At 40.5% G+C, this 144,179-nt stretch overlaps 1 protein-coding gene across 2 annotated transcripts; it reads left to right on the top strand.

Moving 5' to 3' along the window:
- Positions 1 to 43,112: 43,112 nt before the first annotated feature.
- LOC121948398 (peroxisome proliferator-activated receptor gamma coactivator 1-beta-like) lies at positions 43,113 to 136,791 on the top strand. 2 transcript variants are annotated; one of them, XM_042493793.1, is made up of 4 exons: positions 43,113 to 43,266; positions 89,623 to 89,691; positions 130,313 to 130,498; positions 136,109 to 136,791. In XM_042493793.1, exons 1-4 carry the CDS (start codon positions 43,186 to 43,188, stop codon positions 136,358 to 136,360), a joined length of 588 nt encoding a protein of 195 aa, XP_042349727.1. In that variant the 5' UTR covers positions 43,113 to 43,185; the 3' UTR covers positions 136,361 to 136,791. The 2 variants fall into 2 exon arrangements, with proteins under 2 accessions (XP_042349727.1, XP_042349728.1); XM_042493794.1 differs by lacking the exon at positions 89,623 to 89,691 and having other exon boundaries at positions 43,118 to 43,266.
- Positions 136,792 to 144,179: the final 7,388 nt, after the last annotated feature.

Raw genomic sequence — 144,179 nt, 5'->3', positions numbered from 1 at the left:
TGAGCAGTTATCAAAAAACATCAAAGTCAAATTCAGCGTTATTTTTCTAAAAATACAGGACATAGATGGACCCCAGTGTATTCATGCAAAAAAGCAAACAACATAAAAAAGTAGGTAAGCACAAAACAAAAGTAGCAAAATTGCACAAAAGTACAGATTAAGAACACACAAGCTTCACTTATAAGGGCAGTGAGTAATTAATTATTTTTATTATTATTATAATTATTTTGCAGTGAATGATTATTGTGCAGCTGGAATAAATTAAATAAAAAGTGCAAACAAGCTTATTGGACGAGTGAGTAATGTAAGTCATCATTTTAATTTGACATTTTTATTTGAGTCAACATCTTGGCAGTACATAAGAAAATACTTCAGCAATATTTTTTATTAAATGAAAGCTTAGTGTGATTTAGAGTTCATCTTTCTCTTCTTTCTTTCACTCTTACTTCAGTGACCCGTTCATTCTTACTTTGTCTTGTCATTTTTTTTACCCGTACGGCATTATTCAGCAACCAGGTTATTTCCTTAATTCATTTAGTATTGGCTCAGTCTTTCATTCAGTGATCACGATCTCCCGGGATCTTCCAAAGTAATGTTCAGATAAATATGTTTATTTTATACGTTCTCTTCTTCCATTAATCTGACCCCTGAATCTCTCTTTCTTTACTTTCCCACTAAGTATTTCCTCAACCCCCTCTGTGATTTATGTTGTTCCTCTAATAGCAGCTCTTTTGTCTCGGCTCTGTTCGTGTGTGCTGAGGGCGCGGTGCAGCTCAGTTATTCTGTCGTTCTCTGCAGGTTTTTATAGTGAAGGCGTGTCCTAAAATCTGTCCGGATAACCTCCAAGGAAAATTTCGAGGAACTGAAATAAGGAAGCTCGAGTAATCTCGTTTAATGATTTACAGATATTTAGATGACAGTTTTGTCTTTGGAGAAAATCTGTTCTTTGGAGATTTTAATAACTTTGACGTGCAAAATAATTAAAAATAGTTCATTTTATTGTTTCTGATTTTAGAGCTGACACTTGTAGAAATAAAAAAATGTATTTCAGATGTTCAAATCTAACGTGATCAGAAGTACAGTTGGATTTATTTTGAGTTCTGCTAATATTTGGAGGATCTCTATATTAAATGAACATTGAAGGGAATTATAGACCACAAAATGTCAGATTTTTGCACTTACAGAATCTTTCTTTTATGATCTAGTTTTGTTACTGGATCCCTGCAGGTAACTCTTGCAGGTTTTTTATTAACACCTTATGTGCATTGTAAATTAACCACTTGATGCTGATGGCTCCTCCTCTAACATGCAAAAGTCTTTCCTTTGCATTAAAAAAAATATATTAACATTTATTAACATATATATATGTTAATATGACAACATTGCATGCATGAATGTGCAAAAACAACTACAAAAGCTGTAGTATGGCCAGGCCAGTAGCTGGTGGTAAAACTTTGTAATGACACACTATAGAAGAACACAACGTGTCTGCGCATGAAGGCGCTCTTCTTCGGAGCCGTGAGTAAAAACAAACAAGAAGACGATGAACATATGCATGAAAACCGCCAGCGTGAATAACCGACAGCGTGAATAACCGACAGTAGAGTCAGCAGCACAAACAGCTCAGTAGTCATTTTACATTTTAGTGTGTTTAGAGTCTGGTGCTTCTCATACAGACGTGAAGGTCTTCCCCATCACGTTAATGACGACAGCGGCACTGACTAAGTTCTGTTGTTGTGGTTGAAATTAACAGTTCAACAGCAGTTCAGAAAAGATAAACCAATTCTTTAATATGATGTGCTGATATTCTGCACTTTTCATATTTCATACGTGTGAAATATTTTATGTTTCATCTATTTTTCACATGTGCCTTACAGCTGTAGAGATCCTGCACATGCTCCATATTCAGCATTGTGCAGCGGAGAAGCTTGTTTAAATATTTCTCCAGGGTACCAGTAGGAACATTCTTATGGTACTATGTGTATAGAAACTTCCTTTCTCGACAGGAGAAACATGTTTTCATTTTTTTTCACCACTTAAAACCGAACATAGAAAAGCTAATATTAACACCAAATGACTCTCTGCTTTCATCCTGTGATATAAGTAGTTTGCACAACTCGTGAACCCCAAAATGCTATTTAGGGTATGGATGTGTGTGTGTGTGTGTCCTCTTCAGGGGCTGAAGAGCAGAAGTTGCCTTGAACAGACACCAGCCCATTGAAACATCAATGACAAGAATGCGACACATCCAACACAGAGTACACACACGCTGCTTTGAGTCATTCTCACACACTCACAGCCGACTGGACACACACACACACACACACACGCACACACACACACATACATATACATCCCACAATGTGGTGAATTCCTCTCTTTCTTATTGTCAAACACACAGACACACACACACAGACACACACGCACACACACACACACACACAAACACAAAATACCGATGAGTCACTGTTTGCACATTCTCTTTCCCTCATGCACTCAAAGACATAAAAACCCTCAACTATGGAAACAATGTAACTCCTTACTACACACACACACACACACACACACACACACACACACACACACACACACGACTGTTATTCTGTACCAACACGCATTATTCACAAGAACTCACACACTCTTAGCCAATACAGAAACGCCCATGTCACACACCTACCCACACACATTCAGTCTGCTGCTCACACACTCCCACATCAGAGGTAAGAGGTCAAACCAAAAACATCTGCACAGGCCAAATGCTTAACACAAATAATTTCACCTACTTATGGTATAATGGAAAACGTTAAAAATGCGCACATCCATAAAAACGCTGAAGAACGTGCTGGAACCGCACTGAAGTGCAAACATTGAACAAAGGAACGTCCGTACACTTCAGCTCCCTTTACAGTTTTTAAAAGAAAATGTTTTATTGAGATACTCACAAACCCAGTGACGTTTTGAGCTACATGCTCTTCTTTGGACTCAAGTCTAAAAAAGAGCATGCAGCTCAAAACGTCACTGGGTTTAGTATCTCAATAAATGAAAAAAACTGTAACTGGAGCTGAAGTGTGCTGAACTTCCTTTATTCAGTACCTTCTTCTGGTAAAATATTTATTCAGGTCATTTCAAAAGGACAGTTTCAATCAAATCCACCCCCTCTCCCTTCTAAAATGAACATTTCTTAACATTACTGTAAGTCATACACACACACATAACTATGGGAATATGTTGCATTCTTCAAGGGTGGAACTGATTTGACTCGTGAGTCATGTTTTTTATGATTAAATGAGCAAGCTGTTGAAATTACAACCTTTAATTGTGCATATTAAGAAGATAGGTCTCTGATAATGATGTTAAGGGATTTTCTGAGGGCTCTTTTCCACAAAGTAACAGCTGTGAAAGTTGTAACTGGAACTTGCTGAAACAGGGGAATTGGTTTGATGTCAATATTTTCATAAATGTGCAAGTTGTTGAAATCACAATCTTGAAATCTGCATATTTGATGCAACAGATCAGTGATAATTATGTTAAGGGATTTTCCAAGGGCTCGTTTCCACGACAGCTGTGAACGTTTTGACAGGATGTCACAGACACCCGAGTAGTGGTTTGATGTCAATATATGTAGATAAACATGTAAATGAGCGAGCTATTGAAATCAAAACGTGGATATTTCATTCTTTGGCTGCCAATGATAACTGCTGCAGTTTGTCTTGCTGAACACAGAGCCAACAGTGTCGTAAACAGAGCAGAGATACGCAGCCGGCTTCATCAGTAATTAGTGGTAAAAGTGAATGAGGTAGACTGAGGAAAAACTTCAATCAAAATAAAGTATACTGCAACAGACATCACAAAATGTTTTGATGAAGAGGTTCATAGTAACAGCTGGTCAGATATATCTGAACCAGAGATTTTAAGCTCTGCAGAATTGAATCTGTAATTCTGCGCGTGTTCATGCCTCGCTCATTGAGCCTCACAAAATCACCGGCCCATCTCGCCACTGCAGAGCTGTCGCTGCCGCGTAATGAAACTAATAAGAGTAATAAGATGTTTTAATGAGGCTGTTTAATGAGCGTAGCCCTAGTTTAAGTTCTCAGGGTGGCACTAGATTCACAAAAATAAATAGGTCCTGGACTTTAATAGGATTTTAAAAAGCCTGGCAACAGCTAATGAGAGCTGAATTAAAGAGACAACTGACTCTTTTTATTTATTTATTTAGTTTACAAGAGGACAGCAATCAGGACTCTTATCTGAACCACGAGACAAACAAATAATGAAAATTTTAAAGTAATTTAAAAGAGATCAGCTGTTTTCCCCTGAAAAAAAAATCAAGATAAGAAAAATGTATGTAGAAATAATCCCTGTGAGGAAAAACCTCATTTCTAAGAGTTTTTCTACTCTGGCTACAGTATGACATCATCGTGTGCTCGATTTCCTTATATCAATGACATGCTCCAAAAGTGTTTACATTATGTAGCCTACAATGCTACATGAAGCTACATACTAACGTCAGGGAAACATGGTGACCAGTGTTATAATTTTCTCCCCATTTTCGGATCAAATCAATCAAATTTTATGAGATAGCACCGTCAAACAAATCAAAAGCAATTCAAAGTGCTTTACAGTTTGAAGGAACATAAAGAAGAACAACATGAAATACAGAAAATTCACCTTTAAAAAAATGAATCTTAGGAGAAAAAAAAGCATAAACCATAAAGTAGAGATATTCAGACACTATATAAAAGCCAGACTAAAAAGATCAATATTTCCAGCTCCTCTCAGATCCTCAGCAGGCTGTTCCTGCGTTTTTGAGCGTAATAGCTGAAAGCAGAATCACCAAATGTTTTAGTTTTACTCTGTGGAACAGCTGAAAAAATAGGAGTCGGAGGATCTGAGGAGCCTTCCTGGTTCATAAACCAAAAGCATCTCCGAGATGTAGTCTGGTGCAAGGACGTGCAGAGCCTTAGAAACGAATAAAAGAAATTTAAAATCAATGTGAAAACTGACAGGCAGCCGGCGTAAAGTTTTTAGAACAGACTCTCCTTCTGGTCTAAGTGAGAACTTGTGTTGCAGAATTCTGAATAAGTTGCGGCTGATTAATTGTCGTATTTGGCAGACGAGAAAGGAACATATCCAGTTGTGCACAGAAACCTCCATTGGTGTTTTTTTTTACATAAAAGTCATTCCTCAGCTGCAAGTGCACTGCTAATGTAAATGAAGCTACATGCTAATATCTGGGAAACATGTAAACTTGTTTTTGTACATTTTTCCTGATTTAAGATCATATTTGTGCTTAAAACTGCCGGGTTGTGTTTATGAGCTTTTATTAGAGATTTTTCATGGTAGAAAGTGCTGCTGTTCTTAGTTACAGTCATTCCTGGCTGTAAATACGCTGCTAACACACATGTAAGGTGTGCTGACATCAGGGAAACATGGAAACTTGGTTGCTGATGTTGTTGATTTCTCCCTGATTTTGGATCATATTCCTGCTGGAACATGTCTGATTGTGTTTACAAGCTTTTGACGGTGCAGAGACTTAAGACCCAGAGACGGTGTTTCTATATACTCACAGATTCCTGAGGACTGTGCAGCATGAGAAATGTAGACTAGATGACTTTCAGGTGAATCTTCTGCTTGCAGAGGCTTTTATCTTGTAGTTGCAGATAATCAGTGGCTGTGGGTCCGTCAGTAAGGTGAGGTGGAGTTGGATTGTCTATTATCTTTTCTACAATGCCAAAAGCTCACCGTGACATGTAGGATTTACTCCTCTGAATGCTTTAGAGCCAAGATGAATATTATCAAAACATCTACTTTTTCCCACATGCCCCTGCAGCTGCTCCATCCATTTATCACTTGTATATCTGCACACTTTCACTTCTCTGCAGCCACTCTTTTTTTATACCTGTTTATAAGGTAATGCATGCATGTGTGTGTGTGTGTGTGTGTATGGAGGCATGCATGTGTTTACACTGCAATCAATATTCCTGGTAGGCTCAGGCCAAGCAGCACGATTCGCCTCACGTTCCTCCCCTCTGACAGCCGTGACAAAGTAAACAGCAGCGTATGGATCAGGTCCGCTGCTGTCCACCTGCTGCAGGGCACGTTGTTGACTAAAGAGCTAATATCTGAGAAGCTGTTCTTTACTTGTATTTTTTTATTTTTTTCCATTACGATGTGCGTCACTGTCCGACACCCCGGCAACAAAGATCCCATAATTCATGCAAAGTACGCCTTCACTGGTGTCATGGATTGATTTCAGCGAAGGTATGACAGTCTTAGAGTTTTTTTTCCTTCATGCATAAACACAAAACCAAGGGGACTTAAAGACTACCTTGCGCTCTATTTATATATTTATTTGGCAGAGCAACTATTAATCCTGTGATTTGCAGCTTTTTAAGTTTGTGACCCCTAAAATTAAGCGTGTGACCCCTCGTTGCACTCGTAAACATCTTAACGGGTTTTTCACTCGATTTAAGAGTGGAATAATCACAGCGGTAGAAAATATCCATTATCGCAGCGAGAGGACACAGTCATTAAAAGGTCTGTAAACTTAAGAAGGAATTTGGTATTTTAGACCCATAGCTTTTCACGTCATGTAAGCTGCCACTTCTAAAGGGGACATATTATGATTTTTCTTATTTTTCTTACATGTCACATCGTGGGATGTTCTTATTAAATGTGGTGACGGTTTTACGTTATCTCTGTGGGCAAAATCCTCACACTTCAGACTGTTTCAAATACTGGTTCCAACTTTATTTTCTACTTTTGCGACAATTTGAGATCAATCAAGCAGATGGGTCCAACAAACCCCGAATTTTTACTCTGGAGTCTGGTGTGCGCTTCCCCTTAACATGTGCGTCCTTCCCCTTAACCTTTCTCCTTAACCTTACGCGTTTGTTGACGTTACTACATTGGTTGCCATGTGCTTTTGTTGCCTAAACATGATCACATGCAGAGTCATCTCACCATGTGTATTTGTTGACATAGTACTAGTATCCTGAAACATAAGCAGCAGACACAGAAGGATACCTAACTTGTAATATGTTGACGTGGAAGTCCACAGACAAAGCTGCAAAATGTGGTGAGTTGGGATGAAAATTTGGTGGTGTTTATTGTTAGGGGGGTTTGCACCTTTGGACATTTCTATTGCTTATTTGCATATTCAACAAAAATTATATTTTGTGTTTACTGTACACCTACGTGACATTTTTTTCAAAGTTGCCAAGCAGATTACCTGCCCACCCAGTGAGTTAATTCTTCCCGTAACAAATCTGGTGAGCCACTGAGAAAGTGACTGGCACGGTTACAAGTCATTTTTCAATGCAACATTATTCTGTCTCACTATTTCTTTTGCAAAGATTTGTTTTTATTAACAGATGCTCAAATTACAGTGCGATTACAACTTCAGAAAATGAGTCAGGTTTCCATTTCTGCATTTGAAAATATTGTTTTAAAAAGAAAAAGTACAAAGATACTTAACAAAAACAAAAGAAAGGAAGCAAAACAAACAAAAAAACACTAACTATTGGGATACTAATACTTAAATATATACATAGAGAATATGTACTAATACTAAATCTAAGGGACTTGTCCTTTGTTTTGTTGTGATATAACCAGTGCATTTACACTAAAAGTGGCACACCTGTGGTTAACCAAACAACAAAGCTCATTATTCAGGGTCTGTTTTTAGTACTTACTAACAAAGTCATAGGCTACCCACTTCAAAAAAAGTAAATTAAAAGAAAACATACAAAAAACACACACACAAAAAATACTCCTAAAAGCACAAGTATACAACAAAAGCTTCCATATTAAAGTGACAGTCGTAAATGAACACGCTCCTTCCCCCTCTGATAATCAGCAGACAGTCCGGCCTCCCTGGCTGACATCTGCTGCACTGACACTCAGGTTGATGGACATTATGAGCACAGCTGGAAACACATTGTTGACCTCTCCGACTGCTCGGCCAAAACTCCCATTTTATTTTAGAATAATTTAGAATAATTCAGAAACGCCCTCGCTGACGGCTCTTCCTCACAGAGGATGATGTCTGAGTGTTTTTCCATCTGCTGCTGCGTCTCTCCGTCTCTGCTGGAGGTCGAATCCATTTTCTGCATTCTGATTGTTTGTTTTTGGCTCATTGGCTCCACGTCTTTCTCCTTCTTGGTATCCCATCATCCACCTTTCGACCAGTTTTCATCTTCAAACGTTCTTTTTTGCGATGCTCCTGATGCCATAATGCTGCCGTCGCTGCTCTGGGACACTAGGTCACCGTCCTGCAGTACGGTGGGGCCTTTGGTCATTTTAAAAATAGAAATCTGACCTCCAACCAAAGCCTTCACCCTACATACTTTGACCCAGCCCAACACCGAACCTTATAAAGAGTCAACTCGTTTTGCAAAGTGCAGAGCAAGTTATTTTTTCATGCAGAACACAGTTTATGTTTGCACCAACAGTCAATGCCAATGCAGGACATCCTACTGATCCAAGAAAAGCAGGATAATTGATGGTTAATAGGTGTGTAATTGTTTTGGTTTTGACCTTGGAGGACTGAATTTGCATTATTATCAAATTTAGTAAATTTTTCTTTCCAAGGATTCTTCTTCTTCTTGGTCCTGAGTCCATTTAGCAGGACGAATATGCCTGAAGTCATCAGTTGATTACTAAGAAAACACTTAGAAATATTAAAAATAAAGGCAACTTGAGAAATGAAATTTTTCTGGCACCATGGGAACAAACCTGCAGCATTAATGCAGTAAAGGTTTGTTTCCATGGTGCCAGAGCCAAAAAGAAAAAACCTGTTTATAATAGAGATGGCCTCTTCTTTAGAGAAAAAAAAGGAAACGCACCCCACTTTCTTTCTTTCTTTCTTTCTTTCTTTCTTTCTTTCAGACCTGCAGCAGTCACTTGACAGCTCATGCTTAGAAATTTTATGAGCAACCATGTACGCCGATTGAACCAAAGCATAAAAACCACTGGCAGTGAATAATATGGATCATTTTGTTACAATGCAATCTTCTGCTGGGGCACTTTCGGCATTCATGTGAGTGCTGCTTAACATGATCCACCAACACGTTCTCATCCCAGTGCCGCTTTTTCAGTGACCTTCTGCGAATACTTCTGACGTTTCAGGTAGGTAGATTTACGATGCGGGATGCTGTTTTCGTGATGTCAACAAATGCACGTGGTGGGACGATGCAGCACTGGTCCTTATGGCAACAAATTCAGACCGTCACAATGGTTGGGATTAGGTAACGAAGTCACGGATAGTTAGTTTTTAGGCAAAGAGGCACACAAACCTCACATCCACACAGGAAGCGAACTCCAAACTCGTCGACCCCCCCGCTCTGTAAGTGTGCTTTAGCACCTTATATGATGTCGTTACCGGCAGCATTATTACCTGACGCTGTCCCTCAGTGTTTCCTTCTGGGCGTGCCCAGTGCTGTCCGCTCGACCGCCAGCATATAATATAAACACCACCGGTTCTGTCCACCAGATACAGTTTTCTGCAGGGGACAGTATTTGCAGTTGGACAAATGCAGTTAATCCCAAAATATCACACTTTATGTTATCGTCATCATATGGCAACACGTTTAAAATCACAATAATATTGTATCGTGACTAAAGTATCATGAGCATCGTGGGTCCTCTGGTAATTACCATGACACTTACAAGCTGTCAGCAGTTGCCAGGCAACCAAAAGCTTCTACAAGTTGTCACCTGACAGATTTCTGTTTGGGAGTTTGATGCAGTAGACATTTAAAGTATTGACATGGACCGTGGATTCAGAGATAATGCATTTCATGTCACATTTCGCGGGCTGCAGTTTCAACAGCTATGCTTTACTGTACAATGTGTGTGTGTGTGTGTGTGTGTGTGTGTGTGTGTGTGTGTGTGTGTGTGTGCATGCTAAAAGTGTGCTCGTATTTCTGCGAGCAGGCTGGCAGCAGGGAGCGCTTGGTTCGTCTGCAGGGCCACGCTGGAGAGGCTCAACAAACTGAACTGCCAAGCAGATTGAGGAGCTGAACCTGGACGAGTGACAGTGAGAGTGTGGGAGGGGGATGGACGGAGAAACGGCGAAGGAAAGACATAGAAATGAAGAGCAAAGACAGGGAGAGACATTAGAAGCTGCTTTATAGATAGTCTACTTCATGTGGATGACACAAATTTCGAAATTTGCATTTTAGAAAGAGAGAGAGATATTCAAGGATGCATTTACTGTAAGACAGCGTTTTCATTAATATATTTATGTGATTTACATTTGTTTCATACTTTGTTAGAATACAAATGAAGTTCATTCAATTAGAAACAAAAGAGAGAGAGAGAGAGAGAGAGAGAGAGCGATTGAATGGTGGCGATGAAGCAGACACTCAATAAGAGAGGAAAGAATAACGACAGAGAGATGGATGGAAAGAGGAGAGAAGATAGCAGAGGGAAAGGAGGGACATACAAGTGGGAATACAAGACAGAGGGAAAGAAAACAAAGGAAGAGAAAAGGAGAGAGGGATGAAGAGAAGGATGAGAAAGAGCATCGCTAAAGATGTTAGTGATGGAAAAAGAGCAGAAGGAAAAGACCAGAGCATCAGCGGAGAGGGAGATCAGAGCGAGAGAGCGAGTATGGGACGACAGAAAGAGAGAGAGAGAGCACTGAGTCATGTGACGGAGCAGCACGTGTCGACTGTCGGTGTAAACTCTCTCTCTCTCTCTCTCTTCCTCCCTCTCTCTCTCTCTTCCTCCCTCTCTCTCTCTCTTCCTCGCTCTTGTCCTTTCCACTCAGATACAAGAGGTCCTCTCAGCCAATCAGGACGCAGCGGCTCTGTATCACTCTGCCTCTCTCTCTGTGTGTGACTGTGTCGCTCTTTTGGTGTCTGATTGACCTGCCAACACACACACACACACACACACACACACACACACACACACACACACACACACACACACGCACACCTACACTCGCTCTCTCATCCATCTCCATCTCCTTGGATGTCAGAATCAACTTTACTGGCTAAGTATGTTTTAACCCTTCAACATCCAGAAATGATACAGATCTAAAAATAATCTTATCTCCTTCTGATAGTACCGCATCTATCTATCATGTGTGTCAGATGTTTTATAGAGACGTCTGGATCTCATGCGCGTCATTTTGTACCCATTTTTCACCAAAATTTAGCCTGACATATTTGAAACATTTTTGGCTGGTGTGTAAATACATTGAGATTTAAGAGGTTAAAAGCCCTGCAAATTATAACTGAGACAGTTTGATGACTAATCAGTTCAAAAGAAAATCAAAGAGTTAAATCCTTGGTTTTGTTAGTCTTTTGACCATTTTCCACCAAAATGAACTCATATTATAATTATTATTATTAAATTATTTTATTTTTAAATGTATTTTAAGGTGTTCAAATGCTGGAGTACCTGCTAAAAATAGGCAATAGAGTATTTTCCCACTGTGAGTAGATGAGAATGTCTTTCTGTAATTTTATGTATTTATTTATTTTTTGCTGATGTGTCATGTTTGTTCTCTTGAACGCATTTGAAAATAGGGTTAGTAAACAGTAGAAAGCAGCATGGAGGCCAGTGAAAATGTCATGGTTGTTCTTTTTATCTCTACCAAGCCTAATGAAATCTCGGATGCTGCCGTACTATTTAGCCTAATATCTTTTGTTCAAACTTGTAACTGTATGCTCAAGAACCTCTTGTGGTTGTGGTTATTAACATTGGTAGAAAAACTTGATTTATTTGCTGTTTTATGCTGTCATTAATTGCTGACTCATCTCAACCGGACAGTAGAGGGCGCACGTTTTACTGGAAATCAGTTCGGCTAAAAACAACCAGCCTTATTGTCTGTTGCAGGCCAAATTTTTGCCTTTGTCTTGGCTCAAAAACTGACATTGCAAAGTTTGGGCTGATTTAGAGACAGAGCATCTGCAGATCGAGTCCCTACCTTTATGTTTTGATCCACAAGTTCGGCACGATACTAGAAGACAAAATCACCATTTTCAGTTGCATCACGTGTGCTGGGATGACAATTGTCTAGAGTGGCTGGATCAGCTCGAGCTACCAGCATGCAGCTGCCTGGCGGATATTTGCCCTCTGCTGAGAGCACTCTTCAAGATTATATCTGTTTCTTAGGTTTTCTTTCAAACTTCGTGCAGTCTAATTTGGAGCAATGTTTGAGCGCTGCTTGGACAGAGATGGGCGAAGTTTGTGAGTTAGTTATCAATGGAGGTGCTGAAAAAGCAGCAAAAATGATCTTGTCAGTCCGATAAATACCTGTGCAGAAACATTTGTCCCAATAATGAATGCCCATTATAACATTTTCCACGAAAAGCCAAAGCCAGGTGTTAGTGGGCTTTTGTGTTGTCTATTCATCTGTGGATTTTTGCATTTTAGACTTTCAGTTGAACTAGTGTTTGCATTTTATTGAACAAGTGATTTATCAAACAAATCAAGAAAATAATTACCGGATTCATCAATAAGGAGAATAATTTTTTCTTGTGGACCCACTTCAAACTCATACAGGCTTCAGTTCATTTTGTTCATTAGACCCCTGCTGAGGTTGAAAGTGGGCAAAATATGCTGAACATTACATGAGGTCACCAGACTGGTGTCCCGATGATAACGAGATAACGAGTGAGACAAAGTTAACATCATAAAGATGACAATCACGCACAGTTTGTACACACAGTCCTAAAATTTTATCAGGGAGAAGATTTAGATTATGTACTGTATGTGGGTTTGCTGTTAGTGTGCCGGGGCTTTAAACATACAAGGAGTTTGACTCAGGTTGTCAGAAACTTAGAATTGCAGCTATGAGAAACTTTATGCGCAAACGTGCAAACGTGACTGGAAAAAAAATATAAGGTGTGATTTTGCTATACAAATAGTGCGTAGGAGTTCATATGGATAAAATAAGTTAATTTTAGTATGCTTTAATTACAAATGGGAGGTGGGGGGTACATACAGTATATTGACTGATAGCGTACATCATAGCTGCAAACAGTGCAGTTTGAAACACCCCCAGCTGTATTAAAGCTGTAAGATTTGATCATTAACTGATGTTTTGTACCCAACAACTGAACAACAGTTGAATTTTTAAAAAAGTGGCATCAGCATGTGTGCAGATTTAAAAAGAAAGTGGTTCCTGTTTCTCTGTCAAGTGCACAATAATGTCTGTAATAAGCTGGAATCAACAGGCAACATGTTGCTTCAGCAATGCTCATCTACAAACTTTACAACAGAAATAGAGATTTAGGAGATTAAATTAGCATTGTTGAAATATCAGCTGAACATGTTACACACTCCCGACTCGTCAAATACCAACGCTCAGTCAGTGGCCCTCGGCGTCAGACAACAACACTCACCGATGCTCCTTGAAACTACTGTAGTTTAAAGAGCGAGAAAGTTCTCGTAGGGCAGGCTGGAGTTATGGTTGATTGCAAGTTTATTTAAAAAAAAAATGACTGTTAGCTTTTATCAAGCAACAAACATTACATTTCCTGCAAAGACAGAAGTTTATTTTGATAAGACACGGTGCATGTATTAGGCGTAAATTAACACACCATTCAAAACTGTTCTCATTCTCAAATTGTCAGATACTGACATTTGATCAGTGATTTCAGCATCAGACACCAACGTAAAAAGGCACTTCTTGCAGTGATAATGTATGGTATGATAAGCACCTGGGCAGCGTCCGTTTATATACGGCCAGACAGCACCTTTCATGGCGGTACGATTCGCCAATACGCAGCAATGTAATACAATGTCCTGCTGCATCGTCTCTGCAAACCTCTGCACCAGAGAGAGCTGTAAAAGTCAAGAGCGCTCACTCTGCAGCAAAATCTGGAAACCAAAACGTCCCCAACAGCACGCTGCACAACAGAAACAAACAAACAACAACAAAAACGACTCCTCGACTTGTAGCAGTCTCAATCGACTGAGTGGTTTCCGGTTGATAATTCAAATCTGCAACTTTAAAGGAGCAGCTTTAGTAGGATTGTAGGATTATTGCACAATTATTCAAACATCACTCTTTAAGAGTATATGTAAACATTTCTGTTTGATTACTCGCTTTCTGTCATCTATGTCTCTTTTCTATTCTCATTATTACTAACACTTTAAATCTGGACAGATATTTCTGTCTCTCTGTTTCCATCTGTCTCACTTCCTGGCGTGTGCTTAGTCGAGGATGAAAAGCTCACACACACTCGTACACACAAGGATGACTAGGTTAAACACAATGCATGCTAAGCTTCAGTGTCAGCATGTGGCAGATGGAGGAGAGACAGAGAGGGCGAGAGACATAGCCGCACAAATGCAGGTATTTTTCATGGATGATCTTAGTGGTGGCTTTACACGCTACAGTGTGTGTTGAAAAAATGCAGTTTGTGTCCTTTTTTACATCTGCATCATTTAGTGTGTTTGTTAATCTGAGTGTGTGTGTCTGTTTCATCCATATGCATCTGTGTGTGTTTGAGTGCATATGTCCGCACATATTGTTTTTATGTGTGTTTACATCTATATAGTCTGACCAATCTGGGTTAATCTATACACACACATACGATTGATTTACTACTGAATTTATGTGAGTGAAAGTGACGTAACAAATGGAGGGCAGGAGGAAAGCTGTGAATGGAGTGCGTGTGCGTGTGTGTCTGTGTCTGTGTGTGTGTGTGTGTGTGTGTGTGTGTGTGTGTGTGGGCTGACAGATGTGAGTGTGCAGTCTAATCATTATGTTGAATGTAAACATTGCTCTGCCTAGCAGAGGGAAACGCCATAAGCCTTGTCAGAGATGATGAGTCCTGCAGAATTAAGTGGGTTTTTTTATTTTCTTTTATCCAACTGGTCAATTTGCAGAGGTTTCCTTCCAGCTGTCATGCATATTTTAGAGCAATGGAGAAACCACAGTAACACTTGTAGTTACACTTCGACCCTCAACCATGGTCATGAGCTTTAGGTAGTTACCGAATAATACAATCGGCCAAAATGAGTTTCCTCCTTAGGATGGCTGGGCTCAGAGAGGTGTACTCTGTACGTCAAAAAGGGGCAGTTAACAAGCTGCCATATTTTGAGAGCTGGAAGTGAGAACTTGTTGTTTATGGTGCACATTTTTATTTGATCTGCAGATGATCAAACGTCTGGATTATAGAAAAAGGAGGTGCAACTGTAGAGGAATAAGTCACGTCTTATTGATTGAGAGAACTCATTAAAGAAAAAAATCACTTGCCTTATGTGTTTAAACTGGTTTAATTATACTTTTTAAGAAATAAAATTGCCACAGGGGATCTGAAATATGAGTCAACAGGGAAGCTGCCGTGCTGATATCAGCTCAGACAGCCCAGATTTACAGCACCAGGCTCACTGTTAATCCATCTGCATGAAACAGGGCTTCATGGCCGCGAAGTGGAGTCATGGGTTAGAATCTTGCTGCTGACATATTTATTTATTCGCTCATTTATTTATTCCTCCATAACAGCCATGAATCTCATTTGCTTCTCTTGAAATGAACAGGTGATATAAATCTATAGAGAAAGCAAAAGTACAGGGGAACATATGGAGCAGAATAATCAATAGTCCTACTTGGAGCTCTTCCACTGTATCCATCTAATAAATTAGCCAATGTACACCAAGGTTGCTGTGGGAAGTCATAATACATAATACTTTACAGCAGTGACACTCAACTCATGACCCATGGGCCGAATCTGGTCCCTGATAGGCTGCCGTGTGCCCCCCCAACCCCGTTTTTTAATTCAAAATGAAAATAAAGTGATTCACACTGGGAATTGTTTTTGCACTTTTAGTATATAAAATATGTCAGAGTGCATAAAACAGAATTGAAATAGAGCTTCTTTATCCAAAGAAGTTCCTGGCTAAGCCCCTAATTTCATAGAAATGTCCTTAAATCCTAGAAATGTTATATAATCCTGTAAATGTAATAAAGTCCTAGAAATGCAGTAAAATCAGAGAAATGTCCTGAAATCCTGGAAACATCCTTAAATCCTTGAAATGTCCTAAAATCATAGAATTCTGCTAAAATCTTAGAAATTTGTTAAAATCCAAGAAATTCCCTAAACTCGAAATGTGCTTTAATCCTATAAGGGTCCTAAAATCCATGAAGCCTCCTAAAATCCAAGTAATGTCCTAAAATCCCAGAAACATGTATGAGGCTGCTGCGACTGGCTCCTGATCTCATGTCATTTTGCTCAATTGGCCCCCAAGCAAAGTCAGTCGAGTATTGCTGCTTTACATCATAAAAGCTACAATGAAACAGTAACAGGAACCACATTTGCAAATAAACATCTATATTTTTTTCTGAACGAAGTGGGCCGCGTTATCTTACTTCCCATGTATGCTGCTGTACATATGTCTTTAGGACTGTTGCCTTTGGTCTGAGCTGAAGGACAGTATACAGAAAGGCATGTGTGCACATTCAAATCCAGAAGCCGTTATTGAAGAGTGCCAGGAAGTGTTGTAAGGTGTCAGGCTTAAGGGTAGGCCCCTCTCAGACTGAGGAATCCAGTCCAACAGCTGCTTCTCTTGACCCAGTGACAAAGTTTACTGCCGCCACTACTTTTAGGACGGCTGCAGGTTTACTTTTAATGACTTGGAAGTCCTCTTGATTAACTTTGAGAAGCTATACTCCAAACTAATTTACTTGGGAGCTTGGGAATCCAATTTAGGAGTAAAATCAGTGCAGGCACACGTTTCCCCAAACACTGGTCTGTTTAAAGACGTAGAAGCCACCCAGGACCTTTAAGTTACATGATTACGGCCTCAATTTCTTAAGCAATGATGCTGAAAAAGAAACAATCACAGCCCAGATATGCAAGACGAACTAAAATTTTGTAATCTGCACAAGGATCCTAAAATAATCTCTTCAGGCTATTCTTAAACGTAGTGTTATTTTGCACATCTGTTATTTATGTGTCACTTGCTGTTTATCAGCCCAGATGTACCTTGCACATCTGTGACTCTGTTGATTCAGTCAGCACTGCTACACTGGAAGATTTGTTTGTCTCGGAGGATGTTTGTGATGGGTTAGGGTGCAGTCTATTAACTGCGGCATCGCTACTAGAAATGAACGTTGCTGCAGATGACAGAGGAAAGACCATCTAATTTTTCTAAAACTGACTTTCCTGGAATCCTTTCTCCTTGCGTCCTTTTTCTTGCATCTGTATTATTTAATCTTAGATGCAATTTGGGGAATGGATGGATGGATGCAATCCAAGGTATTGGGATGAACCAGTGGGTTTAAATCTCCTCACACTGAAAAGACACTGATCAATGACATTTTCAGAGTGTTGCAAATACAAATGCAGTATTGTGGGACTCGGCTAAACCTGACAAGGCCAGTCAGAATGGTCGAAAGAAATTTTCACCTCAGATTACTTATGTGAATACTGTCAGTTGAGAGACACTTTAAGTACTTTGTCACTGGTGAATATTTGCCTTTAAAGGGATAGTTCACCCAAAAATTATAATTCAGTCAGTATCTGCTCATTCTCATGCCAATGGAAAGTTGACAAATCACTTCAAATGTTAAAACCACAAAAATGTCTCTTTACTGCTCATCCAAAGTAATCCACGTGTCCTGAAGCCCCAACCTGCCAAGTTGTTTTGAAAATGTCACAGGCGTCATGTTTTTAGCCCTGTTGTAGCCTTTACCTCCTTGTGTGGAAGCCACGATTATATATGCACGCTTGCACGAGATCAACAAGAGTTTGCGGTATTTGCATGGCGGTGTTTTTCAGTTGGATTTTTCCTTTGGATTTTTGATCATTGCAGAAAATTTACTGATCAAACGTTTATGATACTGAAACATTTGATCAGCAGGATAATATTTGCAAATGAACACCATCCTCAGGATTTTTTAAGTATATGTTACTTTTACAAGGCAGTAAAGCCGCTTTCAGGGTGGTTTGGTGTGATGATGTTTTGTAGTCACATTTAGCCACTTATTATCAACTGCCTTTTTTAGGACACATAAAAGCTTCACAGTGGGGTTCTTACTAATGTATTTTATAGAACAAAACATGAAAATCTCTCTAGCTCAGGGATCAACAACCTTTACAATCAAAAGAGCCATTTTTGACCAAAAGTTTCATTTTAAAAACCTGCTTGGGGCCACAAAACATATTTGAGCCATAAAGTTAACGTAAAAATCAACGTTATTTGGGAGTTAAAGCAAACAAATCTTTTTACACACTGTTAAATTCTCTATTTGCCTCCGAGACTTTACAATTGTAATACATAACTAGCCTAGCAGGGAAACTCAAGACAAGCCACCGTCATTCTGGTTTGGCAAAATTTAGAAGAAAAGGCGCCAGGTCAGATGTATGACACAAATTTTAGTTAAGTTTAATTTAATTATTCAGTGAGTTTTCTAGGAGTGGAAAATGTCAGCATTTATTTAGACCTAGAAAAGAAAAGAAAGAAATCAATTAAAATGTGAAAAAAATTCATTTCCATGAATGTGTGTCAAAGCCACTGGAAGCCAGTAGAGAGGGGCTAAAGGTCCAGATGTGGCTCCAGAGCCACAGGTTGCCCACCTCTGCTCTAGCTGATGTTAACCATAGACCTTATTTAAGGCTTTTTACCAAAAACCTATTAAAAAAAACAAACATTGACTTTAAGCCGAGGGAACGAAAAGATACTGAAATTCGAAAACGGATTTCTGGGTTTTAGGACTCATTCCCAGGGTTCTCTGTGCCCCCCCGACATCCTGCAGTCACGCTTCCTTGTTTCATCGATGATAAGCGTTCGTGTATCACAAAGTGAAATAGCCTTTCATGATGACTGAATGGTGTACTAACACTACGCCTCTTAATAAAACATCAAACTCGTCACACCCTTTATAGGCTCATTGATAAATAGATGATGTCAGGGCTTTTTAAAGTTGGCAGAGGACTTCTATATTAATGACCAAACACCAGATATGGCAAACAGCCTACATATTATCTTCAGGGCGTGATGTGTCACTGGAGCTTGTTCACATCAATCGTAGTACCATAAAATGTTTTGACTGACAGCAAATAAACACAGTCATAATTTTTACATGCATTTTTACTTTCTGCACAACATCTAATAGTATGTAGACTCAACTTGCTGACAAACGTGCACCAACTCTCTGTACGCTTTAGATTTGGAAGAGGACGAATGCACTCCTGTGTCCTAGTTTTCACAGAAAGCACTTTTCGGTTCATCTCAACGGAAATCAAGCAGCGAGGTTAAGGGAATCATGTACTTTTTAGGATGGCTTTTACAGCACACATGAGGAGAGCTGGTCTGCAGTCAGCCTTTATCTCCCAGGTCGCTGAGAACGAGGTAGTTAGGGGAGGCGTGCCTGGTGATCCAAGATCTGCAATTCTGCTCATGGAGGCTTGAAAAATGTTGGCCTAAAGATAGAGAGTCTGCCAGAGTAAATATAGAGACAGTGGGATGTTTCATCGCTGCTGGTGCACGACAGCTGAACTCCCGTTTCTGGTCATTTTTAATGTGTTGAACTTGAATTGAAGGACACTGAAGTGAATAAGATTTGCAACACCGGCACACTCGAGGCCCATGTAGAGGCTCCAAACCGTGTGTCTGCGGGGTATTTTTTGTCATCGTAAAAATGACTGATGATTGCAATGTTTCACAGATGAGTTTGTGCTGGACTCAATATAGTCCTGAAAAACACAGAATATCTGGTGGCAGAGCGTTTTGATTCAGTGTTGATGTTGGCGAAGGATTTTGGATTCATGGGTCCAAATACTGTCCACTGAATCAAAGTTTGCTGCCGTTTTCATGTCAATTATTCCGTGATCTACCAAAAATAATGATTTAAAGATATATAATTAGTTTTAGTTTGGTGTTTATTTAATATTTTCATCTTAATCATTTACAACCTGTATTCTCTTTCGGGTCTTACAGGAGTACTGCCCCCCAAATTACTATTTATATATCAAGTATTTAAACTGTTTTATGTTGAATTGGTGAGGGAAACTTTTTTTTTCTTGCATGCCACCGGTGAACAAACAATCAAAAAACAGGAGAAATTCCTGCTAAAATGGATTGACCAGGGTCCACATTTAACTACAGCAAAACCATATCAGAGTGGCAGTTTACAAACTCTCGCAAACCTGAAGTGTGGACTCGAGTCACACGTCAGGCGCTCACATCAGAATCAAGTCACGATTTCAGTTACAGTCTGAGATGCAACAACTTCCAACAAACTGGTTTTAACAAATCAAAACAAACTTTAAAAACATTCATGACTTTGGGAATTGTTATTTATTGTTTTTCTTTTTTTAGGGATTTTTTAAAAAAATTACTGTTGAGTCATGCAAGAAAAACATTTTCTTTATGAATTTCATGTACCGTGGGGTGAATAATGGATAGACAAATGATCATTTAGGAGATGACATGTTCCTTTTAATGCTACAGCTTTTAAATTTTCGAAACAATACTTCACTCCTGAGCTTCTCCACCAGCTATACAATTAGTAATGATAAGTGTCGGACGAGCAGAGAGCCGAACTGATGAAAAGTTGGAACAAAGGTTGATTAGAAAGAAGAGTTTGCTGTAGAAGTTGTTGAATTTGCAGATAGAGTGACGAAACCAAACTCCTCTCTCCTCGCTTTATCAGGAATTAGAAAGTCCTCGGTGAGGCAGCATATAAATGAGGACATTTGGAAAACGCTGCACGTTTGCACCTCAGTTTGTCACCTGTGTGTGTGTGTGTGTGTGTGTGTGTGTGTGTGTGTGTGTGTGTATGTGAGCCATAGAGAAAGAAATACAATAAAGAAAACGGGGGTGATGGTAATGATGATGGGGGAGAAGGAGGGTGGAGGAGGAGTAAAGAAAAGGAGGTTCTAATGGAGAGCTATGGGAGGGAGAGGTGAATAAGGTGGAGGAGAGATGGTAATGAAGGATGAGAGAGGGAGAGAGGAGGAGAGGACAAAGTTGACGAGGAAAAGATAAGAAAACAGAAAGAGGCGGAGAAGGTGAAGAAGGTGTTGGGGGGAGAGGACAGAAGGAGGAGGAGAAAAGATGAATGAAGATGAGCTTATAATGAGGCAGATGATGAGGAAGAGGAGAAGGACTGAAGTTAAGATGGAAATAATTAGAAATAAAGTGGTAAGAGGTAAAGAGGCTGCAGCAGGGGAAAAGGGGAGGAGGATGAGGTGTAGAAGGAGAGCAGGAGAGATGGAGGAAACAAAAGAGGAGGAAGAGGAGGAGGGGAAGGAGCAGGTGAGGCAAAAGGATAGAATAAAAGGAGGCAATTAGCTGTGAAAATGTCTGGATCTCTCTAACTCCAAAACACACACAAAAGTTTCCATCGTATGATAAATTAGTCGATATGTTATATTCTGTTACTATAACAACGAGCATCACAACTAAACGACTGATCTCAGTCATGTGACCTCACACTGAACCAAGCCCAACCTCGACCCCAAATCCAAGATTTAATCTTCAAATGAGTCTTTGGAGAAAAGGGACAAATCACTTTCCAAATATATCTTCATGAATACGATCCTACAGTAAACTCAATTTGATCCTCATAAAGATAAAAGTTTTAACAACACACACACACACACACACACACACACGCACCATTTCTAGTTTCTATTAGCTCCCTTTGCACACAAAACTGTGTTCAGTAAGCGGCTAATCTCATTCATGATTTATACTTATACCTAGGAAAAGTAATTAGTATATATTGTAGGCTCAGATGCTGAATATATAAAGATGTCAACTTTTATTTTCGCCGACACATTCTCATCCAGGCTGGTCACATGATGCTCTGTCAGTGACTTTGCACGTCTATTTATGAGGTTTTACGTATCTTTCTGTGTGATGTCAACAAATGCACGTGGTGGGATGAAGCAGCACGCCGTTATGTTTACACAACAGCTCAGGCTGTCACGATGGTGAGGATTAGGCAACAAAATCATAACAAAAGAGACACATGTTAAAGTGTAGAAAAAAAATGAAAACATTTCTGACAATGGCATTTTGGTCCAAAATCAATAAATTTACATAGATTCATGGATGTGATGCAAATCAATGAGGAGCTTCCATGTAGACAAATGGCACAGAGTTCACCAGCAAAAGCCATTCAAACAGAAACAGACCACGAGAAAAGTTTGAACTGGGCTCCGTCTCCACTGAACAGTGTTTATTGACCGCCTGCTTCGACACAGCTGCGGCTGAACGTGCTCCCTCCCTCCCCGCTGATCAATAAACACATGACCCGTCTATGAAATAGGTCACGGCACTGATTGATAACTGCATACAAGACATGACTTCCTATAGTAAACATCAATAGAGGATGTTGTCTGTCTGCTGCCGTGTAACATAGTGTAATGTCTCCTGGCAGCTTTATGAGACGTTAATATATGAGACTGATATTAGGTTTTTATTAAAGTTTGATTAATCACATCTTTACTGTGGAATTGATCAATAAGACTGGTTGTTTATGGGAGGGCCCTCGACTTGCAGTGGAAATGATACAACATGGATTTCACACGTGTAAACATGGAGAGAATTTAGGACTTTGAGGACTTTTTTGGACAGTTTTATTGTCCTGTGATGATCTAAATGCCGTCTGTGTCAGTGGCTACATCTCCGTCCCTGATTCTTGATGCACGCTGAGCTTCCTCCCTGGTGTCGGCATTAACGGATCACTGCAGTTACGTGCTGCAGTTGTAATGGGAATATAATGTTGTTTCGGTGTAAATTGAATTGCATCATTATCGCTGCTGTTTAGTGTGAGCGAACAGCATCCAGTGGGACCGCAGAGAGAAACGTGGGATGAGAGAGAGAGAGAATGAAAATATGAATGAAACATTTAATGAGACGAGGTATAAAATTGTTTTAGGAGACACAAGAAGAGAGGGGTTGTGCTCAGCAAAGGAATGATAAACTGTTTATTTAGCAAAAAACAGACATTTACACTAGTTATGTTGCCATTAAAATGCAAATTTTAAGGAAATTCCAGAACTTTTGGCAAAAAAGTGAATAAATGTGTTTCCGTCAACTTCTTTTAAGCAAATATATTCAAAAGCTTTTGATAAGATAATTAAAGGAAACTTTGCATTTCATTGCTGCGTCCCAACTATAGTGGCATTTATATGTATATGTGAAAGACAGTAAATTTTTCTTTATTTCCTATACTGAAACGGTTTAAGAAATGATCTCAGCCGGTACGGACAGGAGGAACAACGAAAGCAACCAACATCTCTTTCCCTGTACATACGAGCATGTCAGTGTTGTTTTAAGGTTTTTAGGGGTAATCTTGAGAAAATTATGACGCCAGGCACAAGGAAAAACGTTGTTATTGCATCACATAACTCATCATCATAAATCATCCTGAAGTTTTGAATCCACAATTCCTCTGTGAAATCGTGGACCTCCGAGAAATCCCCACATGGCTACTCCCATATATAAGGGGCTCGCCTTTCCATTATCGCATAACACATCTACGTCACCTTTGATTGGAGATAATGACGGCTAATGCGGCGAAATTTTGAGGTTTGGTTTGAAATGTATGTAAACATGAAGCATCAAATAAAAACAAAAAATCAAGCAAACAAAAAAACAACAAACAGCAACAAACGGTGAGAAAAGCCCAAAGAAAACAGTCCATGCCCAAACGGAGCGGGAAGAAGTCGAGACTTTAGGTGACTTACGGTGGCTGCGATAGAAATAAAGCTGCTGATGTTTTAACATCCATCGCCAAGCTTCTTGGAAAGTTATCGCCAGAGGAGAAGTCACATACCATCTCTTAATGGAAGCGCAGTCATCTCACAATTGTGTTTTATCGACATATCGCTTGAGTTTTGCGTATATATGTAATGGAAACTGACCTGTTGTCTCTCTTGTATCACCGTGAGCGATGATTGGATCTTCAAACACTTAGAACAGGGATAAAGTGCAGCCGGAGCGCACCTGAATGACGCTCCAGCAGCACGACACCTCTGCTAGTAAGCTGTTTTTATGCATCAAAACGATGTGACAATATATATGGTCCTTTCCTAGTAACTGCGGGCTCACTCATAGACGACCGAACCAAAGACCTCTACAACAAAACCTCCAGAGATGTCGTGCAGTGAGATCTGAACTTCGAGCCTGCAGCCTCGCCGAGATCAAAATGCTTCTGTTTGATTGGTTGATTCGGCCTTCAGCTAATGTGTTGACACAAAACAGGCTGACTGCATGTCACACAGTGTTGTCTGTGTGTCACTGTTAACCCCTTGAAGAATGCGGAGCTACAGGCAGTGAGAATGTAAAAAAAACTGTATGTATGTTTACTGTCAAGTCAGCACATGTAGGTACGACCCCGGGCTCTGCGTGCGCATGTGGGCGGATTTATTCTCCATACATAGAGTGTATTATTCTTGTATGAATGTGTGGAGCTCAGGGCAAAGTGAGCTCATCCTCGCCCCGGGATTTACCGCTTATTAACCAATCAGAAGAGAGCGTAAGACCAGAACCCTCGGGTTCTGTTTTGCTTTGATTGCAACAGTTTCTTGCAGCGTGCTTTAGTGATGTCACATGTGGCTGAAAAGACGGAGAAACTGCATGTTTGAATAGCCGGCGGCAGCTGAAGTGAGTTATGAACCGCAGGGATGTAAACAGACAGAGAGGTGGCTGCTGAGGTGGGACTGAAGGTCAGACCAGTGTTTCTTGTTTTAAAGCTGCCTTCAAGTGCTGCAGAAAGCTGTTATTTATGGCCTGTGTAGTTGAAAATATGACTTGTTGAAATGATTTGGCACTTTCTCATTCTGACCACCTGCTGGTTATCAGCGTCTGAAGGGGGTTTCCTCTTCAGTGATCCTTTCATAGTTTCTTAATGCCTTTAAATGAAAACAACAACAAAAAGTCGACTAAAAGGAAAGCATGGTGAGTTTTTCTTTTTTCTTGTAATTAAATTTATTTACATATGAATAAAACATCGTAATTTATTATTATTGCATACACTGGACGTAGCCACTGTGGCATCACCCATTGTTTTGTGAACTCCTGTTTTGAATGCAAGTTTTGCCTTTCGGCCATCGCCATCTTGGATTTTTGGAGCCAGCAGTGACCATATTTGGACAAGAGGGTGGAGCAACCCTAATGCTAGCTGCTATCTTAATTAGCATGGTGCATTTTAGGCAAGGAAAACATTGACCACTAAAATAACAACAGCTACAACTACAGCTACACCATCTTTGTGGTAGCGACTTGTCAACTGACAGCACCCACCCTCAAAGTAACCACGTCCTAAATTATGCATAAAGAAAATTAAAACGCGTGCGTTATATAAAAATGAACCCCCTTTTAGTTGTTATAAATGTGGAAATTAGCTCTAGAGACCAAAACCATATTCTGTACCAGGCTGTAAACATGTTTGTTTCTGCCGTTAATTTGGGCATTTTAACATATGGGTATTGACTCACTCTCGGAGCCAGCCTCAAGTGGTCATTAGAGGAACTGCAGTTTCTGGATCTTGGCTTCATTTTTCAGATCTGGAAGTTGCTGCATGGTCATGCAGTATAATAACCTACACACATCTAATATATCTCAAATAAAATACACTTCAAATGAAATGAATTAAAATAGACTATAAGAACTATAGAAAACCATACCTGACATAACAATAATATGACATTTATTGTTATTGCAGCTATTAAAAGACAACTGCAGTCTTAAAAAGAAAATTATAGAAATGGAGACTCATTCCGGTAAAAGAAAGTGAACGTCTAGCCTTTACAGTTACTGCAGTTGCAGAAATGCACATCAGCAATATAACTGACGCTTAACCACCGTCCACCGTCGATAACCGTGTTATCGTGTTTTACATCTTACCGGCACCACATCATTGCAATTCAATTACCATTGCCTTTTTCCTGGATGTGTGCTTCACTCTGCAGGGCTGTTCATGCACAGCCGACCACTAGCTAATTTACAACTGCACTTTAGAGCAGCAGCACACCCACATTCATACATTCATACCCTGCAAATGTCTATTAGCGACAAAGTCAGTTACGCCATACACTTGTATAATATGAGGTGTTTCATCGGCTTTGCACTTTCATTTAGAAAAAGGATTTATGCACCTAAGGAGCAGAAACTGTGCGTTTCCTGTGAAAACAGAATTGTATTTTGAAAAAACACAATGCATTTTAATAGGCATGACTGACATGCTGTCCCCGAATGTCAACAACAAACGTAGGAGGACACTTAGGGCACCATATGCAGTCAGAAAAGTCCACTGGCAAAGTGTCGAGATATTTGAGGAGCTGGGATGAGAATGTGTTGTATTTTTTAGTCCTGATTTTGGGCATGTTGTTGGTACAGGGTGATAAAAGGGCAGTAGACCAGTTGGGTAGGTAAATAGTTTTGGGAGACTCTAATCATTTTCAAAATTTCGCAAATATTCTTGCTAAATTCACTTTTCCAATTAGAGACTGGATTTTGTTGCTGTGTGAAATGTGCCACAACTTTAATAACACAGGACCATAAGCGATGAAACCAAACGCCGTTTCAGCTTATACAGTTTAGTTGAAAATGTTTTCTTCAAATTATTTTCAGTTCCAAAGTCATGGCTCGATGATAAAAGCTTCTATCTGTTTATATAGGTAAAGACATTTTTGGCTTAATTTTGTGTTATCTAAGAACATTGCACAGATAATTTTTCCAGTATAATAATCGTACTTTACTTATAGTCTGCTGATAAAAGAGAAGACTGGAAGCACGTCTTCTGAGCTCTATTTTTCTTCTTGCACACATATTCAGCCATGGAGCATCAGGGAGACTCAGAGAGGTTAAAATATTGTTGTTGCACCACAGGACCAACCAAATAATAGCCATTTCTGATAAGTAGGTTGTCTAGATGCAGGTATAGTTGCAATATTATTATCATATCCCACTCCACTTCCAATTATTTTAGACATGCATGTGTTGATTGGAAAAAAGAGAAAAGATTTCACTATTTTAAATTTGTCAAATCTAGCAGCAGATCTCAGCAGTGTCCTCTGTCCAGTCACACACACAAAGGACCAAAGGCTTCAGAATATCAGTCAAACTCTGCAGTACCTGTTACAGATTGTCATCCTGAGAAAAAGGGAGAAACTAATCAGTAAAAAGAGCCGCTGAAGTGTTTAGTCTGTGAAATGAAAACCTGTGTGCAATCCATGGAGTCTAATGAAAGACAGCTGCTGCACACTGGCTCAATGCATCCTACTGCACATTTAGTTTTTGGTTTAATTTGTAACAGGTGTCTGTGCGTGACGCATCATCCATCAGCATCAGCAGCCACATCACTCTCTCACCATTTTCACCACAACTGTGAGGAGTGTGAACACACACACACACACACACACACACACACACACACACACACACACACACACACACACACAACAGACATGCTGATGTAAATGTCAGACGTCACATGATGGTTTATTAATACAGTAACCGTCTTTGATAGATCACTATGTGAGGACATACCCGACAAAATCTATTTGAAGTGTATATTCACAGCTAGACCTTTTATAGACATCTTAGGTGGTAATGTAACCTCAACTTGGATCGGCGTACCAGGCTTCGAACTCCAGATCACCTTGTTCTGGTAGCACAGATTCACGAGTGGCCACCTGACATGCAAGAGCGTACCCTTTCAGCTGATGAAACGTGATGAACTGCTCTCTAGGATGTTCTTCCAGGAAATGAAATGTGCCTTCTAGGGTGGCACTCCAGTGGAAAGATCACAAGGGTGCTCTTTCAGTGAAGGAAACGTGAAGAACGGCACTCCAGTAGAGAAAACATGGTTAATTGCCCTCCTAGTAGAGAAAATGTGATAAATTTCCCTCTAAATTGGCCTTCCAGTGGAGCAAATGCAGTGAAGTGCCCTCTTGGCTGTCCTTCCAGTGAAGGAAACATGATGAACTGCACTCTAGGCTGGCCTTGAAGTGGAGGAGACACGGTAAAGGGCCCTTGAAGGTGCTCCCTCAGTAGAGAATACATGATGAAGTGTCCTCTTGGATGCCGTTTTAGTGGAGGAAATGTGATGAAGTGCCCTCTAAGGTGGCCGTAGAGTGGAGGAAACATGTTAAAGGTCCCATCAAGTTTCCCTTCCAGTGGAGCAAACATGAAATGCCTTCAATGGTGCTCTTCCAGTAGAGAAAACATGATCCTCTTGGATGCCCTCCCAGTGGAGGTTATGTGATACAGTGCCCTCTACGGTACCCTTCCACTGGTGGAAACATAATGAGCTGCGCTCCAGGCTGGCCTTGAAGTGGAGGAGACATGGTAAAATGCCCTCCAAAGTGGCCCTTCAGTTGAGAAAACGTAATGTAATGCCTTCTTAGGTGCTCTTCCAGTGAAGGAAAAATGAGTAACTGCGCTCTAGGGTGGACTTGAAGTGGAGGAAACATGAAGTTCCCATGAAGGTGCGCTTACAGCGGAGGAAACGTTTTTAACTGCAATCCAAGGTGCCTTTCCAGTGAGGCAAATGCAATGAAATGCCCTCTTGGGTGCTCTCCCAGTGAGGGATACACGACAAAGTGCCCTGCCAGTGGAAGAAACAAAACAAAGTGCCCTCCCGGCTGTCCTTCCAGTGAAAGAAACAGGATAAACTGTGCTCTAGGGCGACCTTGAAGTGGAGAAAACATGCTAAAGCTCCTTCGAAGGTGCTTGTCCTGTAGAGAAAATGCAGTGTCCTCTTGGATGCCCTGTCATTGGAGGAACCGTGTTGAAGTGCTCTTCACGGTGGCTGTAAAGTGGAGGTCACATGGCTAACTGCCCTCTAGGATGCCCCTCCAGTAGAGACAAAGTGAAGTATCCCCTTGGCAGTGGAGGAAATGTGATGCAGTGCTTTCCATGGTGATCTTCCAGTGGAGCAAACACAAGGAAATGCCTTTTAGGCTGCCCTTTCAGTAGAGAAAACGCAGTGAAGTTTCCTTTTGGATGCCCTTTCAGTAAAGAAAAAGTAATGAAGTGCCCTCCTAGGTGCCTGAAACACGATGAACTGTGCACTAGGTTGACCTTGAAGTGGAGGAAACATGGTGAAGTGCCCTCCAGTGTGGCCTTTCAGTTGAGAAATGACGAGGAACACCTTTAGGCCACCCTTTCTGTCGAGGAAATGTGATGACGTAGCAGATCTGTGAGCTGAACAATCATTCTGTGAGTTGTACTCCAGCATAGCAACAAAAATATGTTTTGAGATTAGTAATGCTGCTTTGTTGGCAAATTTTCACCCGACCTATGAAATTATGTAATGTAAAAACAGTAACACCATACAAGTTTTGCTTTTTTTAGGGTGGCAGGTGTGAAAATTGGTCATCCTCAACATTTGTTGTGTTGTGATTTCAGGGTGATGAAGATAGTTAAGACACCGAGAGAGAGAAGACAATGAGACTGAAGACAGTTAGCTAAAAAAAGGGGAAGGCCAGATATACTCAGCTTGCATGGGGGCCACTTTTGCAAAATGACAGAAGACAAGGGGCCAGTGACGGCAGCCTCATACATGTCTGATTTGTCAGATTTTAGCATGTTTTTCAGATTTGAGGACATTTCTCAGTTTTTGTATATTGAGTATTTATGGATGTTTCTAGGATTTGAGGACATTTGTAGTGTTTTAGGACAGATATCAAATTTTTGGACATTTCCAGGGTTTAAGGATGTTTCTGTGATTTCAGGACATTTCTAGGGTTTTAGGACATTTGTGGCTTAGCTAGGACCTCTGCGCTCTGGCACCTTATGTACACTAAAAGTACAAAAACAATTCCCAGTGTGAATCACTTTATTTGGGGGGCCACCCAGCACCTTTTTGGGGGGCCAGATTTTACCTGTGGGCAATAAATTGAGTGCACTGGTTTAAAGCCTCGCCTTTATCAACATCGCTGTAATATGTGAGTGGACACACATGACACACTGAGTTAATAAGTAGGGCAGAGGTCAAGGTCAGCCTGCCGGCAGAGTGACTGCCTGAACGAGTGAGCGAGAAAGAGTTATTGAGTGAAGAAGTGACGAGCACGAGCAAAACACACCACACAGGATGAGTTAATACCTGCATCAGTCGGATTCACTCTGCACTGTATTCCCCCTGCAGCCTCTCACCAGATTGGCCAAGCAAGTAATGAAATCCCCCAGTTACATGTCAATGATCCCCGCTGCCTTGAATTAAACACCGCCATAAATCAGAGCGCTCTTGATTCAGTAACGTCCTCTGCAAGACGCCTTTAAGGATGAGAAATGTAAATTGATTCATTTTTAGGACTCCAAACCCTGAATATAACACAGAGGAGGCGGAGGTGAGCGGGGAGTCTGGGAGCTAATGTTTGGTTTTTGCATTAATGCTGTTTAAAATGGAGGTCAACAAACACACGTTATGAAAAGCGGAAACTGGCCTTTGCTTGATATTCATCTTCTGATTTGAATATCTGCCGAAAAAACTTCCCCAGGATTTGCATGTCTGGATTTGCATTTCTGACTTTCTCCCTCTGAGTCTCATTCATGTCTGTGACAGTTAATCTTTTTATAATCAAAGCTCGATTACAGCGATTTTAGAATCAGCGATTTCCAAAGGATTGGTGCTTTATGGAAATATTTAGCACTATAAGTGTTACACTGGTGCACACATCACATATTTTATTGGCCTATTTCACAGTAAAATGTGTTTGGTTGGCTCACTTTGAGGCTGCTCTGTTGGCTCAGCGGCAGCATGGCTGACTGTCTTTAGTGCGTCTGGCTCGCTGACGCTTTGGATCCATGACAGATTGCTTCTCTGTCTATTTAAAGCTTAAAAGTGCTTGAATCCTTTTTGTATTTTTTTTTTTTTTTTACTGTAAGTAGTAATGACAGAGTAGCAATAAAACAGTGGAAGTATGCAAGTTATGAATTTAGAAACGTTACTGTTAAATTCATAAATAAAGTATTAACATTTAAATGTAGAACTGAGCCTTCTTCATCATATTATCTTTATTATCTTGACTTTTAGACACATTTTTACATTTTTAATGTTGCCGATAGTTCATGTTTTTGATCCATATGCATGGTGGAAAATGAGAGTGGAAAATGACACTGGCACTGTCACTGGCAGAGACACCGGTTGAAATTGACACCGGTGGAGAATGAGAGCGGAGCAGACACTGGCGGAGACACCAGCGGAAAACGTCAGCGGCGGAGCGGCCACCGGCAACAGCGCTGAACGTAGGGCAGCTTAGGGCTACCATACAATACGTTTTACGAGAAAGGAAACTCATTTAGTGTGTTTTCTTTACCTCAAGTTCAAATATATATGCACTGCCTAACATGCAACAGCTGTATATGTCGATGTACCAGTGTGTCCCCCTGTCCTCTAACTCTCAGCCACTGACTCTGGAGATCCTGTCCACATACTGTGGGTGGAAATGTCACTTTTTTCCCTAAATTGGTTTATTTTGACAGATTTTGTTGTGGCTCCCGTGCTTTCAGGAAATCCCATAATAACATTTTCCCTGCTTGAAAACCTGGTGTGGCTGTGAGGGGGCTACGGATGGTTACGTTGATCAGTGTGTAGGTTTGCCGCTCTGAACTTATTGGTCTGACTGAGTTGTGTGAACTTTGCTGTGGACGTTGCTGCAGGAAGTCGGAGCGCTGCGGCAGCCACGCCTCCAGGTGCAGCAGCCCCGGTCTCCAGGTGGCTCAGGTTCATCTGTTTTGTTGACTCATTTTTCTGCTGTGTCACACCTCAGCTCTCCCTCGCCCCGTCATCTGAGACAGCTTTTTTTTTTAAATTATCGAGAGCAGCACCAGCTCTCCAGATGGTTTCCTATGATAGTTTGTGTGGAGTCATACAGTATTTACTCTGTATTGATCTGCTGTACCGTACGCAGCCCCTGCAGTGTGAACAAAATACTAAACTTCAAATGCAGTTTTCAACCCCCAAAAAATCACTTTAAAAGTCTGGTAATATCGTGAGAGACAACTGTGCTGTCCCTGCGCTCATCTCGATGACTCAAGTGCATTTTTAACTATGTCCTTTTTCATTCTGTTATACTTTTTCCTTTTTTCAATCATATGGTGCTACCAAGATGTAATTTACGATGTAAGGACCCCGTACTGCACTTTGTGTGTTTAACCCTTTGACACCTGGATCAACATCACTTTGAAACAAACAAATTGGTTTGTTCCTTTTAAAAAACATGAGGAAAAAGGAAATAAGCTGTTGAGCAAGAAAAGTCCCACAAATTGCAAGAAATTAGGAGATTTAGAAAATTATTAAGAAAAAAAAGCTTGGGATAAATGTCAATAGAACCGTATTTATAATTATCATAATTAAATATTTAAAATGATAAAATAGTTGTTTTTTGTTTTTGCTTTGTCTTTAACTTTCCAGCATATATATATAACATATTTTGTTTTGTTTTGTTTTTGCTGATTTTTTATGTAATTTTCCTGTAACTTTTTACTTATTTCTTGCTGATTTCTGGGTCATTTCTTTTTAAGTTGTTCATTGTCTTCTTTCTATGTTTTTGGAAGAAATCAAGCGAAGTTGCTTGTGTTTGCAGTTGTTAATATGCTTATCCAGTGAATCCTAATATTTTTGGTGATCGCGTCATACATTTCCTCCAATCATGAGGTCTAAATGTCCCCGTCTTCACAGGACACAGCACAAACTACTGACCACAGTGCGCTGACATTTACTCTTGACGTTCATGCTCTTTAGAGGATGAACTCCCTCTTTTTTGGACATTAATGAGCTTTTGTCTGGTGACCCACTTTGGAAAAAAAATCCACTTTTCACATAAGATACAGCATCTCATAATCTAATATACAGATTTGCTTGATATTGGCCGCACTCATCCATGATCGCAGAGAGGAAGGCCGATCAATTTAATCTGCTGCAGCTCTTTAAAAGAAAATGTTATTTTAGTAATCGCTGAAAAGTCCAATAACCTCTGAAGTCATCTGAGGAGCTCAGAAGCTCAGCATGTTGTCAGCACCGACTTATTTTTTGATTAGCAGAAAGTACTCTGAGGATGTAACCTGGAGTATTTTTGGAATGTCCACTTGGATTAAATACTGTATTTGGCCGTACCACCTGACACATACCAGCCCTACTTGTCTGACCTTAGATTACAGTCCGGTTTTTGGACGGGCGGCTGCACCACGAGGACGAAACATTATTGAAATGTCAGCTGGGATGGTCTGGATGCTGCTAAGACACACATCATCTCATCTTACAGTTAAGATACCTGGATTGTTTTTGTGACGGTCTGCTGGAGCTCGACGTAATAAACTGAGCCACTAACGCCGCTGCCTGCGTTTCTGCAGCTTATAGCCTGTTTGTCATCTTGAGTTTTCTTTTGGGTTCAGACATTTGTTTTGTGAGCCCCCCGCGGCATTTCCTTGTCTCTCCGGCACATTTTGTGTTCCTCCTCTCTCGCTTTTAGTTTTTATTGTTTGTACAGAGAGATAACTAAATATAAAGAGAGCACAGGGTTGTTTGTGGAAATCCCAGAGGAGTTAGTATTTTAAAAGGACAACTTAGTTTAGAGTTTATATCATAAAAAGAGAACTCCTCTTCTTGTTCTGTTAGGCTGTTGCACAAAGTTTGAAAAAAGGTTTCTCCCATCACTTTATCTCTCAATTTATGCTCCTCACTGATCCAAAATCCACCTCAGAAATATTCTGCTCCATTTAACATAACCTTAGTGTCACCTCCAATCTTTTTTACCGTCTGAAAACGTAGTAAATATGCGTGATTTCTCTCAAAAACATGGGACGAAGGCAGTGAGCAACTTGAAAAGAAATGACATCAATATTACAAAAAAAGCAAAAAGTACAAGAAAATTACCTGAAAATTGGTTTAACCCCTTGAAACCTGAGCAAATTGGCTCAGTCTCCTTCAAAAACATGAGAGGAAGGTAATTAACAACTTAACAAGAAATAACCCAAAATTAGCAAGAAATTAGTCACAAAAGTTACAAGAAAATTACCTGAAATTAACACACACAAAAAAGGGAAATGGTAGTAAACAAGAAAAGTGCTTATATGTAAATACATTTAACTTTAAATGTATAGTTATAATTACATAAGTACTTTTAAATAATTGTTTTCAAATGTTTTCTCTCTTTTTTTCTGTCTTTTTTCTTAAACTAATTTTCAGTGAGTTTTCTTTTCAGTTTTTCTTGCAATTTTCGGGACAAACCTTGTCAAATTGCTTGTTGCCTTTTCAGCACTGTTTCATTTTTTTGTTTTTTGAAATGCTCATGAAAGGCGTCTGAATGCAGGATAAGAAACTGATGTTGATGTTGGTTTCAAAGGGTTAAAAAAAAAGAAAAAGAAAGTTAAAAAAAACCAAACAAACAAGAAAATCAACTGGAAAAGTAACTGAAAATTATAATAATTTTGCAACATTATTTTAAATATGTAATTATAATAAGAAGAAATATAGTTTTTTTTTAATAGCTTTGTCTTTTTTCCCTCAACAGTTTTCCAACTTTTTGAAAATAACTTTATGAATCTACACATCATTATTATAATTTGTGCTAAATTTCTCACCAAGTTGCTCAAGAAAACCTATGTTGCTCCAGGTTTCGAAGGGTTAACCTGCTGAATGTCACTGTCCCGTGATACTCATGAAGAAGTTTATTTTGCTGTTGACCTCGCATGCAGACGGTTTGGAGCAGAGGACTGGCTGAAGGCCTGAAATGTAAATATAAAACGTAGTCACGTAAGACGAGGACATCACTGGAACGCAGCTTGGAACGGCTCGTTGGCATCCCAGTAATGTTGGCTTCTTCTTCTGAGGCCGGCGCTGACCAGACAGCATGAAACACACAGCAGGTTGGTGAGTTACCAGCTCGCCGCCTCTTTTCTCTGTTGTAAGGCAATGAAGCGTCGAGGAAGCACAAGAGAAAATGAATATGGTCGGTGAGAAATATGTAGGGCAGTAGGTTTTGAAATCACCATGAGTGATGAGTCATGCGTTAGATTCAGGCTGTCGTTGGCTGCATGTGCTGCATTTTCTCAACAGCACCGAGATAAGAAGAGAAAAGCCACAATTTGTCATTTACGCAAGACAAAACCTGCCATGTAACTGCGTTGCATTCTGGTCTATTTTCTGCTTCTGTGGTTATAGAACTTGATCTTCAGTGTGATTTCTGAATGTTGATGCAAAACAGTACTGTACACTTTTATTTTTAGAAATGACGCCAAACTCAGCTGATATCTATCTCTATCTGATATCAGTGGCCCCCAGGGTCAAAACACCACAACATTTCAGAAAACACTTCAATATGCCCCAAACAAAACTAAATTTCAGGAAACAAAATAACAATTCCAAAAACACCACAACATTTTCCAAAACTTAACTTTTTCCAAACACTTCGTTTCCCAAAACAAACATTTTCCAAAACAAAACAAAACACAGTGTATCCCAAAACACTACATTTCTGAAAATACCAAAACGTTTCCCAAAACAAAACATGATTTCAGAAAACAAAGTACCAAATCTCAAAACTCAACAACATTTCTCAAAACAAACGCGCAAAAATGTTATTTTCTGCAGCTTTGCTCCATTTTCTGTGTTGTTGTAGAGTTTGGGGAAATGTTTTGTTTTGGGAAATATTTTGTTTACTGAAATGTTGTAGTGTTTTGGGAAATATTGTGTTTTGACCCTCAGGGCAACCGTTGATGTCCTCCTGTTCATTTTATAGCTTTCGGAAATATCTGAATATGGAACCACGTTTGTTTTGCAATGACGAAAACACCAGACAACTGGAGCCAGACACACAAAGTACATACGTGAAGCTGTTTTGCAACAGCGTTTAAGAGTTTGAATGAAGTTCCTTTTTCCTCGTATTGCATAATTATATATTTGCTAAGGAGATAAAGATGTGGTTTATGATATTTTATGAATGTCTTCACCAGGCTTGACTGTACATGTGCTTTAACGAGCAATTATTTTATGAACCTTTTGATTGCAGCAATGAGACAAGTAGAAACAAAGTCTGAATCGGTGATGTTTTTGGATGGAGATTGATGTGTTTAAATACCTGCAGTGTCATCAAAAGGAAGAGAAAGAGGGTCTATATTTCTGTTTTTTAATGCGTCATCAAATGACAAACAGAGACTGAAATATATAAATATGCACGTTTCCTATGTTTCTCTCTTGTTCACTTCCTCTTTTTTAATACAGTAATATGCAAAGAAACATAAACACATTTTCAGTATTTTTGTCTCTTATGCTTGTGAGGACCTGGGCGGCTGTGGCTCAGGAGGTAGAGCGTGTGGTCCATTAATCGGAAGATCAGCGGTTTGAAATGCGGTTCTTTGGTCAAGATACTGAACAAACGAACTGTCCCTGATGGCATTTCTGTGAGTGTGTTTTAATGTGTAAGCTGAGTAGCAGGTGGCACCTTGTATGGCAGCCCCAGTGTGCCACCAGTGTGTGAATGGGTGACGGTGTAGTGTTAAAGCGCTTTGAGTGGTTGGAAGATTAGAAAGTTGCTATATAAGTGCAGGTCTGTTTACCTTCTTATTATTTCCATAGTTTTTGGCCTCATAATATTTGCAGAGGTGTGGAAACAAAGGAACTGTCGCAAACAAGTCAACACATTAGATGGTAGAATAAGGAAGGGGGTTGATTTATCAGTCATTTTTTAAACAAAGTTTAAAAAGTGAAATAACATTTGTCCTTGGTCCTGCTTCTTTGTGGTTGAAGGATGAGTTGATTAAAATCAGCAGCTACTAAGAAAATTCCATCCGGTCATTTTGGTCATCAGTTCCTGCAGTGTATTTTTTTAAATTTGCATCAGAGTCTTGTGTCCGTTTGGCTGCCGACAAGGTCCATCCAGCACCTATTCAGTGCAAAAGCTTGATCCGGGATGTTAGGGGTTAACTATGTCTCTGTGAAGATGTTAGCAGATTATTCTTAACCACTTTATTTGGAGGTAAAACTGAAATCAGCTGCAATCTTTCATCCATGGTTCAGACTGACCTACAGAAAGCACCGAGGGTCCGTTTGAACCGTCGTCTTTCTGTATACTGTGTTGGGTTAAAGTAATGAAAACATTTACTGGAAGTGTATTATGATAAATAATTATGTTATTATGGCTTATGGTTTGCATCAGTATGGGTAAAAAGAAAGAAAAAGGATGCATTCGATAAAATCAGAGATTTTATGCACCACCCGGCCAGCATGTTAAGTGACCCAAAAGAAACACACCTGTAATGTTGACACACCTGACTGAGTGTGTGCTGAACTTAGCTTGCATGCTAAAGGTTACACAGTGAAGCCACCAGTGGAGACTTCTAGTTTCAGTGAGGTGCGAGAGACTTTTCTGCTGTTTGAGTCTGCAGAGCCTCATTCAGCGAAACAAACAAAGCTCTGCAGAGTGCAGAGGGAGCAGAGAGGTTAAGCTGTCTGGTTATCTTATGATCTGAGACTGATGGAAGCTGAGAAATTGAACCTGAGCAGATTTTGTTTTCAGAGACTTACACTGTTTAGCTGTGAAATAAGAAATTTTGTCACCCAGCCACCATCTTGAGAAGTGTTGAGTCAAAATCGCGGACTGTAGCGAGCCGGACCACTTGGGAGTCGGGCACGTTTTTGCATTTGTTTCTTGTGGTCGATGTTTCTCCACAATGAGTCCTTCAGCAGACAAATGTAGTGTTAACTGTGCAGAGGAGAACGTCAGTGATGAGGGGCAATGTAGCATTGAGTGTGTGCACTACATGTGCAAAAACTGCAGAGCTGTGCAGATTTTCTCTTGTTTATACATACATATGATTATTTTTAGCAGTAGTAGTGGTTGCAGTAATTGTAGTGGTATTGTTAATTCTCTCAGAATTGTTTGTTTAAAATGTTTTCTCTTTTCTTGTTGTTGATGTGTGCGCAGGCTGCAGACTTTAAAGAACATAATTAGTACAGACATTTGATCTCAGTGGTGATGTTTATATGCTAACATGTGAATGTACTTTATTTTGTAGCTTTAATACCGTCTTTGATTCAGTATGTTAGAGATGTTGTGGCACAGGCCATAAATGAAAAAAAATGCAAAATGAAGCTGGAATGGAAAATGATACACCTGAACTCAAGTTATTTCATAATGCAAGCGCTGATTGATCCTAAATTTGGTGATATAAATAAATAAGTAAATGAACAGATAAATAAATAAATAAGATTTTAAAAAATCAAGAACACAGTTTTCAGAGGTTTTCCTGTATCTGCCAAATTAAGGATAACTCGAAACAATTCCTAAGTACAGTAAATGGAGGCCTGCTACATTGTGCTGCTGGAAATACAGGATCAGTCAAAGTCCCACCGACATTAACGACAAAGACAAAGACCCTCCAGGGTAAACATGCCGTGTACTATAGAGAGAGCAGAGCGGCTGGAGGCTGGAGAAGCAGGCTCTTCAGGTATCTCACTGAAATGTTTTAGTGCTGCCATGTCAAAATTACAGGAGTTCAGGTGTATGATTCCCCTTTCAGCCTGGCTTTATTTTGCATTTCTTTTATTCATGAGGTTCAGTTCAAGCGGCTGAAAAAGTTTGCCAATGTTGAAGTTACAATTACACTTCCTCAAACGGCCATTTGAGACTGGCTCCAAAAGCGAGTCAATCCCCGTTCACCCCAATGTTAAAATGTCCAGCTTTACAGCAGAAAGAAGCACGTTTACAGTCTGGTACAAAAGACTTTGTTTCTACAGATGTATTTCTCCATTCATGACACCATTATAGGGGTGAAGTTTTATATATTCTCATCTGTGTAAAGTTTATGAAGTCTTAAATTTATGTTTAATTAAGGGCAGAATTGCTTTGAGTGTCAAACTGAGGCCTGTTTCACACAGCAGCAGGGCGTCAGCAGCGCGTCAGCAGCGCGTCAGCAGGGCGTCAGCAGCGCGTCAGCAGCGCGTCAGCAGCGCTGAGCGTGGTTTTTATTCGGTGCCCATGTTTTAAAGTTAGAGCATCCACACTGCCCGCCTGAGCGGCGCTTGTCAGGCCGATTTTCTATGCGTGACGCGTACGTTTGTCAGCAGAATAGACAGTGAAAATGGTGTTGTTATTATTATATTGATTCTGTACCACTTTTGACTGCAGTTTAAACTCTCTCTCTGTCACAGAGAAGAGGAAATACAAAGACGGCTGTTTTACTCCAGCTTCCCTGCTTCCCTTTCAAAACAACAGAACCCCATCAGTTGCTCCTAAAATGCATTTTATTTTGAAACATGCACAGGACCGTGTTGTCGGCTGTGCAGGAGCTTGTGTAGCTTCATAAATGAGAGAACTTTGTGCTTATAAATCTGTAAATACAGTACTAATATTGCAACAATGCTGCATGTGTGAACACCACAAGCATGTAACACGCTGCTGCTCGGCGAGACTGAAGTCACGCACGGCTGACGCGCCGCGTGAAACAGGCCTGAGGCCTCACCTCGGGCTTCCAGTCAGATCCACCCTCGCTCCTCCTCAGCTCCTCCCTCCCCTCCAAATACCGTCACCCTTGGCTCTCAAAACCCTAAACTTGAACCTTCAAAACCAGAGTCCACAGACCAGCGGGTGACGTCACAGTGGCTACATCCATTGTTTTTGTACAGTCTGTGGATGAGTCACAGAATCAGTCAGTTTAACCACTTCTGCAGTAAAATATTTTAGTATTAGAGTCGATTTCTTATGTGGGACACATAAAGCACTTTTAGGGCTCTTCCCTCTGGCGTATTTCAAACAGACAGTTTGGGAAATTTCCTTTTCCTGTTTTTTTTCTTTGTTCTTTTTGTTCTCCAAACAAATTCGGCTAACCTGGGGGGTTTATCTAAAACCCGTCTGATCAAGTGACTGCACGCGTTTTCCCGTCAGACCTTCTTTACAACCCCAGATCCCAAAATGAAATGCTTTGGTGTGTGCGGTACAGTGTTGTTGTTACAGACGGGAACGATGGTCAACACAACAAAAACGACACCCCAAAGAGGTGAGGACTGCAGAAATGTTCTTACTTTCATTTATGTTCTTAAAATGCACCCGGGTCTTCTTTTTTCGAAACCCAAAAATCAATAATATTTCAGCATATTGATACCGCTGTCGAGTCCCGTGAGTCCTATAACGTAACATTACATCTCGATTCGAGTCACGTCATTTAAATCCAATCACACCCAAACTTTGTATCAAGTCCCGTCAGTTAAAAATACTAATCCAGTGTTGAAATCCAGTTTTGAATCGGCAGCATGGGAGCTAGTTAGCTAAATAAACTGTTGCATATGGTTTCATTGTGATGTGTTCAAGGTCGGCTCAGCAAAATGACAATTAGGCAAAAGTAAATAAATGTTCAAATGTCAACATCAAGAAAAAGAAAATGTATTTTTTGGCGACAAAAACTTGAATAATAAAGTTGTTTGGGTGAGAAATGTGTTTTCCCAGCAATGAAAAATGGAAAGTAGAGATGGAAAAATGTTTTTAATTTCATGCTGCTGATATATTTTTGCTATTGATCCTTCATTCAGCCATGTTTATTTAAGACTAGATTTTTTTGTTCTGTTCTGAAACATCACTTGTTAAAAAATAAAAGCAAAACCAGTTCTGTTAAAAACATATTCACCTCGACTTTCCACCAAATAATATAAAAGTATCGACGGTGGTATCGATAAAGACTCGGATCGTTAAGAAGTCTTGATAATGTTATCAATATCAATAAAAAATGAACTATCCCCATCCCTGGTCCTCACAAAGATAAGCAGGAAGGCACAAATATTGCATTAAGGTCAATGTTGTCAGCCAGACTTCTGATATACAAACACTGTGATTTGTCCATCTCCTGCCTCAGACACTTAACCCTTTCCTGACCAACACTCTTGCAGAGCAGACAACCCTTGTGCTGCATTGCAGTGATAACATTACAATCACCTCTCTTAGTGCTTGATTTCCCCTTCTGGTCTAAAATTGTGGGAATAGCTGCAATTGCAGAAACTCAAATTGCAATAAAAGCAGAGTGCCATAAAAATATAATAAAATCTGACATTACAGTAAAGTTTGGATTGCATCATGTATCAGTTTTGGTGCATGATGCAATACTGTGTTAATAATTTTTAAGAATATTGTTATAATTTCACTTGGAAAAAACTGCAATGTCACGTTCAGATATAACCCATCTCCACGCCCATTATGTGTTACGATGTTGACACAAAGCTGCCTGCTCGCTCATCGTCACTCTGGGATCTCACTCGGTCCCCGATGCATTTGTGTTCTTGCAGACCGGCCGACTCACTGCATTGAAACTGATCAAACACAGTTATTGGTTCATTTTTATTGCTGTAATACTTTTTGCAAATATCTGCTAAAGTGCCTTCATTACAAAAACATCCTGACAGGCAGCAACAAATGAAGCCAAACGACCAGCTGCAACATGTTGCAAATGCTGCATCTCTTTGCACGTACAGTGAGTTTGAAGCACACAATGCAATGATGAGAGAAGCACCCAAAAATGTTTCAAAAGTTTGGCTGTTACAGTTTGAGAGAAGAAAACTGCCGGTTGGGACTGACATATATGGTGAGACTTCTCTTAAGTTACGATGTTAACAGTGGCATCAACTCATGTCATCCACGATGCTTTTGCAGTTGCCCAGCAACAGGATACAGCCAACACTTTATATCTCTGCTGGATTCTCAAAACAAGTGCAGAGTGGTTCATCGAGATTTTCAAGACTAAACCGTGCGTCCTGAGTAATCAGGCCTTTTCTGTTTGTGATCGTGATAGTGACTCAAGTTGCTTTGTATAAAAGCTTTTTTCCAACTGGAGAGCCAGTTTGTTTTTGTGCTACCTTTCTCGCTCGCTCGCTGCTTCTGGCTTTGATAAATGTTGCAAAAATGTTGGATTATTTATCTCAGCTGGTACAGATTGAATTTTAACAGTGTAGTATATTCAAGTGGAGAAATTACTCATCCAACATTTCAATGTGGGGCACGTGTGGGTAAAAAATGGGCTGAAAAATGGGCCCTAAAGAGATTATCCACAGGTTTCATAATGGCCAAATGCCCAAACCACTGGGTTTACCCAGACTGCGTTGGTGACGTCATGTTTTGGGGAACTGAATAACTCATTAAAAACAAACTTATAAAAGCAAACAGTTGAACAAACATCAGGGAGAAAACTACTTTGAGTGACAGAGACCATCTTTGGGAAAAACAGTTTGTTGTGTACTTTGAGTTTTCAGTTTTGCCGATGACCATACACTAACATGGAGGGGCGGGCTTTATGACCTATACTGCAGTCAGACACCAGGGGGCAATCCAGATTGAAAAGCTACACTTTGAGGGCCATTTTTGGGCCCTTACCTACTTGATGCCCCTATACTCACAGCCTAATGCACTCAGGGACCACTTAAGTAAAACCACCCATGTGGGTAAATGGCATGGTGCCATTATGAAAGCTGCAGAAGGTAAAATGTCTGGGGTAAAAAGAAAAAACGTTATATATCTACTTATTATAATTATATTTCTAATTATCATAATTACACAGTCAAATTTTGTTACGGAATTCTTATATTTTAAGCACTTTTCCAGGCGATTTCCTTGCTTTTCTGTGTTTTACTTTACTTTTTTATGTTTTTTACATGTTTTTTATTTATTTATTTATTTATTTATTTTTTAAACCATATGAAACCTGGATCAATATCAGTTTCTTGAGTTATGTTCAGAACTCTTTCATAAGCATTTAAATCTTTGAAACTCAAGCAAACTGGTTTGATTTCTACTGAAATCGGAAACATGGCTACAAAAGCGAGGGTAAAATGTCAAAGGAAAAGCTAGGATTTTTTTTTTAACTTATAATTACAATTGCATATTTAAAATTATGTTACAGAATTATTATAATTTTGAGCACTTATAAATCAGTTAATTTTATTTTTTAAAATTTATTGCTGTTTTTGGGTTGTTTCTTTTTCATTGCTCATTACCTTCTTCACATGTTTTTTGAAAGAAAAACCAAAACACTCTGGTCTCAAAGGGTTAATTAAATCAAAATGAAGTGAAATTAATTTTAATTTTGTTGTAGGACCCCCTGGAGCCACTGCATTGACCCCGGGAGGTCCCCAGGCCCCACTTTGGAGACCCGCATGTCTTTAATGGTGTGCTTGTGTGTGTAAACAGATGCGCCCCCTGCAGGCGGCCTGCTCCCACTGCTCCTCCTCCTCCTCCTATACTCCGCTCTCTGACTCCGCGGCTCCTCATTCACTAGAAGATGGCGGACTGCGCTCCACTATTAGATGAGGAACTCTCGTCCTTTGTCTTCAATTACCTGACAGAAAACTCCGGCAGCCAGGTAAGATCCGGGCCTCTCTGGACGCACCGCACCTTGGGCTTTCCACACCGGGGCGCGTCTTTGCACGTCGCCCGCTGTGGCGCACGCTACGCCCGGTTGATGCGAGCCTCTCGACCGGCTTGTCAGCAGCATCTCCCCGGCTCAGCGCGACCTGGTGTCTCGCTCTTGCGTGGCTGTGTGTATGTGTGTATTTGAATGTGTAATTTGACGTGTGGCTTTCACGTGTTTTTTGGAGGAAATGTTATCAGCCATGGGCGATGAGGGAATTTGACGGATTAAAGCGAATAAATGTTTGTGTGTCGGTGCTGGAAGCGGAGAGCAGCCGGCGTGCTGCTGCTCGCGGAGGATTATTTGGTATGCAGAGGGGCGCTCTGGAAACTTTTGACGCATTCTTGAGGGAAGTTTTAATTTCAGTGCCGGAGACTTGGACACGTGGTGCGCCCCTGAACGCATGGACTTAGCCTGAGGACTATTGCGATATTATGACATTGTGATCCATATCCACTGGCTACAGGACTGCTTTGTTTGGAGAAATCGTGCAGACTTGTGTGTCTTTTTGTTGATGTATTACTCGGCTGGAGGGATATTTTGTTTTATTTATTTTTTCCTCTCAGAATCGAAGCAGCTGTTTAATAAAGTGTCTGTTGGGGCAAACACTGCAATACATCAGTGCTGTGTAATGTTATTTATCCACTCCTTTATAAGCTGCTTGCCACAGCACCGTAAGCTTAACCGGGGATCTCCTGGATCCCTGCAGGCTGCTCGGTGCGCGTTAAAGTTGAGCAACTCCCACCGATGATTCCTGTAATTCGTTCAAATTGGTCAATCTGTCAGACGATGTTGAGCAAAGCGATGAGATGGAGAGGAGTCTGTGTGTTTTGGGTCATCCGAGAAAGTTGCTGCAGTTCTGCGTTTTCATAAGCGTTTGCGTAATCGTTAGGAAACGGTTACAAAACGCTCGTCTGGTTTTCACGATTGTTTGCGGTTGCTAACCGAAAACAACGGCTGCTTTGGCTGCGTGTCTGACGGGGCGATGATGACAGACAGATAATTAAACAACAGTGTTGCTGTGGGGGTCGCAGGGAAGGGATTTTGCACCGATTTTCAAAGGAAGCGCCAAAACGCCAAACTGCGTGCGGAAATCCTATCAATTCTGGGATTCCTTGCTTATTTACAAGCATTTGACAATTAACACATACATTGCTTTTAAAAAATGAATAAAGTTTATCTCTAATTGAATTCGGGTCACAGTAAACACACCAAGCAGCACATATTAAAACAGTGTGTGAACTTCTCTAACTGGCTCTCCTGTTAATCTCAGAATAATCTGCTCAAGAACCGCGCGCAGGGCGGTAACGAGTGGCGTTCACCAAGCACAGAAGTTAAGATTTTATCTAAATTGAGTGATCTCCTGAACCTAATATGTATGCCGAATTTTATTGGAGGGATTAATTTTTAAGAACAGCTAATAGTCTGTATAAAATGATGCATGTTTTTTGCATACATAGAAGAATACAATAAATTAGAAAATTTCTGAACTGGGTTTGGCGTGAAATTCAAATTCTCTCAGGACAGATCAGAACCTATCGAGTCTAATCTCCATCCCCCTCATGGCTGTAGAGTCGCGCTTCCGAAATACCTAAACCAATAAAACTGCCAGTCAGTGGATTACTGGACCCTCACTGCATCACAGTGTGTGACGTAAGATTGCGTCGTTGTGATTGTTATGATTGCACGGTCATCGGAAGCTGTCTGTCTGTCTGTGTGTGTGTGTGTGTGTGTGTGTGTGTGTGTGTGTGTGTGTGTGTGTTTGGAGGGGGGATCTGTCACAGCTGATTGGCAGCTTAAGCAGGTTAATTCAGTGTGTGGTGGGATCCAGGGAGACGGTGGGCTATTTATAACGTGCAGCAGTGACATGTGCTTCCACACACAACACACACACACACACACACACAGGCAGATGTATCTAAGAGGTTAATGAGAAGAAATTGCCCCCCATGAGGAAAGAAATGCACCAAAACATTCCCAATACGACAGCATTTATAGTAAAATATATCTACATGGTGACATCCTGCATCATTGTTATCATTTCCAATGACATCATTCAACTATAACATACCTGAAATATGCATGTATGGACCTATTATATGCATATTGAATTCATGTGGCTTTATGATAGATATTATTGTTGTATATCTCATGATATCAGAGCAGTAATCCTGCAGGGACTTGAACTTTATGTGCAATAATAGTGACTCTATGTTGACCGTATCACATGACATTACCATTATCACCTGTCCAAGACTGTATTCAATCAATTCTATGTATGTAATACACATTTAAACCCTAAGTGGTTGGCATTCATTGCAAACTCATGCTGTGCAGCCAGACCTGTAGACCTTTATTTTGAAAATCTGTGGAGATTTCAGATCATGATTAGACATCAGAATGGGGTTTATTGCTAAGTAAGTTTTGACATACAGAGAATTTTCTTTGGTATATTTGTACATAAACACAATAAGCAACTAGATGTAGAATCTCACCTTTATTTTAGTTTTTTTTCAACAAGAGGGAGGCGTTTCATACAAACCTACAAGTTTACATGCTTTTGAGTTTCAGTTACAGTTTTAAAATATTTGTTCAACCAAATATAGCCCTTCTGTTTTCAATCCTTCAACGGTCACTCTGACTGACAATAACAATAATTCTGTTAAATCACAATATTTGCTGAGACAGTTATTGTACCATTAAAACCATAATATTGCAAGCCTATGTGCAATATTTTTGAAGAATCATTTGCAGAAATGTGCAAAATAGTCCAAGAAATGAGCAGAATAGCTTCCAAAGATACCAAATATGGCCTAATTCAAGGATTTTAATGCACAACACTTGTTTTTCAGGATTTCAGTTAGTGGAAAAATCATATAGGTTTTAGGAAAAAGCTGGAACAAGCTCAGAAAGAATACAAAAAACACCGTCAGACAGTGGCATCAGATGATTGTAACAACCCTACAGCTACTTTAAGGCAAACAAAATGAGAGAACTGTGCATTCCTGTAGTGCATGCTCCTATATTTGCTTTTAAACCTTTGCAAGTCTGTCTTCTCATGCTGAATAGCTGCAAAATCCTTGAGTGACACACATACAGGAGAAGGATCCAGTGCCGCGTGAGCATAGAACGGGGAAAAAATCACATTGTATTACAGCTTTCTTTATGTGTAGCTTGATAAGGTTATCTATTCTACAAACGCAGCGTTAATATGTTAATATTTACTCAGGGTTATTAGGGCTGCCTGGTGGCTTTCTCCTGCCCCTCCTCTCGCTCTCTCTCTTTTCTGTAGTGTGTGTCTATGCAGCTCGCCCCTGCCGGCTGGTTATTGTAATACTACTCTATCCTCGTGACTGGAGTTACAGAACAGGGCTGCTGCAGTCATGTGAGTTGTAGTGGAGGGAGAGGCGGGGAGGGGAGGGGAGGGGAGGGGAGGGAGGCGTTAGTCGTGACGTAGAAGAGTGACAGCCAGTCCCTCCCCCCTCCTCCTCCTCCTCCTCCTAACATGTGACTGCTTCCTCCTCTTTTCTCTCTCTGTGTCGTACAGCCTCTCGCTCGCTCTCACACATACATACAGTACACATGCTGACTGCAACTTCTCACTCATTTTTAATCTGACCTCTTTCTATCATTCTGTATGTTGAATGTACTTTATGATACATTCAAATTTGTAGCACATTTAATTAATGAAAATTTGAACCTGTTGCGCCTAATTTTTGGAAACAAGACCGGTGGTGATTTGGAAAAATAGTTTGATACGTCGGCTAAAAATGACAAAGAAGAGCTGCTGCTCACCAGTGAATTTAGTGGCCACCTTGACCAAATTAGCGAGACTTCAGGACTGATTGAGTGATGGATCTGTGGGGTAACACAGTCGCCTTCCTGTCAACATGATGAGTGTTTACATCAAAGCTCAGTTTCTTGTTAATTATACCACATATCGCTCTTCATGTGGGGAGCAGTACGTGTCTCGGTGGAGGGGCTGCTGGTGGATTGGACGGGATCGTCGACCACAGGCTCATGTGACGCCTCATTGGTCGGCCGGTGCCTCGTTGTTTGATTAGAATACACTGCGCTCTAAAACAAATGTGTGGTTTTCAGTAGAGCACGTCTGCAGCGCGTGTTTTTTGACAGTGAACACAGTCTCATATACTGCTGATACAACCAATGGTGCACGAAGACAGTATTTAATATGATGAGGAATATAGGCCACAACGTTCGTTCTGATTGGTTTGGAAGTCTTGAAATCTGGTATGGACACATTTTGGACAAAAGACGACGGCATTGAAATTTTTGCTTTCATCAATAATCAAAGTAAGGATTGTTGAAATATGAGGAAAAACAAGAACATTTTGTTTATTAAATGTCTTCCATATGAAATGATTTTGTCGTCCTGCGTATGTGTGCATGTCTTTGATAAAACATACTTAATGGTGCTCTTTGTAGTTTCTCAGATACAGCCATTTTCTTTTTGTATTATATTAAGTCTTTGGGCACATGGGGCTTTTTCTTACAGGAATATATGGAAAACAAACATGTCCCATGTGTCCAAAGACTAAATCTAGTATGATGAGAAAAACTCACTTTTCTGCCAAACGGTTTGACCTATTTTGAAAATGTATTCAGATCTGTGCTTCAGCAATCACAGAAAACACTTCCACCAAAGGAAATGCAAAATTTCAGTTGGAGGCACAACTGGGATGGTGTATGAAGCAAAGAGAGTATAATGTCTGTCTCCACAAAAAAACTTTGGCATTGTGTGCTACTGCAGACCGTGAATAACTCGCATTTGTGCTTAACAACGTTTCCTAAGTGATGTAGACCAGGATCTGCTTTTGTCATCAGGAGGTGGAGGGGACACCAATGCTAGGTGGCTGCAGAGCTGCAAGAACACTGTTTAACGAAAAATACACTGGTTGTTTTTCTGCAACTCTTTGTGGTGTTTTGACAGGTGTTCATGGTACCAAACTTTTGTGTTTTAAGCCAAAACATGATCTTTTCATAACCACAGCGTTGTTGAGTAACATTTAGTTTCTGGGTTTGCTATAAATGAAACACAAATGTATCATATAAATGAAATGTACAATGCAAACATTTGTTTTCTGTCAGTTGGGTTAATCACCAATCAGGTCTTCTCTTCAAAAACAGCAGAAAGGGAAACCTTGTTTTTGTCATTCTTTTGAGAAAGTCAAGTCTGAAGGTAACATAGTCAAAGTTAACTGTTCTCAGAGCATCAAAAAGCCCTAAAGCTCATATTTTGGGTTTAAAAAAGGCTTCTAACTTCAGCTACATGACTGAACCTATTGGCAGGTTGTTTTAGAGTACAGTTGGACTACCAGACCTGTTTCAATGCTAATCATTGACCGGGTGTTTAGGGCCGGTCTGGTCCATGCAGAGGATTGACTCTGGGAAGATCAGGCCAACTTAACGTCAGTCTCCACATCCTGCTGTAACAGGACACAACCAGCCACAGCCTGTAAAATATTAGCCGTGCATTGTCAGTTTCTCTGCTTTGCTTTTCCGTGTTGCAGTTGAGCAACGTCGCTCTTGTTAAATGCAAATTTAAGACCAAATGTTGCTGTGCTGTGAGACAATGTGGAGTCCTGCAGTTGAAAAGCACATATTTACCTTTCAGATCAGAATGCAATGCGACAAACATAAACTGCATGTACTTTGGGATCACGTGTGCCTGTTTTTGTTTTGAAGATCTGCTCAAATCTGGAAGTCAAGTAAAAATAGTTGCACTATTTTGCTCACACGGATCATAAAAAATGTATACAAATGTGCATGCAGGTTATCCCACTGCACAGTCTACTGTACAGATGTCGTCAGCATCCGCGATAAAGTCCAAATAATTGATGAATTAAAGCCACTGCATCATGTGGAACTGATAACACTCACTTTGTGTTCAATCACCACTTTCACCTGCAGCTCTTCACACCCATTAAATTAGCACTTATTTGTTGTTTTTTATCACATCCCTCCAATTAAGAGAGCAAGTCCTAGCCTGAGAGAGTAACAGGATGTGAGTTTAAGATCGAAATAGATCAGTAATTGAAAAACTTTGGGATACTTTTCAAGAGCACATTGTTCCCAGACATCAACAGATTACTCATCGCTTCCATGTTTGCCTTCGCAGTGCCCCAAGTTACATGCTATTATCAAGTAAACTAATTAGCTCTCGAGTGTTTGAAACGTTAATTGCGTCTCTGAAACGATGCCTGCATGCACCGAACGGAAAACTTAATAAAGCTTAAAGCCATTATGGTGCTGCTGTGTAGCCCTATAGAGCCTCATGCTGTCAGTCAGCACTTTATCCTATAATCATGATGCCTCCCTGTGTGTGTGTGTGTGTGTGTGTGTGTGTGTGTGTGTGTGTGCAGGCAGTCAGCTCTCATCCGTGGCTATCAGGTGATCCTATCCTATTTCCGATCAGAAGTCACACAGTCCCTTACTGACCGCATTTAGCTTGATCGTGGGATGCTGAAGGGACAGACGGATGCCACTTTCAAGTTTTTAAAGCATTAAGCCCACAACTATTAGTTATAACCATAATTTTTTGCTGTTTAATTAATATTTTCTGCTCTCCATGGATAATTAATGCAGCATAATTGTGATTGAAACAGCAATTTTGGTCATTATGTGAAAGCTTTTTGACTTACTCTTTGTCCCTCACAGAAAGTTATGCTTTAATTTTCTGTTTTCAGTTATATTAATGGGAAATTAGCAGCGTTTCCCCACAGAAGTAGAGTTTATGTGTAGCTGTAGCTGATGGGGGGAAACCGACAACAGCAATGACAACCACAGCAAACCTTTTGTTTCCTTGTAAATGTATCTGTGTCCCTTGGTATCATTCTGTGTCCCTGCTCTAAATTTGGAGTGTTTTTGCAGGTCTATGAACGCAGCGCAGGCAGAGGTCTTCATTAGGCGTGGTGGTTAACTGATCTATCGAGCAGCAACTGCTGCAAGTGAATGCAAACTTTAAGACCCCGCAGAGTAAACGGTCAAGTTTCGATTTCAAAGCACCTGACGTTCTGCTGCTCCATCTGTGCCCAGAGTACGCTCTGTGCTCCGACAGTGTTGTACTATAAATAATGTTTAAACCCAGGCAAGCTGCCTCAAAAAATGAATGTTGATGTCCTTGCACAACTTTCAGAATTTTTTACTGACAGCAAAGCAAAATCAATCAATCGGTGTGTGGGAAACCCTGATGTGTGATCATATGTGATCTGTGGGAAGTACCATGGAAAAAACCAAAGAAGAAAGGGTGCATTGCTCCTTTTAAGTGTTATGCATCTGCTGAAACCTGATGGAGAGGCAAAAGTGGGATTTTGAGGTATCTCCCTTCATTGATATCGATTTGAATGAAACTGCAATGATCACTCATCAGTCTCTGATGTACATGATATATATACCACCCTTATAATGCATCTGCACTTAGTCTGCAAGCAGGTCGGCGCTTCACTTTCTTGACGGGTCCCAATAAATCCGATTTAAATTGGACAGTGACAGTGAGGAGTGAAGGATCCAGACAGCCAAGTCGGCAGGCAGACAGACAGGTGTATAAATAACAAGGCTTTGAAGTTCCAGCAGAGAGTGATGGATACAGGTGTTATTGGCAGTGACTGGGATTTGCACCGTGCCAGGGACAGACAGATAGACTCTCTTCAGCTATATTTTATGTTTTCTTCTCTGTCCAGTGATTTTGATGTGACTCTCCTCTATTTTCTTTTTTCACTCCCTGTTTTATCCCTAAATTCTCTGTCATTATCTTTTCCTCTCTGTGATTTTCTTCTGTCCGTCTGAGTCGTGATGTGCAGTGCTGCAGTGCAATGAGTTTAGCTTGCAGCCCTGCAATGACTCACCTGTCCCTTCTGTCACTATGTACCGGACACACACACACACGCACACTGTCACTGTCACACACGCTTGAGCTCATGAGCATCACCCGCATGTGCACACACAAGCATGCATATACAGTATCTTGCACAAGATGTTGAAATATGCTCACAATGTACATATAATCTGCACCGCATTTGTATCTCCTGCATCTATCTGAGGCTGCTGAGTGAATCACAGTGAGAGTGCTATAGATCACCAATACTGCAGCCTACACTGAGCAGGTCAAAGTTCAGCGGGTCAAGGCACTGTTAGTAGATACACCAAAATGTTCCCCCGACAATAATCTGAGAGTAAGACTCAGCAACCCAATCGCAAGTAAAAATGTCAGCGTTGTATATATCTGCAAACCATGGATACTTCACAATTACTTGTCATTATGTAGCTTATATGTCAAAATTTTAGGTTTTAGCAACACTGCAATCAGTGTGTGGTTAGATTTAGGCACAAAAACCAACTGGATGGTTAGGACAAGGTCATGTTTTAGCTTAAAATACACGATTTTGGTGGCACAATCCCTTGGTTTAAAAAAATACCCTTTGGAAAAGCAGCAATGTCTTCCTAAAAAACACTGACTTTTCAGGTGACTATTCTGGAAAAGCAGCTATATCTCAGATAAAACTAATCCGTTTTGTGGCACTATCCCTTTTGGAAAAGCAGTAATATCACGGTAAGAAACAACCACTTTTCAACTCACTCCCCCTGTTTGAAATGCAGTGATGTCTTGGTAGAAACAGCGTGTACTGAGGGTTGTTTCGGAGTCAGTTTGTGTCCAGCTGTGTGGGATTTACAACATACATGTGTCATTGCATTTCCTCTTTGCTAACATGAATGTCAAAGTGTCACATCAATAAAGCTGATACAGCTTTGCTCTGTGATTGTTGCTAAAATTGACTCTGGTTTGGGTAAAGGAGCCCGGCTGTTCACTGCTGGTCACTGAGGTGTGCCACCATGTGCCCAACAGATATGTGACTGTATGTAACATGTGTGTTTACGTGTGGTTGATCCTCATCGTGTGTGTGTGTGCGTCAGAGTTTGGCGCTGGGAATATGGCTGCTTCCTCCCAAATCCCTCTGAGGTTCATCAGGCATCCGGCTTAGATGCTGACCCCCCCTCCCGCGGGCCTTTAGTGTGTGTTCCTGTGAGCGAGGATCCTAACCTGCGTGTGTGTGTGTGTGTGTGTGTGTGTGTTTGTTTCCGTGTGTCACATGTTGGAGCGTGCTGTTGCTAGCTAACATGCTAGCAGAGGCAGGTTAGGGGTCTCTCAATAATTAATTGCGTGGTGATTCGTCAGCTGCTCACTCAGGCCGGCTTGGCATGACAGGCTGAAACTCTCTCTCTCTCTCTCTCTCACACACACACACACACACACACACACACTCTCATACTTAGATTTGGGCTGTAGGAGTCTGGATTAAACAAGAATCATGATTTTCTGACTCAGAATTGAGATTACAATTATCTCTCGCTATTCTTGGTGCCTCTGTAATCTCCTGTGCCTCTGATATCATTTTTTGGTGTGCTGATGTAATGCTTAATGCTTCTGTCTTTAATAAAAGTGCATTGAAAAAGTGTTTCTGGCTGTTTTTGCAGCCTTGTTAGCTTCATTATCACCTGCAATATCAGCTAATGCTGACAAAGTGACTCCGTTTATGGTGCAAGTAGCATTTTTTTTGTCAAAACTGCAGATATTTTTATTTTCCGCTCTTCATCATCCGAGACGTTTCCTTGATTCTGACTCACATTTCCTCCGATGCTTTTACTTTTATCATGTTACCCCTCTGTATATTTTTCTCACACGGTGTAACAGAGTCGTGTCATTTGTTGATGCAACTCAGGAGTAATTACAAGCTCTTCATTGATGCATCACGTGTCCCTGCTGAATGCAAACATGGCAGAATTGATTTCATTGAGACTGCATGGAGGTATGAAACCAAATTGCAATTTTAACATGATTAATCGTGCAGCTCGTGTGTGCAGGATAAAATGTGACTAAAGATATGATGCAGATTCATTAAAAGCTTGCCACCAGCTGTGGGACATTATTATTGCTATAACTGATCAGTTGATTTCACTCATGATAATTTGTCATGTATATTTTCTCCTTTAATCAGCTTTATCTTTGGTCTCTACTACAGAAGACAGTTCGGCTCTAGCAGCCTTAACCTTTAGCCTGTAACACAGGGATAAAGAGGGACAGCAAAGAACCCACCAGTACTCAGTGCTTCTTCATTCGACTGGTTTCCATTAGCTTTTATCAGCCGACAAAGATTTTATCGTCTTACTCTGCAGCCGAATTTTGCCTTCTTTACCAAGTTTTAAATTGAGTAATTTTAAGGGGGAACTTTGGTATTTTTTCATTATGGATCCCATTATTCCATGTTTTTGTGTCTGAGTGACTATTAAGAACCACAATTATCCAAACTGGTCCAGAATTGAGCTTAGGGGGATGCACCAGTGTCAAAAACAAGCACTTTGACAGTGACAGACTCATATTGTTATTATAGGTGTCTGACAAAGAAATGAGACAATAATAAACCGACCAAATTAAGGGCAAGAAAGAAAAATTACATTTTATGTATTTGACACTTATGATAAGAATCCAAGCCTGTCAGTGATAAAAACAAAAAATTTAGTGGACCTTAAGTCTTGGAGTCTGAGTTTTTGCAGGAAGACAATAACCAAGAGACTGTATCAAGCTTAAGGTAAAGATACATGTTTCATTTCTCTACAAGTCCTTTCCATAATGTTGTCAGACTCTAGTAACGATTGAAGCCTGTCAGTGGCAAGACGGGACATTTCAGTGGACTGTCAGTGTTGTGAGTTTAGTTGTTGCAGGAAGACAAACAAACCGGGTCAAGCAAAAGGTAGAGACAAACGTTTTTTCTCAGAAGGGATTCTTTCCATAATGAGTCTTAAAATAACCACCTGAGCCTGTCAGCTGCAAAAACAAGAACTTTTATTGGACCTTTGGTCTTGTGTGTTGAGTTGTTGCAGGAAGACAATAACAAACAGACTGCATCAAACAAAAGTAATAGAAAAACTTTTTTTCTCTGTAGGGCCCCTTCCATAATGTTGTCAGTCACTTCTAATGACAATCTGACCCTGTCAGAGGCAAAACAAGCACTTTTAGTGGACGTACATAGTTGTTATATAATATAAGTAGCCTGTTTCGCAGCTGCCTGCTGCAGGACTCTTGCTCAATACTGGATCAATTTTAAGCTTTTAAACTTATTTTACAACTTTTTAATATTAGATTTGACTGACTAATCTGACTCTCCAGAGCAACTCAGTGAAATAAAAGCCTTCAGCACAAGGGAACAGGAGGAGTCAGAGGTCACAGTGTCAGCAAAAGATCTCAGATCGGGGCAGGGACAGGACAGGTCTTTGTAGACTGGGAACTGCAGCAGAATCTCTAAATCCAGTTTGCATCCTATCGTGCATGCACACTGCAGGATTTTCCAAACACTTCTCCTTCCCCTGAGGTAGAGCAGCAGAGGAGCACTCAGCCGTGCAAAGTGTCCAACACGCACAATGGCTTCGTTGCGTGTGTTACACTGAGAGACCGAGAGAACAGATATGATGAGAGAAAGAAATGAGGGAAAGAAGAAAAAAAAATCCAACAGTAAAAGCGACACCAGCGAGCAAGAATCTTATTAGGTATTCATCGTCTGTCTTTTGCCGTCTTAATTTATATGAAAATCTATTCGGCTCGTCACCGTGTTCCAGGTTGTTGGTGCCGTGACTCAAACCAGAGTGGGATGTGAGGATGTAAATTTCTCCTCCATCTCGTTTCTTTCTCCAGGCTAAAGTTTTAATACAGATAATATACTTTACAGTCAGCGCTGTGATTCACTGTTATCACCGCTCATCATATTTTCGTCTTGCTTTGCCGTCTCTTTTTTTTATGGTTCTTATCTTTACGCCACATTCAGACACTCAGCAGACCACACAGAATTTATCATTTTGGCTATTTATTGTTAAATCATCATTTACATAATGTTTAACCTTTGCGGCTCAGTGACGGCGAGCAGGTTCAGCCTCTTGCTCGTGTCATTTGGATAAATGACTGTGGTTGCTGCTGTCATATTTTCGCTGAAAACTTTGTCTGTTTGAGAAATGCTTCTGTGATGAAGACCATGTGGAGCCAGGTGGCATTAATCCAGCATAGGAGGACTGGTTGGTTTCTGCATTTTTGGGCATAAAAAGCATTGCGCTTAAGAGGGACTTGCAGAGCTGGCAGGAAGTGGTACAATAGGAAATGTTGACATACGTATGATTCTTTGCATACTCATCTTACATATGCATATTCTGATTGGATGTGCGGCTGTTTGGAGCAGTTTTGGAGGTTTGGTGCCTTGCTCATGGAGGACAATTGGCACATCCCCTGCTACTAGTCCTTACTCTCGCCAGATATCTTGATAATGAGATATCTTAATATCAAGATATCACTTTCAGCAGAATTTAACAGGTCTCCTTGAATTGGACACAATCACCATAAAATCGCACGTTATTGAGCGTTTAATCTCTATGAACAGATTCTGTATACATTTGCGGAATCTGCAGAAGACGTTATATTGTAGTTCATGTGTAGACTCAGAAGTATTAACCAATCACATCTGAATGGCAGGTAAACAGTCCATGTGGAGAGGAAGAAAGTATAGGCCAAAATGCAATTCAGAACCCATCAGTTATCGTATGATGAGGAGTCTTGGTCCGGATATCTGCAGGCCCAGAAGATTGGCCCTCACCCCAAGAGGCATAATCGTCGTCAGACCCAAAGCCAATGAGTTTTGATGTAGCGTGCTGTCACCAAAACAACCACAAAGTGCTGTATCTGAGGAAGTCCTTGTTGAGGATGCATCCGGATGCATTATAGTGTTCAAACCACAATAAATGTGTAGTCAGATGCATCCCAGACCACCTCTACAAGTGGTTTCATTGATCGGACCACAATGTGTCTTGTTGGTTGTTGTATTTAGTCCACTTGTGATAAACGGGGCCATACATACTCGTATTGTCACAATGTGCTTAATTGAGAGGCTTTTACACACCGTTTGTGATCGCTTTTTCTGCACTGATCTCAGAATTATCAATATAATGACTTCTCTGAGTGTCGCCATGTTCATGGTTAAAATCCTGAAGTCTTTAAGGTCTGACTTTGGTGTACCCTTGTGAGGAATCCTTCAGTAACATGCACAGTCTGTATGTGAACAATCATGTTCATGACCCAGATAGTTGTCTACTCATGTATATCTCCAGCCTAAAATGATAATCTGTTCATGTTCTGCAGCCTTTTCTTTTAACTCAGTATGTTGTGTTTGTCTTGTAATCAGCACATTTTGGATTTCTTTGTGTGGTTTCCGTGTGAATATTGTCACTCGGGTTGTGTTTGCTTTAAGAATCAACATATTGATCATGTTTTATCTTGAGTTTTGTGTCGGGGGATCAATGAAGTGGCCTTGTGTGGTGTTCAGACTCTTCAGTGAGTGTGTGTATATATTTCACATGTTGACAGTAGAAAAGCACCGTAGAGGAATGATGCATGTCCACATCCACTAATTTAATTCCTCCTCACGACTCGGGCGTTTTTCCTTTTATCCGTGCACATATGTTGACATGTGTGTACATGTGCAAATGTGTGTGTGCCAACTGTCCTTAGCTAACCTTTACTGGCAATTTGTATTCATCACAGGGACCCTGTTGCCATATTGATAGTGTCAACATGAGCGTGAGGCTGTTTGCAATTCTCCGCGCATACACACACCGGCGTGCACGCCCCCCCACACACACAGCAGCTGCAACACCTGAGGGAGATAGGACGGGGTTGAAGGAGAGGGAATCCAATCTCACCCAGCAGCTCAGGGCTTTGTAGGGAAGCATGTGCAGGCCCAGCGGTCGCCGAGCTCGCTGGCTGGCCTATTTCTTTAAAGCTCTCCTTCTCCGTTACCTGATTTATCACGGGGGCAGCCACCAGGGAAATGTCTTATTTTAAAAGCACAGAGAGCGTACAGAGGGCTGTGTCTCTTTTTCTAAAATCTGACGAGATGAGAGGTGGATGAGATGAGAGGGATGCTGATACCACGGCGACATGTCAGCCGGCACAGAGCCTGATGTTAGCCTTCTCTACACATCTGTACAGGAAGTGGCATCTGAGGCGTGGAGGAGGAAATCGAAGTGGGAGGGGTGTGATGCTGGGAATCTGAAGATTTCACAGTGTTAGACAGCTCCGGTTGCCATAATAATACAACGATACATGTCATTAGATGAAACCTGGACAAATTTGCTTCAATTCTTTAAAAGCATTGGAAGAAGGCAATGAGCAACTTAAAAAAACAAGGCCAAAAAATTGCAAGAAAATAGAGCAAGAAATACAAGAAAATTTTACTTTAATTAATAAATTAATTAATTTTATATAATTTCTTATAAACCCGTCCAGCTAATTATCAGGTCTTTTTTTTTTCTTTTTTGCAATTTGTGGGACTTTTCTTGCCATGGTGACCATTGCATTTCTCCCTATGTATTCAAAGAAATCGAAACAATTTTTTTGAAAGGCGTCTGACAACAGTACAAGAAATCTGATGTCAATCCCGGTGTTAAAGGGTTAAAATAATTCAGTATGACATGTATTTTGGAAAATTTGGATGCCCTAAATTTAGATTAAAGATGGAGAATAAGTCTTTGTTGTTGTCTTCACCTATAAAAAGTGGGATCCTAAAAAAGTATGGCTTTCCCACGGTCTGCTACAGTTAAAAAATTGGACTTTGGCACTTTCTGCTGCTGTTAAAATTGAGACTTTGACGCGGTGTGACAGTGTAATAAAACCCGGGAGATGAATGAGAGTTGTGCGAGGGGCAGGAGGTGTAAATGCTGCTCCGATATTGGTTTAGGCTCCGTCACAGCCCACAATGTAGGTCCCTCTCCCTCTCTCCTTGACATTTTGCCAGTGTTTTGGCTGGGGCTCGCCCCGACTTAGCCGGCAGACAGATCGAGTTGTAAAGATGTCTGGACCATTGACGGGCATGCACCCAACTGCACAAACACATCATCGCTCCCCCGACATCGACTATAGCCTGCTGGACCCGAGAGGTGACTCGCATATACGTTGACAAACACTGCTGGTCTGCCCAACTAAAATGTATACACCAGTATGTCATTTCCCTCCCAGTAATCCACTGGTCCAGCAGGATTATTGTATGTGATTACGATTCATGCAGGGATTACACGGTGCGTTCGTGGGTTATGCAGAGTTTCCAAACAGTTCCTCTGCTGGGCTTCAGGGAGTAATGCAGCAGCAGTGGCTGTGCTCATTAATACACTGACTTATTGCACACCTTGTTTTATTTGTGCTCTGCAAGAAGTAGCGCACCCTGACATGAATTCATGGTGCCAGCAGTAGCATCAGCAGTAATAGTTGCAAAAATGATTGCAGTGAGCAACAGTGCCAGTGGTAGAAGCACTTATTTTACGACTGCTTATGCTGCAAGTAGCAGCAGCAGATATGTAGTATAGGTTTGGCTTTCCTTTAAGAAGTGCAGGAAGCTGCTGTTGTAATGTGGTTGTTTTTAATGACCTCTCAGCATCATTGTTTTCCCTGCAGCTTTTTAGCTCCTAATCTTGGATGTTTTTTAGCGACCTGTCAGTGTTATTCCAGCTGCATTTTTTCTCCCAAATGTCATTTTTTAGTAACCTGTGGCATCCTTTCAGTGGCTTTTTAGACCCCCAAACATGGGTGATTTATAAGATGCCATCACTGTCTTATCAGCGGCTTTCTAGCCCTCAAAAATGTGGGTGCCTGTGGATGTTTTAGACCCCAAATGTTGGTGTTTTAAAGCGACCCATCACTGTTTATCCAGTGGCTTCTTGGCCTCACAAATGTCACCGTTTTTCTAGCAGCTTCTTAACTGCCAAAAGTGGGTATATTTTGTGTCCCATGGCTGCTTTTGCAGCAGCTTTTCAGCCTCCCATATTTGAGTGTCTTTTAGGAACCCCTCTTTGTTTTCAAATGGCTTTATAGCCCCAAATCTGGGTGTTTAATAGCCACTGCTGACTGTTTTTCCAGGAGGTATTTAATCCCCAAAGGTGTTTTTTTACCCTGTTTTTCCAGCATCTCTTAAGCTCCCAAAATATGTTTTTTTAGTGACCCATCACTGTTTTTGTCACGGCTTTTTAGCTTCTAAAGAAGGATGTTTTGTGGAGATCTTTGGTGTTCTTTTCTAGTGGCTCTAGCCTGCTGGACATTTGCACATAATATATCTGTTGTTTACAGAAACATACAATGCCAACATCGGGTCGGAATATGCAGTAGTAGTGTCAGGGTTGTGGTTTTATTAGTAGCAGTGAAAGTTATTTTAGTAGTAATACTAGAAGCAATAGTAGTACAATGAGTAATAGTGATGGGAGTGGCAGTGCAGAGGTAATTATCACCATGTGACTGTTAAGCATGTCTGTTTATAGTCTAAACACAGTGACAGTTTGTGTCTCTCTACTGTAGACTATACTACTGCATCATCCTCTCTCTCTGTGTGTGTGTGTGTGTGTGTGTGTGTGTGTGTGTGTGTGTGTGTGTGTGTGTGTGTGTGAGATAGTGTTGGTCCGTGTGTGTGTGGGCTCTCAAGGGCATTGGTGTAAATGAGAGAAAAGGTTAAAGGAAATTTCCATGGCATAGGAGCATGAGGACAAGAGGACACACACACAGATGCCAACATGGCATATAGCTGTGGCAACCAGGTGCCAGGGGAAGGCAAGCACAGACTGGTGTGAACATGCACTTTTACACACACACACACACACACACACACACACACACACACACACACACACTCCTCCATTGCTCTACTTTAAAAGCTATTTGTTGTTATTTTTAGATGTTGCCTCCTCAGAAGCAGCACATTAATGTGTGTGTGTGTGTGTGTGTGTGTGCGCGTGCTACAGCAGGGAGTGTGTGTTATAAATAGGCTTCATGGCAGAGACCTGCACTGTCACATCACACACATTCAACCTGTGTGTGACCTCCGGTTCAGTGGTATTACTATGAGACCTCCATGTGGACAGTCACTCAATCACAGCTGGAACCTGAATTCTGTCTCCTACAAAATAAGAGATTATTAATTATAAGCCTTGCGGTAACTTAGTAACTGCCGACTAAATGTAATAACTCATCAGAAGTTAATAAATTGCCTCTCTGTGGGAGTCCAAAATGCAATAACTCTGATATTGAGATATATTCTCCTGATAATGTGATGTAATTTCACTGATAATTCATGATGATAAACACATTAGGGTGGAGCTGGCGCGCAGCGATGGGCTCCGGTGGCTCTGCAGGGTTTAGTGATGGAAAGTTTAGAGGTGTGTATGTGTTGTGTTTGAGTGTGTGAGTCATGTGTGTGGGTTGAAAGCGAGCAGCAGGCTTCTACCTGCATGGTGCGGAGAGAGTGAGGCAGGTGGGTGAGGCCGTTAATGGCCTTTTGGGATGCATATACAAACACACCGTCTAGCACACACGTATTTACTGCACACACACACATGTTCATATACGGCGTGTGTATACATGCTCTGTTAACCTACAGTTTGTTTCTAACCGGTGACTTTCCACTCCCTCCGGCCTTTGCGTGTGTTCTTATTTCTCTTTCTTCCATTTTACATCTCGTCATGATTTTCTCTCTCCATTCATCTCTCTCTCTCTCTCTCTCTCTCTCTCTCTCTCTCTCGCTCATTGACCTACTTCCCAAAGGCTGCTCTGGCTTGCGTGACCACTGTGCTCAGTGCCACGGCGATATGGCACACACACCACGCACACAAGCATAATACTTGCACATACATATTTACAGCTACATGCACATGTGAGCATCTGTGACATGCATGAAGAGTGGAGACCTGCTTCACTGATGCTGTTTAATTAACCAAACGCTCAGTTTAAACAGTTAAATGCCTCTCTGTGACAGTGACAGATTGTGCTTGGCAATAAAGTGACAATGTTTTTCTAATATTTAATTATTTTACGAAAACTGATGCAAAATTTCTCAGGTTTTTTTGCCTGTGTCCCTCTGTATCATTCTGTGTCCCCTCTCTAAATTCGGAGGTTTTTGCGGGTCTGTAAACGCAGCACAGGCGGAGCTCTCCATGCTGTCTTTTTCCTTTAGCAGCAGTTTGTGAGTCGCGGTTTGTATTATTGATCTGACATCTGTTCACAGCTGATCAGATCACACTGATGGATGAGAGGAGCAGCTACTGTTTAGTGAAAGCAAACTTGTAGATCCAGCTGAGCGAACTATTACGTTTCACCTGTGATGGACCTGATGTTCTCTGTGCTGTCTCTGCCTCAAGTGTGCCATAAATAACAGGAATAGAGATGATAACAATTATTTGACAATGGATTAAGCAATTAAGAATTTAATCAAAAGTGAAGTTTAATTGATTCATCGATAGCTAAGCAATGCTTTCAAAGAGTTGCTGTGAGCTTCGATTTAGGAAAAAAACACAACTGGGATTGTTTGAAATAAGCAAAGATTTCACGTTTTTCAAATAGCTAATTGATTAATCAATCAGTAATTCAACAAATAATCGATTAAAGAAAGTCTTAATGATTTGAAACCCTAAACAGAATGATGCATATATCCCAACAGAGCTTTTAATGAACAGTCCAGCTCCAAAAGCCTGTATTTGGCAACAGATGTGTTAATTGTACGTATATGCCCGCCACAAATAAATGAATTTTTGGGATTTTGCTGTTTGCAAAATGTGGATTAACTATATTACTACATAAAACTTACCTCACCATGGAATCACGTAAATACTTACCTTGATCTGCAATGCTCAAAAAAAAAAAAAAAAAAAAAAATCATTTCAGCAGCTTTTTCTGCAGCTGATTTAACCAAAAACTACATGCATTCTCTGACTTACTGCTGTGTGTTTTCTGTTTGTGCATAATGTTCATAAAGTGGGAATAAAATTTTTCATAATCTCCAAATTCACTCTGTTGATCTGAATCTCTGTGTGATTCTGCAGAGATTGATCTCATAATTAACATTAATTGTCGCAATCAAAAAATTGACACCTGCCTGTTGACAGGATCAGGTTAATGAGGAAACGATTTCAGATCTACTCTGACTCAATATTATTTAGTCTCCCTCAAACTCACCCCCTCAGTCTGTCTGTCTGTCTGCTCAGGTAATTTCCTCCCCAGTAAAAAGCGAGTGTCGTCTTGTTGATTGCACTTAGAAAACATCGGCACACCCATGCTGTCGTGTGTACTATGTGTCTCCTCCTTCCCTCTCGTTCATTGTGTTCCTCTCACACACTGAGGCGGGGGGGGGGGGGGGTGCTGTTGGCAGGAGAAATGTCACTACTGTGATGCAATGTGGTTAATAAGCCAAATTCTTTCATGGTGAGTGTGTGTGTTTGTGTGAGTATGTGCTCGAACATGTACAGGAATGTTTTATAGGCTGGAGCGTGATTGTGTTTACATGGGGAAATGTTTGTGTGTGTGTGTGTGTGTGTGTGTGTGTGTGTGTGTGTGTGTCCTCCTCCTGCTGGTCACTGAATGTTAATGGAGTGTGTCGACAGCTGAACAGTTCTGGACACTGTGGGCTGGATCAGCTTGTTCTGGTTTTATTGTCACGTCGCTGCTGGAATTCTTCATGTGTTTTCTCTGCATTCAGAGCTCCTCTGGAAAGGATTTACCCCAAAAACCTGTGTGTGTGCTTGTGTACGTGTGTGTGTGTAAGCTGCTGGAGCAGAAATTTGTGCTGATGCATCAAGATGATTTGTGTCATGATGCATAAAATAAATATTTGCACAGATTTTCCTCTTTTTTTTCATTGCCCGGGCTGAACGCGCCTCTGAATTAGCATGGAGACATGAGGACTCACTGAACAGAGATATTTGAGTGAGCGATGACTTTTCAAACGAGTTCGCTGTTGCAGTACAAGTTTGCTGCAGGAAAACGGTGGATTTTCCCCTTTAGTTTGGGAGAAAGTTGCTGTCCCAGGCAAAGGAGTTGAAGTATCTCGGGGTCTTTGTTGAGGAGTGAGGGTAAAATGGAGATGGACAGGTGGTCTGGCCGCAGGTCCGCAGTGATGCAGGACCATCATAGCGAAGAGGAAGCTGAGCCAGAAGGCAAAGCATCCGATTTTCTGGTCCATCAACCCTCACCTGTGGTCATGAGCTTTGGGAAGTGACTGAAAGAATGAGATTGCGGATACAAGTGCACGAAATGAGTTTCCTTGTGTCCTTGTATCCTTGTGCTCCAGCTGTTTACGCTTCATGATGCTGCAGTTCGGTGATGGCAACAAATGCACGTGGTGGTCATAGTGGGATGATGCAGTCCGTTAAAGTGAGGTAAAAAAAAACGATGAAGCAGCACAGCCCTTACGTTCACACAACAGCGTGGACCGTCACGATGGTTGGGATTAGGCACCAAAGTCAGGGATGGTCATGTTTAGGTAAAAGAGGCACATGGTAAGGTGTAGAAAACACACACAAACACACAATATGGATCATATTGATGCCGAATTGATACGAATACGGTCGACATGTGACGCCTTTTGTCTTGTCTTGAGTGATGCGTTTTTGCAGAGACGTAAGTAATTGTTAAACATCATATTTCTTAAAGGGAGTTTGGTGTAATATTTTCCAGCATGAGCAGGATGGGAATCTAGTCTTGCCAATAGTGACCCTGTAAGATCCCCAGTCTTTGCAAAATCTTAAAGTCTCAAACTCACATTGTCTTTGGAGTTAACAGGATGTCAGACTTCAGTCTTTTAAAGTCTTTTCAAGTCTTCCAGTGTATGGTGGGCATAAGTTTAAGGAGTCTGCTGATAGTAGTTTCACTGTTTTTCCTGCACGAAACAGACACACCACTGTGCTCAGAAACCCACCTGCCAGTCACAGCAGCACTGTGTGCACATCGTGTGTGTGTGTGTGTGTGTGTGTGTGTGTGTGGCGTGATCAAGCTCCAAGCCTTTCTCAGTTGCTGAACACACCTCTCTTTCCTGTCAGTGCACACCTTTCACAGTCTTTTATTGCACACACACACACATCTCTCCTGTGTTTCGCTCCCATGCTTCATGCTTTTCCCTCAACTCTGCTCGGCTTTGTGCTTTTCTCAGCAGCGCCTGACCTCGTTTCAGCTATCTCCCTTTTTCTCTCTCGTCCTTTTCACTTTTCATTCACTCTCTACCCCATTTGCTCTTTGGCAGTGTCTCTTTTTCTTTCTCCCCTTTTTCCCTCTCTTCCTCTCCATTTACTGTATTCATTCCTTTCAACCTTTTCTCTCTCTGTGATTCATTTGCGTTCTTTACAATGTCAGCATCTCTCTCTTTGGCTGCATTTCACGCGAATATCGTTAAAACCAATAGTTTGGAGTCTGGTTTGAGATAGCAGTTTAGCAGGTCAACACACACACACACACACACACACACACACACACACACACGCAAACACACTCACAAGTACAAGTTACTATAAGTGAGTGATGGATATTTTGTCAATCATGTCTGACAGCACACACACTCACACACCGACAGGTTGAGGAGCACAAACACAGTCAGAGGCCGGCCGAGAGCCAATTGACACAGCATAAAATACAGAGAGAGAGAGAGTCTGGGAGTCTTCGTGGTCTGATAGCTTATCGATTCCTCTGCAGGTGATTTTAGGAGGAAGATGATTGGGGCAAGAAGACAGAAAGTAGACAAAAGACGGAGACAGGCGGGGAGAGTGGCGAGAAAGATAGAGAAGAGTGTCATTATTTAGGCAGACAAAAGCAAATGTCTAGAGAGTCTGAGATATGATTTTGGAAAAAGAGAGGGGAACCTCTGACCTCACTGCTTAACAATTGCATGCATTTTTTTTTGGGAAAACTGCCTCGCTAGGAAATGAATCTGGTGCAAAACAGGCTAAAATTTTGTGATCAAGTTTTCAACACCAGTCATTGCTTTAACCCTTTGAAACCTAAGAAAAGTGGCTCGATTTATTTTAAAACCTTGACAAGAAGGCAATGACAGGAGAAAAAGTAATAATAATAATAAGTAAATTTTTAAAATATATAAACAAAAAAACAAGGATATTGTCTGGAAGAAGTTCTTCAAAATTAAAATAATTCTGTCACATAACTTTGTAATAAAAAAGAAAATAAATAAATAACTATGTCCCCTAACTTTTTAAAATTATTGTCTAAATCTACTAATTTCATGTAATTTGTAGAATATTTCTTCCCAAATTTGCTCTTTGCCCTTTTCTTATGTTAAATCAATTTGCTTATGGTTCAAAGGTTTTAAATACTTCTGAATAATGTCTGAAAGAAAAAAGTGATGCCGCTCCAGGTTTTAAAGAGTTAAGAACTAAAAGGAAGAAATGTGGAATCAAAAACTAAACGTTGCATGACTTCTGGTTAGTCCACGAGTGGAAACAAAGCTAATCAGTAAGCCTTAGAAAAGCAACACTTCACCCTGTAGTCGACGTCCAGGCTGAAAAGTAGCCATTTATGGCCGTGGTTTCTCCTGCATTTATAACCAGGCTAATTAGTAAGCCTTGGAAGCCCCTTTATGGCCATTTTAGTAGGAAGCAGAGTGAAGAACAGTCCTGCAAAGCCTTATCTTCTCCTGCAGAGCAAAAAAGGCTAATGTGTCGGCTAGCACTTTATAGCTCTGCAGTAGCTTAGCATCGGATAGCTCTATTTAATCATGAGGCGCCAAGGCCGGTTGGGGTTCCTATCTCAGCCGTGTGTGACCTCGGTTGCTCCGGTCTTGCAGAACAGACTTAATCAGCCTGAGATTGCTCTTTAGGTTTATTCTGATGAATAAGACAGACTGACCAGCCCTAAAAACAAAGGTCGCTGAGTGCATCTAGGTTAGTCCCGTGTGGCTCTGCAGTGGAAATTAGTCTAATAAAAAGTCCTGTATGTCAGATTTTTGCCCTAGAATCAATCAATCAAAACAATCAAATTTTATTTATGTAGCACCTTTCAAACAAATTAAATGTGATTTAAAGTGCTTTACAGTTTGATTGAAGAAACAAAAACAAGAACAACATATGAAATAAGCAAAAATGGATCTTAAAGTAGAATAATTATAAACCATAACATAGTATTAGTAATGCACAACATAAAAGCCAGACTAAAAAAATCACATTATGTAGAACACAAATTTTCCATCATGCATTAGGGAACAAACACACGCTCATACGCACACAACCATGCAACACTGATTTTAATGTGATGAAATATTGTACATTTTATTAGATCATGATATATGCAAATGTAACTTCTTATTATGTGCCTAATTTGATGCATGGTTTAGGATGTTATGTTTTCTTTTTGTTTTATTCTTAGATAGAAAAGCCCAAACAGGGACTGGGGCTGTGAATTAGCCTATAGGCTAGAAACCCTGTATGCAACACATCAGTGATTTTTCTCGAACTTGTTAAATTGTTCATTGCATTGTCCCTGTCAAATAAACCAATACACAGATAAATACAATAGATTAATAATGGCTAAAAGCAGAATCACCAAATCAATAGCTAAAAACCAAGAGTCGGAGGATCTGAGGAGCCTTCCTGGTTCATAAAGCAAAAGCATCTCTGAGGTGTAGTCTGGTGCAAAGCTGTGCAGTGCCTGAAAATCAATGTGAAAACTAACAGGCAGTAAAGTTTTTAAACTGGTGTAATGTGTGCTCTCTGTCTGATCTTAAGTCAGAGCTCATTCTGCAGAATTCAGAATCAGCTGCAGCTGATTTAATGTGTTCTTTCTTCGACCAGAGAGGAGAGCGCCACGGGATGGCGAAGCATGACGCTGCTCTTCCTCTAAATGGCAGTTAAATTTATGCAAGAGAAGTGAGACTGGTGAAGGCTGTCAATGGCGTGGAAAGTGTTAAAAATCCTGAAAAGCACTGTGATAACTAAGATGTGTCGACTATTGACAGGAAGTAAGCAGGTGTACCATCAGTAAAACAGATATACGTCACTCTGCATCGTTTAAGGAGAGAACTGGCCCTGCAGTACAAATCATGTGAGCTGGACGGCCCAGTTTGGCCCAGTTTGGCCCAGTTTGGCCCAGTTTTGCTCTGCGTCAGAACGCTATTTGATACTCAGGTCAGAGCCAGGCCTGCCTTCTCTCTTTTGTGTCTCTTATGTGTGTTTGGGTGGTGTTACTGCCATATTGTCTGGTAATGTAGTGGACCGCCTACGAGGAAGACTGAATGATCACCCTGTGTGTGTGTGTGTGTGTGTGTGTGTCCTGGTCCCATTGGAATAGCTGCCAGGGTCCGGTTCATTAGTCCCGTTGCCAGCAGCTGAATGAGGAGCTGAACACCTCGGAAACCAGCGGAGAAAAGCTTTCTAGAGCTTTCTGTGCTTCCTAACACTCTGGTCGTGTTCTTGATTCGTTGCCACCAGCGCAACAGAGAGACACAGCGGCAATACAGAGTTTCAGCCGCGCTGACCGACCAGCAGATTATTGTGTGCCGGGACGCCCCTGTGGTACCTCACAGCTTCACTTCAGAAGTTGGTTAAAAATGCTCAATCTTGTGTTTGTGTGTTGCTGTAATGTGAGATTGAACAATTCTTGATGGGATCTGGTGACAAAAGTCCTTTTAGGGCAGCTATAAAGTCTTTTTTTTTTTAACAATTGTCTTTGTGTGATTTTAGACAGTATGCCAGCATTGTGGAGTCAAAACAGGTGTGATGGGAATAACGTGTAAGAGCTCATTTATGCTCAAAGTTACATCCGGATACAAAGACGGACAGCCCATGCTCTGTGTTCATTTTTTTTCACTTTCCATATTTGTGCGTGTTTTCTGAGCTGTATGGGTAAAATGAAGCAGCACTGCAGGAGATCAGAGGGGCGGTGCAGCGTAGTTCAAGCAAGATTCGACTGTAGGAGATGACAAAGAAGTTTAAATAAAGGAGTAAAGGAATGAATCAGTCTATGTATAACAGTGAAATCACTGAAAATAATTCTGTCCACTTCGGGTTTTGTAACGTCTACAGTGCTGCCTCCAAGTCACATTTTTACAACCTTCTCCACCATCACCTCCTCTGTTGTGTGAAACTTTTGACTCCGCCCTCAAGCAAGTGCCATCTATTGGCTGTTTCTATGGCAACATTAAGGACACGTCAAAGCAAGAGGACAATTATGATGTTCGAGATGGATGTATCTACTTTCATACGTAAACAAGCCTTGGCCTCTAGTGTGACCTGTAACATATGAATAAATGAATGTGATACATTTTTCTGGTAAAATAATAAGAAAGTGTAATTTTGGCTGCAGTCTATGATAAAATACTGCAGTAATACTTCACTACTGTATGTGGTTTTGTAGTAATCCTGCAACTCGGTTTGATGATTGACTGGAAGCAAATCTGCCAGCTTCCTCTCGAATGGAAATAAATGTCAAGACAGCCGAGATGACTAACACTTGCATAAGAACATCCTACACACACACACACACACACACACACACACAGACACACACACACACACAGATATACACACATTCGCACACTTAACAGCTCATCAAACACCCACAAATTTGCAAATTTGCTGAGTGACAGTGTTCGTTCCATAATTCATCCCCTTTTTCAAGTGTGTGTTTCCTCGAGATGTGTGTGTGTGTGTGTGTGTCAGAGAAAAACAGTTGCAACATTGTTCCTGGTTGGACTGAGGCGGCTTTACAAAGTCAGAGATCTGTCTGGTCTCCCTTTGAACCTTTGAGTGTTGCTTGCACACACACACACACACACGCACACAGTTTGAGGGTCAGGGCACACATAAAACTCCTGTCTGGCACACACACACACACACACGCACACAAACAATCACATTTGTGTGTGTTGTTTGTGTGCATGTGTGTGTATAAAAGACAGGGGGATGAGGGTAGTAGTATAGTAATAGAATGAGGTGGTGGCATGAAGGTCGTTCTGCCACTATAAACATGGTCACACACACACACACACACACACACACACACACACACACACACACACACACACACACCCTGACACACAAGGTCTCACATCAGCTGTCTGTCCACCCCGTGTGTTATTTACTGCGACATTTTCAGAGCTAACCGGCTACCTGAGCCTTGTCCGAGCACACACACGTGTGTGTGTGTGTGTGTGTGTGTGTGTGTGTGTGTGTGTGTGTGTGTGTGTGTGTGAAGGCCAGTTCCAGCCTGCCATGTGAAAGATTTGCTGCAGACATGGTGACAGCGAGGGGTTTTTACCAAAGCAGCTGCTACCTGAAACAGACAAAAAAAAAACAATAAAAGATGTTTTTTTTTAAGCTCTTTGACATGTTTTTCTTACGTAAATACGACAACTATAACATAGAATTATAGCTGAGTAAACGCTGAAGTAATTATAGAGCAATATTATAATGTTTCACTGGTCAACGCTGGTGGATGGATGGATTACAGAGTGGGCCTCCCGTGCACACGCCCAGGGTTCAAATGAACACAAACTGATCAGGAAGAGACCTAAAATGACCACAAAGAGCTTCAGAGGAACTTCAGAGAGACACTAAGTGACCAAAAAAGACACAAAATCACAACAAAAAGATACAAAATTAATAAAAAAGACACAAAATTTCCACAAAATGACCAAAAAAAAAGACAATAAATAAAAAACACAAATTACCATCAATAAACACAAAATGGCTAAAAAGACACAAAATTTCCACACAAAGACATGAAACACCTCCAAAAAAGACAATAAATTACAATTTAGAGACACAAACCGACCCAAAAACGCACAATTACCATAAAGAGACACAAAACAACAATTAAAAAAATTATATAAAAATATAAAATAAAACATAATAATATATAATGCTAATATAATTTATTATATTATGTAAAAAAACAAAATAAATGAACTGGAAACAGCTGTAAACTTTTTGTTTAAATGCTCAGCATTAAAATGCAGCCCATCTTCTTCGTAGCTTCCATGTTGTTCCAACTTTCCGACCTCAAAGCACACAAACACACGGGAGAACGACTTCCCAACTCGGAAACAACGACCTCCCGACGTCACGTGAACGCAGCACATGTCCTGTGTCGTCAGATGGAAAGTGAAATGACCAGATGCAGACAGATAAGTGTGTGTTGAGTGGAACAAATAGCCATGAAGGCAAAATAAAAGCAGACTGTGTGCGTGTGCGTGTGCTTGTGTGTCTGTGCGTGCGTGCGTGCGTGCACAGGCACTCAGGTGTTTGTGTACATACAGCATTTAGAGTGTGCTGTCTTAACGCGTGTGTGTGTGTTTCAGTGTGTTTTTGTGGGCCAGCAAGAACATAATGGCAAAATAAATGTGCATGTGTTTGTGTGTGTTTGTGTATTTGAGTGTGTGTGTGTGTGTGTGTGTGTGTGTGTGTAATGTAGAGAGGAAGCAGATCTTTTGATGGGACAGCTGGGAAGTTCAAAGCCCGCGCGGCTTCACGTCTGATGATGAACACACACTTACAAACACACAAAAAAAAGACACACACACACACACACACACACACACACTGTGGTTTTTGTATTTGGCACAGCTGCAGTGACACACACACTCTCCCACACACACACACACACACCCCTCAGAAGCAGGTTCACTTTCTGCAGAGCTGTATTTAGAGATAAACCAGGATGTCAAAGGTTGCAGTACAAAGTCTGGGTCTCTCTGTCTTTGTTTCTCTCTCTCTCTTTTCTGCCTAATATGGCTCTGCTGCTGCATGAGGCTCGCCGTCACGTGCGCCGCGGTCCAGCAGGGAGGCCACACACACACACACACACACACACACTGTCAGACGTCTCACACACTGTGATTCTCGGTACTCCAGGGGTCGCTGCATTGTGTGAAAGTGTGTGTGTGTGTGTGTGTGTGTGTGTGTGTGTGTGTGTGTGTGTGTGTGTGTGTGTGTGTGTGTGTGCGTGTGTGTGTGTGTGTGATAATCTCTGCAGCAGTTTGGAGGCAAAATCTCTTAAATCCTCTCGGATTTTCTGTTGATTCATCGATTCGACTGTTGATGTTTTGGTCTCTGTCCCTATTTTGTCCTCTTGTTTCCTCCGTCCTTGCACCTCCTCCTTCTACTTGTCTCCTCTTGTCCTTATCGCCTCCTTTTCCTCCGTCAATGATTCTCACTGGTGTCCTCATCCAGATTTTCCTCCTTTTCTTGTTCTTTGTCCTAATCTGTTTTCTTCAAACACTTTTCTCCTAATCTGTTTTCTTCAAACACTGTCCTCCTCTCCACCTCACCTCTTCTCCTCACTTCTACTCTCACAACCGCATCTCTCCTCTCCTCCTCCCTCTGTTATCACCTCCCCTTGTCCTCTCCTCTCCTCGATTGTTTTCAGACTTTGCTTGAATGTGAACATTTCAAGCTTTCTTATCATTAGCCTGTGTGTGTGTGTGTGTGTGTGTGTGTGTGTGTGTGTGTGTGTGTGTGTGTGTGTGTGTGTGTGTGTGTGTGTGTGTGCGTGCGCGTGCCGGGCAGACTGTTGTTGTGTTTTTGAGGCAAATCTCACACATTTAACCATCTGTGAGATTAGTGAAATGAGTCTCTTCTTGCTGCTGCTGCTGCCATAAAAGCGTCTTTAGACTCAGAAAAAACTGAAGAAACTTCTGAAACATAGCTGACATGAGGAAAATGAGCCCTTTTTGGCAAAATGTTTGGGTAAAAACAAGAGACCATTTCTCTGTGGGTTTGCACTGGAACAGGAAGCACTTGATATTAAAGCACTAGGTGTGACTATTTACCTCCTGAGTCTCATGCAGGTGCTTGTTTTTGAAGGTTATGGTTCATTAACGTGGAAGAAAACATTAAGAGAAAGAAGCACCTCTTCATTCCAGTCTTAGAAAATAACTTCAAAAAGCAAAAACCTGCACAACTTTTCAGTAGCTGTTTAACTAAATATTTCCATTTTCTGCAATCATAATTTAACGTTTTTTCTGTGTGGTAGTTGTGAAAATAAATTGCATTTATTTTTAATCTCCTATGTGCAGAAGAATGAATCAAAGCTGGAGCTTATTTCAATGCTCAGCAACATTTCAGACGCTCGATTCAAACAGCAGTGTGTTGTACTGGAACTTCCGGAGCAGAGCAACTGGTTGTACTGGACTAATTCTGCGTGTGTTAAGCCATTAAGCCAGCGTTATCTGCTCACATTCGGCTAAGCAGCCTAGTCTTCACATTTCTGGACCTCTGCAGGTGGAAATAGTGTCGGACTCTCTGCGTCCAATGGGAGTGAGCAGAAACGTCTTTCTTCTTTCCTCCTTCCTCTTCTCTTCCCTCTCCGGCCTCTAAAGTGGCGTATGGCAGGATTTGTTCCTGCCGTGTATTACTCATTATGCTAATGCTAAGCTCAAACCTTTTAAGGCTTTTTTTCAGACATTGTCTTGCCGCCTCAGACTGAAATTGGAGACTGATTTTGATCGCTTAATTGGGGAAAAATGACAAAGAAATGAAAATTACTCTCCTGTCAGTAAAGAAAGAGAGGTGTGCATGATTTTTCAAATCAGAAATTATATTTTAAAGACCAAAAAAAGCACCTTCTGTATGGTAGCTTAAAAATATGACATGTAGAGAAGCTCCAAAAAGAAATAATACATGAGACGGAGATAAAGTTAGAGAAGTAAAGCAAGTAGTTGAAAAGGGCAGAGAGATAGAGAGGATCAAGAGGGATGATGAAGCATCTCTTCAGTTTAATTGAAAACAGAGTGTAAGAGATAAAGACAGAAAAAGACGTATATTGAGAGAGGAAAGGGGAAAAGGCTGCAGAAAGAGAGCAGAAATCCTCATTGCTACAAGGAAACAACTGAAAATGTCTGCATAATAAAGGAGTATATTAATCCTTTGAAACCTGGAGCGACATCACTTTTCTTGTGCTGCTTTCAGATGCTTTTCTCAAGTATTTAAACCTTTTAACCCCCAGCAAATTGGGAAACGTGGAAAAAAACAGCAACAAGCATCATTGTAAGAAATGTACCACAAATTGCAAGAAATATGCAGATTAAAAAAAAAGCTCTGGAAAAATGTCAAGGAGAGATTATCATATTTACATATTAAAATGCTATTACAGAATTATTAGAACTTTAAGCAGTTTTTCTAGGTCATATTACTTTCTTGTTATTATTATTTTTAAAAATATATTTTGTTTATTTATATATTTATTCACTTTTAATTATTATTATTTTTCTACTAATCTTGAGCTGATTATCTTGTAGTTTTTACTCAATTTTCTTGCAATTTTTTGTGTCATTTATTTTGTCGGTCAGTGCCGCCTTCCCATGTTTTTGAAAGAAATGAAGCCTATTGGCTCAGGTTTCAAAGGGTTAAGGGCATAAACACACTGAAACACATATTAATGATCAGATAAATAAATAACTGCATTTGTCCTCTAATCATGTCAATGTTGAGCATAACTTCCAGCTTTATACTGTACATTTGCATAATGCATCGACCAGAAAAAGCTGCAGTTTATTGCTGTGGCGTTGTGTTTGTGTGTGTGTGCGTGCATGTGTGTGCATGTGAGCTGCCTCTGCGATGATGTGTCACCCCGGCATTCCTCACTCTGCTCAAGGACGGAGTTGCTGATTGCACCGGCTACCCTCCACTGCCTCCGTGTGTTTGTGTGTGTGAGTGATTGTATGACAAGGTGTGTGTGTGTGTGTGTGTGCATGTATAAGTGACTGCCATATGTGCACACGGTGTCCTTGTATGTGTGTGTGTGCGTGTATGGAGCGGTGACAGCGAGCCGGTGGTGTGAGGTGACTAAGTGGGGGACTGAGGTGAGCTGGTTCACAGATATACGAGCAGATCCCTCACTTGATACAGGTTTTTGTGTGTGTGTGTGTGTGTGTGTGTGTGTGTGTTTGTGTGTGTATGTATGGTAAAGACACACACCTCTCATCACAGTGGGAGGTCTGATACTTGATCGTAGCAGCAACTGATCCGCCGCTCGCTGCCAGCGGCCTGCATGGCTCTCTGTGCATGTCGGCATGTATGTGTGTGTTTGCATCGTGTGTGCTTCCTTCGTATGATGAAACGTGTGCTCGCCGTGGCCCGCAGGTCAACATGTAAAGCACAGAGCTGCTTAGGGCTCAGTCTAACATTAGCATGCATCATGAAGCGCTGCACGGTCGCCGCACAGGTGTGACCTCCATTCACACGACCACAGAGGCCGCCATATTGGAGGATCTGTAGCTGCTCCGTGAACAGCTGGTGCTTGTGTTTGTGTGTTTGTGGATCAGATAAAGTCTTTCTTTGGCTAATATTGATTGAAACTGTTGATTTTTATCAGAAATCTATTCTTTTTTGAGACCGTGTGTGTGTTGGCTAGCTGACCATCCTAAATTTAACCCCTAAAACTCTGGATATGTTCAGTTGTACTCTACCTTGCAGTAGGGATACTGGCCCCGGATGAGATATTATTACCGTACTTAGGTCACATGACAATGTTATTGCAATTTATAAATGTTTTGCAACATGCTTATTATTGTTAGATGTATATTGTGATAACGTATATTGTGAGATATATTGCGATTTATTGTGCTTTTCAACAGCAGACAGACAAAGACCAAATCTTCTTCTTCATATTGTGCATTTTTTATCATACGCTCTGAGTTTATTAAGCATTTTCCAATGATTGTGGACCCACAGTATTTCCAAAACCTTTTACTCAGTTGTGCAGAGATTCAAATGAGTTTGACGCTGTCATTCTCTGCTGGAGCTCCCATAACAAACTTTTTGCCTTATTTTTGACAGTTTGCTTTTCCCTTCATGGTGCAGACTTCCTGTTTTGTACGTGGCTTTGACTGCGTTTTGGTTTTGTGGTTTGTTTGTCTCAGTGCTGTTTTCTTGGCAGGTCTCCCCTGGAAGAAAGTGATTCTTGATCACAGCGGGGTTAACCTGTTTGAGAGCACGGTTAGCCGAGAACGCAGCGTTAAGCTTTGCCCTGACAAACATCTTCAGCAGGAGCTGCCAGTGTTCTTCCAAAATAACCTTTGGACTGTCACAGTCATCCCAACCGTCTGCAGCTGAGCGCAGGAAGTGCATGTGAAGTCATGGACCGTGTGTCATCCAATCTGACTGACGTGGCCTTTAGCAAGACGCTTACTGGCCAACTGCTTCATACCTGCAGCGGTCCATGATGGTGCAGTGTGTTCCCACAGAGCTATTAAAGCTGGTATTTTTGTACCGCTGCCATAAATATCTGACGTTTTAGTCACCTTGGCGTCCTCTGAGGTTTAAAGGAGGTCAAAGATCAAGGCTCTCCAGGCTCTGGATATCCTGGTCGCTCTCGACCTCGGGTCGTGTTGCGTGCAACTGGCTCAGCAGTAAAAGCTCATGTTAGTAGATGTGTTAATGCCTAGTCATGCTTTTATTTTTCCCTTTCCTTGCTTTTGTGCATGCATCTTGTGACCACTTGTGTAGGCACTCCTGTGTGTGTGTGTGTGTGTGTGTGTGTGTGTGTGTGTGTGTGTGTGTGTGTGTGTGTGTGTGTGTGTGTGTGTGTGTGTGTGTGTGTGTCCACCTGGCTGTCCTGGCAGTGATGGATAGGACTGGCTGCAGAGGAAGGCTGCATCTGCTGTCACCTCTCTGCACACACACTCACACTTGCATGCGAACATGAAAGCACACAACATATTTATAGCTGTGTGCGCGTGACTAAAATACCCTCCTCTGTTTCAGCGGGGAGCACTCTTTGTGCCTCGAGGACGTGCCTAAAAAGCTTCTGTAACTTGCATGCCTGAGAGGTCACTTTTGACCGTGTGTGTGTGTGCTTGTGTGTGTGGAGGACAAAGTGCTCATGTGATGAAACTTGATCAAATGTACTTGTAGAAAAGTGAAAGCGGTCAAACTCTTGCATTATGTTCTGCTGTCTCAAAGCGGTTTCACTCGTTTGTATTTCCTGGACGCCCACTCGACCTCAGCGTGTCACCTTTACACTCTTTATTGAGCAACCTGGTGGTGTGTGTTGTTGCTGCAGAGCTCTCATTGGCCAGTAAATCAGGCCGGAGGCCACCACACAGCCTTCTTCTGCTCACGTTGAACTTTTTCAGAAGCTGTTTTGGAGTCAGATGGTCGTTTGAGGCAGTATGAAAACGTACGCGAGGCTGTCAGGACGCTCAAAGCCTCGCACGTCTTAATGTTGTTGTTGATCCGAGAGACCGAAGCTCATTCCGCTGCCGCTTTCTGCATAAGAGCAGCTGCTGAATGTCTGATTAAAATGGGCTCGGGTGAAATTGGATCTTAAAGGAGAATATTGTTGTCATTTGGAGTTACAGCCCATTTAATTCCCTCAACATCTAGTTCACATTTTGTCCAGTCATTACGCGGCGCGTTCCTTATGTAATTGGATTTGTTTAATTCTACCTCCAGGTGACGTTCAGATGCCACATTTGTCACTTTCAGAGACGCATTTTTGCATTAAAACCACATCAGTTGTTGTCTGCAGAGTTTTTTTAAACCATTCAAGACGTCTTATTGGCCAATGAAGTCCTTAAGTTAATGATACTGACGAGTCAAAAAGTTCAGCTAATTCAACTGAATTTGATAGACTGAGTTGCAATCTCTTCATGTGCTGGGTTTCATCAGTTTATTTAATAAATTAACACCAAACTGTCATTTATATACTTAAGGTTGCATCAGTTTATTGGCTGGTATGTGCCGTGTTGACTGCCGTCGGTCTGTATGCAAATAAGAAGACGTTCACTGATGGCAGCGGCTGATGTTTTCTGTTTTCACGTTCATTTCGTGCAGGTTTTAAAAACATTTCTGGAGACTAGTGTCTGAATAGTGTAGAGACAGTGTCCCTGGAACATTTAAAAACTAAAAAAAAACCTAAAAGCTAACAAAGGTTGTATTGTTGCTGCGTTCGCATGCTTCTCGAATGGTCCCATTTCCTGAACTGGGGAGTCATTCTTCCGATATTGGCGTGTTCATAAGCTTTAGGTCATAACATGGAAACAAAATGGACTCTACAAAGAAGATGTGCTGTGTTTTATTGCTCAGAGCGATTAAACAACACGTTGACAACAGTTTGAAGCTTTATAATACAAAATGGTTTTGTCCCAGACCACTACATCCCCTGAAACTCACAAAATATTTCCGATTCTAATAAAAGCTTTCTCTAACTTATCTATGTTGCTCTATATGCAAAGCGACTAACACTGAATAATAAAACCGTAAAAAAAAATGTTATTGTTTCGACTTGAGGAGGCATGAATATCACATGAATATTCCATGTTGCAAACCCATTATTTCAATTCTTCCAACACCACGTGCACGCAGGGCGAGTTGCATTATGATACTTTTCAGATATTTTTAGTAAAAATCAGTCGTGGTCGAAAGTAGATTATAACATTTTCATGTTGTGTTTGAATTTAATCTTGTAAAATGTAGTTTTTGGCAAGAAACTTGCAGCTGTTTGAAGGAAAATTTGGTTGATTTTAACACAGCAATTTACAGTTGAATAGATATTAGAAAGGGAATTATGATTTGTTAAATATAGTAAAAAAATCTGCCTGAATGTGCCAAAAAAGGGAAAATAAGTAACAACATAAAGAAAATGCAAAAAAGTCATTTTAAACATCTGTATTGGCCCAGAACTTCACAATGTATGCATCAGGACTTTTGCACACTATTTTATACAGGAAATGTGAAGTTGCAGAGTTCAAACTTTACAACATTTTCAACATTTACAACACAAACGTCCTAAATTTAGACTTTTGTTGGCACATCATTTGCTCCGTTTACTGTTAAAGTTGGTGTGTATTGTCAGTCTGCATCAGTGGTATCGCAGCACCACAGTGGGCTCTTCCTGCAGGTTAGCCTTGTGTCTATCTGGGCCAAGCACAGTGTCGGGAGCCCTGGGGAAGAGAGACACTTTCTTAGCCGTCAGACCTCGGTAAAAAATAGAGCCTCGCTGAAAAATGGTTTCACATAAAGGCCGTGATGCACTGGATGTGCTTTTAGTTCGGACTTGAAATAACTTGGAATCTAAAAACATCTATGCATCCTCCACATAATCGCTAAACGAGCTGCTTTAAACACGTCAGTGGTTATAACTTGAGGTACTCTGACTGATGTTTTACACTAACACGCTTCTGTGCTGGCAGCAGCCGTGATATTATGAAATTAAAGCAATAAATGTCCACAGAAGACTAACAGTTGCTTAAAATGCAATAATAGTCCAAGCAGTCTTTCTGTCAGATCTCCTCTGACCAGATATCCGTGAATAGCTCCATTGAAGTGAGGAAACACAGGCGGTAAAAATAAATAAAAAGCATGATGTTCCAAGCAAAGCAAACTAAGTCAGAGCATGAATAGATGAGCTTTTTGCGAGGTTGTAAACTTGTAACTGTTTGGCATGGAAACTTTCACATTTGGAGCAACACCAGCCAACTTGTGACTCCACATGGTGTTCGATGGGCAAGTGTTTGAATAATTTTAGCTCCAGAAATCCTGCTAGATGACACGGGTGATGGCACACAACATGCTGGTTTGTGTTACCTTTTAATAAAGCAGAGAGATAAATGATCTATCTATCTTTCCCTAAGCATCCATACTTTTTAGATTCGTTCTCCAAATTTTAATTTATGAGCTCCCGTGGGCAGCAGAATGAGCATACCTGACACAGAATTTAATTTGGAAGAAATTCATCAGTCTGTTCTGGATCAGTTACTTAATATGATTCATTATTCTTTGCTATGACTTCACATTGTGATAGAAGATCGAAAAAAATGCAGCTATTGCAGCTTAATACATATTTAATTTAAACCTTTGATTTAATTTGGAAAATTACTTTAAAAAAAGTTTTTTAGTTTTTTAGTCATAATTTTATAATATAATATGTGATAACATATAACATAATAGTTTTTTAGTCATAATTTTATAATATAATATAATATAATTTTAAATATAGTTTTCTGGACTTTTTTCCACTGTTTCTTGATGATATCTAAGAATAATTTCAGCTAATTTTCACATCGTTTCCTCAGTTTTTGCAGTTTGTGGGACATTTCTTGTCAAGTTGCTCATTATGTTTTTTTTGAGTGTTTTTGAAAGAAATCAAACCACTTTTCTCAGTTTTCAGATGATTAAATGCTTTTGAAAGGCCTCTAAATGTAGCACAAGAAAACTGACGATGATCCAGGGTTAAAGGGTTACGAAAATAAAGTCGATCAAGGGACGGTACATCTGCTGTCTGCAGCTCCGGTGCGGATTCGGAGGTTGGCCTTTGAACCCCTCATATAGGTGGAGCCCTGCTCTGGATAACTAGCTGCTTCTTCCTGGATGTCGAGCCTATAAATAAAAGAGAGACGGAGGCTGAGCAGCTTCAAGCTGAATTCAATAATTCTGACATGTGTTTGTGCAGTTCTTCAGTCTGATACTTGTACACTTTTACAGGTACTGCAGGCAGCAGTACAGAGGGAAGGGGAGGAAGGAGTCACGGTGCCGGCTGCGCTCTATATTTATAGCTGCACTCACTGTTTCCATGCTACACTCACATGTTGTACTGCATAGCAGCTATGCTGCATCCACCGTCCCCGCGCGTCCTTCAGACACAGAGCTATGTGACCTTCATGACTGCTGCATATCAGCAGATATGGACAGCAGAGGAGGAGGAGGAGGAGGAGGAGGAGGGGGTGAAGGGGCAGAGGGGGAAATGAGAGCAAAGGGGAGAGGGATGGGAAGGAGGTGAGAGGAGAGCGAGGAAGGAGAAAAAGGGGGAGTATATGGAAGAGAAGCAGGTGGACTCTTTCTCTCCTGGGTGGGACTACGTATCGATCAGAAAATTTCCGATACCCTGATTTTGATACCAGTTCCTGAACGATTTGATTTTATTTTTCTAATAAAATAAACTTGGGAATTGTATGCATGAGTCACTTTGAGGGCCTGTTCATAATCCTCCATATCTGTTTATTTATCTATTTATTAATTGATTGCAGTGCTTGTTATTGTTATCATTATTGTGCATCTCTCTTGTATAGTTTTTTTTTTTTTTTTTTAGCATATATGGACACTTTTAATCACTCATCTGCTTTTACTGTTGCTGCTGTAAGCTGCTGCCACAACTGAATTTCTCCACTGGGAATTAATGAATTCAATCAATTTTAATGAAAGAAACTCACATTACACATCACGGTCCAAATCTCAAATTTTTCATCTCCTTGGCATTTTTACTCATTCACAGTAATAAAGCATCTAAACTTATTACGGCAGTGTGGTTTAATTTACATTTTCTGCTTTAATACGTTAGTTTTATGTTTCAGTATCTTTGCATTTTTCCACTCAGAGCAGTTTTTAAAATGTTTTGATGTCAAAATCCCATGTGGACCCAGTTTTTTCTAAAATGACACCCACCCCCAGTGTCCTCTGAGTCCGGCACTTTACTGTGTGTTCACTGACCACCGAGGAGGAGGAAACTGCCCCATAATCGAGTCAGAGATGCTGATTTTGGGCGAACTTGAGTTCTGATTGGATGCCTGAAGTCGGTTCTTCTCAGGCGAATATGGAGCAACTTTCTGCTCGTAAATATCTTCCGTGAACGTTCAGGTGTTGCTGCTGATCATCGCATATGTTGCATCTAGCCTGATAAAATTGAGCAACACTTTTGATCTCTTCTTTCACATTTTTTTACACCAATGAATGACGGAAACAGATGAATGAAGAAAGTCCCGTCCTCGCAGCTGCTCTGTCACGGTGTGGATTTCAATTTCAATGTCAGATCACCGTTTTCCCAACTAATCCTGAGTCAGATCGTAATGAAGGAAAGATAATAAGGAAAGGAAAAGTAGTGGAGGTAAAAGAAATAAGGTGAGAAGCGGTCACATCAAAGAAAAGATGACAGGAAATGAAGGCGAGGACTGAAGGAGAAGAAAAATTAAAAGAAGAAAGAAGAAAGGACGAAGGTTGAAGAAAGAAGAAGGAGCAAAGAGGAGAAAAGCTGAGGGCAAAGGGGAGGAGATGGGATAAAATAGGAGGAAATGAGAGTAGAGGAGAAAGAGGAGAGGAAAGAAAGGAGGTGAGGATGAGAAGAAAGAGGAGGAATTGGGGGAAATAGACAGTTAGTGCGTTTACTTCTGTAGCGAGAGAGCAGCCGCTGTGAAAGTCTCAGTGCATCTGAATGCAAACTGAGCTCGCTTTTTGTCAAACAGTTGGCCTCAGAAAGCACCTCTCTGTGTCTCTTTCACATGTTGGGTCCCCATGTGGGGGCCCCAGGCATAGTCGTGTGTGTGTGTTTGTGTGTGTGTTAAAAGTGTGTGCCTCGGTGTGTTTTGTGGGTAATTCGAGGACGACGCGGCCTGCCAGTGTCGTCCCTTTTTTTCTTGTTCTTCCTCTTCTTCTTTGCCACTTTGGCTGCAGAAATAGAGATGATTCACAGATTTGAATGAGAGTGGAGATAATTAATAGTGTTTATGCGTGTGTGTGTGTGTGTGTGTGTGTGTGTGTGTGTGTGTGTGTGTGTGTGTGTGTGTGTGTGTGTGTGTGTGTGTGGAGGCCAATTCTGCAATGCTGGCCGTCTCCAAGGAGATGCAGGAGGCGAGAGAAGCAGCCGTCACGTGTAGTAAACCCAAGAAATGTCACTGTGTTTCACAATCCAAGTGTGTGTGTGTGTGTGTGTGTGTGTGTGTGTGTGTGAGTGTGTGTGTGTGAGTGTTGGCAGGGGTGTTAAAGTCAACCCTTTACCTGCTTGTTTGTTGCCTAGCAACTCTGTATGTGTCCTGCATCCAGGCTGATGGATGCTCGATCACAGGTAGCCCAGGTGTGTTTGCCCGAGTGAGAGATTATTATAGATATATATACACCATCTTTTCTTTCCTTCTCAGCTTCGCTTTTTGAGGACGGACAAATCTGCCATAATAAATAAATGAATGAATAAATAATTGAAATAATAAAGAAATTTAGAACTAAAAGTCTCAATTATCTAATAAATATGAGGGTTTAATTTGGACACAAATCAACATACACAGAAATGGAAAAATAAATTTAATTGATTAAAGTTTTTATTACCCTGACAAATAACTTATTTCTGTATTCATTTATTTTTGTTTTCAATTGATCAGGTTTTATCTATTTACATCAGTTTTCTCATTTCAGTATTTATTTTCCAATTATTTAATTTCCCATTTTTTTTTTTTTCAAAAACTCTGCATATTTATTAGACAATTTAGACTTCTATTTCTTCTTTTTGATGTTCAAAATAATAATATTATTATTGTTTTTTTAATTTTTTGTTATTGTTGTTTTTATTATGGCAGATTAGGTCCTCTGTACTTTGTTTGTTTGTTGCTTTATTTCCATCCTGCCTTCGTCCCTCTGTCCCTGCAGCCTTTCTGTCTTGTATTTTTGTCCCTCCCGTCCTCCCTGTATTTGGACACAGTGAAGCTCGTTGAATGGGAGCTTTTGTGTCTCATTAGAATGAATGGGTTCGGATTAGAGCTTTACTGCTGTGTATTTAACCTAAAGTCTGTTTGAACAATGAGGTTTAAATTGAGCTCGTGTTTAGGATTTCCTTCAGCTCCTCTTTGCTGCTGATAAAATCAACGACTTTCTGACCGTCGTCGTAGATTTCGTTTGTTATCTTTATGAGCTGCTGAGTCAATAAACTGCTTTCAGCATGTTTGAATTCACTTCGATGTTGAGAATTTGTTCTAATGTTGTAAAAACAGCAAGTTTTTACTCTGAAATCAGAAAGTTTTCATGAGTACATGAACAAAACATAATGAAAAATAAATATAACCATTTTTTTGCTGTAAGCACGTCATTTCTGCTGTAAATTTGGGCATCTTAACACAAGCTTCTGTTGGAAATTATTTGCTTCCTGAGCCAGCATCAAGTGGCTATTAGAGGAACTGCAGGTTTTTTTGGGTTTTTTGGCATTTTTTGGCTTCTTTTTCAGCCCCAGATGCTGCCCTCTGCTCACTGAGTTACGTAAATTCACTGTTATAAGTCATAAAAAGTCAACAACAAGTTCCAATTCAAATTTACAATACCCAAACAGAGACTGTTGATGTAACCTGATGTGCTCTCAGACACACACACACACACACACACACACACACACGCGCGCGCACACACGCTGCGGGTCAGATGAGGTGTCTGTTGAAATCGTGCTTCTACTGTTTCTTCACTGTGTTTAATCTCTCCGTAAGCTTTCTCCTGAGATGTTCATTTGTTCTTACCTCAGCATTGTACGAGGCGATAATGCTGCCAGAAACGTCTCAAGTAGCTTCCCAGTGTAAAAAAATCGAAGTGACTGCCAACTAACAGTCCAGCAGGGATACGGTAAAGTTGCCATGGCAACGCCGGTCCAGCTCAGGTTAATGAAATGTTGATTGCAATCCCCAACTCTTATTGTTGTTGCTGTTTGTGAAGAGTTGTTATTAAATTGTTTGATAGACGAATTAGAAAATTGTGGCCAGACTGAACAGAGGGGGAAATATAAATAAAAAACACACGCTTTTATGTTGCAAACAAATATGATTTGAAGGTATTAACAGGTTCAAAAAGAGTCTTAATAAAATTCCTGTTCATTAAAATTAAGTAGAGTTACTTTTTCTATTCAGTTTAATTTGTGTCCTCAAAATTATACATTTATTTCTTCCAGTACTGTTTTATTGGAAGAGCATAAGGTGTAAAAAAAAAGAAAGAACATACAAATAACATGCAAATGGAAATAAATGTTTCCCAGCCAACCTTTACCCGTTTCTGATGAGGTAGCTGAGTAAAATTATTATCCAACTAAGTAACTAATTACCTAGCTAATAATAAATAAATAAATAAATACATAGAAAGATAAATAAATAAATATTTTAAATGAATAAAAATAAAAAATATCTGAAAATAATAATAATAATAATGATAATAATGAAGATGATGGTACATAGACACGGAAATACATGAATAAATAAATAAATAAAATAAAATAAAAAAAAAAAAAAAAAAAACGCTTGCAGAACATTGCATCTATTACTCAATGCTCCGAAAAGGATGCATTCATCATCTCATAAATGCCACACTCTGGGACATCCACTGTAAATCACCATAATAAAAAATCAAAAAAATCAATGGTAAGCACTTTTCGTTGATCAGAATCGCAGGAGAAGAGTTGCTATAGGTAAACTAAAATTTCTGGGCAAATGCATGAATGGCAAATTAGATTTTTTCCACTTAAAGGAAGAACATAAAGTCCCCCATCAGGAAAGACACTTAATTTTTAAATACGTTTAGCTGTCCTTTGCTGACACAATCACGACTCCACTTAGTTGAAAATTGACTTTGTTGTCTGAAAAACAAAAGTAAGAAAAAAGGATGAAGTTCTGTATAGATTTCCTCTGCTGCTTACAGTTTAGCGGTTTGTTTTATATCCTCATAATGGAGCCAAATTAGTAATCAAACAATAGACATTTCTGCTTTAGCTGTCTGAATGGCCATAATTAAACAGTCTGTATGTGTGAGTGTCAGTGTGTGTGTGTGTGTGTGTGTGGGCGGGTGGATGGAGGGAGATGAAGGTTTGTGTTGGCTTGCGGCCAGCGGCGGGAATTACAGGTTATTTGTCAGAATAATGCTGTTAGTTGACTGGAGAAGTGTGTGAAGCGGCAGCAGAGTTGTATTTTCGGAGCTTTGTTAATTATGTGTGTGTGTGTTTGTGTGTTTACACAACACTGCCTGGAAAAAAATAGCACACATTGTACCATTTTATCACCGTGGATCTGTGAGTCTGTCAGAATACTTTAGTTTTTGACACCTTTGGCAGACGGAAGTTTGTGGGGTTTTTTTGCTGGATTTATGAAGATATCCAGAACAAACCAAAAAAAAGTTAAATTAAGATTCACCTCTAACATCATATATTTATTATGAAAATAACCTAAAGTAGAACCTCCTTTAATAAGCTGATCCTTTTCCCCAGACTTATCTCTTATTTGTACAATCATTTGTTGACAGAAATTGTGCAATAATTATGTAAAAGTGTGTTTATTGACTAGATACCCACTTACGCTAATTTCACATGAGCCTAGTGCTGAATGAAATTTGTACTTTTATCCAATTAGCATTTGTAGTTTAAGTTTTTTAGGGTTTCTTGAGACTTATTTCTCAACCTATTGAAAGGCCTGCTGTCCTGCAGAGCTTTTTACTCGTTAGCGCTGCTAAATTGCGTCGGCCTAATTCACCCAGTTACCCATAAATGACCTCGGAGTGCCAGTTTTTGTAATCTGGGATTTGCCAACAGTTGCTTCAACCTCCTTTTCCCGCGTGTCCTCCCTCCCCCCTCCTTCACAGACACACTCCTGCGCCCTAAACGCCCTTTTCACCCCTTTTTTTGCTGCTGATTAAAGCTCCAAATCTCCCACCTAAACCCAACAAGGTCTCGTTTTAATCCCTGAGTATTGACTTGCAGATGCATTCTGGGATATCAAGGAAGCACAGAGGTGATTTTTTTTCGCCCAGTAATTGCAACAGATGGAATATGCTCATAATAAGTCTCTTTGGTGTTAATAATATCGATTTTTTTTTCATCTTCTTTTGCAGCTTGACAGTCCAAATTCATGTTGACGTCATTTTAGTGGAATCTCTAGTTGATGCATTTAATTTTAATAATTTAATTTCCATAAGTGGATGATTTTTCCAGAGTCAGAAAGGGTTGGTCAGTTCACTTTCAGTGCACACAACCTCCAAATATAAGGTACTTTTAATGTAGACGATACTAATGCTAATGTTCTAATAATGGTGTAACAATAGCTGCAGTTGTTTAAAGGTGCGGGATGTAGGATTTAGGGGGGTATATTGCAAAAATGGAGTATAATACAATAAATATGTTCTCTTTAGTGCTTAATCACCTGAAAATAAGAATTGTTGTGTTTTTTGTTACTTAAGAATAAGCTGTTTATATCTATATTTTGTATCAACCACCGTATTTACGAGCCCCTCCAAGACAAGCCGAGCAGCATTTGAAACACACACATTTATAACATGAAACGGCTTTATTCTATATTTTTATCGTTTTCAATCACCTAGTCTGTTTGCTTTGGAGAGGAAGAGACCTCTGCAGATAATTTGGCCTCTGGTAAAAAACTAAATGGATCTAACCAAAGTAATCAGAAAAGAAGTTGAGCGCACACTAACAGGTGCTGGCCTAGCGGGCCGTCTCCTACATGCCAAACACCATAGGATAAACCCTGATTTTAACATGAAACTGCTTTATTCAGTGTTTTTCCTGGTTTTAATCAACTGATCCATATGTTTTGGAGAGGAAGAGACGTCCACGGATAATTCAGCTTCTGGTAAAAACCTAATGAACATCTGTGTCATAAGTTATCAGAAAAAAAGGTGAGCACACCTTACCAGGTCCTGGCCTAGCGGCTGTCTCGTACATGCCATACAGCATAGGAGAAAACACTGATTTGTGACATGAAACCACTTTATTCAGTGTTTTTTTTCTCGTTTAATCAAGTCTTCCATATGTTTTGGAGAGGAAGAGACCTCTGTGAATAATTCGGCACCCGAAAAAAACCTCCTGACTAATTAACAGTGAAGGACTCCTGACCGAGAGTTCACCGTTGGCACGCGGGAGAAGTTTCAGCAGGTTGTAATTTGCAATCTTCACTGCAAGATGCCACTTAATCCTGCACAGTGCTCCTTTAAACTCTCAATATTGGATGTAAAACAAATGGGAAAACTGCAAATGTCATTTTGCAAAATTGGCCTCTAAGCAAAGCAGTTTGAGTATCTCTGCTCTAGCTAGCAGCCTTATGACTACATAAGCCTCGGTTTGGCCTGTTTAGCTCTGTGGTGTAAAAAAAGTAAATCAAATTATCTTCTTCAAGCCCTGAGTAGCCTTGTAGTAGAAACCAGACTCGCATTAGGCTCCATATTGCCATTCTTGGCTGTGCAGCTAACCTTTTGCATAGCTTTTAGAAGCCCTGCAGTCACAACAAGGCTAAAGATTAGCACTCTGTAGCCCGTGTAGTGGCCTTTAGCTAAACCAGACTAGTTAGTAAGCCTTATTTAGCCCCGTAGAGACAACCAGGCTAAAGATTAGCCCCGCATAGCTACAGGCTAAAGGGGTTAAGACAGAAAAATTAAAAACAAAGTGTATATTGTGAATGTGTTTTCTTAATCTGTTCAATCAGAGCTTGTTTCGGCCATTGGTGCAGCTCATTGTGAGCAATGTTGCCAGGGGTGGGGGGGGGGGTTGCTTTAAAAAAAAGTTGCTGGTGTGCAGTTGCCTTGTGAGCAGATGGCTCAGCCGTCTGTCTCCACATTAGCACGATACTGATGAGATGAGTCAGTTAACACACTCACACACACACACTCGCCATGTCTGTGTGTTTTAGAGCGTGTGTGTGTGTGTGTGTGTGTGTGTGTGTGTGTGTGTGTGTATTCCGTCATGTTCACGTATGAACTGCAGATGTCCCTTTCCCCCTTGTGTTGCTGCATCTACCTGTGAGTGTGTGTGAGTGTATTATTGATTGCAGTCTCCTCTGTTCTGCTTCCTCTGAGACAACAGGGAACATCGCTGACTCACACTGTCCGCCACAGCACACACACACACACACACACACACACGCACACACATGCAAGTACAGCAATGCCAAAAACACAAAAACTGCCGGTGAATGCAATTGCTTTTTTTGATAGAAAATCAAAGTATTTCTGATTGAAAACTATGTTTTTTTGAGTGCTGCATCAAAACCAATCAAACTCTTGGAGAGAGAAAGCATCGGTGTGTGTGTGTGTGTCCGTGTGTATAAGCTGCCTCAAAAACACACACTTAATGGCGAGATGGGCCACAGTATTCAACTCTAACGCCTCAGTGCGTCTGATAGACAATCCGCTGGTCTTATGATGCATTTTGAAATGTGGAGGAAAAAAAAAAAGAAAGCGTGATGGATGAAAAAGCAGAATTTTGGGCGTGAGGAGTGAATCCAACATTCAGCGCACACACAGTCTGAGGAGAGATGAGTGTTTGATTCGAACCGCAGGGTGCATTGATTGAGCACACTCTGAGTGGAGAGGATTGTGGATTTTGTGGATCAGACTTGAGTTATTCTCAAACAATTTGGTTTATTTGCCATCAGTCACTTTGTATTTGTCTGATTTTTAAGTCTCTGTCCGCCTCTATCACATTAAGAGACACTTAGCTGACGCTGTCGGCTAATAAGCAGGCAGAGTTTGTGTCTGTCCTTGGACACTTTGACACACAACATTTATTTCCTTTGTGTGAGGGGTATTGAGACCACAGTCTGAAACAATATTACTGGTCTCTCTCACATTAACAGTATTGGTTGTGTTTGGAAGCAAAATTGTGATGTAAAAAGCTTTTTTTGGTTCAGAACAACAGTGCCCTCTTCCAGTCTGGTTCTGAAGTGGAGTTGACAATTTAAAAGTTTTTTGTGGCAAATACCTTTCTTTCTGTTTTCCGTTGTATTCAATGATTCATCGTTTGAAAGAACAGTGTTTATTCAATTTTTTCCCAAGAGTTAAGGCTGAGTTATAGTTGTGCATGTGGCCTTCACAACCTTTTTGTGAGCATTTATATACTACAAATATTTATATATTTGTGCAGTGGTTTGTCTGTGTTGCTCTGCAGTTATTCCCCCAAAACACTAGTTTGGAATTTTGTTGAAGTTTCTATGCTACTGTGTTGAGTTTCTGTAAAGTGCAATAAAGTTTGATTGATTTAAAAAGCACAGCTTACATAAAACATGGTTTAAAAGCGACAAAATGAAACAAAAGTATCAAATTTGTCTTCATTATAACTCACAAGGTTTGCCGACACAACAACTGTCTTTTACTAGGCACGTTTTCCTCACAAAAACAACATGCTAATGTTGTTAGCATAAGCCTATAGCATTTCCCATTGCATAACTTAGCTTAGCGACTAGCAGAGTTTTCCTCCACTCATATGAAGCCGGGAACAACAGCATGTAACAAAGGTTAGAAAATTTGACTACAGTACAACCCACAAGTTTCACTGACCAAAAAATGTGTTCCCACTAGACACGTTTTCCCGACGTATACAACATGCTAACATTTCCTACTGCATAAATTAGCCTAGTGGCTATCGCGCATTTCCTGTACTTATATGCAGCCAAGATAAATCACACATAAGATTTGAAATACTATTTAGTGGTGGCTTAAATGTCTTCACAATTCACGTCGCTTCGAAGTGTAGCTACATTTCTGGCTCAGACTGCGCTGTAAAGTTCGCCTCTACGCAGAGCCCAGGCGTAGCTACAGTGCCAATTCAGTGCAGAAAATCAGATCAGAAAATCATTGCCACTCTTATGTCTTTGCATTAAATATAGAGCTAAGGCCATCAGGCTGGTAGCTTATCCTAAACACACTGGCAGGACAAGTTAAAATCCAGCATGACTCTTTCCAAAATAAAGCTTAGCAGTTAACGTGTTACATCTTGTTTGTTTCCAGTATCACCTTCCGGCTCCAGCTCCATGTTTAAAGGACAGAAATGAGTGGTTTCAAGAAAGCAAAATACAGGTATTTCCCCCAAATCTGAAAAATTCCTTTGCCTTTTAAAGTATTTTCTATGTTTTCTCCTCTCTATTGTTCTTTTCTAACTTTTGGAATTATTGGTGTTGAGTTTAAGGTGCTGTAAATGTAAATGAGGTTGTGTTAAAATGATGCAAAGTAAAACCATTCTACAGTTCTTGCTCCTGCAAGCAACAGGTCTATAAATACAGCTGTTGGGTGCATGCACACAACCGTGAATGTGAGGTAAAACTGAGCTCAAAACGAACACAGAGGATTAAAAACAGTTGGAATAAAGATATTTTGAATGCATCCTCACCTAAAGTCTGACAGCACAGAGGTTTCTCTGCTCGGCTGACCTCCTCTGGAGATAAATCTGAAAGATGTAAGTGCAGGAGAGTCAGAGGTGAGCTGTGTAGTTGCTGCTGACTGCCTGTAGTGTTTTATAGTGCTGTCGGTGGTGTTCGCGGGTGCACACTCTGCTCGCTGCGTCCCATTAAAAAACTATTGGTGTTCCTTCTACTGCTGTGTATTTACTGCAAAACTGATTATATCGCTCTGTGCTGCTGTGAGGAATCTCAAAGAAGGGTTATTGTATTTTGTGTGTGCGTGTGGGAGAGGAATAAGCTGTCAAACGAACAGGATAACTTTTTAAGGTTGGGCCATTACCATCAGCTGCATAACACATGCAGATATATAAGCACACACACACACAGTGTTAAGGATTGCTTCACACACAGAGCTGCCTCAGTGCAGAGTGAATTTAAGATGCATGCGTAGGGCACTGGGACTTATAAGCCCTTTATTGCCTATTTGTTAGGAGTTAATACAATACCAGAGAGACACTGAGGTAGGCAGAGACACAGAGAGACAGAGATGGTCCTGATAGGTAAGAAAGAGGCAGATGATGCATTCACAATGGCCGAAAGTCACTTTATTGCATTTTTTTTTAATGGCTGAAGAGCAGTTATCATGAATGTGCAATTTAGTCATTATCAGCTGGTAGCTCCCCGGTCCGGGAAGCAGTCCAATTTGTAGACATTTAATTAAAAGCATCAACAGCCTTAATGGCTTTTAAACTTACAGATGGACTCTTTCCCTTTGCCAGTGGACGAGTCTGCATATTCTTTTACTTTTGGTGTGTCATGTTTGACATCATGACTGCAGCAAAATTTAAATTGGGAATATAAAAAACGCCTAACACGCCTATGTTGCCTTCGATTGGAAATAATGAGTACGTTAGTACGCTGGCTGCAACAGATATAAGCCTCCATAACATCACTCAGTGGAAACGCAGTCATCTCCCACTTGTGTTTTATTGACATTTTTAAAATATCACTTAACATTTGTGCAAATTTGTAATGGAAACCCACCTACTAATAAGGAAATTGAAGAGCGTCCTTAGAAAGCAAAAAGAAAAAATACTTTTTTTGTTCATCTGAAAGGTTACAAAGTTTCTTCCCAAACTTTTACTTTTTGGATGCAAAAAAGCAGTTTGATCTTTTGTGCATCTAAAGCGCCTCCTCCGAGTTCTTTTCTTCTGTATAAAAGGACTGTTTACCTTCACCTCAACACCTGATACCACCTCTTTTTTCATAATCCTTGAGTCAAGCATGCAAAGCTTTCACTGTAGCGTTGCAAAGAAACATTCCCGGGAATTCCTCCAGGTCTTTTGTTGAGGAGATTGCCAAGTCATCCTTTCCAAAATACCTATTTCCCCTCTGATCCCTGGATGCTGCTGCCTGTGTGAGAAAAGACACACTGTGAGTGTGAGTGGGTGACGGGGGGACACACATCGGGATGCCCTCTTTGATCTTAGTTTAGCTGGTCGTTAAAATAGCAGCGATTCAGTGCCAGAGGTCAGCTCGGATCACACCCTTATTCTCGGGCCGGGTGGTGTCCAGGGGGCGGCTTGGGTTGTTCTTTGGGAAAGGTTGAAAGGTGGGTTCAGGTGAGGCACAGTAAAGACCAGGCTTGTTGTGGCAATACAGACTTTAAAGGTGGTTCTGCTATTTTTAAGGTTATCATCAGTCTTTGTCGGTTAGCACTGACGATTCATGAGAAGCTGTTTGTTGCCGTTCATTCAGAGGCAGGACATTAAACAGATTTAAATAATTAATCCCGCTGCTTCCATAAACATAAAGCACATCCCTTCCTGCTCAGCTGTCCGTTTTTCCTGGAAAATAACGACCAGACGCTGAGCTTTCAAAGAGCTGATACACTGCAGAGGCACTAATGTGTGTTGCAATGTATTAAAAAGTTGTGGATTATTGTCTTAACGGTATAGAAAAGCAGGATCCGGTTGTATAATGTCTCTTAAACGTGCAGAATCAGCTGTGAGGGCGCAGCTGTAATCGCTGCTGCGTGTCAACGTGGGTGAGTGTGTGTAACAGCTGGGCTCGTTTTTACAGTAATACCGTCTATTCTGGGACAAATGGTGTGGGTGCTTGTGTTTCCGGGAAGTGTTTGTTTGTACGGGGAATGTGTCTGAAGCATTTGGTGAAAGTATACGTATGTAAGGTCACATGTTCTGCATGTTTTGTGCGTGTTTCAGTAAATTCAGTGTTATACACAGAGATTGTGCTACACAAAAAAAGGTTCATCCTGAAGGACTGAGGTTCTACCCAGAACCATTTTTTTATAAAAAAAAGAAAAATATATATAAATATATTTAGAACAGCACAACAGCGGTATTGTGTCGCTCCAGTGTGTGATTTTAGACAGTATGCTGGTACTTTGGAAACAAAAGAGACGTGGCATTTAACACAACAGCGTCTGCCTCTCGTGTGACATAAAACATACGTGTTGTCAGCACTTTATAAACAATAAAAAAGGCATCAACGTCTCGATAACAATCATTTTCCATCTCTGTTATAAGGCGGCTGATGTCATCCTCCGCTCGGAGGGTAGGGAGCTCCCGAATCTAATTTGTTCTCCCAATTTTCGGACATTTTTGGTCGCTGTTGAGTCGCAAGCATAACACGTTGTCAAAATGTCCCACCCGTCCCACCCATGGGCCCGTCCTGCTGGCTGTCTTATTTATACAAACGCTGCATGCCACCGTTACTATGTCTTGTACTGTAGTACAGCGAGGGGGCGTAACAGCGCAAAATCTCCACAGTAAAAAAGGTCTGTGTGTGTGTGTGTGTGTGTGTGTGCGTGTGTGCGTGTGTGCGTGTGTGCGTGCGTGTGTGCGTGTGCGTGATGTGTTCAGCTGGTAGGGTTTGTTTATGTGCTCTAGGGCATGTCAGCTGATGGACTCAAACCTGTGACCTTTCTGGTACTGGACAGGTGGCCTGCTGTATCAAAATGAATAGGAGTCAATGGGACACAAGCACATCAACCCTGAGGCCTATTTTTACATGTGTTTGTGTGTAAATGTGTGTGTGTGTGTGTGTGTGTGTGTGTGTGTGTGTGTGTGAGAAAAGACCACCGTCACAGCCACGCTAGCAGCCAGAGTTGTGTATGATTGTGTGTAGTTGTGAGGCAGAAATAGTGTGTTTCTGTTGGAGAAGTGTGTGTGTGCAACTTGGGACAGCTGTTTCTCGCAGTGTCCTTTCAACCCCAGCAAACACACACTCACACACACTTACACACACATATTTAGACCCCAGCCATCCTGAGTAAAGGTCAGAGCTCCACCCCTCCAGGCCATGCTAGAGTTTCAAAACAAATCTGCCCCCCCTCCAAATCCCCAGAAATTCCCACTGCTTCACGCCGAGGGGTGAAAGGGCACAGTGACACCCCAAAACTTCACACGCACACCTTCAGGCTGGGTCTAAAAAGAGACCTTTACTGGAAAATAAACTTTTTTTTATCATTATTAGGTTAGTGTCTAGGCTGCCTTAAATTTTTAAGTTGACTGAAAATAAGAAGAAAAGTTGAATCATTATAAAATTTTCCCAGTTTGTTTCTCAAATTCAGTCATGTTAAAATTTAAAGGCAGCCTGGACAATAACTTTGAAACCTGAGGAAATTGGCTTGATGCAAGAAATTAGTAAATGGTACAGGAAAATTAAGGGAAAATTGTTAAAAAAAAATATGTATAAGATAAAATAAAATAAATACATGAAAATAAAAAGAAACTTTAAAAAAAACCAAGGCAAACATGATTTGGCTAGTGCTTAAAAAAACTCTTACCAAGTAGCTCATTTTCTTTTTTCCCATGATTGTGAAAGAAATTGCACCAATTTGCTCAAAGTTCAGAGGTTTAAATACTTGTGAAAGGCATCTGAAGCAGAACAAGAAAAGTGGTTTCAAAGGATTTAGATAAAACAAATAGTTGATTTTTACAGTGCGTTGGATTAGTGTTGACTTTTGATCAGTTTTTGTGACGTTGGTAAACCTTCCTTCCTCCGTTGCTCCTGTTCCAGCTGTGCATGAGTGTGAGTGTTTCTGTGATAGCAGTAATGAAAAAATGATGGGTGATTTTAGGAAGGAAGTGTTGGTCAAAGTCGCGCTTATGTTTAGAAGTCTGTCTGCGTCTCTCTCGTTGCATCGGAGCTTTTTCCCTGAGGAGGAATGAGGAGGAGAGAGAGAGAGAGATGACGACTATGGCTGCAGAAATAACTTCCATATTTAGACTCGGAGGACGAGGGAGATGCAGGCGAGAGAGAGAGATCCTATGAGAGACACGTTAAGAAAAGAGCATCATCGGTCGTAACGCTCTTGTGCAGTTTGCCTCAGAAAAGACAAAAAAAGTTGAGAAAACAAATTGGTGGTCCTAAATGGCCTAAAAACAGCTCACAATGAACAAGACTGGCCTTTAGTGAGTGAAAGCGGAGTAATTGAAATGAGAGATTGATTAACAACAACAAAGACAAAACCCTCTCTCCCTCCCCTCTCTTACTCCCTCTCTCTTCCTTCTTTTGTCTCCATCTTCACAAGCATTGATGTTTTGAAATGAATACTTGTCAGATAGCTGGACTATATTTAGAAGAGAGACATGCTCTGTCTCTCTCTGTCTGTCTCTCTGTCTGTCTCTCTGTCTGGTCCAACCTCTCTCTCATTAGCTGCACGCTGACCTTTCAACCGTGTGGCACGATCCTCTTTTAGAAAGTTCAAAAGCCTAAAGATCCCATGAAACGGTCGATAGAAAGTCCTGGAAAACCGTGCATCTTCAGTGGTGACCTTAAGCCAAATCAGTGGGTGTATCTGCAACGATCCGGCCATTTTTTTTGCATGTCATGTGAAAATAACTTTTTCTTGCTCTGAGCAACTAACAGCCCATTAGGTCACACTTAAGACTGACCCCGCGCTGTCTAATGTTCTGCTCAAACAACCTGTTCCCAAAGGGATTACATCATATTAATGAAGTAATAAGACCATTTTATGGGACCTTTTAAGGGGAAAAAACAACTTAAAACAGCTACCATGGATGTGATTTAGAGTTCTGGCTCCATTAAGCTGTTAAAACTGTTTCTGGTTTTGACGTCACGTCAGGAAATCTCCTGCAGCTACAATTTAGACAAGAGTCAAAGGCCACTTTCACACACGCACTGCAGCCCTAAACTTATTTATGAACTACCTAAAGGCTGTATGTGTGGACGCAAATGTCCAAATCAGTTGGACTAGACATTAAACGGACTTTAACCGTGCCAGCTGTCTGGTACAAAGTCGTTGTAATGTCTGATTGAGTATATGAGTGACTAGTGCAGGTAATAGTGCAGAGAATCTATAGCCAGCAGATGGGCGTGTTGATGACGTTTCTATTATGTGTCTTGAAAGTGGAAGAAAAACAAGCATCCAATTATGAAGATAAAGGGTCACTTAGACAAAGACGCCAACAAAATGTCGAACTGGAGAGACGACTATAATGGGGAACCTTTGTCAGTAGAGACCGAAGTAGTCAGAGAAATTCCTGGAAGGGAAAGCGACTTGGTTGTTTATGACCAAATTACGAACCTCCTACATGGCCCCAGTGTAATTTGTGCTTGTCTTACCTCCCGCTTGTCCCACCCAGGTGCTACTCTTTGCCTAAATCACACTGAATATTTTCAGTAAATGAGAAACGTCCAACACCATCTCCTGTTGCGTGCAATATGTGTGAAAGAGAAACTCAACAATAATGTCCGGACGTGATTCTGCAGACGTTGTCTGGAGTTATTGGTAGAAAATCCTGGATGCATAAAGAGAACTGGATACAGCGTTGGAGGCAGGAACCCCGTTCATTCTTATAAAAGTTGCTCAGTTCCACCGAAGCCAAAAACTTTCAACTGCCACATATAAAATTACCTTGATGTTCGGCATTGCCTCATCATCTTTGGGTCCATAAAGCACTGCAGACTTACGATCTTGAATAGGAATAAAATGATTTAATTGTGAAGCTCCTCTTGACTTTCTGAACTTTATTGGATCAAATTCTGATAGAAAACTGAGTCATTTTGTGGGGATTGTGATGCTCAAAAGACTCTATTCACTGATTAAGTCTCTTTCCCTGATGAGCAACAAAAAACAGCCTATAACTGTTTTTTGTTGGTTTTAGCTGGTTGAAGATGGTCTTAGATGGTCCTGACCCAGTTCTTGCTGGTCTTTGATGGTTCAGGAGGGTGGGCCAACTGGCGGACATGCTGGTGTGACCAGCCAAGCTGCACACATTTATCTTCATGCATATTCCATGACAGAAGACTTAACTGATTTATGCTCTTTCTTTTCATACTTCCCCCATATGACACTTGTTTCTCCATGCTCAAGGACGTTGATTTGGTTTCAGTTTTACAGGAACTTGAGTGACTATCACAAGCTGGTATGACCAGCTAAATATATTAAAAATGTACTTTAAACTGGTCAACCAGATAAACCATTTTAAGATGATCAAGATGTTGTTTTTTTCAGTAGGAAATGTACAATAAGTCTGTGTGAAAATGTATTTTCAGGCTATAGAGCATCACATGACAGACTTGGAATTTGTAATTCCATTGTTTGGCCACTATGAAAATTGTCGCAGCACACTTCCTGGAGGCCTGGAGAAAACGGCCAAAGACTAGCTGCCGTTTTCACATAATAATTTCCTACTTACAGACAACATAAGTTAGCATGAGGAGTGATCAGTGCTTTCATAATGATGACGATTCCAGCACTCCTGATTAACACTTAACACTGAACGTGACCTGAAAGTTTAAGAGTAGCATCCTTTCAACTGGAAATGCTGTAATTGGATTCATTATTTAGATATTCTAGTTGACAGAAGCTGAATTAGTTCTTTTGAGCTCACAAATCCTCAATCTCTTGTTTTAACTGTCATAAAGCATTTTAAACTGTTTTAAAGAAAAACAAATGAAAATGCATCATCAGGAACATTGTTAGTGGCGTTACCCAAAAAAAAGACAAAGCCGGTCTGAGTGTTTCAGAAGTATGTTAAAGGCGACTCATGCCGAGCGTTTTCTGCAGCGGACCATCGTTTTTTGAGATTGATGAATGGGATTTTCTTGCCTTCCAGGCAGCCATTAGTTTCCATTTATTTCAGCACAGAATAAAAATCAGCTCGCAGAGACTTGAAACTTGCTTGAAAAAGGTAATCCATCACAGCGAGCGGTGTGCCGTCTTTTATTTTTGTCACAGTTATTGTTGTGTGGCGGTGCAGCTCTGAAACTTTCCCACAGTTGCGTTCAGGTGCTTTTTTTTTTTTTAGGAAAGTGGGATAAATGCATAAGAACATAAAAACTAGTGTGGCAGGGTGGCCTGACTTTTTCTGTAGGTCTGTTTATTTCTTTTCATCCTCTTTTGCTCTCATCTTCCTCTTTTGCTTCATCTCTCAGCGTCCTCCCTTCCTGTCGCGCCTTCTCCTTGCACCATTAAGGAGTCGTGACTGGACGGATGGATGCAGGGACTCGTGGATGGAGGGATGGAGGGGGGAGGGGTGGGCGAGGGTGTGTCGTGATGCTCGGCTTCACCTCTCTGCTCTGCAGCGCTGCTGCGAGGAGAGGGAGGGATGCAGGAGGAGGCGTGAGGACGGAGAGAGGATATAAAAGCAAGTGTAGGGGGTTAAAGAGCACGGAGGCAGAGTGGAGGAGAGGGGAATGAAATGGAAGAAAGAGGAGAAGGAGCGTTCAAAAGAAGGAAGAAGGCAGGAGTGACGGGGAGGAAGAGAGGGTGAATTTGCAGACATGCTGTGCGCTGCATGAGAATGAGACAAGACAGGACACACACACACATGCACGGACACACACACACACACACAGTCGTGATGCATCTGCTTGATGAGCCGTTAGATCAGGTGACCGAGGTCTGGTCCGTTACCTTTTACCTGCTTCTCCTCTTCCCTCCATCTCTACATCCTCTAATTTTATCACCTCCATCTCCCCCTTTTCTCCTCACATCAGTGCTCTCTCTCTTTTTCATTTTCACCTGTCTGTCTCTTACTCTTCCTCTCTCTTTTACCCAGTTTCTCTCCGTCTTTTTTTTACTCTTCTCTCCTTCCCACGTACTTCTTTTGTTTATTCTTTGCCTCCTCATTTATTCTTTCTTCTTTTCATTCCTCCTCCATCTCTACCTCATCTCTTCCCCCTCCTCCTTCTTCCTTTTAATCCCTGACTCTTCTTCCCTTTCTTTCTCTCCCTCTTCTTTCCTTCTTCATCTCTGCCCTTCATCTGTGTCTTCAGTAATGAAACTCGTCACTGTACGCACTAATAGAACTGCTACGATATAGAAAGGCCATAAATCAGCCTTAGCTGTGTGTGTGTGTGTGTGTGTGTGTGTGTGTGTGTGTGTGTGCGACCAGGCCATTTAGATTCGTCACTGTGATATAAGTGCTTAATCTGCCCGGATACAGTACCTGTGTCACGTGCACTCTCACACACACGCACACAGCTGTAGGTGGTGCCAACTCATGGTGAGGTCGAGATAAATTCAGGGTTTAAAAGTCTCCTTCAGTGTCTTCCCCTTGGGTCGGAGCCCCTTTACAGTGTGTGTGTGTGTGTGTGTGTGTGTGTGTGTGTGTGAGAACAGGTGTGTGCTATCCAAGCTGCTGTAACGTTAGACACCTCCTGTCATTGTCTCGGTGTAAAGGATACCAAAGTGCTGACAGACTTGCTAACCCCTGTAGTGTGTGCGTGCATGTGTCTGTGTGTGTGTGTGTGTGTGTATTTTTTATGTCCCTGAAAAATGCAAGTATTGTGCAGTCATGCATTTGCAGGTGTGTGTGTGTGTGTGTGTGTGTCTGTAACAGCTGCCAGCTGGACAAACCAGCAGCATGCACAACGAGGGTGTGTCTCTGATCCACCTGACAGTATGATGCAAAGATATATTAACGCTGCAGCTGATGATTGGTTACGCTGTCAGTTAATCCATATGTTTTTAATTGGTTTAAAGGAGAAGGCATCCTGTATATTATGACACTTGTGTGTAATGCTACCTCAAAATTGAATAAAAAATAAAAAAATAAAATAAAAACTTGGTAAAAAAAAAAAACCTTATATTGATCCATATCAACGCAGACTCAGTCATTCATCTTTTGCAAAGTCATCCTGTCCTCTTTTGTCATGTGCACTAAATTTCCATACAGCACCTTATCTTTGGTACATAACTGAGCTTGCAATGTAGAAATAATAGTAAAGTAAAGCAAATATAAACTTTATTTTAATCTACTACTAAACACCATTTAAAATATACAGAAACTGTTGTAAAAACTTCCATATCATAACCCATACATGTCAAAAACCAACATTAACATTATACAGAGTATAAAATATGTGATTATTCGGCACTTGACGAAAATCTGAAAATGAAAAACAAAAAATCGGACGATTCAGGTCACCTTCTGATCGATCGGTGCACCTCTGAACATGAACATAAAGACACTTATAAGGACAAATGTCCTTCACATGTTGTCAGAGATCGCTGTCTTCAGCTTGCAAAGGGAAACAAGGACCAGAGGCAAAGAGGATGATGGGAAATGCAGTCTTAATTTGATCACTGCCTCTCATCACCTCCACCATGGCCTGCATTGTTTACTCTAATTAAACAAAGGTGTCATAATTAATTAGTCTTTGATAAACTGATATGAGATGCTACGTGAGCTCGCTCCTTTAAACCCTTTAACCCTTTAACCCTTGTTCCTCCTTTATCGATATCTATGTTTTTCTCTTCTCGGCCCTCCAACCTCACAGTTCACATGCTGAGTTGAGCTTATCTACACATTTCCTGGAAATCTCACAACGACCTTGAGGAGCCACCGGTGTGTGTCTGTGTCTGATTGTGTGTGTGCGTGCGTGTGTGTGTTTTGTCGAGCTGTGATAAGATTTTTCTATTAGTTACAGCTAGCTAGGCCCACCCCGCTGTAGGGGAACACAGCCCATTACAACTGAATTAAGACTATAGGATTCATTCACGCAAATGGCCTCTTTGGATCACTGATAGTGAGTGTGTCGCCATGACGACCGCCTCTTGGGGTGACACCACAGTTACCACGTGTATGTGCTGTACGTGTGTTGCTGTTTTTGCATACAGAATGTGTTTCCTCATTTCACTCATACATGAAAAGGGCTTTTTAACTTTGCTTTTGTGTGTGTGTGTGTGTGTGTGTGTGTGTGTGTGTGTGTGTGCGAGTGTAGCCAAGCCAGGCGTCACATTAATGAGAAGTCAGTTTGCCCACTGACCAATCTCCACCATGCAGCTCCACACTATAATCTACAGGCTGCAACTGAAGGAGAAATCACAATCAGCTGCACACACACACACACACACACACACACACACACACACACACACACACACACACACACACACACACACTCTCTCTGACTGGTTTGTTTATGTTTTTGTGGCAGTGCAAACAGGATGTGATTAGGCATGTAATTAGCTGTGAGTGCGAAGGTTTTCAGCAGGTTTATGCTTCTGTTCGGGCTGCGTTAGCGAGCCGCTCCGGCATGACTGAGAGGGACGGAGACGGAGAGACAGAAAGACAGAAAGACAAGTGCATCAAAGTTTTGGATCAGTCTGCTTTGGCTGTGTGGTCTGCCTCATCTCAAGATTGACCTTGTCAGAAATTGATTGGTTGACTGATTGGTTGTTAAGGCGATTTATTCCGTAATTGATTGATTGATTAATTGATTGATTGATGGGTCAAAAGACAGAAACAGAAGAGCTTCTCCTTTTAAAATTCTCCTCCAGATTTTATTTGTCCTTCACTTTACAGCCTGCTGAGTGGATCTTTTACACACCCAGCCCTTCCTAGTGTCCTTATTTTTTCAGAATATAAAAAAAAATCTATAATTAAAGGCAAGACACTGAAAATGAAAGCCTCGTTTTTTCATGCACTGGCCAAACTGGAGATTTTTGGCTATTTTTTTTATTTCCTGTCATCTTTGTGTTCCATACTAGAAGAAAGAAATATCCAAAATACACATTTAAGTTTGTTAAAGTTCAGATTTCTATTCTGGAAATGTATGCAAAAAGAATATATTTAATTTAATAATGCATAGTTTGCATAATAGATAGAAATTAGTAGATTCAGAAAATTATTTTTTTTAAAGCTAGAAGAAAACTTATTATATTTTTTCAGCATTTTTATAGGTCATGTTTTGCTAATTTTGGCAATTTTCTTTACTTTAAACTCATTTCTTGAAATTTATAGATTTTTAAAATTATCATTTTTTTAAAGCAAGGTAAAATTTTCCAGTGAACTATATTTAAAAATATTATTATTGTATTTTTAAAAGGTTGTTTTTTTAGATAATTAATTTATTTCTTTTATACCTTTTATTCCCTTTTTTTGTTGTGTTTTTGCCAATTTTGGTAATTACATTTTAATAATTTCTCGCTAATTTCTTGGTCACTTCTTCTTAAATTGATCATTGGCTTAAATAAAGCCAATTTGCCAACGTTACAAAGGGTAAAATAACAAAAAAGAGATTGTGATTACGTGTAGATGCATAAATAACAGCTAGAACTAGAAACAGCTACATATCCGTCCGTCCCAAAGGTTCAGCTCGGACTTCGGTACAACTAATAATGGCGTCACTTCTTGCTAAAAGAAGTTAAAGGAGACCAAATAAAGGAGACAGCAGGTCCACGCACGGCAGCTATGCCACTGTGAGGTTGCTCATTTCCTCCTCTTGGTTCGCTCCTCTGCGTGACACTCGGCTCTCTGCCGCTGATATTTCAGTGTCAGATTTCAGCCGTGGCGTCTGCGCTGTGAGGAAACTGATGATGAAGTGATGCGAGTGAACGCACCTGTCATGTTTTATCACCTTTCCCAGGATTTTAGTCCACCATAAAAAACCGCCTCCCCTCATGGGAGTTTAGCGTACATTCAGGTCGTTCCACACACAGAGGCATTATCTAATTTGACTCTTTATAATTGATTAAGGGACCGCTGCCACCGGTGACTCGGTGATATCATATTACAAGGCCACGGGATCGTATTTCCCCACAACGTCCTTCCTCCTCCTCCTCCTCCTCCTCCTCCTCCTCTGCAGCTCTGTATGTCTGTAAAAGCTTCAGCTGTTCTTCTGTCAGAATAAGCAGAAAGCGTTTGCGTTGCTGCTGCATCGTCCTTTTATTTTGCAGACGCCGTAGTCTGAAGCAGGAAGGACGGCACAACAGCAGCAGGCTGGTCCAGGGTCAGAGCAGCTGATGAGAGGCGAGAATCCAAAGTAGGCCATGTTTGGCCCAGAGCCTCGACTCAACGTTTGTAGAAAACGTCTAAAATTAAGTTTTTGGAGGATGATTTAATTTTGATCAAACGACAAAAATACAACTGAAAAATAAAAGGTATTTAGGGTTCGTATGGTCATGAAAACTCTGCATATTTATGGAATTTGCAAATGGCAATTTCCAGGCCTGGAAAAGTTTTGGAAAACTAAATTATAGTGTGAAAGTTTTGGAAAAGTTGTTCCACAAACCTGTAAAACAACATGATTTGTTCAAGGGTCAATTTCAAAATTCCACAATAATTCTGTTTTAACAGTTTCTGGCAGTGATAAATGGTGTCAATTTTGACGATTTTAAAGGGTTTTGGTTTAGATTGCAAAAAACAATTAAAGAAAAAAAATGCGAAAGAAATTTAATCACCAAAAATTTTAAAAAAGGAAAACAAATCACCAATTTCTTTAAGAAAAAAAAAAATCATCCCAAAAAATTTTAAAGAAAAAAATTGCCAAAATAAAAACAACATGTTTTCTTTAAAAAGCTATGGAAAAGTAACATCCATTTAAAGTTGCATGTCCCTCCCCCAGCCAAAATAAAAAAAAATCCCGAAATTATATTTAAATATTCTATTCATTATTTTGTTTTAGATTTTATATTTATGATAAAAAAAATCTATGATACAGAGTTTAGAAAAAGAAAAGATGAGAATTATTAATGGTCATTTCAGAGATCGTCTTTAAAGTTTAACTCAAAGTCAGAGAAGAGTCGTGGAAAAGTTTTGGTAAAAATGTGTTTGAACACGCGGTATTCAGCCCGTAGTATTCATGCTGTGACTTTCTTTATGATCAAGTTAAAATACACAAATTAATGTTAAAAAATACTGCAAGTCTCACTAATCAGGTGTGATTAGCTCAGTTGTCGGGGTCAAAACTGCACATTGGAGCTTTAAATGAAGGTGAAGTAATCTGATCGGCCGACCTGTCGCCGCTGAATTAAGGTCAGGCGCAGCGATGGATTTGGAGTTTCAAGATGAGTGCGGCGTGACGCCATTGGCCGAGTCGCACAGTTGTAATCAGGGTCAGGAAAAGGTGTTGGTACATGCATGTGCGTGTGCGCGTGAAAACACAACCTTTATACTCCGTGATTCCTACTGTGCTACAAAATTAGTATCCTCCTCCACCGCCACACACACACACACACACACACACACACACACACACACACACACACACACACACACACCATCATTAACCTCCCTGCTGACCTTTGACCTGACCCATGTGATAAGGTTCACTGTGATTTTCTCCAATCCTGTTAAGAGCTTTAAAATGCTGCCAGCCTGAAAGATAGATTACCAGCTGAGGACGGACTAAAAAAGATGGAGATGGAGGTGAAGAGGAGGGTTCAGCACACGGATTATCGGAGAACGATCACTTACAGATATACAAATATTTACCGCCGATTACCTCAAATCTGACCAAGACTCCAGCAGCGAGGGTGTAATTTACAGGGAATAATGAGTGTCATGCCTCTGACCGTCCACTGCATGTGACAGGAAGAACGGGAGGACGGGGACAGATGGAAATGAGGAGCGAGACGTGGCGTGGGTTGATGGGTATTCCGATTTGTTGCCTCCTAATGAGGCCCTCAGTCGGAGCGATGGTGGACGTCTGACCTTGGTGTCCCGTGTGCATAAACAAGCATGTGTGCTGTTAGACTGAATTAATGTGAGACAACACGGAGAAGACAGAGCGGAGCATGTCACATGGCGGTGTTTAGTGCGGGACGTAAAGAACGAGGAAAGGAGGGAGAGATGGAAAGAAGAGTGGAAGGAGAGGAGGGAAAGATTTACAGTTTAGCAACGTGGAAAAGATGAGAGAATGTTTGCAGGGAAGAAGAGAAGAAAGGATGGAAAAGAGCCAAAAATTAAACTACAAAATGACTACAAAATAAACAATAAAAGCAGAAAAAAAGGACGAAACAAATGATAGGATACAGAAGGAAGATGGTCGAAAATGGATTAGAGGAAATGATGGATGAAGTCTTGAAACTGAAGCTTGAGTTGACTTTGTAGTTTCGGACAGTTAGCCAATCCAATCTGCTGGTTAGCTTGGATCAGCGTGCTCCGTTAATTGCTAACGAAGGTATTGAGATTGCGATCAGATACACTGATCCCGCAGTGATGGATCGAGTCCTGAAGCAGCAGAGGAAACGCTGCAGCTTCAGGCTCTGCGCCCCGAAAAACTAACTCTAAAGGAATACTTCACCCCCAAAAAATGACTGTTTGTATGTCAGTTACTCACTGTGTTACCTTGTATTCCTGAGAAAAGCTGTTTTTCTCTACAGTGAATGGACATTATTAACATTTAACAACAGCGAAACTATATCAAAATATCGATTTACAAACTCTCAGCAACTCGTGCGGTGTAATTCAAGTCTAAAATATTCAGTCGTATGCTCAGTACTTCATCTGTTGGTTTGTGGACTGCAGTTCGACCGATGCCGTCTTGGTTTTCGGGACCAAAAGTGACCAAAGTGGGATGAGAGGGCGGGCACAGACAGCCTGTCAATCAAGCTGCCTGGCCCGTAAATATGATTAACTTTGGGTTAAATGTTAACACCCTCGCCAGAGTACTCTCAGTAAGCAGGCGGCCAGCAGCAGCATTTTTGGTCATACTCACTCATCTTTCAAGACCCCAGAATATTTTGTTTTTGAATATATAAACAATGAATACACGGGCATGTGACAAAAACGTTTTCTTCATGAGTTCAAGATAGATTCAATAATGATGATAATAATAATAATAATAACTTTTAATACATTTATATAGTGCCTTTTAAAAGAGTTTACAAAGTGCTTTGACAAACAAAGCGCAGCAGAAATGGGATTCACAGACGGCGATACAACGACGTAAAGCAAGATAGTCCTATTAAACACAAGCGAGACCAAACTAGAATATAGTTCAGATAAAATTAAAACCAGAGGACGAATAACGCAAGAAGCAGGACGTAAAATGTCAGTATAAAATAACATGAAGAAATAGACCAAAAAGGACAATAACAGAAGCAAAAATGAAATTAAAAAAAGCTAAATTAAAAATAAATAAAAACAATAATAACTATAATAATTTACAATAACAGTAAAAAATGATAAATAATGGTCATTTTGGAGGTGACGTATTACTTTAATTTTCTTTTAACTGGCCAGACAAACAGGTTTTGACAACCCTGGTTTGTTACAGCACCATTTAGATCATTGCTTTATAGCAGTGGTTCCCAACCTGAGGGTCAGGGCCCACCCAGGAGGTTATAAAATAAACAGACGAAAGATTTACCGTTGGTAGTGACCGTTGGATGCTGCAGACAAGCATGTCCGCCACTGTGGCGTTCCTACGTCCGAGGAAACATACATTATAAATACGGGCCAAGGTGTCCACGCAGAGGACTGTAATGGATTGATGGATCGGGCGCAGAGGTTTTGGTGCAGCTGAAGGCTGAATCCGAGTGCTGCGGAATTAGATACTGGACACCTGAGACAGGAACATGGTAGACGCTGAGGGTTAAAGCTTGCTCAGTGGCAATTTAATCAACCGAGGTCTCACGCAGGGAATATGGAAAGTGGTTACCTAAAGAGATTGCAAGTCCGCATGTTGGAGGAGTGACGAGGAAGGACACAGAGGACATTTTAGAGGTTCATACAAAAGTGTGCAGTTACATTTTGAAAAAAGAGAAAGTCATGTCAGAGATGAAATATCTTCTGTAATCACTTCTCTTGATTGCAGTTTTTCGAAACTTTAAATTAAAGCTCATCTCCTGATTTTAATAAACATTTCATAGCATTAACTCCGGCTGAACATTACATTTAAATAGTTTGCACGGTTTTAACCTTCTAACCACTTGGTAAATATGAAATAATTGATTTTAATTTGGATTTTTGTACCTTTAACCTTCATTAAAATCCAGTGTAATCATTTTAAGCCCCGGCTATTACTCTGTGAAAGAACAAAGTCACTAAGAAGCTGCATATTTTTGGTATTATCATCACCTTTTTCTCCGTGTTCACCTATTTCGTACCTTTCTTAAGTCTTTCATTTGTAAATTTGACTCAGCTGCACCTTCCTGCAGCTCAACTGAAAGTGAAGACGTTTAAATCCTCTTAAACTCCGAGTGTCTCTGCGTACACTCTCCCTCTTCCCTTTTTCCATTCAACAGCCACAGTGTTTTTCGTTTTTTTCTTTCTTTGCATTGTGTTCGCACGCTGAAGTTTCGCCCTGAATGAACCTGGCTGGCAGGGCCTCCACGCCGTCTCAGCTGCCACCACCGTTTTTAGTTTTGAGCTCTGAATCGGCTTTCCCCCTCCGATCCCATTACCCGTCAGGCCCGCTACCTGCAGCGTCAAGACGGCAGCTCTCCGCTCCTTTTAGCCTGCTGTTCTGTCTCGTCTTCAACCCGCCGTCGTCATTCTCAGCCGATCTGTCACTCGCAATTTTTCTCTGGGTGTTCGAGGTTGTGGAGGTTCACAGTTTTGACTTGGATGCAACTGTCAGCTCAGGTGCACTCGGTCAAACGGATCCCGCTCTCTTTAGATTGTTCAATTCAAAAAGTTTTTCAGTTGTAATGAGCACAAAAATTACAAAGTTTGAATATATATTAAGACGATTAAACATTTTACCTCATTCCAATTCATTCCCCACACTTTCGTTGGTTACTTACTTTCTGCAAGTGGTATTTTTTCCTGTTTGCATCCAAAATATATTCAAGTAAAATAATTCAGAGTTTTCTCAGACCTTTACTCTTCTGTCAGTGAGAAAATTAAAGGAGTAAATATAGCTGCAAATGGCAATCCAGGCTTCAAGCCTTTCAACCGCCAACAGAATTGCAGCTCAGTCTCCCAAAAATCAAAGTTGCAAGTGGCAATAAGTGTGTTTCAGGCTTGATAAAGCTGACCAAAGTCACTTCAAAATGGTTAAGTTCTTTGAAGAAGGAATGAGACCAAATCTACAAATCTACACTTGGTCATCCATACAATGCATGCATTGTTTCATTAATTGCATACTCAAAGTCCTGCTTTTTTATCGCTCTTTATCGGGTGTGAATGAAATTTGATGGGTACATTCAGGACTCAGTGCAGGACGCTCCCACTGAATTTAACGAGGATTGCTCAAAGATAACTTAAATTATACATGTTTCCTTGCAAATCCAACATTTTGCTAAAACCTTTTGATTGATGGTGGACATGTTGTTTGTTTTTTTTTTTATTACCGATTTAGCTCATTTGTAATAAGAATGTGATTTTTTTTTTGCCACAAGGCAGTATGCAAAATTTGGTATTGATGGAGTCGGAGGCCACAAAAGTCTATCAATATTATTTTCTTAACATTATGCAAAAAAGGGAAAAAAAACCCACAATGCTCAAAACTCTAAAACATAATATAATTTTAAATAAAAATAAACATAATAATGATTTGGCTCACCGTCTGAATCTGCCGATCGTGGCTTTAAAATGAAATACCAACTTTGGCCTGAAAATTTTCCAACAACATGCTTTAATTCTTTGAAACTTGTCAATTTTGCCCTGGTTTTGGCTATTGTCAGGATTATCTTAGATTATCTTAGAGTTTCTTGGAAAGCATCATCCAAGCAAAGTGGGAATAAGTAAAAGCAAAATCAAAAGCTGCATTGTATTTTGTCTACATCCGCCCCCAGCAGACTTGATTTTCTTTTCAATTAGACGAAAAAACAGACATGCATTTATCTTTATTGGCATTTATCGATCAGAATGTGCCACAAAAGATTGGCAGATCGGATATTGTGCATTCCTACAGTCTATTTTTCAAGAATTAAGTTTGAATTTCATCTAATTAATGAACATGAATGACTGACTTTGGTGTGGTACTTTGTGAGGTGGCTGATCTCTCGCCAAATTGCTGTATTTTCCCACCATTTGGGCTCCCAGCTCAGCATCTGCCACTCCACCCCTCTCCGAGCTGCCGCGCTGCCCTTCACTCACTCTTGATTGGCTGTGGCTTTATCCGTCAGCCAGTGGAACAGTCCGATTTAGCCTTGACTGCTAATCTGACAACAATTAAGCAGGGTGCTTAGCGCTGAGGTGGCGTGGGCGTGGCTGCTGCTCAGAGAGTATTGACAGGAAGTGCAGCCGCTGCCACATAATGTATCTAACGGATGGATCGGTGTGTAGATGCATCTAGACATGATTCATCAGGTTGCATTCAGCTCAGGGAGCAGCAGATAACACAAGTGCACATGCAGCAGAGCGACACGCAGTCAGCCTGTTGCATCGAGCACAGGCTGTTTGGCTTAATGTGTGTATTTTCATCCCTCCGTCATTAGCCTCTTAGACGCAGGGAACAGGCGAGGGTTCACCTGCGCTACCGCTTCCAGATTTAGCCTCTGCGCCGCCAGCGCTCTTCGTAGCGGAGGGTTGGAGGGGCCGAGGGAGGAGATAGAGCCAGATTAGGTTGCAGAGTGGCAGAGGTTGGCTGGAGGTGAGATCAGTGTAACGGATCTCCCAGCAGGAAGGAAGAGCCGTAGACGGACTGGATTCCATGGCGTCCCTGACCCGAAGGAACCTTGAATTTAGCAAAGAAAGTGACTCGATGGGAGATCACACTCGATAGTATTTAATTTTTAATTGTTGCTGTGAGTGATTGTTTATTTTCAACACATTACCAATGATGAAATATATTAACGGTATCAAGTTGTACATGGTTAATTATTTCCAGGATTTTACGTGATGTAACTGTAATATTTCACAATAAATTGCTGTGAAAGAAAAGCAACATGTAGCCAGTATTTTATTGTAAATATACAGTCGAACATATCACTGTATCATTTTTACAGTCATTTACTTTAAAATATTACAGTCGCAATGTGTAAAATTCTGGAAATAATCACAGCACTGGTGATTATTTCCAGGATTTTACAGGATGTAACTGTAATATTTCACAATGAATTACTGTGAAAATTACATTGACTTACTGTGAAAGTAATGCAACTGTAGTAGCCAGTACTTCATTGTAAATGTACAAACATTTTATAATGTATCTATGTCACTGTGTCTTTTTTACATGAATTTATTGTAAAATATTACAGTTGCATCCTGTAAAACCCTGGAAATAATCCCAGAAGTTTCATTCTATATTACTGTCACTTTTGCAGTAATTTATTGTGAAATATTACAATTACATCCTGTAAAATCCTAAAAACAATGACAGCATATTTGTACACTGGTTATTGTATGTAGGATTTCACAGGATGTAATTGTAATTTTTCACCATAAATTACTGTAAAAATGATACACGAACTTACTGTGAAAGTAATGCAACTAGTAGCCAGTACTTTATTGTAAAAGTACAGTCATTTTACGGTGTAATTTTCAAAGGCAGGCAGCAGCTTTAATTTGAAGGATTTTTTTCAGGAGTCATTAGTGATATTTATGAGGGTCATTATGAAAGTTGTGAGGGCATTAGAGTTCCTCTTCTGAGAAGCTTTTGGGCGTCAAAGGTGAAATAAAAAAAGTGAAGACTGAAACACCAAAACAAAAGTGACTTTTCTTTTCTTTTTGACAAAGAAATGTCACAGTTTTTCTCTGAACTTTGATGCTGTTTCAAGCTTTTGAAGTTAGCTGCATATAAAATATTCTGCTGTAAAATAAAATTCAGAGCATTAATAATATAGAGGTAAATAAATCCTCATTTTGGTTTGGCTGAGTCAGAGAGGAGAGGAGAAAATTACCAGAAAGTTGACAGAAATATTTCTTTAACCCTTTGAAACCCGAAGGTGACAAGCAACTTAACAAGAAATGGCCCAAAAATTATTAAGAAATTGTAAAAAATTACAAGAAAATTACTTGAAAAATACATTTTTTTGTTATAGAATTTTAGATAATTAAGTGTATTAGAAATATTGTCTTCTGGACATTTTCCCTTTGTTTTTTTTGATTATATCTAATAATTTCCCCCCTAGCTTCTTGTCACCTTTTCCTGCGAAGTTGCTGTGATTTTCTCCGGTTTCTGAGGTTTAAATAGTGACAAGCATCTGAGTGCAGCACAACAAAACTGATCCAGGTGCTGAAGGGTTAATCTCTTTTATGTGTCAGATTCAAAGCAAAATCAAAAGCTCATCCGTCATAATATCAAAACTTGAATTGAAACTATGGAAAAGAGCACTTCTCAGTGGATTCAGACTCAGACTGGAACTTCTGCGGGTCCAAAACTTTCTTATTACCCAACCGTGCGAGTCTCTGAGGGTTTCGCCTTTTAGAGGCGGCGCTGCATCGTCCGACAGAAACGAGAGAGAGAACGAACATTTGATCGAACTCTGGAGTGTTTTTGAGTTTGGACTGGAAGCGGCATCAGCAGCACTCAATAACACTTGTTGTATTGACTGAAGGCCAGAAATCATTTGGAGACAAGTGTGTGTGGTGTGTGTGTGTGTGTGTGTGTGTGTGTGTGTGTGTGTGTGTGTGTGTGTGTGTGTGTGAGTGTGTGAGAGTGAGAGAGAGAGAGAGAGAGAGAGAGAGAGAGAGATGGAGACAGAGAGCGAGATAAGAAGGAAGCGAAAGAGCATGAGACAGAAAAAGAGGAAGAGAGCCTTTGATGATGCACTGTGTATTGTTGTATTGGTGTGTGTGTGTGTGTGTGCTCTAAGACATTTTGTGTGTGTGTGTGTGTGTGTGTGTGTGTGTGTGTGTGTGTGTTTTATAGAGTGAGAAAAGAACAAAGGAAACAGTATGTAGAAATGTGTGTTTTTGTCGCTGAGTCAAGATGCGACAGATTGACTTTGGTACTCGTCCGTCTCCTTTGATCATCACTTCAGCCCCTCCTCTTGTATATAATTCAACATTTTAAGCAGCAGACAGTAAAGAGGTCAAAGGTCACAGTGCATCACAGTATTCCTTGTACCTGAGAAAGATGATAGGAGCAAACTTGGACAGCAGATGCTCTTAAATATTGTAACAAATGCTTAATTGGATTAAGTTTAATCGCTCAGATTTAGTACGAGCAGTTGAATTCCTGCACAGATTCAGATTGTAAACACAGCACCTGGATTACATATTACAGTTAATGTGTGCATGAAGGGACAGTATCAGTGGCAGAGTGAGTCAGTCAGTGTGTCCCATATCCAGAGGACGTAGTAATCTAATCAGGCTTTGAGTATTTGCTGTGATCACACTGGAAAAATGATCAGATTAGATGTACTCAAACTAAACAGACTAAACATCCAAGTGCACAAACAAGGGATGCTTTTCTTTCACTATACGGAGCTCTGCTCCTGCTGGAGAGATTTAATTTGTAATTTAGTTTTTTTGCACACAATTAAAAACTGCATAAAATCTAGATGAATAAAAAAAATTCGGATGTCTGCTCCGCTCTCACTCTCCGCTGGTATCTCTAAATGTCCGAATGTCCGCTCCACTCTCATTCTCGGCTGGTGTCCGCTCGACTATAATTAAGTTAGTTTGTCATTTCAGTGCCAAACCACTGAGGCAAGGCAGCTTTATTTGTAGGCTGAAGCACATTTCTTACAATAGGGTGATTCAAAATGCTTCATAGGGTAATAAAATATAAAAAAAACATAATAAATGATACAGATTTACAATAAAAGAGTAAAGAGATAAGATATAAAAGGTAAAATTAAAAATAAAATCGCAGACAAGAGATGCAAACATTAAAAGATTATTTAAAGTGATAAAATCAAGTTTAAAAATAAGTTGCAGTCATTCCCGGGAAGGTGACAGCTGTCTGTACTGTTGCCTGAAAGCAACCTAAAATAGACAAAAAATGCCTGTTTTAGGTTCCCAGAATGGAAATACCTCCTGTTTAAGATTTTCATGTAATCTCGACAGGAAGCATGGCGAAATGTCTGAAGTCAGGTTTGAGGTCATAGTAATGGAAGTTTACCTCTGAGCCACAAAACTTAAAATGCATTTGAATAACACAGAAACAAGCAAAGAATTCATCTCAAAAGTGCAGACTTTAGTCTTTCAACACCACGTTCACGTCCTGTAACTTAGTTGACGCAGAGCTGCTATTTTAAGCCGTCTACAATCTGATTTTTGCATGAGAACATCCGTAAAACAGCTGTGAAGTTCGCAGCTCTCAGTGTTTCGGTATGGGACACCTCAGCAGGACAGGGTGCATGATGTGACCCTGCTGAGGACACTCTGTCCCCTTGGAAAGACTTCAAACTAAGATATATATATAAATGCACATAAATACAAATATAAAATCTCACACACACACACACACACACACACACACACACACACACACACACCCTGCAGCCGCCGTGATGGGAGCAGTCAGTACTTGAAAACACTCTGGTTTTCAGCAGCGTCCCACTTCCTCCTCAGTTGACCTCGTTTGTGCTCATCAGAGCACATTCACTAATACACAGCAAACACACACTGATACACACACACACATCTACTTCTGACCTCATGACTTACTGACTGTCTGATCGTCATTCACAGACCTGAAGGAAATGAGTTTAATCGACTTAAGAGGGAAATTATACAGAATGTTCCTTTAAATGTAACGCAGCTTTGTCTCTCTGCAGAGGCATGAAATAAGAAACACTAGATGCCAATTTTAAGCTTTCGTGCATAAACGCTGCTGTGTGTTCACATTCGCATTAATCACTTTATCTGTCATGTGGGAGCAGAGCTGCATGAGGTCAAGGTAACACACACACACACACACACACACACACACACACGCACACACACATGCACAGCCACCACAGCTCATCTGGTTAGACTTGATTGATTCCACAATAACCCCCATCACTTGCATCATTGAGTTTTAAGACATTTTGTGTGTGTGTGTGTGTGTGTGTGTGAGGGGTCATCTGTGTCTGGCAGCAGCTCCTCAAGTCACTGGCAGTCTGTGGAAGAACTGGTCATGAGACCAGGATAAGAGCTAAATATAGATTCACAAGCACACACAAACACACACACACACAGGTACACACACACACACACACACACACACACACACACACACACACACACACTGATATCTCCCTGTGTCTCAATGAAGCAGACATTTATCAAAGAATCAGATTTTCATGCTGGAAAATGTCTCCTTTCTTTCCGTTTTATTTTTCCGTCCCTCGTCCGTCTTTTCACTGAGAAAAAGAGAAACTCCGGAGGGAGTCGAGTGACAAACTCGCCGTCTTCCTGCGAGTCTCTCGAGGATCGTCCCGCCCGCCTGGTTTGTCAGGGACATGTTTCATTTAGAAGAAAATTTGGAAGAATTCATTTTGTCTTTTTGTCACTTTTCCCACTGAACGTCTTCCTCCACTGTCTCTCACTTTGCCTGATTTTAGCGCTCGGCTGTGATGTGTACTTTGTGTGTACCTGGAGGATTATGACTGATATCCACAGGGGGTCAAATCTTAAACATCCGCTTTTTATAATTTCTCAAATGTGAGGATTTGCTGCTTTTTGCTGCATGTATATCTCTTTAGGTTTCGAATTGTTCGTCAGATCAGGCTTGTCACGATAATTGTGTCATCATACATCATAAGGACACAACCTTGACCATTTTGCAGACCTCTGCATTACATGATTTACATTCATGTTTGTTTACATGAGAATTGCCAATTTGATTTCAAAATAAAGTTTTTCTGAACATTATAAGAAATGTTTGAAGCTATTCTTCCTTATTTATTCTCTTTGCCTCCGTCTATTTGGGCAAATCCGAGGAAAAATGAACACTCCCAACACAATTGGAGGAGGCACAGTCCTGATAGTTTGTCCTGGCAATGAACCAAAACGTCCGTCACTTGGAGTTTTACCCTCCAACAAGTCTCAAACTGAGTAATCCTAGACTACTCCGATAAAACTGCCAGAATTTTATATACACTTTATTCTATATAAGCCATCTGAGACCCACAGAGACCATTTTATGTCTTTTTCAGAGGAGACAGGATTTTTATGGGGAAATAGCAGGTCACAATATATGCCAGATATAAGTGGTGGAAATCATCGGAAAGCTTGGAAGCTGTAGATTAATCAGCTCTGTGGGTGAAGTATTTTTAGTCACAAATCTGTGATAAACATTGTGATTATGTGTTTTGTTTGTGTGCCTGTTCAAACTTTGAAAGTTCAGAGTGTAGAGGCTTAGATCATTATGACTGAAGTGAATAATGACCATTTCCATGCTCAGTTGCCACCATAGAGCTCGTCGGCCTGTTGGTGTGCATTATGTATAAATATATGTGTGGTTTCGCCTTTTCAAACATTTGACCTGACGGAGATCTGAACAGGATCGAAAAATTGTCTCAATAAACTTGTGTTGCATGGAGAAAGTGTGCAGGCGTCACCTTTTTCCGCACGTATGCCGTTTTTTCATAACCTTGAGCCGATGTGATGTGCATAACTACCCTGTTTCATCCAGTTTTTTAGTCACGAATTTGTGATTGCATTGTGAATTGAATTGAAAGTTGAGAGTGTCGCATAAATTGTTGCAGCACTATTTGGGTTGATGTCATTTGTTACACAGATTTAAATTTTTTTTACCACTTGAATTGATAAAAATGGCCAAAATCCCTTAAAATACCAAATTAAGACACCAAGACCTTGAGGAACAACACTGGAAAACCCATGCTGTGATTTGGTATTAAAAACACTGGAGATTTTATAAGAACTGCAGTTTTCGGCTGTTGGATGGCGAGCACTTCTGCTTTGAAAACCGTTCGGGAACTTTTTACTGTCAATATTCATATGAAAGGCATACGTGCTCCGAATGCCTGAAAAGTCTAGTTTGTGGTTGTAAAGTTTCGTGAGGCTGTGAAATGTAGCTGCAGCAGACGACGGGGTTTGCACTGGGCTGCTCCCGCTGTGAACTCGTGTTGAATGTCTGAATGTAAAGCAGGTTGCCTCTGAAAAAACATTTGGGTGCTCAGTCAAGCTTCTCCGGATAAATAAAGATTAAACGGCATGAGATAATGATTCCCATTGATCTGCATCCTAATTTAGCTTCCGCCCGTACCCTCGCGAGTCTTCATTGTCTGACTTTGTACCTTGATAATCAAACAGCACATAATTGGCTTTTTGTGGCCCTTATTAAACATGGAGGGGGGGGCGCGGATGGAGGTGGAGGGGGGAGTCCTTTTTGTTCGCAGTAATTAAGCACATCCCCTCTCTGTTGGCTGCCGAGGAGAAAAATGAGTTGGGAAGTTTAAATTGTGCAGCTTTCCCCTCTCATTACCTGTCAACAAATTACTCACCGAGTCACAAGTGACTCCCTCGTGTCGTGATGACGCATCGGCTGCCGGCGTGCAGAAAAGGATCCCTGAGAAGGTAACGGCATTATTCTGCCGGCTCACGAGATGATGTCTACAACACATCGTCTGTGTGAAATAACGCGGCCGCTGTCAAGCATTGATTTGAGGACTCGAGCCTCGAGTTTGGAGGAGTCGCAGTTAGAGCAACTGCGTGACCCGCTGAACTACATGGATACCTCACCATACCTACCTGTCAGTCCAGGATCAGCACGCGTCGCTTCTTGGTCTGGAAACAAAAGCCCAGCTGGCAATTTTTGCTTCTAAAAACGCTCTGAGGATGGTGCAACGCAACCGATTCAGTGTTTCAGTGACACTTTCAGCAGCAAGTTTTCTTTTAGTTCCCAGAACGTTCTTCCTAAAGTTCATCAATCCAACTTTATTTGCACAGCACTTTTCATACAAACAGACTGTAACACAAAGTGCTTCACACACATACACACATGCATAAAAACAAGACTTTGTGATTGAATAAAGCACAAAAAACAGACAACTCATTAAAACCAGAAACTGAGGAAATGTTGCCGTCAGTGAGGAAACACCAGAGGCAGAATAAAACCGATAAATAGAAAGATAAAAATAAATGAATAAATTAACAAGTACATAAACAGATGAAATGATAATATTGATAATAAAAACTATATAAGGAAAATAATCAAACTGTAAATAAGAGTTAAATGACAAGATAACAGCACAAAGTAAAATAATAAGTAAATATGCTAAAATAATAAAATTATATATGAAGCAGTAAAACTGTGAAACAGACTAAAATGTATTTAAAAAAAAACACAATTAAAAGCCAAATTAAAAAGGTAGGTGTTGAGTTTACTTTTAAAAATATCGGCCCCCTCTGCGGCCCTCAGGTCTGCAGAGTATAACCGTAGAAATAAAAGAGTGCTTCACCATAAGTTTTTGTTCTAATTTCGGATAACTTTGTCTGTCATCATCAAGAAAAGGTCGCCACTTGGTAAAATGTTAGGAAACATCATTTAGGACACATGTTGGAAACAATCTCTCTGTTCTGAGGACGCATTCAGTGATAAAAGAAGACACAATCGTAGCTTTACAGTCAAAAGTGCAGCCAAAAATCCAAAGAGATCACCCAGCTCGTCTGATTGACAAGTGCACTCTGGGAAATGCAGTACTGAAACACCACAGCGATTAGCGCTTCGCACCAAAGATATCTCTCTTTTCTCCTCCGTCTTCCTGTGAATCTCTGAGGATCAGACGAACCGTCTGGTTCGTCAGAAACACGTTTTATTTAGAAAAATCAAAATTTGGAAGTCTTCATTTTTTTCAGTCCCTGTTTTTGACCAAAATCTTCCTCTTCTGACTCTCATTTTATGATCTATGTTCTTTAAACTCTGGGTTTTGATGCATATTTGTGTGTATCTGGAGGATTAAGAATCATATCCACAAAAGGGCACCTAAGGGTTGATTCATCAGCGGCAGATACTTAACCCTTTAACAGCTGCAATCAGATTGCTTTACTAAAAGCTGGAAAAAAAACATTTTATACAGATGTTTTTACACAGTGTATTTTAGTATTTTGATTATGCTTTAATTCTATTACATTTTATTTTTAAATATAAAAACAAAGAGACATTATTTCATTTTATTATATTACTATTTTATCATTATTTATTATATTATTATTTTATCATTTTTATTATATTATTATTTTATCATTTTAATTAATTCATTATTTAGTTTAGTTTTTACTAGGTTTATTTTTATTTGTATCTATTTATTTTGTTTATATAGTTTTATGTTTATTTTATGAAGTTTAATTTTTTTCGATTTCTTTTGACTTTTGCAGTTTTTACAAAGCATTATACTGGAAAAGTTTTATTTTGTAAACATATTCTTCAGTCTATAGTGTTGTATATTTTTGTGCAAAGGCATTTCTTCAGTGCGACTGTTAAAGGGTTAATATCTTTTGTTTCTCACCATAGTTATTTGTTCAGTCTTTTGCTGACCAGAGTCGCTGCCGAAACACCTCAACAATTAGCACTTAGTAATGAAAATGGAGACAAAATTTTAAAAGATCAGGACTCATGTGGATTGTCACTCGAAACAAGAAAATAAAATCTGTTAATTTAGTGTCAATTTCCATTACCGGATGTCCCAGCGCAGGGTGTCCTCATTTATGGGGGTCGGGAATTGACGTGCAGGGATGTCGGAGGTGTCATTTATAAACCACTTCCTGTCAAAGTGACCTACAAGAAAGTGAGAGTTAAGGCAGTGGGACACTTAACAGAGTCCCCAGTCTGGCACGCTGCCTTACATCTTCCATGTCACTTCAGTGTGTGAGGCTGCGAGGTGATTACAACTCTCCATCCGGCTCCTCTCATCACCATTTTTCAGCTGTATGGCTCCGGTCTGTCACTTAACCTTCACATGTCCCCCTCCCTATTGTCTGTATTACAGTGTTTCTCAAAGACGGGTTCAAGACGCCAGTTCAGATCATTTAAAGTTCTCGTAGATCAGGTACACAAAAATATTTCACTTAAATGTCGGATTACATGAAACATGAGTAGTGTATTCCAGAGACTTTTGCAAAATGACAAGAGGCCGGGGGCCCGTCGCAGCGGACGTTAGGACGGATTTGAGGACATTTCTGGGATTGAAGGACTGGATTTTAGGACGTTTCTAGGATTTAAGAAGATTTTCAGGATTTTGAGACATTTCTCGAATTTGTGGACATTTGTAGGATTTCAGGACATGTCTAAGATTTAAGGATATTTCTAGGATTTCAAGACATTTCTCTGATTTTGGGACAATTCTTGGATTTTAGGACAATAGTGTCTTAGCAAGGACCTTTGTGTGTGTGCGTGTGTGTGTGTGTGTGTGAGAAGAAGCAAAAAAACTAGTCAAAGATGACAAGGAAAACAACCTTGGGGTATAGATATTATTTAAAAGTAATAATACTAAAAAATACTAAAAAAACAGGTAAATTTCCAGTAAAATATATAATATTTAAAATTATATAACAGGGAAAAAAAAGAATTTATTTCTTTTATCACATTTTATGTTATTTTCAGTTTTATTTATTTTTTTTTTCTTCTTTTTCTCTAATTTTCAGGTAATTTTCTCGTATCTTCTCACTAATTTTTGCCCATATTTTGTTAAGTTGCTCGTTGCCCTTTTCCCACATTTTTGAAAGAAGTCAAGCCAGTTGGCTCAGGCCTCAATTTAAAGGGTCAAAAAGAGCAACATTAGATTTTTTTTTTCTCTTGGGGATTGAGTTAAACTGCAGAATTACTTCAGCAATCCTGCAGTAAGTAAGAGGGATTTCTGCAACATCTACATCTTTTGTTGCAACTTCATGTTTGGTAATCTAAAACCTCCTGATCCAGCGCTTTAGCCGCTCACAAATTATGGCACTAAAGCCTTTGAGGGTCAAATCATCACGATTCATGTAACACACCAGCTAACCTGAGAAATAATCCCTTATATTCAGAGGAGACTTATAGTCTTCCCTCCCCTCCTATGATCTACAGCCGGGAGTTGAGGGAGCTTGACCTTGTATGGTGGTGGTGCTGTATCTATGTGTGTGTGAATGATCGAGTGTTTGTGTGCCTAAAGGGAAGTTTGGACAGTCCAGGACGCTGGCGAGGACTCACCGGCACATGATTGAGCTTGTGACTGACCCTAAAAAGGCCTGCTGTCGAGCTGCCAGGAAAGTAGCAGCCGCGGCTTTGATTTCTCTGTAGTGGATCAATAAGGTATCCCATTATTATCAGAACCATGTAGAGGTTGCTTTCTGTGGAGGGAGTTATTTTATTCGCAGTAACACACGCTTTTATCACAGCTATAAAAAAGTGTATTGAATTAGTAGAAAGATATTTTGTTCTTTTCTGACATTTATTTGGCATTTTAGACTTAAGTTGTTTTTTTTGGAGTCATTTCCGGTTAGTATAAAGCAACCCAGTCACAAGAATAAAATGTTGGTGTTTTGCTTTTGGGCAAACCATGGATGCCAGACAACAAGAGAGCACAGTTCGACACCATCAAACAAAAAAAGGTATTTTTTAATGAGATATTGGGACATTTCCAGCCGTGTTTCTAGCAGTGTTTTAACAGTGTGTACTTTTTAACGAGACATTGTGACGTTCCAGATGGGTTTTTAGTGACAAAAACAGAAACTTCTAGACTTCAGGATGTTTCTGATTTTGTTTGGAGCAGCAAAACCAAGTATTGTTGAAATTTTGAGCCGTATATTTTCAACAAGAGGTTGGGACATTTACAACCATGTTGGTAGAGGAAAAAAGCAGATCATTTTTAATGAGACATCGAGACATTTACAACCGAGTTTGTAGCAACCAAACTGGTGTTTTTAACGTGAGGTTGGGACATTCTGACCGTGGTTGCAGGGACGAAAGAGCCTATGTTTTAATGACACATCACAACATTTCCCGCCGTGTTTGCAGACAAAAGAAAGTATTTTTTAACAAGATATTGGGACATTAAAAAAACATGTTTGTAGTGTAAAAAGCAGGTATTTTTAACGATAGGTTGGGACATTTCCAACCATTTTTTTCATAATCAAATTGGGTATTTTGAACCAAAACCTGATGTTTTCTGAACTTTTTGTGCCTAAACATAACCGCATGTTAACCACTGCATTTCACAACGTTTAATTAAAATCTGAAACATAAAGTTTCAACATGTGTAACATGTTTGTGGTTTGCAGAAACATGCAATGCCAACTTTTATTCTGATGATTGCGTTGCATAAACAGAAAATGATCATTCATTTCTTGTGCACCAACTGCAAGAATAGCTATAAACATAAACATATTCAGGCCAGTTAACATCTAATTTGCTAGTTTTTCATGTAAGCAGCATGTAGTGGATGTCAGCTTCATATTTTTAGCTTTTAGTCCGATAAAAAGCCGCTTTTTAACGCCACCCCTGGACACTTAACCAATAAGATTACTCCAGCCTCTAAGAAGTTCTTGTGTAACTACAATCCCAATATGCTATTCATAGAAAACCAATGGAAAGACACAGAGCTTTACCTCAGCTCCATGGTGAGAAGTCAAACAGGAGATAACCCTTGAAAGAATGTGTTGCGTGTGTGTGTGTGTGTGTGTGTGTGTGTGTGTGTGTGTGTGATTGCTTCTGTTTAAAGATAGAAGTGAAGGATGCTCGAGCACCACCGCAGAGTCTCGCTGGCCTTTCCATATCCACTTGCTCGTTTTAGCCCAGATAGCTCTCCCACGTGCAGGCCGGCTATAAATAGCGCAGGTTTAATGCGCGATTGTCCCGGCAGGCTTTTTATGACTGAACGGGCCAGTAGGTTTTCTCTGTTGTTACTAAGGCAGAGATTAGCCACAAATGGAAGTCACCACACTTGATTTCTTTTTACACCCCGCTCCCCAATACCACACTGCGATACCCTTTATACAAGCACACACCAGCAAGTGGAGTTTTATGGGTTTCTAAAGGTCAAAGGTCAGGGCTAAGTTTTGCATCCACATCAGCAGACACTGCTGACGTGGCCTCTGTGAATTTATGCCAAATCCAGATTTTTGCCACAATGTTTTCCTCTCTTCATTTGCATTTAATCTGCTCTGTTTCAGCATTGTTCTTGTGTACCCAGATTTTCCCTTTTTTTATAAAAACCCTTAAACTCCAAATGAACTTCTTGCAATTTTCCCTCAAGTGTGCCTGTTCAATAACTTCAAAGGTGTCTCTATTCTACGTTAATTTCATGCCCATTTGCTTAATCTGTCCATTCTAATGCTCCATTTAAGCCATAATAGATTTAGACAGAGACACAGTGAGTGATGTGTTCATTCTTGAGATGCTATTGTATTATGCCACCGCCATTATACTACATTAAAAGAGGGAAGAATAAGCCACTCTTTCTCATATTTATTTCCCTTTTAGCAAGCATGACACATTTATTTTTTTCCCAGGGAAGGATGACTGAGCACTTTGGTGTTTTTCAGCAAAAAAAAAGCTAATTTATATTCATGCCTCAGTGTTGTGGATTTCAAACTCTGTTTTGCTCAGGGCCACCTCAGTGGAGGAAGTTTGGGTAGTCGGAGCGAGCTTTCTTTTTCAGTGCACTGGGATGCTTTATGGATTCAAACATGAAGGTAGAGACTCGCTCCTCTTTCCTCTGGGCTGTTTGGCTGCCTGACTGGGCTAATCGTGTGTGAACTGTGTCTGACCCGGTGCAGGAGGACACTACTTGTCTGAATGAGGAGTTGGACTACACTTGGTTTACTATGTGTGTGGCATATTAATACGTTTTTGTTAATCTGACGGGCGGCTCTCACAGGAAACAGTGCTACCATCTTTGGAGGATGTTGTGGGGGAACGATGAGCCTGTGGCTTTAAAAGGTTGCTTTGAAAAGTTTGACTTTCACATACAGCAGCAGCTGTAATCAGTTACAGTAAATTCCAATAGTGACTCTGAGCCAGCAAAAAAACCCTCTGAGCATAATCCACTTCCACGTCCTTGATCCGCATGTTTCCAAACATTGCTGCTCTGCCAATTACTTGGAAAATACATAACTGGCTTTGAAACAATGAGGAGGCAACAGAGTGAACTGAACTGGTGTGATACGCTTCTATGGACAGTTTTGTCAGTGAATTACTGTGAAGCACTGAAGTACTGTGAAGAAGCATTGTACATTTTTGAAAACCACAGGTACGTTATTATGTAGATGATACAGTACAACTTTGAATTTCAGCAGTGTTGTGGTTATTTTGGGGTTATGTTCAGGTACAAAACTACTTGGTTGTGGTCAGAAGAAGATTGTATTTTGGCTTTTTGGGGGCACTTTCCTAGCAGGAAAAAAGAGCTGCTTCATTGCACTCTCCCTGCTGGGAAAAACACTGCCGACTGTAAGAAAACACCCACATTTGGAGCCTAAAAAGCAGATGGGAAAAAAATGACAAAACATCCATATTAGAGGCCTAAAAAGTCAAATGAAACAGGCAGACAAGTGTTTGGAGTATTGCTGGAAACACGATGGATTGTTACAGAATTCTTATTAAGCCGACACAAACACAGGGATGATTTGCGAAATCGTAATTGTTTGGTTTTTTTTAGCAGTTATTCAGCTCTTTTTGGATCCCCATTGGTGTTTTTCCAGCTGCTTTTCAGCCCCCAAACATTTTTAAGGCACCTGTGGCTGTGTTTCCTTGCCATTGGGTGTCTTTTTAGGGACCCGTCACTGTTTTTCCAGCAGCTTTTAAGCCCTCAGACATGTATGTTTTTTGGACACCTGTGGCTGTGTTTCCTAAGGCGTTTCAGTTGATCCCCGTGGTTTGTTTTCTAAAACCATCCCTGCGTCTTCATTGGGGATTTTGCCACCAAAACACCTAAACAGCCACGTTTGGTGGCTTAAAGTGACAGTGATCTGCAGCTGTTAAGGCGCCACCATCTTTCACCATCCGTCTTCTGATGACAAAGTCAGCACTTTTTGAATGTTGATTCGATATATGAAACGTGCAGATGCAACGTATTAATGGTTTGCAGACAGCATTATTTCTGAAGACTGGGCTGAGATTAAGTTAGCCATCTTTCTGGATGTGTTTGGAAATCTTAACCCTCAAACAACCTGTACTAAGCATGTTTGAGGTCAAAGGTCGCTGCTCTCGATCTTAAAAGCAACACAAAGTTCAGTGATAATGTACAAAACAGAGCTCAGAGAACAAGGAAACGAGAGCGGAGATGAGAAGGCGTTGCTTGTTGCCGAGCTGCTCTGCTGCCTTCCTCCTCCTCCTGGCGTGTGTGAGTCATGTTGTGTAGCTGTCAGGGGGCTTCATCATTATTCAGAGTCAGCGCGACGGCGGGAACACGCCGCAGCCACATTCGCCGGCTGCCTGTTACCTTCTGCTGCTGCAGAGAGGAAGTTGAAGCGCACGTCCTGTGTGTGCTGTTGCGCTCGGTCATGTTTGAGTTGCATGTTTTGGTATGTGTGGGATGTCCCATTGTTCTGTGTGTGTGTGTGTGTGTGTGTGTGTGTGTGTGTGTGTGTGTGTTTGAGTGTGCCTGACAGAGAGCAGCACACCAGCAGAGCGTCATATAAGGCAGAGGATCGCCGCGCTGGTATGTGAATGTGATGCAGATGAGATCACATGACGAGCGTTCTGCTCATTCTCCGCTCGCCGTATACGTGTTCAGTTCACCTGTTTTCTGGTGCAACATGTGCACACGTGTTACTCGTGTGTGTGTTTGGGAATGTGTGTGTCATGCCGAAGGATGTTTTTATTGATTGACGGCTGCGATGGACAGAAGGAGGGAGAGAGAGAGAGAGAGAGAGAGGGATGAGTGAGGACAGAGAGAGAGAGAGAGGGATGACTGAGGAGAGAGGGAAAGAGGCAGAGTGGAAACAGAGAAATCAATCAGCCTGTCCTCTGAGTTTATGGGGGAGGAGAGAGAGAGAAGGATGGAGGGAAGAGGAAGGAGAAGGAGGGGAGGAAGGGAACGATGGAGAGAGGATAGAGAGCACAAGAGGGAGAAGGAAGAGAAATGAGGGGGGATAGAAAAGAGAGAAAGAGGAGATTAATGAGGAGAGGATAAAACAGGAGAGAAACGAGCTGAAAATGGAAAAAGAGAGAAGAGACGGAAAATGGGAGAGAAGAAAAGGGAAGAGCTGAAATGGAAGGAAAGAAGGGCAGCAAAAAAAGAGGAGGGAGGGGAAGGATGCTAAGAAAAAAGAGATTAAATGAAGAAATGAGGAGGGAAGAGAGGGAAAAAAGATGAGAAAAGAAAAGTGGTGGGAGGAAACAAAGAGAGGAAAGAAAAGAAGATGAGGAGAAAGTTAAAGATTGGAGGAGAGCAAGATGGATAGAAAAGAGAAGGATGTTGGAGAGGAAAGAAATGAAAGTTAAAAGAAAGAAGAGGGGATGAGATGTTTAAGAGGAGAGAAGAAAAGAGAAGAAATCAAGAAAGAAAAGAAGAGAAGCGGTAATAAAGTAGAAAAAGAGTGGATGTAAAGGATGCTGAATGAAGAATGGATGAAGGAAAGAGGAGAGGAGTCAATGAAGGAACATGAAGAAAGGAAGGATAAGAGGGGAGAGTGGTGGAAGAAAACAAAAAGAGGAGAAAGAAAAGTTAAAGTTTGGCAGAGAGCAAAGGTGCAAAATTGAAATAAAAGAGAGAATAAAGGATGTATAGAGAGGAAAGAAAAGGGGGGAGATGAGAGGAAGAAGGCAAGAAAGAAGAGAAGAGATTATGTGAAGAGAAAGATAAGTAAAACAAGGAGAAAAGACTGGATGTTTAGATGATAGAAGGAGGAGAGGAGATGGGATGCTGAAGAGGAAAGAGGGACAAGAGGAGAGGAGAAAAGAAAGAAAAGAAGAGGAGAGAACGACAAGAAGGAAGAAGGATGGTAGAGGAGTGGATGTAGAGGACAGGATGCTGAATGAAGGATAGAGGAAAGGAGTCAAGGAGGGATGAGAAAGGAGAACCTGTTGAGAAGAGGAGAGAGGAAAGGAAGGATGAGGGGGAGGAAGCAAAGAGAGTGGGAAGAAAAAGAGGAAAGGAGAGGAGCAAGATGGAAAGAATAAAAGGGACGGAAGAAAAGGGGAAGGGGGAGTAGAGAAGAGAGAAGGAAAGAAAAGAAGATAGAGGTAATAAAGGAGAAAAAAGAACAGGAAAAAGGACAGACGAAGGAAAGAGGAGAGGAGTCAAGGAGACGAAGTGAAGGAAGCGAGGGAGGAGAGAGAGCGGAGAGGGAGAGAACGAGATGAAAGAGGAGCGAGGAAAGGAAGGATGCGCCGAGTGAACGAGTGGCTGAGGGGGATGAGTCAGGCGCACGTGAGCGGGATGTGAGCTGCATACTAACTAACACACACACACACACACACACACACACACACACACACACAGACACCACACACCTGCACCAGCAGCTGAGGGGAGAGGAAGCCGAGGGAGGGTCTTATAGAGGACATCCTCTCGTCTTTCGTCTCCTCCCTCCTTCTGCTTCTTCATCAAGTCACGACTGCCCCTCCTCCACCTCCTCCTCCTCCTCCTCCTCCTCCTCCATCACTCCTCTATTCCCTCTCTCCTGACCCACATCCCTCTTTTTTTTCCCACTCAATCTTTTCTCTTCCTTCCTCATTCCTGCATTCTTCCTCTCCTCCTTCCTCGCTTCATCTCCTGCTTCCTTTTCTCCCCCGCTCCTGCTGATTGGCTCTTTGATCACGTCCGCTCGGGTCTAACTGCGATTCTGCTCCGTAATTTATGGAAGCGTAAATGATATCAGCTCATGCTATCCAATCCTTGACCCAAATAAACACTCTGCACACGGATCAAGTAAACACACATTCACACGCGGAGTGGGAACAGTTGTGCTTGGCGTTGTACGAGGTCGTAGATCAGCGCGAGCAGCCGTCATAAATACAACATGATATTGTAGTGATTAAAAAACTACGTGTTTCCCGGGATGCCGGAAAAGTGTTTATACGTTTTTGTGGTGCAGACACAATAAAAACGTCTCTTAAAACTGTGAAAAACTTCTTTTGGTCCAAAAATGTCTTCAGTGAGAGCTGCAGGGAGAGACTGATGATCATGAGCTGCCGTTTAGAAGCAGAGATAATGAATTATTATATTGTAAATTCATAATTTCCTGTGTAAACTGCTGATTAGTTTCCAGGAAATGCAAATTGTGCTTTTGTGGAAAAAGTGCTTTTGTGGAATTGTTTCTGGTGATTAGTCACGACAGAGAAGGAGGGAAGAGGCAGAGACAGTAACAGAGACAGTGTCAACATGGATATTTCTCTGCACTCACTGTTTTTATCTCAGCTGAGTGATGTGATAAAAATACGCATGTTGTAACTGGCTGGTGGAAGTCGACGCACTATTTTTATGCATGTCTAGGACCTTCTGCTCTCTGATTTTAGCTGCTGCAGCACGTTTGTCTGTTGGAAGCCCCGTGATCCAACCTGACGTAAAACAGACTAAATAAAAGAATGAAAATATCCGTTTACAAACCAAAGTAAGTGATTTTATTCATTAGATTATCTTTGAAGCCACGTACAAGTTCAGTTTTCATGTGCTGCTTTCAAACACGTTCGGCATGCATGTAAACCTTTGAAACTTCAGTAAATTAATTTGACTTCTGCAATCAGCAACTTGGCAAGAGATGTCCCACAAACTGCAAGAAATTAAGAGAAAGTGACAAGAAAAACAGAGAGAAATTAGTTTTTAGAGAGAGAGAGAATTTATTAAAAGTTAATATTAATAAAGAAAGGGGGAATATATACAGAAATCTACATTATTTTGTTATTTTTTAATAATAATAACATTATTATTATTATTATTACTAGAAGCTACTTTATCCATATATTTACAAATTTTATTTTTTTTCCTTTTTGCCCTTTTTTCTGAATTTCATGTAATTTTGTTATTATTTTTAACTTATTATTTATTATTATTATTATTATTATTTTTATCTATATCTATATATTTCATTTTTAACTAACTTTTCTTGTTATTCATAACTTGTTACTTCTTCCAAAGTTTTTGAATTAATGAAGCCAATACGCTCAGTTTTTAAGGTATTTCAGTCAGAGAAAAGTTCACTAGCTAGCCAGGCTATAGAAGGATAACTCCTTAATAAATACAAATGATTTTAGCACATTTCTACACATCATTCTGGTATTATTTAAAAAAAAAAACCCACATTTTTCACAGCTAAAAACTGAAGTTTTTCATGTCGTGGGACAAAACAGGTGCAGTTCAGTCAGTTAAAGACAGAGTTACGTCTGAGGAAACCTGATAGTGACAGAAAACCGTCTGTTTTATTCAGTTTGGAAGATTGTTGGTGTAACTGGTTGACCCTGTCTGCTCGCCCAGTGAGATGAATGGAAAGTGTGTGTGTGTGTGTGTGTGTGTGGGGGGGGGGGGGGTGTTAAGTGAACACTGTGTGTGAACAGAAAGATCAGTAACGGACCATGTTTCCTCATTAAACAATAGGACATTGATCTCTTGCACGTCTGTGGGCACACTCACTCACACACACACACACACACACACACACACTTACACACACAACAAGCACACAATGCTCGTAAAAAAAAAAAAATCCAGTTTTACTGCTTTCCTTTTCCACGAACTCCTTTCTTCTGCCTCTCATCCTCATACCATTCTGTCTTCCTTCCCTAAAATTTTCCTCCGTCTTTTCATTCGTTCCCCCTGAGAGACCGCGGCCACTTCCCTTCACACTGAGTCACGTACACACACACACTTCCTGCTCCCTCAGTGACGTGGCTCAGGTTTTCTGTCTGAATCTCAGCCGTGTGTTGTGACTACGGACCACGTGGCTGCTGACTTCTGACTGGAACTTTATCTCCGCAGATCACGAAGTGGGACTCTTACTGGGAGTTTTGGGTTTCGTCAGATTTTTTGAAAAGTTCTTAAAAGTCTTTAAGGAGTTTGAAGAGTTTGTCATTTTCTGTTGGGAAGATCTCTCAGGGGATTTCAGGGGTTCTTATTAGGTTTAGAGGGGTTCTTAAAGGGATTTTAGAGGGTTTATAATAGGAGGCGACAGATTATTGGTCTGGATTATCGTGGCAGATATGTGACATTTTACAGATTATCAGTATGAGTTTTATTTTAATAATCGCCAATTAAATTTCTAAATGAAAAAGTGTGCGTGTTACACTCAAACACCAGTAAAGGCAGTCTGCCGCACATGTAAAAAATAAAGGAGGAACAATATTATATAATAATATTTTACAAAACCTCAGGGAGCTTTTTTTATTCATTTCTTTTTTATGTACATTTTCACCAATTTTGTATTTCAAGAAAAGTTGCAGGGAACTTGCGGTGTGTGATATTCAGAATTTCAGTTTGATTAAACATTTACTTAAGATATTAAATCAAAGGTTTGGAAAGTAGTTTGTTATACTCCAAATTTAAACAGAAATATTTTCATTTTTACTGTAAATAAATATGGGTTCCAGATATCGCTTCTCAGTCTTATTAAGTACTAATAATCGGTATCGGCCCTGAAAAACCAATATTGGTGGACCCCTAGTTTTTGGGGCTCCTTGAGGGGTCCACAGGACTCTAACTGGCCCAGCCCACTGAAGGGGTTTAAGGGTTCTTAGAGGAGCTAATTTGGATCCTTTATTGGGCTTTTTTTTAGAGCGTTTGAAGTTCTTGAAGGGGTTTGTAAGAGGTCGTGTTTTGGGGAACATTATAAGGATCCTTGAAGGGATTTCAGCGATATTTTCTGGGGTTAGAGGAGTTCTCAAAGGGGTTTAAAGGGTTCTTTAAGGGGCTGTAGGACTATATGAGTGACGTCTAACCCTAATCCACCCTTTTTTGGGGGGGTGAGGTTTTTGGTTTTTTGACAGAGCTCCAGAAGTCTTTAGGGTTAAGAGTTCTTTCAGGGACTTTAGGGTGATCGATGGGTTTTATAGTTCTCTTGAAGAGATTTTTAAGGGTCAGTTTAGGGATTGTAGGGTTTCAGGTTGCTTTTAATCCAATCCAGGTATCCTGTGGGGTTTAAAAGAGTCCTCTTTGGGGTTTTAGGGATTCTTGATTGGGTTGTTGACGTTTCTAAATGGGTTCTTTGGGATAATGGAGATGTTTCATGGGTCCTTGAGGGGGCTGGCATTGTCCTTGATGGTGTTCAAGAGAAGTTAAGGGGGATCGAGGGGCTCTTCAAGTTTCATAAGGGGGTTCTTAAGTCCTTATCTAGATTTATTGGGGTCCATATTTCAGATACTAGTCCATGAATGAATGGAAACTTTTGGCGGTCGTAAAGTGATGCAGTAAGACCACTTTAGTAGACTTTAGTGGATTGTCTCTTAGATTTTATTTGCATAGAGCAAATTATCGACTCTTAAAGAAACTGTAGACAGAGATTTTTCTGCAACCACAGAAAACAGACCACAGCCACCGTGACCGAGTCCACAGATTAACCGACCTAAACAGAGCGGCTCATTTCACTGATTAACACACCCTCAATCAACGAAGGGGAACTAATCACCTGAGGACCTCTCGGGTCACGGCTGCACTCTGTTGTGAGCCGCGGGGAGATGCGCAGGATAAATGCATGAAGACGCTTCCAGATAGGTGACGCCGGCGTACGTGACACATTTTCCGTCTAATCCTGCATTGTGCCGGGGCAGATGCCTCTATTGGTTTCAGTGTCGAACCTCCTCTAACATGGAAGTCTCATTATCTATAATGAGTAGCTGTTGAGAGATGAGGGGCTGTTGATGAGAGCTCCTTGTGACTCCGACAGCGAACAGTGTAATAATATACAGTATGTGCCAGACGATGGAGGCTTTTATCCAGAGTGCCTCACAGTACTTCAACTGCATACATATTTTTAGAAAGGGTGGCCCAGTGGGAACTAAACCCCTAATTCTAACAATGGCGGCGCTGCAGTGAGCGATGAACTTCACAGGAAACACCAACCTTGGCAGCCTCGTGACGGGAACAGAGTTATTTCCCATGTTTGGTGGCTCGTGTTTCAGAGAGCAGTGGTTACAGAGAAAACATCAATTCCTTTGTGATCGCAGAGCCGCCGACACCAGTGACGCATGTTTGTCACTGAGGATCTCTCCAGCTGTGATCGGCACCTCCAGTTTTTTCGGGGGGTTACGTTCGACACAGCGACTCATGCACTTTTGTTGCATCTCAAAAATAAAAAAAGACAAACCGCCTGGGAATTTTTGCTTTAATCTTGATGTTTGACTAACGTGACCTTTCCCTCTCTCTCCCTGTCTTTTTCCATCTCCAGTATGGGGAGGAGGAGGTGTGTTCGGACCGTTTGGACACTGACTTCCCGGACATCGACCTCTCCCAGCTGGACACCAGCGACTTTGACAGCGTCAACTGCCTCAGCGAGCTACAGTGGTGCAACGATCAGCCGGCGGACGCGTCACCGGCCTCCATCCACTACAGTACGGCGGATGAGCTCTTTGAGGTGAGACGTCTGCACCAAAATACAGTTCAGTTATAGAAGTTGTACCTTCTTCAGCGATGGTCATGCTCTTACCAAAAATGTTCTTATGATTATTAAAATATGATAAAATAAATAGATATTAAACAAATTCCTTAACACCCAAATGATCATTTGAATATCAATTCTTCACTTCATGTTACGTTGAGTAAGTGAAGATGTTTGCTTTTGGTGAAACAAGAATCCAAAAACAGAGAAAATCTTGATAAAGTAAAGTCAGAGGGGTCCAAGTTTGAAATTTGAGCAGATTGCTTAATTTCTTTCCAAAACATGGGAGAAGGCAACCAGCAACAAACGTTTCAAGAAATATGTAAAAAAATACAAGAAAATTATCTTAAAATTAGTTTAAAAAGTCTAATAATTAGTCTAAAAACCCCAAGGACACGTCCTTACAAAAGTGCCTAAAAATATATAATTTGTAATTTATTTTTATATGTTTTTTATTTTTTATATTATATTATATAATTTATATATATTTATATTATTATTTATATAGTAATTAGAAATATAATTTTCCCTAGCTTTTTTTTCTTCTTTTACCCTAGTATTTGAAAATAACTTTATAGATCCACAAATTTCTTTAAATTTGTTGGTCATTTATTGCCATGTTGCTTCTTACCTATTTTTCCCTCTTTTTGTTTTGAAAACTTGCACCAATTTGCTTCAGATCAGAACTTTTAAATCCATCTGAAAGCAGCACAAGACAGAAGTACTGAGCATACGACTGGATAAATGATACTTGGATTATACTGCACAAGTTTTTTCCTGTTATTTGACAAGAATCCCTTTAACTTCAGTTAATCTTAATTTTCTCCATTTTCGGATTCTTCGTTCAGCAGCAGCGTTCAATTCATTTCTTCACATTTTCAGAGCAACATGAGGTAAGTATACAAATGATCATGTTGGGGGTGAAATTTTCCTTTATTAAGATTTATCTGTACATTGTCGGGCTTATTTTTGACTAAGAAAGTCATGCAGAAGATCTTTAAAGTGCAGGTAAAAGTAAAGGCTAATCCACAAAGTTTGCACATTTTGGCTTATTAAATTTCCATGACCCTGCCAAGCAAAAGGTATTAAGAAGAGTGTTTACTAATTTATTTTTAATCGGAGTAACTACAGAGTTATTATGCAAAGTGAGTAAACAACATTTTATTTTGATGTGGTCGTCACGGTGAATGTGGGCCCCAGGGTCAGTCGGTACCACCGCCAAACTTTCCTTTACTGTCAACACGTGCAAAGCCCCAAACGTTCACTTGATCCCTGCGCTGAAATTTGCAGCGTGTCTCAGCGGGTGCTGCCAAGGTATTCCCAGCCACGCTGTGTGTAACATGATTATGGAGGCGGTCCATCAGTCTAGATCGGCCCGGTGCTTCTTCAGGGCCAACAAAAGCCCCGAGGCTCCGGTATCAGGTGCCCTCGCTGGATGAATTCAGGGAATACCCTTCTGGTTTGTCTCAGTCTGAAAGCAAAACCCTGGATCATTGATTGTGTATAGGTTTCCAGCCCCGGCGATGTCTCGAGGTCCCATTACAGAGGCTAAATTGAGCGCATCTCGAGAATAAAAAGACGACAACAAAGAGATAAAGTAGCATTTAGATCCAGATCATCGGCTATGTAACGCAACTCTGCTGGAAATTGCTCTGATGCTGCAGTGCGCCGCGGAGTATTGGTTAAATGAAGACGGGCACGGCATGATGGGAATGCCGGTGAAGTAAACACAGACCGTCTCCGTCGGCGCTCTCTTTATCCTTATTTCGATCCCCATTAGCCGACGCCCGAGTGACTCTTTGTCTTCCTGCTGTCGACACAAAACTTTATGACGCAGTTGGCATCTCAGGATAGACTCAGAGTGCTGCATTAGCCGTAATAGTTGTATTGACGACATGCTCTTTACAAGAAAGATGCAACAACAAGAAGCTGCTGCTGATGTTACCTGATAAAGAGAAGAAGGGGACAAAAGAACATTTGCAAACAGCCACATTTATCTCTCTGTATTTTACCCTCTTTTGTTCTTTCTCTCCATCTTCTTGTATTGAAACACATTATCTTTTCTTTAGCTCTCTGCTTATCTCTCCATTATTCTCTTTGCTTTTTATGCCGCCTTTACACCTAATGACTTTTGAAGTGATTCCGCTTTCGTAGTCAAACTCCAAATGTCCGGATTAAATCCTAAAGTTTTACCTCCATTGGTGTACACGCCACAAACTTTTTGCGTTCGGTGGTCATAAAAGTCAGTCCGAGCTTATGTGTTTGCACAGACATATTGGCGTAATATTTTACACAATTTCACCTTGCATATAGTGACTCTGCAAGATCCCCAGTCTTTGCAAAATCTTTCAGTGTCGACTAAAAACTCACATCATCTTTAGAGCTGAGAGAGTGTCTGACTTTTTGAGTTTGAGGTTTTTTTTAAGTGTTTTTTTCAGCCCTCCAGTGTACGGTAGGCTCTACTTTCTTTCTTTACAGACTTTATTCTCACCTATTTTGTTTTTTTTTCATGTTTATCTGACTTTCTGTCTCTCTCTTCATCTTTCATGCATACATTTTCTGTTTTAATTGCTTCTGTCTCTTGTTTTTCACTATTTTCTGTCCTTTTTAAATCTTGATTTTAAATGTTCTTTTTCCTTCCTTTTTTTAACTCCCGTTGCCTTTTTCTCACTCTTACTCTGGCCACTATTGTTTTTGTTTTTTTCCATCTTTCCAAACCTCCGCCACCCACCATCTCCCGGCACATTATATTTTAGCCAATAAGTTATTGATCAGACTAATACAGCCGAGCAGACGGTCAGACGGCGTTTTCGTTATAAACACGCGGTAATGAATGGAGCGATAAGCCGACAGATGAAGCCCCCCGTGTCACCGTCTCTCTGCTGTCCGCCGATACGCCACTTATTTACAGCAGCGTATCGGAATCTAAGCCCATGTCGGGTGCGATTGATCGATATTTGTGTGTGGCGGGGCTTTATTTAACCTTGGAGAGCGCAGGGAAAGAAACTGATAGAGTTACAAAGGTTATTTATTACTTTCATAACAATAATAATGACGTAAAGACATCTGTATGCTCTGTTTTCTTCTATCTGTCTTTGATGCAACTTTCTTTGTCTCTCTGTTTCTTTCTCGCTCGCGTTTGAATCTAATTACAATCCAGGAAATTGAATTAATATCCATCTAATCTAATTAAAATAATCAGGTAATATCTGTGAGTGCTTTTCAATGCACTGCTAATGCTAATAAAGCCTTTTTGATTATGGTTTACCCACTTCGACAGATGGAGGTGATTTAAGTTTAAAATGAAAAGAACATTTTAGTATAAAAAAACACCAAAGAAATGATTATAAAAAACAGGTATAAAAATTGGATTCAAACACTTCATGGAGAAGTGAGAAAACCAATTAAAAATAACATAGCTAAGCCAAAGATAAATAAAACTATCATGAAAAGTCTCCTTAAGCCTTTGAAATCTGGTTTGATTTTTTATTTTTTTTTTTTTTCAAAAACACAGGGAGAGGGCAACTAACAACCAAACAAGACTTGGCACAAAAACAGCAAAAAAATAGTAATAAATAAAATAAAATAAAATATAAAAAAGTAAAAACAAAAACAAAATATAAAAAACAAAACAAAGAATTACAAAAATGACCTGAAAATAAGCAAAAAAAAAAAAAAAAAATAGAAATCTATAATTAAAATAAATGCCAAGAAACAAAGGCAATCAAAAATAACTTAAAAATTGCTGAAATAATATATGTATTTATTTTCTGTATTTTATTTATAAATTTCCTATATAACATCATTTTAGATATAAAATTATTGTAATCATAAATATAGTTTTGGAGATATTTTCCCTATTTTTTGGATTATTTTCTGAAAATCCTGCGCTGTTTTTTAAAACTAATTTTCAGGTAATTTTTATCGTCATATTATAGTTGTTTGTCGCAATTTGTGGGACATTTCTTGTCAAGTTGGCCATTGCCTTTTTTTTCTTTTTTTTTTTTTTACAGTGTTTTGGAAAGGAATAAAACTAAAATCAAATCTCAAAGTCTAAATTGCGATGGGTGAGAGAGGCTGCGGGCCCGAGAGACAGAGAAATAAATGAAATAATAAATGGTTTGGCAGCCGGGAACCGATAGAGCTGGATGATAAAAGAGAGAGACAGATGAATGGAGCTCGGTGGCTTCCCGTAGGCCAGCCGTGCTATCACCTCTCCACCAGACTCTGCTCTCAGCAAGATGGCAGCTCCATCACAGTAAACAACCCCTGTGTGCATGTAACATGGGGGATGACAGGGTGGAAATTTTGGGCTGAAATTACAGATAAACAATATTTTTTTCTGCTGCGTATCTTCAATTTCGACCATTTTCATGCTCTGAAATGTTGGAAAAAGCTTGTATACACCATCATGAAACCAAGATAGTGGAGAAAATAGATCACATTATATGAGGGGCAGAAAAAAAGTCCTGTTTCAGCAACCTGTGTGGTGTTCTTTCTAATGAGGTCAGAGGTCAGAGTTGCGTCATCCTGACCACATTAATAAATAAGACCGAAAGAAGCCAGTATGGACTTCAGACAGCGGCTCATTAGAGGAAGACGGAGTAGAGGGGGATTCAGAGACTGATTCAGAAATGACACAGAGCTTCCAAAAGACTTGTTACTATCCGCTGAGGGCAATAATTCCCAGTTCTAAATGCAGCATATATATAAAAATTTGTGAGAGGATAGTTATTTTCCAACTGACTAATGACTCAAGAGTAAATGACTCAAACATGACTGCTGTTTCATGCCTGTGGTTTGCAGGGCGGGGATACATAAGGTCTAGGAAATTGTGCATTTTTGACATCTTTTTAAGCATCATAAAAGCTTGTTTTTATCGACTATACGAGCCTTGTTTTTTTGCTTTGTGACTGGAATTCCCCCAAAATAAAACTGGTAGAAAAACGATTGATGTATGTTGCTTCAGGGCTTCAGTTCTTTGTTGTTTGGCCCAAATTAGGAAATGCTACTTCTATGAAGATTTTTTTGTCCAGTTATCTCAAAAAAATCAACAGTGCCTGCCTTTCCCGATTCAGTCCCGATTGGCTTGATTTATTGCTGCAGTTGCCTTTTCTGCCATGATTGTAATCTCCTCGAGTGTTGCCATGTCTGTTGTTTACATCCCACACATCCTGTAGTTGTATACAGCCTGAGCTCTCTCATGTGCCCTGTAGATGTATCCTTCAGTAGCACACTTTGCATATATGCAGGTATATATACAAGCATGCTGAAGACGCAGCCGGACACGTGACCAACAGCAAGTATATCTATGGCCGTCACTGAGTGTGGCGGGGTGGACTTTTAAAACTGTGCTCGGCACAGAGCTCACACTCCTGCAGCAGCAGAAACAGTACAGTATGCGGTGAAGTCGAGCTCGGTGTACGTATGAGTTTTTAGTTCAGTGTGCCGAGATGCCACGGAAATGCATTTACACCAGCTCTTAAATAGCAGCTAAAACACACATCAGCAACTTTTGAATTATGTTTCCTTTAAATCGTAGTTGCACTGTATCCTCATGATCTCGCTGTGTTTTACTCCCTCCAGATAGAAGAGGAGAATGCGGCTCTGCTCGCCGCTCTCACAGACAGTTTGGATGGCATGGTGGATGCCGAGGTGGGCGGGCTCTCCGTCTTCCCCGCCCTCGGGGAGGAGCCTGAGCAGGAAGAGGAAGAAGAGGACAATCTTCCTCTCAGCGCCGAGGACTTCAGCCAGTCCCTGGGGGCCGAGACAGAGGACCCATCTCTAGTAAGCACATTTCTGTTTAACGTCAGATGTGGCGCTTTTTCTTTATTTTAGCTTTGTTATTGAGATCACACTAAGCGGACAAACCTCTGATCATTTTCATGTCCTCTCTGAGGGTCCCTGACCTCGCTCCCGAAGCCCGTATCCGAACATTTACCCCCTTTAACGACTTGATGCCTTCACCTCAAACACCTCGTGTTTCTTTTTAATCGGTTGTGTTCAAATCAAAAAGTCAGCTCAAAAACTGTCGCCCGTTGAAGTGGAGCCTTTCATACGCGCTTCAAACACCATCCAAACTCCCCCCTCTCACCCTCGCCACGCTGTGCCTCTCTTTTCCCATGCTCTCCCTCTCTCGTTCTCCCCACTATCTTAATCTGTGTCGCGTTCGCTAACCTTGATGTTCCCCTCGTTGGCCCTGCGAGGTTCAAAGTCTGCCTTCAACTCCAGGAAAACAGAGAGGCGCCGAGGCACACTGTAACCTTTCATCCTGCCCCGTCCTCTGTGTGTGTGTGTGTGTGTGTGTGTGTGTCTGTGTCTGTGTGATGTATTCCTGTATTTCTAAGGACCTCGTGTCCTTCCACGAATAGAGAGAAAGTTTAAAATCTCTCAAGCTGAGGACAAGATGTAGATCTTTATTCAGGAATTATATTTGGTTTGGAGCGATGACTAGAAATAGTTTTTAATTGAGTTAACATCAGCACTGAAACAATATTACATTCAATTCAATTTGCAAAAGTTAAAATAAAACTAATGTCATTAAATAACATTTGAAATTAATGTGCACAACCTTGGAAAGAGCCCCAAAAGAGCTCATTCATTACAGAACAATTATTCAAGACATCAAAATATAGTCAGGATTTATGAAAACGCCCCAAAAATGTCACATCCTTTTACACTAAGGGGGAAAAGAAGCATTTGCTTCCACACTGAGGAGATGCTTTGTGGCTTTTTACACGTCAAAAAAAATTGAAAATCCAAAGTGAAAAAGTATTTTTTAAACTGGACCCAGTTTTCTTGTATTTTTGTGTCTATATGACACTGCGATGTATCCATGTTTGAATAGTCTATTTATGTCCACTAAAAGTTCCTGTTTTTGACACTGACAGAATCAGATTATCATTATAAATGTCTCATTTATTTATTTGTATTGCAGCCACCACACTATCCATCATTATTTCCAATCAAAGGCGATGTAGGCATGTTACACCAGCGATAATGGAAAAGCAAGACCCTTATGCGTAGAGGCAGCAACTTACGAGGGTTTTCTGGGAGCTGATAGTCCACGATTTCACAGAGGAATTATGGATTCAAAACTTCCAGATGATCCGCTCAAAGGCTGCATCATGAGGGAGCCATTTCCCACCGACAAGCGCGTAGCCATCGCATCATGTGACCTAGAAAAGCGAAAAAAGTGTTTCCATTGCACTTTTGCAAAAAAAAAAAATAATTCAAAAAACATTTCTGCGATAAATGAGAGTTTTTGTGAAATTGCTATGTTTCTATTACGTGTATTTTATATTCACAGGATTAATGGAAACGTGCCTATATCTCAGCATTCACTTCAAGTGCAATACTATCATAACTGATAGAAACATAGGGACAAAAATACAAAAATAAGACAATGAATTTGAATAATCTTAGGGTTCAGGATCTGGAAAGGAAGCAGAATTCCTCACACGTGTAGTAATGCAGACATGTATGTGGTCTTCCAGCACGTGTTTGTGTGTTTGCATGTTCCCCCCTTCCTCCTCCCCTCTCTTTTCACACAGAGCTGTTGGGCGCCCCTCGCTCTCTCGCTCTATAGGCCCCTCCATCGTTCCCTGAAGCAGACTTCTAGGAAAAGACCTTGTTTTTCTCTCCTCACTCTGTTATCAGCCCCTGCCTGCACCTGAACCCCGTTTCCCCCTAAAAAACACTAAAACCTTCATCTCATCATGCAGGAACAACAAATTGCTGTATCCCTTTACAGTGAATATTGTGCCCTACTTTCCCCTCGGTTCACTCTGCTGTCAGAAGAATGCGCCCGGCTCCGGAGCTTAATTGAAGCAGGAAGCTATTTCACTGCAATAAACGACTTATGATTACTGCTGTAATGTCGCCTTATTGCACTTGTCAAGATGAATTCAGCCCGCTTCCTTAATTTGACTTAAATTTCTCAGCAAAGGGGCTGCTTACAGGGTGTTGCCGTGCGCTCTGATTTAGCGTCGGTCTACAAAGATACTATTGTTTGGCAGCCGTGAGTCACGCTGGATGGCTGAATACCTAAAGCGTAAATATTCACCGAGCTGCACTGCCTTCAATTACACACCGGGTCGTTCTATAAAACAAGCCTGCCACTGAGGTCAGAGGAGGTTTGTGAAGCTGTGCAGTGAAAAGTTGGATGTTTAGCAATAACTGAGCTTCAAGGAAATAAATGTACCAATATAATATGTTACTTTTCTGAATTAAAATGTCTAAAATCAACTATATTTTGACTATTATTTTTGAATTGGGCACTTATTATCCCAAATGTTTCCAACTGTTTTCAAACTTCTGTGTCATTTTGAAACCTGTCAGTGGCGTCATATCCCCTCTCCGCATAAGTCAGGGTTGTGGTTGTCAGGCAAAAGCGGTCATTAATGTACTTTTTATACAATTTTAAGTCACGTTTTTATTATACACTTTTTAGATTTTGGTCATATTTTTTTTACAAAGGTATATATTTTTAACTGTATGTGACATATTTCAACCAGATGAAGAACTTTAATGATATGTGGATCTTAACCCTTTGTAACTTGAGCAAATTGGTTTGATTTCTTTCAAAAACACACGGAAAGGGCAACAAGCAACTGCTCAAAAATGAGAAAAATATTTGTTAAAAAAGTTGCAAAAAAATTATCTAAAAATAAGCACAAAATAGTAAATAACAAACATGTAAATTACTTTAAAAAATTTTAATTATATTTTTGTGACAGTTTTAAATTTAAAATTATTGTATTTATAAATATAATTTTTAAAACATTTTTCCCTATTTTTCTGGGATAATTTTGACATAATACTCCCTTCTTTTTTAAAACTTATTTTTAGGTAATTTTCTTGTCACATTTTACAATATTCTTTCAATTTGTGGGACATTTCTTGCCAAGTCATTGCTTCATGTTTTCGATTCAATTTCAATTTGCTCAAAGGGTCAAATAGCTTGTGAAAGGTGTAGAAATGCTGCACAAGAAAACTGATGTCAATCGAGGTTTCAAAGGGTTAAGTTATCAGAGAAACAAGCTGAGCAAATGTTGGCAGCAACACAGTTCCAGGCTCTATTGTGCTGAACAATATTGGAGAAACATCTATTTGTAACGTGAAAAAGCTTTATTTAGTGTTTTTACCAGTTTGATTAATAGGAACAAGGACTTTAGAAGATAAGTCCCATTTTGAGTCACGAGGCTGCAGCCAGCAGCAGCAAACCGGCGAAACCGGCTGCAATGTAAAGCCTGCAGGCAGTCGAGAACAGTCAATATACGTCCTCTAAAAGATCTTGTTTTTGCCACTTTCATGCTCAAATTATTCTAAATTTCTGAGAACTTATGTAAAGGATCCCTACAGAAAAACATATTTTTGTAAAGGAGTAAAAAGAGTAAGTTTAACCAGAAATCACTTTTATTAAACCTACCAGACTCCATTTAAATAAACAAGTATTTTAGCATATATCGAGTCAACATGTTTTGACATCTAACTGGGTTATTTAAACGTTTACTTAAACTAAAACACACTTATGTTCACTGGAACAGTAGAAAGACAAAACAAGACGTTTGTTTTTTAGTTTTACTTTGTTTCTGTCAACTTTGAATGAAGTGTGTTTCACTGTGCTAAAATTACGGTTTATGTAAATGGACTTCACTTACTCAGCGATTTTAGAGTCTCCTTTAGTCACTTAGACACAAAAACACGTTTTTATGTCATGTTATGTTTTTATTTTATTTCATTGTAGTTTATTTTATTTTATTTCATTGTAGTTTATTTTATTTTATTTTATTGCATTGCACCAGAGTTGGCTAGCAGCTAATTTGTATCTGTTGTCTCTGGACTGGTAAACAACAACAAAAAAAATAAAATAAAAGTACAAAAATAAAAATGACCAAAAATACACAGAACTTCAAGTAGCATACACTACCTAAAACAGGACAATACATACAACAATTCCATAAATATGAACATTTCACCACATGAAACAATACAATACATAAATCCATCAGTATGAAATCAGTATAAAAAACACAGAAAAGTCAGTTCCAGGTTGAAAAATACAGAAATTGCGCTTAAAGCCCAAACATTAAGTGCCTGAGTACTACTCACAGAGCTAGCACGGCTGTGAACTCCACATTTCCACTCTGTTTAATTCCACTTAGACAGGTATACTGCACCTGTGATATACTCTTTTAACTTGAAACACGTGATTTTAAATGTAGACTTTGTATAGAGACAGTTACTGCGATTGGATACTTTTGGAGAAAGTTTAGAGACTTTTAGAGACTTTAAATGTCAGAATCATGTCATATTTTACCCTTCAGCTTATTTAAGACCGTCACTGTTACAGAATCTGACCTGCAGCAGAGCAAAATGACCAGAGGAAGGGCCATTCCTCCCAAATGGGTGGAAATGATAATGACTTTAATGACCTTAGATGGCTCAGTAGAGGAGGAATACGGGTAGTTTGACAGTCGAGGAAGCCAAAAAGACGCCGAGCCTCGCAGCGATAGGCATTAGTGTGTATGTACACGACGCTGGCATAGAAACAGCAAACACAGACAGAAGTGGCTTTGTTGCTGTTATATGTCATGGAGGTATTGTTTAGTCTAAAACAAGAGGTCAGCGATACCGAGAGGTCAAGACGCCATTGTCTGCTGTGTTGTGTTGCAAAAACATTGCGGCCCCACATGACTGCCCCGCCCCCTCGGGTCACCTTGACGACTCCTTGGTTATCAGTCAACTTGTGTCAAAATAAGAACGAGTGCTGGCTGGTTAATCAGTTACGCCTGCCAGGTTTCTGTTTCCACTTCCATCGAGACGCTGAAGGTCAAACGAGAAGTGGTCGCTTCTGTCGGATAGTTGCTGTTTTATACTGAGAACAGCATGATTAAGTACAGCGAAGGTCGTGGTAGAAACACCCTCCATCATGCTTACATCATCTGTCCGCCTGCCGTCTTGGAGTTTTCTGACATGAACACAGTGTGTGAAGGTGCAAACAGTGTCGTCTGTGCATGAAAAGCAAAGAGAAATCGTTTTATTTTTACCTTTAAAAGGATCAAGGTAGAAACCGAAAAGAACAGGAAGCAGATCACACTGACAGCAGATTGGGAGCTAAAGGTGTGATTTTCTTCAAAGTGAGTTTTCTGAGTGGGGCTGTAAGACGTACTTTTCACGGTCAGTGTATTCACGGCTTGTTCTCGTAACAAAGTCGTCAAATACAGCAGATTCTGCAGTGCTTTCGGTGTAAGATCCAAACACCAAAGGCCACTTTTTGAGCCGGATGGTGTCAGCTGAGAGCACCGCCGGACAGAACGGGTCATAGTGTCACTAAATATTGTTGAACGTTCGGACGGCACCGGCAGCGTGATTCGAGGATGGGCAGTGTTAGTTGAGAATGCGGCTGGATGAAACATTTCGTGTTCACATGATACGCCGCTGGACAGCGTCAGGTTTAAGCACTGTTGCTAACGACATCATGAAAGGAGCGCGAAGGTCCCTATAGACCTTTGGCGGTGGATGAATCCAACAAACCCCGGGATTTCATGCAATAGTCTGGTGTTTGCTTCCCGTCTGAATATGATGGGTTTTTGTCTACGCCATGTGCTTTTGTTGCCTGATCTGAACCATCGTGCCAGCATGTGCGTTTGTTGACATCACGGTACGAAAACATACTGGAACGTCAACAGCAGATGCAGAAGGATACCTAGAGTGTAATATGTAGACGCCAAAGGCCACTGCAAAGTGGCAATATGTGACGTCTAGGGATGAAAACGTGTTGGTATCACGTACAGTAGATGGCGTACGCTCAGTTTGGAGAAGCAGACAGGAGTACTGATGTGGAAGCTAAACAATGTACTGCTGTGGTCGGGGGCAACAGCAAAACATCTTTTAGCCACCTAAAATTGTCAGTTTAATTGACACTTAATTTAAAATATGTTCACTGCTTTACCTAGCTGTCAGACGGTGATTTCCAATTAAAAAAAGAAGCTTTTGTCACTCTTTTAAAAGCCAGACTTCATTGAGAAAAAGAGTAATTTAACATCGCTGAACACAGGAGCTGCTCGTCTACTGCTGCCTCAAACAGTAATTTTGTCTGTTATTGTGTGACTTTGGTGTTTTAGTTGGTTCATTCAGATTCACCGAAGTCACAAAAAAGCACAAAAAACCTGACTGATGGAGGCAGCGGTGCACCAGCAGCTCCTGTGTTCAGCCAGCTAAAATTGGAGTTTTTATCAGTGGAGTCTGGTGGTGTTAAAGTGAGCAGAAATGAGAAACTGAGGCTGTTAACGTCTTTCCTGTTGGAATGGGCATCTGCCAAAGTAACATGATAGAAAAAATCAAAATATAGTGTACTTTTAAAGTGATATTTACATTTTCAGGTGGCTTAAATACGTTTTTGCTGCTGCCTTTAATCATGGCAGTACAGTGATTAGTTTCCGTGGCGATACTTCTGCCTGCTTCTCCAAACAGGAGATGTGCCGACTGCCATCTGCTTTAGGTGATACATTAACTGTGAATAAGTTCTTCATACAACACTTAAAAAATCCAAACTATCCCTTTAATTTTAGCAGCAAAAATTCAATTTGTATCTTGATGCCTTTATAAGAGGCTTTTTTTCTCAAATACGACCCAAATGTTAAACCCAAATGTTACAAAAAAAGAAGTTTAGTTCCTAAACTCTTAGCTTGTGCTCATGTTTTTCTGCTCTGCGTGTTAGACACATGTAAATAATTCATCCTGCATGTTATTTCTGCAGCAACCACTCATCCCGCAGCAGCGCTGCACATATCAAATACTGTAACAGCAGAGCTGAAGACGTCTCTGCGTCCCCAGACTCGCGGCGCTCAGTGAACTGGCTGTTGCTTCATCCCTCTGACAGCTGGCAGGAAAACACACCTTTTCTCATACACTCAGGTCCCTTTTACAGTCACACAGCCACATACTACTACACTAATACTTCAGCTACAGTTTCTACCTCAGTGTTTTCTCTGTTGTTTACAGCCTCTAAAATTATTCCCCTTGAGCATCATCTTGTAACGCCTCCAGGCAGCAAGTTTGTGACTCATCAAGCCTCTAATGACTTTCGGGGATTCAGATTGACTGTAAAACTTGTTTTTTCTCCACTTAAAATCAACCTAAAATAGTCATGCAATGAGCTAAAAGTAGGAATGTAGTTAAAATGTCATTCACGGATTTTGAGGATTTGGTTCTGCAGGTGTCATTGACAAATAAGTTATATTTTTAGTGTTACAAGTTTGTGACTGTGAACTCAGTGAACTCTGTCTCCACTGTCTCTGTCAGTAATTACCATTACTTTTTACCTGTAGCAGCCACTTAAGAGAGGTAATACTAAACCATTTACAGTTTAAGTAGATGTTTACAGTACAAGCAGCTATATTTATATGAGAGCTCCTCCATGACTCTGTGTTTTCCTTTTTCTGCCTGGTTCAGATGTTTTCATGTTTAGTATCTTTTTAGTATCTTTCCCTGCCAAAGAAAACATCAAAAATCAACTACAACAAATTTGTAAAATAATTTTGCTTCATTCTTAAAACTCTGTGCGGTTGCAGTCGTTGGAGGAGCCTCTTTTTTGAAAGCAGAATATTTCACTTTAGTGTTTATAAATCACATGGTTCTGCATCAGAGCTCT

Source organism: Plectropomus leopardus, chromosome 9 (genome assembly GCF_008729295.1).
Source record: "Plectropomus leopardus isolate mb chromosome 9, YSFRI_Pleo_2.0, whole genome shotgun sequence".
Taxonomy (NCBI): domain Eukaryota; kingdom Metazoa; phylum Chordata; class Actinopteri; order Perciformes; family Serranidae; genus Plectropomus; species Plectropomus leopardus.
Note: the sequence above shows the minus strand (reverse complement) of the source record. Positions and strands in the feature narration are given on the sequence as shown.

What these genes read in the sequence shown, in the direction of transcription:
- LOC121948398 (XM_042493793.1), top strand. Translation starts at nt 43,186, where the DNA reads ATGGCGGACTGCGCTCCACTATTAGATGAGGAACTCTCGTCCTTTGTC. An exon ending in TTCAAGAAAGCAAAATACAG is followed by an intron (nt 89,692 to 130,312) that starts GTATTTCCCCCA and finishes TTCCATCTCCAG; the next exon opens with TATGGGGAGGAGGAGGTGTG. An exon ending in CGGCGGATGAGCTCTTTGAG is followed by an intron (nt 130,499 to 136,108) that starts GTGAGACGTCTG and finishes TACTCCCTCCAG; the next exon opens with ATAGAAGAGGAGAATGCGGC.